This window comes from Toxotes jaculatrix, chromosome 4 (genome assembly GCF_017976425.1).
Source record: "Toxotes jaculatrix isolate fToxJac2 chromosome 4, fToxJac2.pri, whole genome shotgun sequence".
Lineage (NCBI taxonomy): Eukaryota > Metazoa > Chordata > Actinopteri > Toxotidae > Toxotes > Toxotes jaculatrix.
The window spans coordinates 1,870,782-2,012,740 of record NC_054397.1 but is presented as its reverse complement, the minus strand read 5'-3'; the positions used below and the strand labels follow the sequence as shown (position 1 = coordinate 2,012,740).

Sequence of the window (141,959 nt, the reverse complement as noted above, 5' to 3'; positions counted from 1 at the left end):
GCTCTCCAACTGGGTAAACAAGGCCACGAACCAGACCTGACATTTAAAGCCAGCACTCAGTGCTTGACAATTTTCAGTACATCAGACACATTTTATTTTAAAAGGTATAATAGAGACACACATTAAGGTTCAATAAGCAGCCTGTTTAAGCCACAGACAGACAGTGTAGAGTCTATAAATGGCCCTGTGGGAAGGCTGAAACATGTTCCCGGGGTTTGCTGTCCACATTCTGAGCTAAATCAACTGCTGTACTGGAGACTAACATCTGAACACCCACAAGTTAAGCGAGAACAAATTCAGACTGAATTTGTTTGAATTGATTTGAATGTAACTCATACAGCGTAATATGTGAGTCTGTCTCGTAAGCGCGTGTGGTCACCACCGTAGTGAGACAGAGACACCGGGTTTAAAGCTGGTTGTTGAATGCTAACATAATAATTTGTCATCGATCTTTGTTCAAATGACGATTTGCTCACATGAAGCAGCAGAACAGTCGTAGACACCTATTTATTTAATGTTTCATCTTCTCAGAAACATGGATGAAAAATCCCACAATCAGAAAATACAGAACATGAAGTGGAGCGAAGCCTCTCTGTGTGTTGGATACTGGAGGGAGCAACTCCCCCGCTTCCCTCAACAAATGTATTTTCTGTCACACGACAAATCTCTGAATAATTCATGAAGATCACAAGTTTGCTTTTTTAACTTGAGTCACTGGGCTTCACGTCAGTGTTAATCAGGCAGACGCTTTAAGGTGTAACTCAGCCGATGGGAGCTTTTTTTTTTTTTTTTTTTTTAGTCTCTGCCCCTGAGGAACTCAAACTGCAGCCGAACATTTATTCTCTCTCCAGCTCACCTCTCACTCTGCTCTCCAGCTCTTTTGTCTCTCTCTCTCTTGCTCTCTCTCTCCTGCCTCCATCTTTTTTACATAAATCTCTCTCTCTCTCTCTCTCTCTCTCTCTCTCTCTCTCTCTCTCTCTCTCTCTCTCTCTCTCTAGGTCTGGTTTCCTCTGCTGCAGGGCCTGAGGAAAGAGGCCTCTATGGTGGATGGAGGCAGAAAAAGACAAATAACTTTTCAGGGCACAGGAAGTAGGTCATCCTCCTATCAAATATTTATTTCTCATACTGTGCCTAAGGCTCCAAAAGGACTCCCTCTTTAGATACTGTATGTATATATATATACGTGTGTGTGTGTGTGTGTGTGTGTGGTTTCATACTCGGCTCATTTGCACATATATGGTTGCTCATGGTCTGTGTCTGACTGAATTTGAGTACGGATGTTGAATATTTGGAGGTTCACCTCTTCAGGAGGTCTGATCTCATTATTTTTCTCTATTAAACAGATATTGAAATAGGTTTTTATGTGCATGTGTGTCTGCAGTATGCAGCCATTTTTAGCCCATGTTGCAGCGTACAGGGAACTGGGTGCTGCAGATAGAAAGTCTATGGTTGGAATAAATTTTAATCTATTTTAAACTTTACATTTAAGGTATGGATGCACCAGAGCTCTGTTTGCTTTAATATCATTATTATCATTATTGTTAATTTTACATGATGCTGTAATAAATCTTCTCCACAGGCAGGTATGATATGTACAAATGTATGCATGTATGTCCCAAAAGGCAACTTGAGGTAAGTATAAGGTCAGAAAAACAGAAAATCCTGTTAACAGTCAATATTTATTAAATTCAAGACAGATACCCATAAAGTGTAACCTTCTTTTAGACTACCCCTCGCCAAATAAAATAGAAATAAAAAGGGCTACTTGATCTGATCAGCACAAATTAAGTATACTGGCCTACAATAACTAATTTTCTTAGTTTCTTATTACTGTTTGATTTAGACAACATATGTTAGTAAAGAATCAGAATCAGATTTATTGGCAAAGTTTGTGTATACAAACAAGGACTGTTGACGTTTTTTTTTTTAAAGTCAACAGTTAGAAAAATACTGAGCAACAATTTGGAAAACTGATTAATTGTTTAAGTCACTTATCAAGAAGAAAATGCTGAACTTTTGATGCTTCCAGCCTCTTAAATCTGAACAGTATGTTTGTGAGTGACAAACGTCACATTGACCTCTGAGAATTTGTGATGGACAAATGAATCCATCATGCTACGAGTGAGTTTTGCATTTCTAATTGGGTTTGCAGCATAATTTGTAAAGTCAATCGCCTGATTTTTCTTTTATTTAATCATCATCAATTACTGTTAAATTTCTTTAGATTTCCTGTTTTTTCTCTAAAGTGACAACACATTCAATTCAAACGCTCACATGAAAAAGAGAAAAGCTGCAATTCCAACACGTTTAGCATTTTTGGTCAATTAATTTTTGCAACAATTAATCGATTGTCAAAATCGTTGTCTAAGTTTTATGTTGATCTGCTAATCAATTCATGGACTAATTGTTTCAGCAAATATGAGCTGTCATGACAGAACACTGGAGAGAAGACGTGGACGTCTTGTTTCCAGCGTTTAAATCGGCCGTTAACTGCCTGCTGCTGCCGATCTTTCCGCTGTGAGACGATGGAGAAAAAGTGCAGAAGTAGCAACCTTGTGATAAAAAGCTTTAATGGCTCCCATTGTGTCCTTCAGCTCAGTGCATGACAGAAATATCCGCTGAAGAAATGTACAAGTAGAAACATTTGATATAAAATATTTTCCTCATTCCAACCTTTACTCCTGAGACACAAACACATCTCTCTGCTCTCTCTCTGTTTTTCGTACGCACAGCAACTGCTGTGAAAATGTCAGAGGCCCCATCAGAAGCCCCTCCTGCTGTGGTGTGTGGTGGCTGAGCCCAGCAAGGCTCCCCATTACTGATTAATGGAACCACATCAGCTCCATTCAATTAAGACTCAGCGCCAGCCCCCATGCCGTCGTCTCCCCAGGCTTGTCTGAGCTGCGCTTAGCTGCGACACACAGCGGACCTACTTTTTTTAACGTGTGCCTGATTTTCTTTTTAAATGTTGTTTAATGCCTCTTCTGAAGCACTCTGACTTGCCTTTGTGTTTGAAAGGCACTGTACAAACTTGCTTGTTATCCTTTTACCCAGATATAGGAGCTGTTAGTATAAAGCTCTGGTCGCCAGCTTCACAAAAACAAAAAGATATAAGCAACAAATCCTTAAACTGGAGAAGCTGGAACCAGCTGTGGCTGATTAATCAATTATCAAAATAGCAGATCATTGATCACTTTTCTTTGTCAGAGATGAGACAAAAGGAGCGTTTTTTTCATTCAGAACTGCCCCCTGGATTTACAGTATGTACTAGACACTCCAACACATCTATAACAAGAAGCCTACAAGAAACAACACATTAAAAAGAAAAGTCTCATAGAGCCCACACACCACACTTGAGTTTTCTTTTCACACAGAGCTGCTACAGTTTAATGAAGGACACACACACACACACGCACATTTACACACACATACACAGAAACACAGAAACTAAACATACCACTTAAAGCCTCAGTGCTGTTTAAAAGCCACTTTAAGATTTGTAAAACCTTTATTTTTAATTTATGAAAGCACAGAAAAACGGTATCTCCATCCAGACAAAAACAGACCAGGTCTAACTTCAAACCCCTCACATTTATATTGTATAAAACACAGTTTCAGAAAAAGCCTATTCACTTTTTCGCCAAAAAAAGTCAAAAATTTTTTTGACCTCAAAATGTCATAAAAAACGTCATAGTATAGTAAGGCGTCGAAAAATGCCAAAAAGAGTCAAAAAAAATTTTGACCTCAAAATGTCATAAAAAACGTCATAGTATAGTAAGGCATCAAAATTGGCCAAAAAAAGTCAACATTTTTTTTGACCTCAAACTATCATAAAAAAAACGTCATAGTATAGTAAGGCGTCAAAAAATGCCAAAAAAAGTCAAAACTTTTTTTTGACCTCAAAATGTCATAGAAATCGTAATAGTATAGTAAGGCGTCGAAAACTGCCAAAAAAAGTCAATTTTTTTTTTGACCTCAAAATGTCATAAAAAACGTCATAGTATAGTAAGGCGTCAAAATCGGCCAAAAAAAGTCAAATTTTTTTTTGACCTCAAAATGTCATAAAAAACGTCATAGTATAGTAAGGCGTCAAAATCGGCCAAAAAAAGTCAAAAAATTTTTTGACCTCAAAATGTCATAAAAAAACGTCATAGTATAGTAAGGCGTCGAAAAATGCCAAAAAAAGTCAAAATTTTTTTTGACCTCAAAATTTCATAAAAATCGTCATAGTATAGTAAGGCGTCAAAATCGGCCAAAAAAAGTCAAATTTTTTTTTGACCTCAAAATGTCATAAAAATGTAAGGCGTCAAAAAATGCCAAAAAAAGTCAACATTTTTTTTTACCTCAAAATGTCATAAAAAACGTCATAGTATAGTATGGCGTTTTTTTTCGGCCAAAAAAAGTCAAAAATTTTTTTGACCTCAAAATGTCATAAAAATCGTCATAGTATAGTAAGGCGTCAAAATCTGCCAAAAAAAGTCCAAAAATTTTTTTAACCTCAAAATGTCATAAAAAACATCATAGTATAGTATGGCGTTTTTTTCGGGCAAAAAAAGTCAAAAAAATTTTTGACCTCAAAATGTCATAAAAAACGTCATAGTATAGTATGGCGTTTTTTTCGGGCAAAAAAAGTCAAAATTTTTTTTGACCTCAAAATGTCATAAAAAACGTCATAGTATAGTAAGGCGTCAAAATCGGCCAAAAAAAGTCAACATTTTTTTTGACCTCAAAATGTCATAAAAAACGTCATAGTATAGTAAGGCTTCAAAATCGGCCAAAAAAAGTCAAACATTTTTTTGACCTCAAAATGTCATAAACAACGTCATAGTATAGTAAGGCGTCAAAATCGGCCAAAAAAAGTCAAATTTTTTTTACCTCAAAATGTCATATAAATCGTCATAGTATAGTAAGGCTTCAAAATCGGCCGAAAAAAGGCAAATTTTTTTTGACCTCAAAATGTTATAAAAAACGTCATAATATAGTAAGGCGTCAAAAAATGCCAAAAAAAGTCAAAAATTTTTTTGACCTCAAAATGTCATAAAAAACGTCATAGTATAGTATGGCGTTTTTTTCGGGCAAAAAAAGTCAAAATTTTTTTTGACCTCAAAATGTCATAAAAAACGTCATAGTATAGTAAGGCGTCAAAATCGGCCAAAAAAAGTCAAAAAATTTTTTTACCTCAAAATGTCATAAAAAACGTCATAGCATAGTATGGCGTTTTTTTTTCGGGCAAAAAAAGTCAAAAATTTTTTTGACCTCAAAATGTCATAAAAATCGTCATAGTATAGTAAGGCGTCAAAATCGGCCAAAAAAAGTCAAAAAATTTTTTGACCTCAAAATGTCACAAAAAACGTCATAGTATAGTAAGGCGTCAAAATCTGCACAAAAAAGTCAATTTTTTTTGACCTCAAAATGTCATAAAAAACGTCATAGTATAGTAAGGCGTCAAAAAATGCCAAAAAAAGTCAAAAATTTTTTTGACCTCAAAATGTCATAAAAAACGTTATAGTATAGTAAGGCGTCAAAATCGGCCAAAAAAAGTCAAAAAATTTTTTTACCTCAAAATGTCATAAAAAACGTCATAGCATAGTATGGCGTTTTTTTTTCGGGCAAAAAAAGTCAAAAATTTTTTTGACCTCAAAATGTCATAAAAATCGTCATAGTATAGTAAGGCGTCAAAATCGGCCAAAAAAAGTCAAAAAATTTTTTGACCTCAAAATGTCACAAAAAACGTCATAGTATAGTAAGGCGTCAAAATCTGCACAAAAAAGTCAATTTTTTTTTACCTCAAAATGTCATAAAAAACGTCATAGTATAGTAAGGCGTCAAAAAATGCCAAAAAAAGTCAAAAATTTTTTTGACCTCAAAATGTCATAAAAAACGTTATAGTATAGTAAGGCGTCAAAATCGGCCAAAAAAAGTCAAAAATTTTTTTGACCTCAAAATGTCATAAAAATCGTCATAGTATAGTAAGGCGTCAAAATCGGCCAAAAAAAGTCAAAAAATTTTTTGACCTCAAAATGTCACAAAAAACGTCATAGTATAGTAAGGCGTCAAAATCTGCACAAAAAAGTCAATTTTTTTTGACCTCAAAATGTCATAAAAAACGTCATAGTATAGTAAGGCGTCAAAAAATGCCAAAAAAAGTCAAAAATTTTTTTGACCTCAAAATGTCATAAAAAACGTTATAGTATAGTAAGGCGTCAAAATCGGCCAAAAAAAGTCAAAAATTTTTTTGACCTCAAAATGTCATAAAAAACGTCATAGTATAGTATGCCGTTTTTTTCGGGCAAAAAAAGTCAAAAATTTTTTTGACCTCAAAATGTCATAAAAATCGTCATAGTATAGTAAGGCGTCAAAATCGGCCAAAAATAGTCAAAAATTTTTCTGACCTCAAAATGTCATAAAAAACGTCATAGTATAGTAAGGCGTCGAAAAATGCCAAAAAAGTCAAAAAATTTTTTGACCTCAAAATGTCATAAAAAACGTCATAGTATAGTAAGGCGTCAAAATCGGCCAAAAAATGTCAAACATTTTTTTGACCTCAAAATGTCATAAAAAACGTCATAGTATAGTAAGGCGTTTTTTTCGGGCAAAAAAAGTCAAAAATTTTTTTGACCTCAAAATGTCATAAAAAACGTCATAGTATAGTAAGGCGTCAAAATCGGCCAAAAATAGTCAAAAATTTTTCTGACCTCAAAATGTCATAAAAAACGTCATAGTATAGTAAGGCGTCGAAAAATGCTTAAAAAAGGCAAATTTTTTTTTGACCTCAAAATGTCATAAAAATCGTCATAGTATAGTAAGGCGTTTTTTTCGGCCAAAAAAACTCAAAATTTTTTCTGACCTCAAAATGTCATAAAAAACGTCATAGTATAGTAAGGCGTCGAAAAATGCCAAAAAAAGTCAAAAATTTTTTTGACCTCAAAATGTCATAAAAATCGTCATAGTATAGTAAGGCGTCAAAATCTGCCAAAAAAAGTCAAAATTTTTTTTGACCTCAAAATGTCATAAAAAACGTCATAGTATAGTATGGCGTTTTTTTCGGCCAAAAAAAGTCAAAAATTTTTCTGACCTCAAAATGTCATAAAAAACGTCATAGTATAGTAAGGCGTCGAAAAATGCCAAAAAAAGTCAAAAAATTTTTTGACCTCAAAATGTCATAAAAAACGTCATAGTATAGTAAGGCGTCGAAAAATGCCAAAAAAAGTCAAAAAATTTTTTGACCTCAAAATGTCATAAAAATCGTCATAGTATAGTAAGGCGTCAAAAAATGCCAAAAAAACTCAAAAATTTTTTTGACCTCAAAATGTCATAAAAAACGTCATAGTATAGTAAGGCGTCAAAATCGGCCAAAAATAGTCAAATTTTTTTTTGACCTCAAAATGTCATAAAAAACGACATAGTATAGTATGGTGTTTTTTTCGGGCAAAAAAAGTCAAACATTTTTTTGACCTCAAAATGTCATAAAAATCGTCATAGTATAGTATGGCGTTTTTTTCGGCCAAAAAAACTCAAAATTTTTTTTGACCTCAAAATGTCATAAAAAACGTCATAGTAAAGTATGGCGTTTTTTTCGGGCAAAAAAAGTCAAAATTTTTTTTGACATCAAAATGTCATAAAAAACGTCATAGTATAGTATGGCGTCAAAATCGGCCAAAAAAAGTCAAAATTTTTTTTGACCTCAAAATGTCATAAAAATCGTCATAGTATAGTAAGGCGTCAAAATCGGCCAAAAATAGTCAAAAATTTTTCTGACCTCAAAATGTCATAAACAACGTCATAGTATAGTAAGGCGTCAAAATCGGCCAAAAAAAGTCAAATTTTTTTTACCTCAAAATGTCATATAAATCGTAATAGTAAAGTAAGGCGTCAAAATCGGCCAAAAATAGTCAATATTTTTTTTGACCTCAAAATGTCATAAAAAACGTCATAGTATAGTAAGGCGTCAAAAAATGCCAAAAAAAGTCAAAAAATTTTTTGACCTCAAAATGTCAATAAAAAAACGTCATAGTATAGTATGGCGTTTTTTTCGGGCAAAAAAAGTCAAAATTTTTTTTGACCTCAAAATGTCATAAAAAACGTCATAGTATAGTAAGGCGTCAAAATCGGCCAAAAAAAGTCAATATTTTTTTTGACCTCAAAATGTCATAAAAAACGTCATAGTATAGTAAGGCGTCAAAAAATGCCAAAAAAAGTCAAAAAATTTTTTGACCTCAAAATGTCAATAAAAAACATCATAGTATAGTATGGCGTTTTTTTCGGGCAAAAAAAGTCAAAATTTTTTTTGACCTCAAAATGTCATAAAAAACGTCATAGTATAGTAAGGCGTCAAAATCGGCCAAAAAAAGTCACATTTTTTTTTGACCTCAAAATGTCATAAAAAACGTCATAGTATAGTAAGGCGTCAAAAAATGCCAAAAAAAGTCAAAAAATTTTTTGACCTCAAAATGTCAATAAAAAACATCATAGTATAGTATGGCGTTTTTTTCGGGCAAAAAAAGTCAAAATTTTTTTTGACCTCAAAATGTCATAAAAAACGTCATAGTATAGTAAGGCGTCAAAATCGGCCAAAAAAAGTCACATTTTTTTTTGACCTCAAAATGTCATAAAAAACGTCATAGTATAGTAAGGCGTCAAAAAATGACAAAAAAAGTCAAAATTTTTTTTGACCTCAAAATGTCATAAAAAACGTCATAGTATAGTAAGGCGTCAAAAAATGCCAAAAAAACTCAAAATTTTTTTTGACCTCAAAATGTCATAAAAAACGTCATAGTATAGTAAGGCGTCAAAATCGGCCAAAAAAAGTCAATATTTTTTTTGACCTCAAAATGTCATAAAAAACGTCATAGTATAGTAAGGCGTCAAAAAATGCCAAAAAATGTCAAAAATTTTTTTGACCTCAAAATGTCAATAAAAAACGTCATAGTATAGTATGGCGTTTTTTTCGGGCAAAAAAAGTCAAAAATTTTTTTGACCTCAAAATGTCATAAAAAACGTCATAGTATAGTAAGGCGTCAAAATCGGCCAAAAAAAGTCAAAATTTTTTTTGACCTCAAAATGTCATAAAAAACGTCGTAGTATAGTAAGGCGTCAAAATCGGCCAAAAAAAGTCAAAAAATTTTTTGACCTCAAAATGTCAATAAAAAACGTCATAGTATAGTATGGCGTTTTTTTCGGGCAAAAAAAGTCAAAATTTTTTTTGACCTCAAAATGTCATAAAAAACGTCATAGTATAGTAAGGCGTCAAAATCGGCCAAAAAAAGTCAATATTTTTTTTGACCTCAAAATGTCATAAAAAACGTCATAGTATAGTAAGGCGTCAAAAAATGCCAAAAAAAGTCAAAAATTTTTTTGACCTCAAAATGTCAATAAAAAACATCATAGTATAGTATGGCGTTTTTTTCGGGCAAAAAAAGTCAAAATTTTTTTTGACCTCAAAATGTCATAAAAAACGTCATAGTATAGTAAGGCGTCAAAATCGGCCTAAAAAAGTCAAAATTTTTTTTGACCTCAAAATGTCATAAAAAACGTCATAGTATAGTAAGGCGTCAAAATCGGCCAAAAAAAGTCAAAAATTTTTTTGACCTCAAAATTTCATAAAGAACGTCATAGTATAGTAAGGCGTCAAAAAATGCCAAAAAAAGTCAAAAAATTTTTTGACCTCAAAATGTCATAAAAATCGTCATAGTATAGTAAGGCGTCAAAATCGGCCAAAAAAAGTCAAAATTTTTTTTGACCTCAAAATTTCATAAAGAACGTCATAGTATAGTAAGGCGTCAAAAAATGCCAAAAAAAGTCAAAAATTTTTTTGACCTCAAAATGTCATAAAAAACGTCATAGTATAGTATGGCGTCGAAAAATGCCAAAAAAAAGTCAAAAATTTTTCTGACCTCAAAATGTCATAAAAAACGTCATAGTATAGTAAGGCGTCGAAAAATGCCAAAAAAAGTCAAAAAATTTTTTGACCTCAAAATGTCATAAAAATCGTCATAGTATAGTAAGGCGTCAAAATCTGCCAAAAAAAGTCAAAATTTTTTTTGACCTCAAAATGTCATAAAAAACGTCATAGTATAGTATGGCGTTTTTTTTCGGGCAAAAAAAGTCAAAATTTTTTTTGACCTCAAAATGTCATAAAAAACGTCATAGTATAGTAAGGCGTCAAAATCGGCCAAAAATAGTCAAATTTTTTTTTGGCCTCAAAATGTCATAAAAAACGACATAGTATAGTATGGTGTTTTTTTCGGGCAAAAAAAGTCAAAATTTTTTTTGACCTCAAAATGTCATAAAAAACGTCATAGTATAGTAAGGCGTCAAAATCGGCCAAAAAAAGTCAAACATTTTTTTGACCTCAAAATGTCATAAAAATAGTATAGTATGGCGTTTTTTTCGGCCAAAAAAACTCAAAATTTTTTTTGACCTCAAAATGTCATAAAAAACGTCATAGTATAGTATGGCGTTTTTTTCGGGCAAAAAAAGTCAAAATTTTTTTTGACATCAAAATGTCATAAAAAACGTCATAGTATAGTATGGCGTCAAAATCGGCCAAAAAAAGTCAAAATTTTTTTTGACCTCAAAATGTCATAAAAATCGTCATAGTATAGTAAGGCGTCAAAATCGGCCAAAAATAGTCAAAAATTTTTCTGACCTCAAAATGTCATAAAAAACGTCATAGTATAGTAAGGCGTCGAAAAATGCCAAAAAAAGTCAAAAATTTTTTTGACCTCAAAATGTCATAAAAAACGTCATAGTATAGTAAGGCGTTTTTTTCGGGCAAAAAAAGTCAAAAATTTTTTTGACCTCAAAATGTCATAAAAAACGTCATAGTATAGTATGGCGTTTTTTTCGGGCAAAAAAAGTCAAAATTTTTTTTGACCTCAAAATGTCATAAAAAACGTCATAGTATAGTAAGGCGTCAAAATCGGCCAAAAAAAGTCAATATTTTTTTTGACCTCAAAATGTCATAAAAAACGTCATAGTATAGTAAGGCGTCAAAATCGGCCAAAAATAGTCAAAAATTTTTCTGACCTCAAAATGTCATAAAAAACGTCATAGTATAGTAAGGCGTCGAAAAATGCCAAAAAAAGTCAAAAATTTTTTTGACCTCAAAATGTCATAAAAATCGTCATAGTATAGTAAGGCGTCCAAATCGGCCAAAAAAAGTCAAAATTTTTTTTGACCTCAAAATGTCATAAAAAACGTCATAGTATAGTAAGGCGTCAAAATCGGCCAAAAAAAGTCAAAATTTTTTTTGACCTCAAAATTTCATAAAGAACGTCATAGTATAGTAAGGCGTCAAAAAATGCCAAAAAAAGTCAAAAATTTTTTTGACCTCAAAATGTCATAAAAAACGTCATAGTATAGTATGGCGTCGAAAAATGCCAAAAAAAAGTCAAAAATTTTTCTGACCTCAAAATGTCATAAAAAACGTCATAGTATAGTAAGGCGTCGAAAAATGCCAAAAAAAGTCAAAAAATTTTTTGACCTCAAAATGTCATAAAAATCGTCATAGTATAGTAAGGCGTCAAAATCTGCCAAAAAAAGTCAAATTTTTTTTTTACCTCAAAATGTCATAAAAAACGACATAGTATAGTATGGTGTTTTTTTCGGGCAAAAAAAGTCAAAATTTTTTTTGACCTCAAAATGTCATAAAAAACGTCATAGTATAGTAAGGCGTCAAAATCGGCCAAAAAAAGTCAAACATTTTTTTGACCTCAAAATGTCATAAAAATAGTATAGTATGGCGTTTTTTTCGGCCAAAAAAACTCAAAATTTTTTTTGACCTCAAAATGTCATAAAAAACGTCATAGTATAGTATGGCGTTTTTTTCGAGCAAAAAAAGTCAAAATTTTTTTTGACATCAAAATGTCATAAAAAACGTCATAGTATAGTATGGCGTCAAAATCGGCCAAAAAAAGTCAAAATTTTTTTTGACCTCAAAATGTCATAAAAATCGTCATAGTATAGTAAGGCGTCAAAATCGGCCAAAAATAGTCAAAAATTTTTCTGACCTCAAAATGTCATAAAAAACGTCATAGTATAGTAAGGCGTCGAAAAATGCCAAAAAAAGTCAAAAATTTTTTTGACCTCAAAATGTCATAAAAATCGTCATAGTATAGTAAGGCGTCAAAATCTGCCAAAAAAAGTCAAAAATTTTTTTGACCTCAAAATGTCAATAAAAAACGTCATAGTATAGTAAGGCGTCAAAATCGGCCAAAAAAAGTCAATATTTTTTTTGACCTCAAAATGTCATAAAAAACGTCATAGTATAGTAAGGCGTCAAAAAATGCCAAAAAAAGTCAAAAAATTTTTTGACCTCAAAATGTCAATAAAAAACATCATAGTATAGTATGGCGTTTTTTTCGGGCAAAAAAAGTCAAAATTTTTTTTGACCTCAAAATGTCATAAAAAACGTCATAGTATAGTAAGGCGTCAAAATCGGCCAAAAAAAGTCACATTTTTTTTTGACCTCAAAATGTCATAAAAAACGTCATAGTATAGTAAGGCGTCAAAAAATGCCAAAAAAAGTCAAAAAATTTTTTGACCTCAAAATGTCAATAAAAAACATCATAGTATAGTATGGCGTTTTTTTCGGGCAAAAAAAGTCAAAATTTTTTTTGACCTCAAAATGTCATAAAAAACGTCATAGTATAGTAAGGAGTCAAAATCGGCCAAAAAAAGTCAAATTTTTTTTTGACCTCAAAATGTCATAAAAAACGTCATAGTATAGTAAGGCGTCAAAAAATGCCAAAAAAAGTCAAAATTTTTTTTGACCTCAAAATGTCATAAAAAACGTCATAGTATAGTAAGGCGTCAAAAAATGCCAAAAAAACTCAAAAATTTTTTTGACCTCAAAATGTCATAAAAAACGTCATAGTATAGTATGGCGTTTTTTTCGGGCAAAAAAACTCAAAATTTTTTTTGACCTCAAAATGTCATAAAAAACGTCATAGTATAGTAAGGCGTCAAAATCGGCCAAAAAAAGTCAATATTTTTTTTGACCTCAAAATGTCATAAAAAACGTCATAGTATAGTAAGGCGTCAAAAAATGCCAAAAAATGTCAAAAATTTTTTTGACCTCAAAATGTCAATAAAAAACGTCATAGTATAGTATGGCGTTTTTTTCGGGCAAAAAAAGTCAAAAATTTTTTTGACCTCAAAATGTCATAAAAAACGTCATAGTATAGTAAGGCGTCAAAATCGGCCAAAAAAAGTCAAAATTTTTTTTGACCTCAAAATGTCATAAAAAACGTCGTAGTATAGTAAGGCGTCAAAATCGGCCAAAAAAAGTCAAAAAATTTTTTGACCTCAAAATGTCAATAAAAAACGTCATAGTATAGTATGGCGTTTTTTTCGGGCAAAAAAAGTCAAAATTTTTTTTGACCTCAAAATGTCATAAAAAACGTCATAGTATAGTAAGGCGTCAAAATCGGCCAAAAAAAGTCAATTTTTTTTTTTGACCTCAAAATGTCATAAAAAACGTCATAGTATAGTAAGGCGTCAAAAAATGCCAAAAAAAGTCAAAATTTTTTTTGACCTCAAAATGTCATAAAAAACGTCATAGTATAGTAAGGCGTCAAAATCGGCCAAAAATAGTCAAATTTTTTTTTGGCCTCAAAATGTCATAAAAAACGACATAGTATAGTATGGTGTTTTTTTCGGGCAAAAAAAGTCAAAATTTTTTTTGACCTCAAAATGTCATAAAAAACGTCATAGTATAGTAAGGCGTCAAAATCGGCCAAAAAAAGTCAAACATTTTTTTGACCTCAAAATGTCATAAAAATAGTATAGTATGGCGTTTTTTTCGGCCAAAAAAACTCAAAATTTTTTTTGACCACAAAATGTCATAAAAAACGTCATAGTATAGTATGGCGTTTTTTTCGGGCAAAAAAAGTCAAAATTTTTTTTGACATCAAAATGTCATAAAAAACGTCATAGTATAGTATGGCGTCAAAATCGGCCAAAAAAAGTCAAAATTTTTTTTGACCTCAAAATGTCATAAAAATCGTCATAGTATAGTAAGGCGTCAAAAAATGCCAAAAAAAGTCAAAATTTTTTTTGACCTCAAAATGTCATAAAAAACGTCATAGTATAGTAAGGCGTCGAAAAATGCCAAAAAAAGTCAAAAATTTTTTTGACCTCAAAATGTCATAAAAATCGTCATAGTATAGTAAGGCGTCAAAATCTGCCAAAAAAAGTCAAAAATTTTTTTGACCTCAAAATGTCAATAAAAAACGTCATAGTATAGTATGGCGTTTTTTTCGGGCAAAAAAAGTCAAAAATTTTTTTGACCTCAAAATGTCATAAAAAACGTCATAGTATAGTAAGGCGTCAAAATCGGCCAAAAATAGTCAAATTTTTTTTTGACCTCAAAATGTCAATAAAAAACATCATAGTATAGTATGGTGTTTTTTTCGGGCAAAAAAAGTCAAAATTTTTTTTGACCTCAAAATGTCATAAAAAACGTCATAGTATAGTAAGGCGTCAAAATCAGCCAAAAAAAGTCACATTTTTTTTTGACCTCAAAATGTCATAAAAAACGTCATAGTATAGTAAGGCGTCAAAAAATGCCAAAAAAAGTCAAAATTTTTTTTGACCTCAAAATGTCATAAAAAACGTCATAGTATAGTAAGGCGTCAAAAAATGCCAAAAAAACTCAAAAATTTTTTTGACCTCAAAATGTCATAAAAAACGTCATAGTATAGTATGGCGTTTTTTTCGGGCAAAAAAAGTCAAAATTTTTTTTGACCTCAAAATGTCATAAAAAATGTCATAGTATAGTAAGGCGTCAAAATCGGCCAAAAAAAGTCAATATTTTTTTTGACCTCAAAATGTCATAAAAAACGTCATAGTATAGTAAGGCGTCAAAAAATGCCAAAAAAAGTCAAACATTTTTTTGACCTCAAAATGTCAATAAAAAACGTCATAGTATAGTATGGCGTTTTTTTCGGGCAAAAAAAGTCAAAATTTTTTTTGACCTCAAAATGTCATAAAAAACGTCATAGTATAGTAAGGCGTCAAAATCGGCCAAAAAAAGTCAAAATTTTTTTTGACCTCAAAATGTCATAAAAAACGTCGTAGTATAGTAAGGCGTCAAAATCGGCCAAAAAAAGTCAATATTTTTTTTGACCTCAAAATGTCATAAAAAACGTCATAGTATAGTAAGGCGTCAAAAAATGCCAAAAAAAGTCAAAAAATTTTTTGACCTCAAAATGTCAATAAAAAACGTCATAGTATAGTATGGCGTTTTTTTCGGGCAAAAAAAGTCAAAATTTTTTTTGACCTCAAAATGTCATAAAAAACGTCATAGTATAGTAAGGCGTCAAAATCGGCCAAAAAAAGTCAATATTTTTTTTGACCTCAAAATGTCATAAAAAACGTCATAGTATAGTAAGGCGTCAAAAAATGCCAAAAAAAGTCAAAAATTTTTTTGACCTCAAAATGTCAATAAAAAACATCATAGTATAGTATGGCGTTTTTTTCGGGCAAAAAAAGTCAAAATTTTTTTTGACCTCAAAATGTCATAAAAAACGTCATAGTATAGTAAGGCGTCAAAATCGGCCAAAAAAAGTCAAAATTTTTTTTGACCTCAAAATGTCATAAAAAACGTCGTAGTATAGTAAGGCGTCAAAATCGGCCAAAAAAAGTCAATATTTTTTTTGACCTCAAAATGTCATAAAAAACGTCATAGTATAGTAAGGCGTCAAAAAATGCCAAAAAAAGTCAAAAATTTTTTTGACCTCAAAATGTCAATAAAAAACATCATAGTATAGTATGGCGTTTTTTTCGGGCAAAAAAAGTCAAAATTTTTTTTGACCTCAAAATGTCATAAAAAACGTCATAGTATAGTAAGGCGTCAAAATCGGCCTAAAAAAGTCAAAATTTTTTTTGACCTCAAAATGTCATAAAAAACGTCATAGTATAGTAAGGCGTCAAAATCGGCCAAAAAAAGTCAAAATTTTTTTTGACCTCAAAATTTCATAAAGAACGTCATAGTATAGTAAGGCGTCAAAAAATGCCAAAAAAAGTCAAAAAATTTTTTGACCTCAAAATGTCATAAAAATCGTCATAGTATAGTAAGGCGTCAAAATCTGCCAAAAAAAGTCAAATTTTTTTTTTACCTCAAAATGTCATAAAAAACGACATAGTATAGTATGGTGTTTTTTTCGGGCAAAAAAAGTCAAAATTTTTTTTGACCTCAAAATGTCATAAAAAACGTCATAGTATAGTAAGGCGTCAAAATCGGCCAAAAAAAGTCAAACATTTTTTTGACCTCAAAATGTCATAAAAATAGTATAGTATGGCGTTTTTTTCGGCCAAAAAAACTCAAAATTTTTTTTGACCTCAAAATGTCATAAAAAACGTCATAGTATAGTATGGCGTTTTTTTCGAGCAAAAAAAGTCAAAATTTTTTTTGACATCAAAATGTCATAAAAAACGTCATAGTATAGTATGGCGTCAAAATCGGCCAAAAAAAGTCAAAATTTTTTTTGACCTCAAAATGTCATAAAAATCGTCATAGTATAGTAAGGCGTCAAAATCGGCCAAAAATAGTCAAAAATTTTTCTGACCTCAAAATGTCATAAAAAACGTCATAGTATAGTAAGGCGTCGAAAAATGCCAAAAAAAGTCAAAAATTTTTTTGACCTCAAAATGTCATAAAAATCGTCATAGTATAGTAAGGCGTCAAAATCTGCCAAAAAAAGTCAAAAATTTTTTTGACCTCAAAATGTCAATAAAAAACGTCATAGTATAGTAAGGCGTCAAAATCGGCCAAAAAAAGTCAATATTTTTTTTGACCTCAAAATGTCATAAAAAACGTCATAGTATAGTAAGGCGTCAAAAAATGCCAAAAAAAGTCAAAAAATTTTTTGACCTCAAAATGTCAATAAAAAACATCATAGTATAGTATGGCGTTTTTTTCGGGCAAAAAAAGTCAAAATTTTTTTTGACCTCAAAATGTCATAAAAAACGTCATAGTATAGTAAGGCGTCAAAATCGGCCAAAAAAAGTCACATTTTTTTTTGACCTCAAAATGTCATAAAAAACGTCATAGTATAGTAAGGCGTCAAAAAATGCCAAAAAAAGTCAAAAAATTTTTTGACCTCAAAATGTCAATAAAAAACATCATAGTATAGTATGGCGTTTTTTTCGGGCAAAAAAAGTCAAAATTTTTTTTGACCTCAAAATGTCATAAAAAACGTCATAGTATAGTAAGGAGTCAAAATCGGCCAAAAAAAGTCAAATTTTTTTTTGACCTCAAAATGTCATAAAAAACGTCATAGTATAGTAAGGCGTCAAAAAATGCCAAAAAAAGTCAAAATTTTTTTTGACCTCAAAATGTCATAAAAAACGTCATAGTATAGTAAGGCGTCAAAAAATGCCAAAAAAACTCAAAAATTTTTTTGACCTCAAAATGTCATAAAAAACGTCATAGTATAGTATGGCGTTTTTTTCGGGCAAAAAAACTCAAAATTTTTTTTGACCTCAAAATGTCATAAAAAACGTCATAGTATAGTAAGGCGTCAAAATCGGCCAAAAAAAGTCAATATTTTTTTTGACCTCAAAATGTCATAAAAAACGTCATAGTATAGTAAGGCGTCAAAAAATGCCAAAAAATGTCAAAAATTTTTTTGACCTCAAAATGTCAATAAAAAACGTCATAGTATAGTATGGCGTTTTTTTCGGGCAAAAAAAGTCAAAAATTTTTTTGACCTCAAAATGTCATAAAAAACGTCATAGTATAGTAAGGCGTCAAAATCGGCCAAAAAAAGTCAAAATTTTTTTTGACCTCAAAATGTCATAAAAAACGTCGTAGTATAGTAAGGCGTCAAAATCGGCCAAAAAAAGTCAAAAAATTTTTTGACCTCAAAATGTCAATAAAAAACGTCATAGTATAGTATGGCGTTTTTTTCGGGCAAAAAAAGTCAAAATTTTTTTTGACCTCAAAATGTCATAAAAAACGTCATAGTATAGTAAGGCGTCAAAATCGGCCAAAAAAAGTCAATATTTTTTTTGACCTCAAAATGTCATAAAAAACGTCATAGTATAGTAAGGCGTCAAAAAATGCCAAAAAAAGTCAAAATTTTTTTTGACCTCAAAATGTCATAAAAAACGTCATAGTATAGTAAGGCGTCAAAATCGGCCAAAAATAGTCAAATTTTTTTTTGGCCTCAAAATGTCATAAAAAACGACATAGTATAGTATGGTGTTTTTTTCGGGCAAAAAAAGTCAAAATTTTTTTTGACCTCAAAATGTCATAAAAAACGTCATAGTATAGTAAGGCGTCAAAATCGGCCAAAAAAAGTCAAACATTTTTTTGACCTCAAAATGTCATAAAAATAGTATAGTATGGCGTTTTTTTCGGCCAAAAAAACTCAAAATTTTTTTTGACCACAAAATGTCATAAAAAACGTCATAGTATAGTATGGCGTTTTTTTCGGGCAAAAAAAGTCAAAATTTTTTTTGACATCAAAATGTCATAAAAAACGTCATAGTATAGTATGGCGTCAAAATCGGCCAAAAAAAGTCAAAATTTTTTTTGACCTCAAAATGTCATAAAAATCGTCATAGTATAGTAAGGCGTCAAAAAATGCCAAAAAAAGTCAAAATTTTTTTTGACCTCAAAATGTCATAAAAAACGTCATAGTATAGTAAGGCGTCGAAAAATGCCAAAAAAAGTCAAAAATTTTTTTGACCTCAAAATGTCATAAAAATCGTCATAGTATAGTAAGGCGTCAAAATCTGCCAAAAAAAGTCAAAAATTTTTTTGACCTCAAAATGTCAATAAAAAACGTCATAGTATAGTATGGCGTTTTTTTCGGGCAAAAAAAGTCAAAAATTTTTTTGACCTCAAAATGTCATAAAAAACGTCATAGTATAGTAAGGCGTCAAAATCGGCCAAAAATAGTCAAATTTTTTTTTGACCTCAAAATGTCATAAAAAACGACATAGTATAGTATGGTGTTTTTTTCGGGCAAAAAAAGTCAAAATTTTTTTTGACCTCAAAATGTCATAAAAAACGTCATAGTATAGTAAGGCGTCAAAATCAGCCAAAAAAAGTCACATTTTTTTTTGACCTCAAAATGTCATAAAAAACGTCATAGTATAGTAAGGCGTCAAAAAATGCCAAAAAAAGTCAAAATTTTTTTTGACCTCAAAATGTCATAAAAAACGTCATAGTATAGTAAGGCGTCAAAAAATGCCAAAAAAACTCAAAAATTTTTTTGACCTCAAAATGTCATAAAAAACGTCATAGTATAGTATGGCGTTTTTTTCGGGCAAAAAAAGTCAAAATTTTTTTTGACCTCAAAATGTCATAAAAAATGTCATAGTATAGTAAGGCGTCAAAATCGGCCAAAAAAAGTCAATATTTTTTTTGACCTCAAAATGTCATAAAAAACGTCATAGTATAGTAAGGCGTCAAAAAATGCCAAAAAAAGTCAAAAATTTTTTTGACCTCAAAATGTCAATAAAAAACGTCATAGTATAGTATGGCGTTTTTTTCGGGCAAAAAAAGTCAAAATTTTTTTTGACCTCAAAATGTCATAAAAAACGTCATAGTATAGTAAGGCGTCAAAATCGGCCAAAAAAAGTCAAAATTTTTTTTGACCTCAAAATGTCATAAAAAACGTCGTAGTATAGTAAGGCGTCAAAATCGGCCAAAAAAAGTCAATATTTTTTTTGACCTCAAAATGTCATAAAAAACGTCATAGTATAGTAAGGCGTCAAAAAATGCCAAAAAAAGTCAAAAAATTTTTTGACCTCAAAATGTCAATAAAAAACGTCATAGTATAGTATGGCGTTTTTTTCGGGCAAAAAAAGTCAAAATTTTTTTTGACCTCAAAATGTCATAAAAAACGTCATAGTATAGTAAGGCGTCAAAATCGGCCAAAAAAAGTCAATATTTTTTTTGACCTCAAAATGTCATAAAAAACGTCATAGTATAGTAAGGCGTCAAAAAATGCCAAAAAAAGTCAAAAATTTTTTTGACCTCAAAATGTCAATAAAAAACATCATAGTATAGTATGGCGTTTTTTTCGGGCAAAAAAAGTCAAAATTTTTTTTGACCTCAAAATGTCATAAAAAACGTCATAGTATAGTAAGGCGTCAAAAACGGCCAAAAAAAGTCAAAATTTTTTTTGACCTCAAAATGTCATAAAAAACGTCGTAGTATAGTAAGGCGTCAAAATCGGCCAAAAAAAGTCAATATTTTTTTTGACCTCAAAATGTCATAAAAAACGTCATAGTATAGTAAGGCGTCAAAAAATGCCAAAAAAAGTCAAAAATTTTTTTGACCTCAAAATGTCAATAAAAAACATCATAGTATAGTATGGCGTTTTTTTCGGGCAAAAAAAGTCAAAATTTTTTTTGACCTCAAAATGTCATAAAAAACGTCATAGTATAGTAAGGCGTCAAAATCGGCCTAAAAAAGTCAAAATTTTTTTTGACCTCAAAATGTCATAAAAAACGTCATAGTATAGTAAGGCGTCAAAATCGGCCAAAAAAAGTCAAAATTTTTTTTGACCTCAAAATTTCATAAAGAACGTCATAGTATAGTAAGGCGTCAAAAAATGCCAAAAAAAGTCAAAAAATTTTTTGACCTCAAAATGTCATAAAAATCGTCATAGTATAGTAAGGCGTCAAAATCGGCCAAAAAAAGTCAAAATTTTTTTTGACCTCAAAATTTCATAAAGAACGTCATAGTATAGTAAGGCGTCAAAAAATGCCAAAAAAAGTCAAAAATTTTTTTGACCTCAAAATGTCATAAAAAACGTCATAGTATAGTATGGCGTCGAAAAATGCCAAAAAAAAGTCAAAAATTTTTCTGACCTCAAAATGTCATAAAAAACGTCATAGTATAGTAAGGCGTCGAAAAATGCCAAAAAAAGTCAAAAAATTTTTTGACCTCAAAATGTCATAAAAATCGTCATAGTATAGTAAGGCGTCAAAATCTGCCAAAAAAAGTCAAAATTTTTTTTGACCTCAAAATGTCATAAAAAACGTCATAGTATAGTATGGCGTTTTTTTTCGGGCAAAAAAAGTCAAAATTTTTTTTGACCTCAAAATGTCATAAAAAACGTCATAGTATAGTAAGGCGTCAAAATCGGCCAAAAATAGTCAAATTTTTTTTTGGCCTCAAAATGTCATAAAAAACGACATAGTATAGTATGGTGTTTTTTTCGGGCAAAAAAAGTCAAAATTTTTTTTGACCTCAAAATGTCATAAAAAACGTCATAGTATAGTAAGGCGTCAAAATCGGCCAAAAAAAGTCAAACATTTTTTTGACCTCAAAATGTCATAAAAATAGTATAGTATGGCGTTTTTTTCGGCCAAAAAAACTCAAAATTTTTTTTGACCTCAAAATGTCATAAAAAACGTCATAGTATAGTAAGGCGTCAAAATCAGCCAAAAAAAGTCACATTTTTTTTTGACCTCAAAATGTCATAAAAAACGTCATAGTATAGTAAGGCGTCAAAAAATGCCAAAAAAAGTCAAAAATTTTTTTGACCTCAAAATGTCAATAAAAAACATCATAGTATAGTATGGCGTTTTTTTCGGGCAAAAAAAGTCAAAATTTTTTTTGACCTCAAAATGTCATAAAAAACGTCATAGTATAGTAAGGCGTCAAAATCGGCCAAAAAAAGTCAAAATTTTTTTTGACCTCAAAATGTCATAAAAAACGTCGTAGTATAGTAAGGCGTCAAAATCGGCCAAAAAAAGTCAATATTTTTTTTGACCTCAAAATGTCATAAAAAACGTCATAGTATAGTAAGGCGTCAAAAAATGCCAAAAAAAGTCAAAAATTTTTTTGACCTCAAAATGTCAATAAAAAACATCATAGTATAGTATGGCGTTTTTTTCGGGCAAAAAAAGTCAAAATTTTTTTTGACCTCAAAATGTCATAAAGAACGTCATAGTATAGTAAGGCGTCAAAAAATGCCAAAAAAAGTCAAAAATTTTTTTGACCTCAAAATGTCATAAAAAACGTCATAGTATAGTATGGCGTCGAAAAATGCCAAAAAAAAGTCAAAAATTTTTCTGACCTCAAAATGTCATAAAAAACGTCATAGTATAGTAAGGCGTCGAAAAATGCCAAAAAAAGTCAAAAAATTTTTTGACCTCAAAATGTCATAAAAATCGTCATAGTATAGTAAGGCGTCAAAATCTGCCAAAAAAAGTCAAAATTTTTTTTGACCTCAAAATGTCATAAAAAACGTCATAGTATAGTATGGCGTTTTTTTTCGGGCAAAAAAAGTCAAAATTTTTTTTGACCTCAAAATGTCATAAAAAACGTCATAGTATAGTAAGGCGTCAAAATCGGCCAAAAATAGTCAAATTTTTTTTTGGCCTCAAAATGTCATAAAAAACGACATAGTATAGTATGGTGTTTTTTTCGGGCAAAAAAAGTCAAAATTTTTTTTGACCTCAAAATGTCATAAAAAACGTCATAGTATAGTAAGGCGTCAAAATCGGCCAAAAAAAGTCAAACATTTTTTTGACCTCAAAATGTCATAAAAATAGTATAGTATGGCGTTTTTTTCGGCCAAAAAAACTCAAAATTTTTTTTGACCTCAAAATGTCATAAAAAACGTCATAGTATAGTATGGCGTTTTTTTCGGGCAAAAAAAGTCAAAATTTTTTTTGACATCAAAATGTCATAAAAAACGTCATAGTATAGTAAGGCGTCAAAATCGGCCAAAAAAAGTCAAAAAAAATTTTTTTCCTCAAAATGTCATAAAAATCGTCATAGTATAGTAAGGCGTCAAAATCGGCCGAAAAAAGTCAAAAAATTTTTTGACCTCAAAATGTCATAAAAAACGTCATAGTATAGTAAGGCGTCAAAATCGGCCAAAAAAAGTCAAAAAAATTTTTGACCTCAAAATGTCATAAAAAACGTCATAGTATAGTAAGGCGTCGAAAAATACCAAAAAAAAGTCAAAAATTTTTCTGACCTCAAAATGTCATAAAAAACGTCATAGTATAGTAAGGCGTCGAAAAATGCCAAAAAAAAGTCAAAAATTTTTTTGACCTCAAAATGTCATAAAAATCGTCATAGTATAGTAAGGCGTCTAAATCTGCCAAAAAAAGTCAGAAATTTTTTTGACCTCAAAATGTCAATAAAAAACGTCATAGTATAGTATGGCGTTTTTTTCGGCCAAAAAAAGTCAAAAAATTTTTTGACCTCAAAATGTCATAAAAAATGTCATAGTATAGTAAGGCGTCGAAAAATGCCAAAAAAAGTCAAAAATTTTTTTGACCTCAAAATGTCATAAAAATCGTCATAGTATAGGAAGGCATCAAAATCGGCCGAAAAAAGGCAAAATTTTTTTGACCTCAAAATGTCATAAAAAACGTCATAGTATAGTAAGGCGTCAAAATCGGCCAAAAAAAGTCAAATTTTTTTTTGACCTCAAAATGTCATAAAAAACGTCATAGTATAGTAAGGCGTCAAAATCGGCCAAAAAAAGTCAAAATTTTTTTTGACCTCAAAATGTCATAAAAAACGTCATAGTATAGTATGGTGTTTTTTTCGGGCAAAAAAAGTCAAAAAATTTTTTGACCTCAAAATGTCATAAAAAACGTCATAGTGTAGTAAGGCGTTGAAAAATGCCAAAAAAGTCAATTTTTTTTTTTACCTCAAAATGTCATAAAAAACGTCATAGTATAGTAAGGCGTCAAAAAATGCCAAAAAAAGTCAAAAAATTTTTTGACCTCAAAATGTCAGAAAAATACCAAAAAAGTCAAAAAAATTTTTGACCTCAAAATGTCATAAAAATCGTCATAGTATAGTAAGGCGTCGAAAAATGCCAAAAAAGTCAAAAAAAATTTTGACCTCAAAATGTCATAAAAATCGTCATAGTATAGTAAGGCGTCGAAAAATGCCAAAAAAGTCAAATTTTTTTTTGACCTCAAAATGTCATAAAAAAACGTCATAGTATAGTAAGGCTTCAAAATCAGTCAAAAAAAATTTTGACCCCAAAATGTCATAAAAAAACGTCATAGTATAGTAAGGCGTCAAAATCAGTCAAAAAAAATTTTGACCTCAAAATGTCATAAAAATCGTCATAGTATAGTAAGGCGTCAAACTCGGCCAAAAAAAGTCAATATTTTTTTTGACCTCAAAATGTCATAAAAAACGTCATAGTATAGTAAGGCATCAAAATCGGCCAAAAAAAGTCAAACATTTTTTTGACCTCAAAATGTCATAAAAAACGTCATAGTATAGTAAGGCATCAAAATCGGCCAACAAAAGTCATTTTTTAGAACAGCCTCAAAATGTCATGAAAATGGTCATAGTATAGTAAGAAGTCAAAATCAGCCAAAAAAAGTCAAAAACTTTTTTTGACCTCAAAATGTCACAAAAAACGTCATATAGCAGTAAGATGTCAAAAAATGCCAAAAATGTCAAATTTTTTTGAATGGCGTCATAATGTTAAGTTATTTAAGTAGTTTCACTATGTGGGAGAAACACCTGCTAATACATCTATTTCCTGTGTTTTGGCGAAGGGTCAACTTCTTGGTGCTTCCCCGCCCAACAATGTAATTTTGATGAAAGCTTTTGATAACTTTTACTCTTCAATCTCTTCTTAACCATGACAAAACATTTCTCTGCTCTCCCCAGGGAAGCACAACAGTATACAGGAACAGGAAAGACATGGGCTCCTCCCAGCAGGGAGGAAGGGAAGAGGAATAGGACTTCAATAAAATACAATGTGGAAAATAGGGCTAAAAATAATGCACACAGCGCTATGACTGTATCATCGTATTAGCATATCAGTCTGTTCAGAATGACATGGTCATCATTCCTGATTTTTTTCATCCACACAAGTATGTGGGAAATACAGCCACAATTATATCCATTTCCTGTGTGTAGGTGAAGGGTCAAGTTTGTGGCGGCACTACGGGTAGAGCATGTAACCCACACCAAAACTTTTGAGAACTTTTTGTCCTTAATGCCTTAAGATTCAACAGACAAAATTTCAGCTCGATCAAACCAATCCCCTAGGACAAGTTCGTTAAAATACAGCCAGTCCGAAACGCCAAATGGTGGCATTTTTCCAAAATGGCCGACTTCCTGTACTTCGTGGAATTTTTCTCCAAGAGGCTTTTTTTCTCGTCTCGACGTGATGCATCTGTGTACCGACAGTCCGTAGGTCTTACGGTGAATATTTTCACACTCTAGGAGGCACTGCAGAGCCGTCTTGTCAAACAAGAATTTTCATTGGGGAACAATTTTGGGCAAAGTTTGGTGAGCATTTGAGCACGTTCAAGGGGTCAAATTAGCCGACAAAGCGGCGGAAAACAAAAAGGAGAGGAATAATAATCCCTTCAGTTACAACAGGGCTTCGCTCGAAATTTCGTACTTGGGCCCTAATAATTTAGATTTTTCTGGGATGGAAAAAAAAAAAAAAAGGATCAGTGGTCAAATCTTGCAACAACTGATCAACCAACAAGAAACAACGTCAACACAGGGCTCTCAAGTCTCACGCTTTTCGGTCTTTTGTCACACACTACCGCCACACATTGTATTTCTCACGCTGGAAAAAAAATACCTGTAAATTTCTCTGGTGCGCCGTTGCTATGGAACTGGGAGGAATCAAGCACGTCTGCTATGGAGTTGAGCCTGTCACTTACCTGTCAATCAATAAAGGAAAGGGGCGGGCTAAGATAACACAACAAGCAATGAAAAAAAGCATAGTTATCACGTGATTCCACTACATCAGAAACAGAATCTGACTTCGGACCCCTTCACTCAGTTTTAATGACAACACTGAAAGTTCTGTTTTGAAAGTAAAGTTGTGATGGGATGTTGGTTGGTCCATGAATGGATGGTTGGCTTAAAATATTTCCAATACTTGTTCCAGTTCGCTATGACATATGTCTGGATCCAGCCTGTATTAGGACTAACTAATATCTTAAAGCAGCCCTGTTTTATTTATTGTTTAGTTCGAGTATTTTTCAATTAAATCTCAACTCTTTTTTTTGTCCTGCTGAGCTCCAACTTCCTCAGGACAGAAAGCAAATTGATTTTCTGTTTATTGTTTTCCATACCTACACGGACAGTTTGGATCAGGGCCACATCAGACCGCTGGTAAAGATTGACCTTAGAATTAAGGCTGCTTTCAGAAATGCGTTTAATCCCTGACTTCTCCACAAAATCTCAAAATTGTGATGATTTTTCTCGGAAATGAACCAAATCTGATCTTTATTATTTCAAAATTCAAGTCTTTAATTGACTTTCCTCTGAATTCTTTAGGCAAACAGTGCAGCAGTAAGTTTCCTATAGCACCTTTCTATGTGTCAGAAAGTGCTTCACAATAAACAGAACATAGAAAATAATAAATAGCTTTCATGTTACATTGATACATGGATGTTTCCATCAGTGTGACACTCTCCTTCGCAGCCTTCATCAACCTTTTAATGCAGAGGCGAGACTGGAAAACATCCACAAACCTCGCAGCCTCCATCCAACACGTCCGACTGAACGCCTTCAGCTCCTCCGCGATGTGACCGTGACACAAAAAAAATAAAAGCAACATTCTCAACGCAACTTAATTTCTCAGTGAAAGGAGAGCAAATGTTCAACAAGGTCAAACCTAATTGAAAACGATTCACTGAATCACTGTTCTATAAAGGCCTGATGGCAACCTTTTTTTTTAATTCCTTTCCTTTCTATTTCTCAAACAGGAACTCCTCCCAGGTCACCTTGGTAGTTTCGACTTCTTTTGGCAATTGCCTGAAATATTCAGTTTGCCTCTGGCGGTCTCAAACCCGCCCCCTTCCCCCATCCCTCCTCTTCTCTGTCCCTCATCCCCCAACCTCCTTTCCTAACTTCTCTTCCTTCCTTTCCTCTTTTCATCTCATCTTTTCACTTCAGTTTCGTGGGCCTTCATCCCAACCTCCACCTCCCTCTCCTTCATCCTCTCTTTTTTCCTCTCTTTCCTGTCTTGCTGCTCATTGTATCCATAAGATTCATTAGCCGCAGGGTGTGTGTGTGTGTGTGTGTGTGTGTGTGTGTGTGTGTGTGTGTGTGTGTGTGTGTGTGTGTGTGTGTGTGTTTCGGGCCGCTGGCTTCAGGAGGTTATACGGTGGATTCAATGAGCACCTGGAGACCACTAACCATGATCATATCAATAAAAGGACATCTGCTCTACGGCAAAAAAGACCTGCACGAGAGGAGGGGAGGAAAAAGAAAGGGAGTGCGTGAATGGGGGAGGAAAAGGAGGAGGAGGAGGGGAGTGAACAAAGAGGAAGATGATAGAGAGTGGAGAGAGGGTGAGAGAGGAGGAAAAAGATGAACAAAGGAGAGCAAGAGATGAGCGAGAGAAAGGAGGTGAGAAGAGGAGGAGAGGGAAGAAAGAGAGAGTGTGTGGGGGAGGGAGGAGGAGAAGAGGGAAGGAGAGGTGTGAATAAAGAAGAAGAGGGTGACAGAGGAGGAGAGATGAACAAAGAAAAGTAAGTGATAAAGAGACAAGAGGTAGAGAGGGCAGAAAGAGGAGAGGAAAGGAAACGGGAGAAGGAGGCTGAGGTGGAATGAAGGAAAAGAAGGAAAAGAGAGGAAATGAATAAAATAATTGCAAAGAAAAAATGAGGAAAATGAAAGAAGAAATGAGAAGTAGGTTTAAAAGAGAATATGAATCCCAGGAAAGTAAATGAGAAAAGAAAAAGGAAATGAGAACAGAAGGGAATCACTTAGAGAAAAAAAGATACAGGAAGAATCACAAGGAAAGAAGGAAAGAAAACTGCAAAAAGTGTGAGAGAGGAACAAACAGAAAGTCAAAGAAAATCGTGAAAAAGGAAAAGCGAAAAAGGAGAAAAGGAAAGAAAAGGTGAGATGAAGCCGAGAGACATGAACAAAAGAACTAATTTACTGACAGAAGACAGAGAAGATGAGGAGGAGGGTGGATGGAGTGATGTAAAAGACGAGAGTAAATAAGAGTGAAGAGGAGCAAAAGGGCGAGGACAGTGGAGAGGAGGAGGAAGAGGAGGAGGCGACGAAAAACAATGGAGGAGAGAGAAAGCAACAAGAAGCAGAGAGAAAATAAGAAATGGATGGTGATGGTGAGGGAAAAGAAAAGGAAATGTAAATGTAAGAGCAGCTGAGAGGATAATCAATACGAGAGGAGAGGAGACGAGGAGAGGAAACAGAAAGAGAGGAGAGGAGACGAGGACAGGAAACAAAAAGAGGAGAGGAAACAGAAAGAGAGGAGAGGAGACGAGGAGAGGAAACAGAAAGAGAGGAGACAAGGAGAGGAAACAAAAAAGAGGAGAGGAAACAAAAAGAGAGGAGAGGGGGCGAGGAGAGGAAACAGAAAGAGAGGAGAGGAGACGAGGAGAGGAGATGAGGAGAGGAACCAAAAAAAGAGGAGAGGAAACAGAAAGAGAGGAGAGGGGGCGAGGAGAGGAAACAGAAAGAGAGGAGAGGAGACGAGGGCAGGAAACAAAAAGAGGAGAGGAAACAGAAAGAGAGGAGAGGAGACGAGGAGAGGAACCAAAAAAAGAGGAGAGGAAACAGAAAGAGAGGAGAGGGGGCGAGGAGAGGAAACAGAAAGAGAGGAGAGGAGACGAGGAGAGGAAACAAAAAGAGAGGAGACGAGGAGAGGAAACAAAAAGAGAGGACCGGGGATGAGGAGAGGAAACAGAAAGAGAGGAGAGGAGACGAGGAGAGGAAACAAAAAGAGAGGAGAGGAAACAGAGGGGAGAGGAGACGAAGAGAGGAAACAAATGGGGGGAGAGGAAACAAAGAGAGAAGAGGAGACGGGGACAGGAAACAAAAAGAGGGGAGAGGAAACAGAGAGGAGAGGGGACAAGGAGAGGAAACAAAAAGAGAAGAGAGGAGACGAGGACAGGAAACAAAAAGAGGAGAGGAAACAGAAAGAGAGGAGAGGGGACGAGGAGAGGAAACAGAAAGAGGGGAGAGGAAACAGAAAGGGAGGAGAGGAGACGAGGAGAGGAAACAAAAAGAGGGGAGAGGAAACAGAAAGAGAGGAGAGGGGATGAGGAGAGGAAACAGAAAGAGAGGAGACGAGGAGAGGAAAGAGCCTTGGTGAAAACCCTTGGTGATAGCGGCAGATAACACCGGCAGTGCGGCTGAACGATGTGAGTGTTGTACACACACAGGTGGGCCTCCTTCTCTGCAGGTATGAAAAACCTGCTGCCCCCTGCTGCTGTCAGACGGCACCGACATGCAGCACAGAGTGAACCCAGCCTGTTGGACAGCTGCCGCTCGTGACCTCAGAGATTCTCAAACTCGGCCCTGAAACACAAAAAAAATCAATTTAACACTAAACTTTGACTTTCAAAGCTCAAATCACATTCTGTGAAAAACCAAAAGGTCGGTGAGTTTAAACGCAGGCTGAAACTGAGCGTGAAAGGTCATTCATGACCTCGGAAAACATTCATGACCAAATAACAACAACAACCAAAGACAAAGTTCATCGTTATTTACTGTGAATTGACTGAAATATGTTTTGAATTATTTGTGATTTTGGTTCAGCAGTTAAAAGCTCTGGAAAAAAAAATAGTACCTTAGGACGTTGACTTAAACGTCCTGGAACACGTTAATAACAAAAAAAAAAAAAATAGGTTCACTTACTGGCTTTGTGTGGAGCTCTCAACCAGGAGTCCGGTCTTCATACAGATGCTTTTTTCCATGAACAAGAATGAATTTTCCTGCTCGACATGAGTCCACTTGACTACTGATGTTATTGATACGCCGGCACCGGCACTGGAGGTGTTTCCTGTGTTTTTAGAGCGTTGAACTTTGTGATTGTTTGCTGTGTTATGTGTTTATGACTTTGCACTTTTATTCTTTATTTTTTTTCCTCTCAGTAGAAACAGACTGAGTTTTAAACTACAACAGAGCAAACCTCTGAGCTCTCAATTTAGGAGACATGGTTTCTATTTTATATTAATACAATGTGTATGTGATTAGACCAAAGCTTGTTTTGTTTTCCAAACCAGCAGCGATGAACATGTACATATCTGTCTAAATAGATGCAATAATGTATGTTTTATTTATGTTTTATTGGCGAACCATCTGTAATTCTTCCAGTCTGTCAGAGTGCGTCAGATATTCCTCTGTTTGTTTTTCTTTTTCCGATTTAATGAACCAATTTCCTTCCAGAGATTCAATACATTTCCTCTTCCAAGTTTTTCTAAGCATAAATTCTTCCTCTTTCAGACAAAGTGACACTGTCACTGAATTAATTGTCCATATTTTGCTCGCCGGCTGATGATTGTTTTATTTTTTTTTCCAAATTGCATGTGCTGTTTATATTTATCCAGTTTGGAGACAAACACCTCAGTTATTCTGTATGAGATCAATCATAGCTGACAATCAGCCTGCCATCCTTTCACAGCTCTGTGTGTGTGTGTTTTTGTTTTTTTTTTCCTTTGTGTGCAGCAGATCGTCGGTGTGAGAAGATGTGGAGGCTTTATTGGAATTGGGGGTTGGGAAAGTGCTGCTGCCATGATTTGATCCTCCTTTAAAGACACAGAGAGATGGAGAGAGAGAGGAGAGGAGAGGAGAGGGGGAAGGGGTAAAGATGGCAGCGAGGAAAGGTTGAGGGGGTGGTGGGAGGCCGGCTGGATGGGTTGCAGAGGTGGAGGTGGGTGGTGGTGGTGGGGGGGCTGCAGCAGCTTTCACCAGAGAGCAGACTGTGAAGGGTTTCTGTGTGTGCTGGTGGGGGGGGGACTGTGTCGAAGCCGATGGGGGTATATATTATGTTTTATGGTTACGAGGGGACGCATAAATCACTGTTTCATTAAACGGCTTCAGTCTCTGAGCGCTGCCCCCTCTCCCTGTGGGACATCCCTCTTTCCCTCTTTCTTCTCCCTCCATCCTTCTTTACTTTGTCCTCCATCTTTCTCTGCTCTCACATCTCCCTCTATAGCTTCTTAAAACTGGCCTCTCATCCTCCTCCATCACTCCATCTCCCTCTCCTCCGAGTCTCCTCTGCTCTCCTCTCCCCCCACCATGTCTCTCTTCCTCTTTCTTTCTTTCTTTCTTTCCAGCATTCTTTCTCTCTCCCTCTCAGTCTCCATGAGCTGCCATCACCCATCGACTCAGCCCGGATACTAGACAACTGTGACACAATGAGGTCAAAGGTCAGAGCAACAACAACAACAACAAAAAAATCAGAATCAGTGTCAAGGTTGAAGAGAAAGACAGGAAAAAAAAAAGAAAAGAAAAACAATGGAGGAGAAACAGCTCTTTATTTAAATAAATAGGAAAAAAGAAGCACTACTCGTCGTCTCTGCTCAGGTGAGGCAACATGAACCCAAACACTATCTGGTGTTTTGGTTTTTTGTTTTTTTGTTTTTTTGAAAAATCCCATGATGATGCAATGTTGGTTTGGAAACTTTTTTTTTTTTTTTTTTTGGCATCTGAAAACAAAGATTTATCTACAGTCTACAGATGATACAGAGACAACATCATCTTCAACATATAAAAATACTATGACAAAATCAAATGCATCATAAGCTTATAATATATATTACAATCTGTTAGGCTGCTACCGTGTGTAGATGTATTGCAGTTATAATAATAATAATAATAGCTACATTAGTTTAATTCTGATTCATGACACGACTCTGCCTTTATGAAAAAAATTAACTCAAAGGCTAAAAAACAAACAAAAACGTGTTAAAACTTAATATTACACACTTTTTTTATTTTAGTTTCACATCCATATAAATTACATGTCATCATATATAAAAGCTACATTTCCTGTGTGGCGTTTGTATGATGCGTTCACTGGCTCTTCTGACAAATGGGAGAGGAAGCGTTTGATCGGGACAAACACACGGCGTCGTCGTGTAGTGAAGCTCATTATCAGTGACGGCGTCTTGTTGTTGGAGGCGTCACACGACACACACACACACGACACACACGACACACACAACACACACACACACGTCTTTGTACTTCTGTACTTGTGAGGACCTTCATTCGTATGCTGTTTCAGACTTTTCCATGCTATTGCCAATACAATGTGTTCTGAACAAAATGATACCTTGATCTTAACAAACCTTATTTTGAGGAATATAAACATGTTTTTTTTCCCACAAACCCTGTTTTTTAATGGACCAGAAGTTCCAACCATTAATAAAATTTGTTTTATTATTTCCTTTCGTCCACTTCTCTCTGTCCTTTTCCGTGCAACATAACAGACTCTTGGCAGAGACTTGAAATTTGGTCGCTCAGTGAACTTTAAGTTAAATCGTTGTTGTGAGATGCAAAAAACATTTGCTGCGTTCAGCTTCTCAGACGTGAATTTAATGTTTTTCTTTGTCACGCTGAGCTGAATGTCTTCTGAAGACTTCATCAAGGACGTGGGATAATACAAAGACAATTTATGGGCAAACAATTTATCTATTAATCAACTAAATAATTATAAGATTAATTAATAACTCGAGTTACGGCCTTGTGGGTGTGAGCCTCAGCCATCCAGTCAGGAAATATGGTCACAACCTCGCCTTCTGTTCCTGAGTTGTGGCGTTGAATAATGGCCAGGAATGTTTTTTGCAGAACATTTTCACAGTGAACTTTGACCTTTGGGATGTAAAATATCAACACTTCATGTGTGTGTAAAAAAAAAAAACATGTTTTGTGAGGATCTTTGACCTTTGACCGGTAAAATCGAATCAGTTCATCCTGGAGTCCAAGTGAACGTTGGTGCCAAATCTGAAGAAAGTTCCCAGAGGCTGAGATTTCATGTTCACGAGAACATGATGGACGAACGGACAACCCGAAAACATTAATAATAATAATAATAATAATAATAATAACTGTGGCAACAGACGTAATGCAGCGCAGGCTTCTCCAACACAAAATCTGACAAAAATAATGCCGGCCTGACGTTCACTGATTTCATTCATATTGTACAGAAATGAATGGGAGCCAATGGAAAGAGAAGAAAAATACATGTTCAACCAAAATTTTAAACCTAAAGAACCTGAATCTGAAACAAAACTGTTAAATATACAAGGTTCGTAATTAACCAGCAAAAACCTGCAGACGCACTGGTCAACATAGTTTAAATCAGGAACTATCTGACGAAGTTTGAGATCTTCGACAGCACTGAGAAAGTGTTTATGCTTAATCCTGAGCCCTGGCCTCAACCTCGACCAGCTCTGAACCCTCAGAGACGAAGTGACGAACGGACAAAACGACCTGACTCAAGGTTTGATAAGAACAGTCCTCACAAAGACAGAAGAACAAGAACACGCACACACACACACACACACACACACACACTCCCAGCTCCCCCCCAGTCTAAACTGGGAGAAAGACTGTCCCCCGTGAACTCCGTCACCTTTGACCTTTCATCTGTGTTCATGGTTTGTCAGAGGAAGCGGAACAAGGTGACGGTTTGCTCCCAACGTCCATTTTAGTTTCTGAATGTTAAATGAAGTGTTTGTTTACCGACAGCAGCAGACGTGAACTCGCTTCTCAAACAGCAGGTGGCTGATGATTTAATGTCATGGACCACAGACATAATAATAATAATGATGGACTCCGCCTGTATTATCAAGTGGGAGACAGTGGACATGCTCGTCCACTCGGGGGGCTGATGTGAAGCTATTTTCAGTTTTTACGTTAGCAGCATATTTACGATAAAATCTGATTCTAACAAACTGCAGCATCAGCCTCACAGACACTAAGTCGTCTGGCCTTGTAAAATCTGATGAAATGAGCGTCTTATGTAAAAATGTAATCTGACTTAACTCTGTACAACCTGACGAACAGTGAGAGAGGAGGTTTGAGGAGGTGGGTGATGACCATCTGAGGCAGGGGCAGGGGCAGGGCCGTACACATAAAACTCAGTGACCTGGGTCAATTTCACAGTTTAAAGATTTCTACTATGAGCAAAGGTTTCATTCTCAATTAAAGTGTTTTTTTTTTTGTTTTTTTTACTTAAAATAAACGTCACAGCCTTAATTTACTCCATTTAAATCAGTTCCTTTGTAAATAATAAGTGAACTCCTCTGTCCTGATTAACATGACTGAGATCAGACATTTGCTTCTGATGTATTAATTTTGTCCTACTGGTTCCAGCCTGTATTCGTATTTCTGGCCTGGCTGATGTGTGGTTGTGTTGTAAGAATCCCAACACATTGTGCATCTCAGAGTTTGTGCTCATTTCATAAAATTTTGCCGACGCTGATTAAAGGTTGAGGGTCTCACCTGCCTGGTTAAAGTCAGGTCAGCACACGTTTAAACGCACACACCTGACACCTGTGACTGCCGAACAGCCTCGGCCACAACTTACAGAACAAACCGAGCACGCATGTCTGCAGTCGACTGTCTCCTGTTACTGTTCGGAAATACCTGCACATGAAGTCTGAGAGAGGAGATCTGTGGTTTTTAAAATGTCAAATTTAACCGTGAAACCATTTAATTCACAAACAGCTTCGATCAGTACCTTTCCTTCCCGCGAAGAGCAGCACTTCACCGGCCACACCTCAGAGACACATACGGAGAAGGCATACGGAGGCTTTTCAACACACGAGTATTAATAAAGAGCTGGAGTTAGGTAGTTAGCGCACAGGCTCTCCTGCGGCAGGTGAAGAAGAGGAAGATGACGATGAGGTTGACTCGTTGATTTCATGTCTCAAGAGGGAAGAACTGTCTTATGATACAAAACTGCGTCTGTGCGCAAAAACACACGAAACAAACACCGAACATGTCTGTTTATCAGTGAAACAATCCCTACAGTGTGTGTACCTCTTTAGCTTGGTGTGTGTGTTGTGTTTGGATGTGTGCGTGCGTGCGTGCGTGTGTCTGCATGTGCGCACCATCCCATCCACAGGACTACACGCACTCCTTGCAGCCACACTCCACAGGCTTCTCCACGTCTTGTGTGAACGTGGTCCCGTCGTCGCACTCGAAGGTGAGCCGCCGGCGTCGGACCCTCAGGGGAGCGCAGCAGGGGGCGGCGGCGGCGGCGGCGACACCCGGCTCGGTGCCCGCCTGGCACCGACCCCGACATTCGACCCAGGAGAAAGGTTTGGACGTCTGGCAGAGGACGGTGCCGCGCTGCAGCCGGTGGTAGTCTCTCACCGGCTCACCTCGACACGGGGACTCTGAGGACGGAAGCACACGGGGACGGTTGACAGAGCGTCCGGGCCTCAGAGGTTAAAGGGCCAATCAGTGTTGATTCAATCAACAAAAACTATAATGAAAAACACGGATGACACTGATTCTGGGATCAGGGGCGGAGCTTAATAAAAACATGCACGGTAAGTTCCCTCATCCCTCCTCACCTATATCACAGCTCTCTCCGGTGTATCCCTGCTCACAGGTGCAGCGCTGTCCTTCCTCTGTCTCCTGACAGCGGCCGTGCAGGCACCGCAGGCCCTGACAAGACCCCGCCGGCTCCCCCTGCAGGTTACACAGCGCGCCGCGATATCCGTCCTCGCAGTCGCAGCGGTACGTCTGTGCGTCCAGCACCACGCATACACCCTTCGCGCACCTGGATGTAAACAGAGTCAGCGAAGGCGTCTTAACGAGGACAAAACAACGGGAACCCGACGCTGAGCAGGATTTCTAAATGTCACATTAACCCTTTTAGCGCACGTTAGCGCGATGAGGAATGACATTTGTAAAGAGGACACATTTCAAAGTAAAGTGCACGATTTGTGCAACGTCTTTAAATGCCAGAACAAACCACACTCACTTGCTGCCTTCGCACGGGTTGACACCAGTTGCCGTGGTGACAACATCCACTCCAGTAAGGCCCCCTGTTATTGGCTGGTCACAGTGTTGTCCCGTCCAGCCTGGCTGACAGTGACACTGGGGGCCCTGTGAGAGAAGGCTCGTTTACTACTTCATTTTACCCATAATGCGAGAAAAGAAAAATCAGGCGTACATGTTTATACCTGGAGAATTATGTGCAAAAAAAAATATATATATATATATATTTATGTAAAAGATCATTAACCTTCTCCTCCTCTGTCTCCTTTATTCTCTGTCCCTGAGATGTTTTCTGCTTTTTGTGAAACATGAGAATGGAGAGCTCTTGAAAAATGAAATGCCAAGCCTGCTTGCTGTGACACATGAAATAAAATTTAAAAAACACACATTCAAGTGTTCTTCACCTCAGGGATATTTCTGATACATTAGAAATCATCCACGAGACCTCAACTGTTGAAGCATTCAAGCAAAGATAAACAGGGAATAAATAAATAGATTCTGACATTGAGGGGAAGTTCAGGGAAAATGAGTTTAACAGAAACAGAATTTTATAAAAAGTGCCTGAATTAGTTAATAGAAAACTATGTGGCTCTTTAACGTGAATGGGCCACGACAGCAAAGACCACATCAGGTTCCACTCCTCTCAGCCAAGAGACCTGAGGCCGCGGTGGACACGTGGCCTGGTCTGATGGATCTGGATTTCTGCTGAGGCCGCAGACGGTAGCTCCGTGTCCTACCTGTGCAGCATTGGGCTGGCAGATGCCGTGGAGGCAGTAGAGTTTGCGGCAGGCCTGACAGCCCGGCACCACCCCGGGCTTCATGTGGCTGCGGGTGAAATCCTGCAGCTCGTGGTTTATGTAAAGGTTCCTGATGCAGCCGTGGAAACTGGACATATTGAGGGTCTGAGAGGAGAGACCCAGAGAGGCAGGCATCACCTCCTCTGGCATACCTGGACAGACAAACAGACAACCAATCATGTGACGTGTTTTTTTTTTTTTTTTTGAAAGTTCAGTAAATTCAGCTGCATTTTCCCCTCTACCTCTGCTCTTACCTCCCACATACAGAGGGGCCTCCCCGGTCACCAGCTGGCTCCGGCCCTGACTGTCCAGAGTCGTTGGCTCTCCTCCGTCCACAGACAGGTTCACCATCCGGTTAAAGGTCACCAGCTCTACAGTGTGGAAACGCCCATCGTTCACGGTCTCAGCGCTGCGTACAGAGGAAGTAACACACACATTTTACATTAAACCCACAGTGTATGAACTTGTGTGAGGAAAGAAAAACAAGGAGCCATTAGGTGTCAGCCATTAGGATTGCACTTGCACAGCGCAGTAACACAACCTTGGACTAAAATGACAGATGATAAATGGCTGCTCCTGGCAGTTTGGCTCTCATTCTTCCATTCACACACACTCACACTCAGACCAGTGGCAAAGTGCCCGTCTGACCATCACAAGCAATTTGAGGTTCAGTGTCTTGCCCAAGGACACTTCAACAAATGGACAGGAGGAGCTGGGGATCAAATCTCTGGCCCTGTAAACAGAGGACGACCTGCTCGGCCTCCTCAGCCTCACAGCAGTGAACCTCAGTGCTGCTTTGGTATCGACCATGTGTCTGTTTTTGCTTATTCTTTGATCACATTGTCCCTGGTTTAAATCCTGGCTAACACGCTAGCAAACAGCTTATGTCGTTTCCTGTGCACTGTGAACTCTCCACCCGCGGAGCTGTGTTTGTGTCCACCTGATTAATGTCCAGTATTTACTTCCCTTTCAGCTCTGGTGCCGAGAGCAACATATCAAAACAATGGATTTAAATCTAAACACGAGCGCGAGTCTAAACGCTCCAGAACTGGGAGAAAACGTTCAGTGTTCTCAGCACAACGAGCAACCACATGACATTATATGGAGCCATATAAACCAGTGACCCTGATACTTTGATAAAACAGTGTGATAAACATCCCCACCAACTTCCTTCTGTTGACAACTGTTGCAATATTGAATTTGCCTCAGATGCTCTCATACGCCAGCTCAGCTCCTCTGTCGCTTCCTTTACATTTCTAATTTCAGTCCTGTCTTCTCAAGTCTCGTCTTTGCAGCTGCTTATCACACAAATAGCCTGTGTGTGTGTGTGTGTGTGTGTGTGTGTGTGTGTGTGTGTGTGTGTGTGTGTGTGTGTGTGTGTGTGTGTGTGTGTGTGTGTGTGTGTGTGTGTGTGTGTGTGTGTGTGTGTGTGTGAGCCTCCTCCCTCTTAATGTTGAACCATCCAAACATTTAAGCACTTGACACCTGATCAAGTGGACACTCAGCCTAAAGTGTCCTCTGGCTGCGTCTGTGATTAGAGCAGAACAGCGGCCGGTGTCATCGGTCCACTGCTGGATTCTAACACTAACTAAAGGTTGCGAGCGACGTGGCGGGGCCACAGCGAGCTGAGAGGCTGCCGAGGGTTCAATCAGCGCTCAGCTTTCAAAATCTGATGATGAGAACTCGACAATCAATCTGCGGCCGCTGGCTGGAGCCTCGTGGTTAAATGTAAAGTTAAACGTGGTCAGGGTGAGCAGGAAGCCGCCGTAACCCTCACACAGAAAAACGCAGTGTAACTCAGCTCAGCTCAGCTGAAAGGAAGTTTAACACATCAATAAGACAAAAATGTGAATGAAAATCAAATTGTGCGTTCTAGTTTAGGTTTATTGTCCTAACTTCACTTTGTTTTCCTTGTGGTAAAAGGACATTGTTTACAGTAAACTGGTCACTAAAAAATAAAGTGGAGGTACGAAGGTGCAGTAGGGCGAACTAGTCGTAAATTTAAAGGGAAAAAAAAAACAGTGACATTTTCTGAGATTAAAATGGTAAAAGTACAAGAAAACAACTCCCACATGTACGGGAGAAAAAATCTTATTAATCTTTAACTTTAATCTTCTCTAAGATCATGTGTGAGGAAAAATCCTGCTTTGCTTTGCCACAGTTCACCGTGCACTCCGACCAGTTTTCATAGACTGGATACTTGGGTGTGTGTGTTTGTGTGTGTGAATGTGTACATGTGTAGATACCTGTAGATAGCGGTGGCGGGCTGGTTCCCAGGGTCATAGGTGACCCTGACGTGACCCTGATGGAGCTCCACTGCGATTGGCTCGTTGTCTCCGTTATAAAGCAAGATACCGTTGTCCTCTGCTGTTGACACCTGAGACACACACACACATAAAAACACACCAATCAGAGTACGTGTGTGTCTGTGTCTGTCACGTGCAGAGCGCCGTCTGCAGGTACAGGCTCGTGTGCGTGTCCTCACCTGCAGCGTGATGTTGGCTTGAGGCCAGTTCTTGATGTCTTGAAGCTGAACGTAAGAATCTCTGTCCACGAAGTTGACGCTGACCAGCTTCTCGCAGCTCTGACCCTCGAATCCCGACAGACACTGACACACTGCGGTCCCCACCTTCTCCACACAGGGGGCGCCGTTCTGACACGGCGCCAGCTGGCAGGGTGACGGGGGAGTGAGAGCCACCTCACAAAACTCCCCGCTGACGATGGAAAGGAAGACATCAGAGACGATAACAGACAGTCTCTCACATCTGCTGCATCTGACTGATCACATCGAAACAAGACGAGCACTGATCCCAAAACTTATCCCAGCACCACAAACGGATATGATCCAATACCTGCTTTCCATCTTTGTTTCAACTGTTTTAAATCTCCACAGCGTAAATGACTGAGTGGATCTAAGTGGGTCCAGTAACAACAAATTACTTTACTACTGGTGGAAACATATGTGTGCCTAATTGCCAGTTTTTCCAGGGTCCCCAGTTTCCCAGGTACAGTGTCTGCAGGGTCCCCTGTGTTGCTAGCGTTCCCAGTATTCCCAGTACCTGTATCCCTGTGGACAGACACAGCTGTAGCCATCCAGATGGTCCACACACTGCGCTCCGTTACGACAGCGGTGATCCACACACTCATTATAATCTATGCTGCAGTCTGGCCCCACCCAGCCCGGGATACACACACACCTGGAACACACACACACACATACATACATGTACATGTGCACACACACACACATATACAACATGACACATGGTGTAGGATTTTGGGGAGTTAACACAGATCTCAGCAAAATTTATCCTTGAACATGTTTCTAATCTCATCTGGGATCTGAAACTTTGCTGAGCCTGGCAGTGATGAAGTGTGTGTGTGTGTGTGTGTGTTGTCACCTGGGGCCGGCAGTAGTGCTGATACAGGTAGACTGATGCTGGCAGGGGTTTCTACCTGGAGAGCACACACTCTCCTCTTCTTCACAGAACAGACCTGAGGACGAGCGAAGACAAAGAGGGATCATGTAAAACAGAGTCTAACAACTTGAAAACAAGTCAGTCCCTCGTCTCACTAATGTTAGAATGGATCAGTGTGTTATTTTCTAAAACATGAACATTATGTGAAATGATCCATCATCAGTGTTTCCCACTAAATATTTAGTCACTTGGAGGAAGGAGGAGGAAAAGCAAGGCAGCTGATCCCAGGCCGACGCCGGGGGGCCCACCTGTGTAGTTCGGAGGACACAAGCAGGTGTAGTTTCCAACTCCATCCACACAGGTGGCGCCGTTCTCACATCCATGGTCCTGGCAGTCATCCACATTCACCTCGCAGAAAGTGCCGTGGAAACCAAATGCACACGCACAGCTAAATAAACAAACACGGAGAAACAAAAACAAACTAGAACATGTGCATGTATGAAATCATTTCATGTGTGCTGTATTTCTGTATGTTATACTGGCATAGACATGCTAACATTTGTATGTCAGCGTTCCACTGACTCCATATAAAGAGTCCTGTCTACTGTACAATATGTTAGTAGTAGTAGGTTGGTATGTCAGCTAGCATGTTACACTTAGCTTGTCAATACAAGAATGACAATACGCTAACGTATTGTTGGATGTCAGCAAAGATGCTGACATCCAACACTAACTATAACTTACCAACACTGTATATCAAGTTATTAGTAGTTATTATATTATTAGCTAACACCATTATTCTTCGTCCTCTGGAGACTGTTAATGTCCATTCAAAAAATATTTCAGTCTCAGAATCAGTGTCACATGAAATAAATCTGTCAGCAACAACAACCTGGCTGCCTCAAGTTTGTTTACTTCCGGACAACACAGCAGGCCACGTCTATTTGTTGTCCTGTAGGGTGTCTCTGTTATTTTGTCCACCCCCATCGACACCAGATTTGAGAGCTGTTACCTGAACCCTCTGGTCTGCTCGTCGCTCAGGCAGGTTCCTCCGTTGGTGCAGGGATTACTGACACAGGCATCAACTGGAGTCTCACAGTGTTTACCCTGAAATATAACACACACACACACACACACACACACACACACACACACACACACACACACACACACAGAGACACACACACACGTTGAATCCAGAGCATATTTTTTAACTGGCACACAACATTAGATCAGGTCAGCTGAGTGATTTGATGGGATTATCGGAGACAGATCAAAATAATCACAGACAACACGCAAACACACACGAAAAATTGGATCAGTGGTTTCAAACGTTCAGCTCTGTGTGTGTGTGTGTGTGTGTGTGTGTGTGTGTGTGTGTGTGTGTGTAAATGGATTGTTGTGTGTCTGCGACAGGGGAAACCTTCTGATTGGATGACACAAGGTGCCGACAGAAACAGACAAGCTCTCTGACCAGATCACACGAGCCTCTCTCAGCATGCAGCACACACACGAACACACAACACAAGCATACACGCACACACACACACACGCACACACACACACACACACACACACACACACACACACACACACACACACACACACACAGAGCTGCGTACCGTGAACCCGGCCTTGCAGGTACAGGTGTAGGGTTGTGTGTGGTGGACTTCGCAGACGCCCTGGTTCTGGCAGGGGGACGACACACATGGACTACACTTGGCCTGGACAGATGCCTCCACAGGACCTGATTACACACACACACACACACACACACACACACTGCAGTTACATCTGGTGGCTACAACAATGAACACATCTGGGCTCAGAAACAGGAAATATTATGATTTACACAATTTTTAGTTGACAGGATAAATACACCTAGTGTTGAGCGTTAGTATTACTTTTTTAAATCCAGGGATTTGTGTATTTTTGTTGTGATTATTAAATGAAGTTTCAATGTGATTAGATAAATCAATCACACAGCGCTCAGGGTGCAAATTGGATTCTAAAAATACGATTTGCAGCACACACACTGTGACTTAAATGTTCATTGTTCTCTTTTCTTCATCTGAAGCTCATTTATCTTTTCACACAGTTTTTTTTGTTTTCACATCTAATTGCTCTTCTGTGGAAAAACCATAGGAAAGATATGGAAAGATGTTCAGATGTTCATCTTTATGACTTGTGTTTGGGGTTAGAGGAAACACCAGGCTGAGCAGGGCCTGGATCTGAGTGACAACACATCACTTACTTCACAGGAGTAAGGTGGAGGGATCTTAAGAACATGTCAGTCACGAGAGGGAGACTGACAGGCATGCAATAAACACAAATGGGGTGGGAGGGGGGGCATAACACAGAGTGTGAGGAATTATAAGATATTTTGAATTCTGCAAAATCACAAAAAAATATACAATCACAGATCAAACTTCAAGGTGCGAGGGGACAGAAAACTGGGCTGAAAATTTAACAATGAAAATGTGTGTTATTCTTATTGGACCCCAGATACGTCAGCTTCTAAATATACAAACAACTGTTACCTCACTGACAGGTCATTCAGCTTTATTAGTAAAACTCAGGTGCAATCACGATGAACGTGCACCAGAACGACGTACAATAAATTCCACCGCTGCTTGTTTGCACTCGTTTTACGGTAGATGAACGAGGAGGCAACAGGAGGCGGCAGAAGGCAGCAGGAGACGACAGGAGGCGGCAGGAGATGCCTCCTGAGTGTCAGACCGATGAGAAGTGAACTCACTTCTTCAAATAACACAGAAAACGTGGAGGTCTGCAACGACGCTCCAGGTTATTTGCAAAAGGCTTTGTGCGAGATGTGGGGAACCATTAATTGCAGCGAGCTATCACAATGAATTTTACACTGCTACAGTGTTTTATGTTTAAAAATACAACAATTAGCACTTGTGATAACACACATACCGTCTGATTAAAAAAAAAAAAGTCACTAATGGAAAGTTCACAGTACATTCACACCACAAAGAGAAAAGGATCAAACCCTTGAACTTGGGAATATCAGGCTATGTGCTTTTCCCTGGTGTGATGTTTAACCAGAACTTTAGCTCCAGATCTTTGGTGTTTAATTAATTGAGCTTTTTAATCAACAGCAAAAAAATAAATAAATAAATAAATAAATAAAAAACTGAAGGCGAATCCCCTAGCACATTTATAAAACACTGCATAAAACATCACTTAAAAAGTCTGACTGATGTAACAGCGCGAGCGATAGCTTGGTATAATACAACAGTAAACTTTGTTTGTGTAGCACTTTTCTTACTAAAGTGATTCACAGCAAAAAGAAAAAAATCAAACAAAATCAAGAAAAATACAAACAAAGTGATCATCGAATGCAGGAGACTGAAGATGAAGTTAGAAAAAGTGGAGAACATGCAAGTCTGCGTAAAAGCTTTGTCATAGAAGAATGTGTTATGAAGGGATGTTAAAATTTAAAAGACAGATGTGCTCTGTCTGATCTGTCTGAACAGGAAGAGTTTTCAAACGTCTGGAGGCTCAAACTATAAAGGCCCGCTCCGACCAGCAGAGCGCAGGCCGTGAAGGCGTGAGTAAATCAAATATATGTTTTGAAGCAAGGACGTTTAATGCTTTATAAGTAACCAGAAGAATTTTAAAATCAATATGAAATCTAACGGGGAGCTTGTGCAAACTCGAGTGCATGAGGTAACGCGTTCGTATTCCTACGTGCCAGTTATATCTCAGGCAGCGGCGCTCTCTGCACCAGCTGGAGTCAGCGGACGGAGCTCAGACTGATGCCAGCATAAAGGACCGAGCAGTGGATGAGCTGAGGAAAAATAAAAGCAGGCAACTTTGTGCAAATTCCAACCTTTCAGTTTTTAGATGCTTTGAGACAAATAGAGCAGCTGAACTGAAATGATTGGCTTTTACGGAACATAGAGTTGCATATCAGATATGTTTGAGATCATTTTCAAACCAAGTGCTAATACGCTTATTTTTCAGCTGTAAAATGTCCTGCTCAGCCACTGCTATTCAAAGACTTTGGTTTAGGTCAGTGTTGCCAAATATACTTTGAAAGTCACATTAAATATTGAAGTTATTGTCAGACAGGCAGTTTTCTGCAGGTTTTTTACTTCACAGTTCTCAGACTCAGCGCACTGCCGTGTCTCCAGCTGTGACAGGTGTGTAGGAGTGAAAGCAACCAACTCCTGCTGAAGGTCACGCACGTTACAAAGCTTTGTTCTCTTAAATCATTTTTACAAAGTAAAAGGCAGAATCGCACATGATTAAAAACACCCAATTAGCTTTTGTATTTACAGAAATCCACAGATGACATGAGAACAGGTTTGATTTAGAAAGAACTTTTATGAACCTGGTAAAATCTTTTCTTTAAGAAACAAAGACAACAAACAGATAAAAACAGACACAATAAAAACACAGACTCTGCTGAGTGCAAGACACAAAACCAGAGCTGTTGTTTCACATACAGTCTTGAGTTTTGTTTGTGTGTTTTCTATGTTAGGGCGGCTTCCCACTGACTTACCCAGACACTGAAACTTGTCGGCGGGCGTGGTGAGCAGCAGCTTGCCTTCCATGCCGCGGGGGCCGGCACAGCGGGCGATGCCGGGCTCCTTGTAGCCGCTCTTCACCCAGTCTGACAGCCAGAGCAGGCGGCAGTCACAGTACAGAGGGTTGGCTCCAATCGCTCTGGAGAAACGACAAGACAGAGAGTCAGCTCACTAACGGAGACGGAGAGGACGTGTGGAGAAGGACGGGTGCTTGGAAAGAACTGAATAAAGTGAAAAGGTGGGGAAGGAGAAGAAGGAAACAAAGAAAGGAAGGAGAGGAAAGGTAGGAAAGGAGGTAAGAGGTGAGAAGCAAAGGAAAGAAGAGAAAATAAGCGAAGGAAAGTTAAAAGGAGGCTGAGAGATTGAAAATCAACCTCTCCTCCCTGTTTTAAGCAGTGGCTCAATGATTGAAAGGATTCAGGAAAAGATGGAAAAAAAGAAGAAGAGAGAGAGAAAGAGAGGGAAAGTGTGGAAGGAAAGAGCTGAGATCAAAGAGGTCGATGGGAAAAGAGAGAAACAGGAAACAGGAAGGTTAATTGGCCGGTGCTGACACGTACTGCACCAATTTTCAAAGCCACATGGTGGAGCTCTCAGACCTCACACACACACACACACACACACACACACACACACACACACACACACACACACACACACACACACACACACACACACACAATCACAAAGCTAATGATATTCACTTAGAGCAGGTCAATTGATTCACTTGATAAGATTATCAGAGACAAATGTGGGATCAAATATCACTCATCACATAATGCTCACACACACACACACACACACACACACACACACACACACACACACACACACACACACACACACACACACACACACACACACACACAGAGAGAGAGAGAGAGAGAGAGACAGAGAACATGGTCAGGATGTCTCAGAGTCATATGAGTGAATGTTCAATTCTCCTCAGTCGATTAAACTCCATCTGCAGCTGCACAGGATCCAGTGATGAGGAGGACGACAGCTCGTGTCCGTCACCACATCTGGATCATTTTCAGGTCAGACTGGTCTGTTCCTGGTCTGTTCCTGTGGTACATCTGGACCAGGCTTTTTGTCCTGGTTTAATTCATGTTTTATATTTCTTCTGATAACATGAGTAAAGAGTAGCTGAGACCTGGGGGTGCGGAGATGTCTACAGACTCTGGGTAACGTAACATCTTGAATTTCATGTCTTTTTTTATTGGTACCAAATATAAAATTAGAAATATTCATGTTGTCATCTCTTCATAAAGCCGTGACATGATGAATTTCTACAGTAAAAAAAAAAAAAAAAGCATCACAGAGAAACTTAAAGAGCAGGAGCACAGTCAGTGTTACAGGAGATCACTTTACAGCCCGACTCGTTTTCCTGACTGAGAATCAGCCGGGTCTCATTTCACAGATGACGTCAGGCTTCACGGGACAAAAATAAAATTTCTTCCTCCCTCCTCTCTTTGCCTCCTCTTCACATCCTTTACCCTCCTCCTCCTATCTGTCTGCCATCCCTCCATCACCTCCCTCCCTCATTCCTCCTCATCTTCAGCCTCCCTTCCGACATCCATCGGCCCTTTCTCTCTCTTCTCCTCCCTCCACACTTACTGTAGATCCTCACATTGACTAACATGGGTCATGCTTGACTGAAGATGACTGCACTGTATATGCCCACACACACACACACACACACACACTCAGGCCTTAGATCGATAAAGCCATGGGAAACGATGGATCTTTCCAGCTAATTCAATCCACCAGACAGCCACTTGAAACCACTCAGTCTGTGAGCTCAACTATATCTGACTGAAGCCTTAAAGGCAGGAGAATGAGCATGCATCACACACACACACACACACACACACACACACACACACACACACACACACACACACACACACACACACACACACACACACACACACACACACACACACACCTCATTCTGTCAGTGTGGACAGAGCCTGCTGTCCGTCACACTCAGCTGGTGCTGTTGTCATGTATGTACACGTGTGTGATGCATGTACATGTGTTTTCCTTACAGGTGAGACAGGGAGGCCACGTCGCTGAAGATGCCCTGCTGCAGCTCGGAGATGTCGTTGCCATGGAGAGAACTGAAAGACGAACACAGCTAAAGGTCACGAACGGTCAAAACTCAGAGACCTGGACGACTCTGACAGGCAGCGATTCTCCTTCTGCTCAGAGCGACAGAGGAACGTTTAAAGTCCAAAAACAGATGATGGCTTTTTTTAATAAAGCAAGGGGATGACAGTGATGTGTGTGTGTGTCTGTGTGTGTGTGTGTCCGTGTGTGTGTGCGAGCTCACAGCAGCCTCAGAGAGCGCAGGCCGCCCAGTGCCAGAGGAGGGATACAGCGCAGTGAGTTGTAACTGAGGATGCTGAAACGAGAAAACACGACATCATAACTTAACGACATGACATTAAAAACACACTCTGAGCCGAAGCCACTGCAGCAAACTCAGCACTGCACTCGGACTCGTTGAGGACAGTTACAAATATAGAAAGGACTGAATAAAGTTTGCTAACAGAACACAGTATGTGTTAATCTGTCTCTGTCAGGATGAACCATTAGTCTCCAAGAATGTGTTGTGTCCTATTTCAAGAGTTACACACACATGGACTTTGACTTCTAGGGACTGCTGACCTGTCTGACCCCTGTTTAGTTAGAAATCAGAGTTATACAGCTTTGTATTGATTAGAAATCAGAAATTATTTGGACTGAGGACATTTGTGTGTGTGTGTGTGTGCGTCCGTGCGTGTGTGTGTGTGTGCGGACTCACAGTGTGGTGAGCTGGCTCATGTTGGAGAAGGAGTCGTCGGACAGGGAGCTGATTTTATTGTTGCTCAGATCTCTGCAGAGGAAAAAGTCAATTCCAATCAAAACACACACACAGGAACACACACTGCACAGTCCCATTATTAGTGAATTAAAACTGGTTGTCGCGTTGCGGCTCATCAGTGAACAGTTCGACGATTGTAGGAACGAGCTGGACTTCTCTCCACAGACTGAACCACGCAGTCCACAGCTCCCCCTGCTGGATTTGTTCATAAATACAGTGAACGTGGGGTTTATCTGCACAGGGAAGCTCTGCTGCATCCTTTATCCTTCCAGCACAGATCAATACCTCATTACCATAAACATTAAAAATCTAGAGTTGATAGAAAGATAAAATACACAACCAGAGAGAGGTTAAGGTGCTGCCCTCCAGACAAGACTCTATACTACCAGTGTTTACATCCACATCTGAAACTGGAAACTGTTGCTCTTTTTATAAATAGTTCTGAGGAGACAAAAGTGTGAGTGACCAATTCTTAGAAAGTTAAGTAAAGTCTTAAGATCATTGCACTTTGGCATAAAACACCTTCTTGGTTGCCTTGTCTGTATGTTTAGGATTGTTGTCCTAAAACTGGGGAACTTGTTTTAAAAAGGGCAACGAGTCCTACGGTGTTCACTCAGCGTGGATGTGAAAACACTAAAATAAAAGTTTAGAGTCAACACTTCAACCTCATCGCTTTCTTTTTTGTTTCATTTCAAATCCAATGTGCTGAAGTAGAAAAACAATACACAGACATGTTAGCTGAAGCTGTGGAGCAGCAGTGGTTACACACAACTATGGTTCGTCGTGTGTGAGAAGACAAACTCTTACACGAGCTGCAGGTATTTGAAGGTGGCTAATTCTTTAGGAACACTGGTGAACTGGTTTCCATCCAGATACCTGAGGGGAGGACAGAAAGGACAGACGTTTAACATGAATTTCTACTGAAAAATAATTCACTGTCTGTACAAAGTCAGAAGGCTCCTGATTTTCTTTCTCCTGAATGAATTAAACTAAATTAATGTGACAGGAAAAACAGTTACTGTAGAAAAACAATCAGCTCATTAATGGATTTGCTTTTCAAATATAAATTAAATGTACCCATCAGTCTTACACTTCAGAAACACATAATTGAAACCTTTTAATCAGGGAAGATAAACATCCCTGATAAGATAATTACTGCTGCACTGGCCATTTTTAATATATCCCATGCCTGGCTTCATTTCCTGATATTATCTCAGCTAACGCCGGTGATATTTCAGGGCTAACGCTGCCTTGGTTGTGCTTTCAGACTCACAGCTCGGTGACGTTGCGGGGCAGCCCCCTGGGCAGAGCCTGTAGGTGTTTGTTGCTGCAGCGAACCACCGTGTCCATACAGGTGCACTGGCTGGGACACTGAGGCCCCGGAGCACAGCTACTGTCCTCCAGCACGGAGCCTGGACAGACAGGAAGACGAAGTTTCAGTGCATGTTTCTGTTTCGCTTCTTGTCTACATGCTCCTCTGAAGGTTGAGGCGGTTCCTGTGATTAAGCTGAACTTGAACTCCTCTGATTATGTTCCTGCCCTGGTATATTTGTGTTTATACTAGAGGCGGTGCATTGTACCATCCTCGCAGCGGAAGTCGGGCACAGCTACGTCCTGCAGTGGGATCTCTCGGAGGAAGGCGGGGCCCTGGCAGCGAGGATTCCCCGTCACAATTCGTCTGCTCCGGAGCCAAGCCCCGAACCAAGAGAGACGGCAGTCGCAGTTAAAAGGATTGGCCAGGAGGTTCCTGGTGGACGAAAGACGACGAAGAGTCGGAGGTAAACAAAATGACAAATAAACAACAGACACCGTGTATGTGCGTGCGTAGGTGTGTCACTGACAGCGTGGACAGGTTGGGCAGGGTGTCGAAGGCTCCGGGCAGGATGGTGCTCAGCTGGTTGTCGTAGAGGGAGAGCAGCCTGACGTTGGTCAGCCCCGTGAAGCTGCCGTTATGGATACAGCTGATCTTGTTGTTCCTCAGCATCCTACACACACACACACACACACACACACACACACACACACACACACACACACACACATAAAAGCCACTGATTTCATTTGAATCAAACTTTCTATAAAAAAAATTGTATTAATAATTCTTTTTAATTCTACCAAGCTGATACTTTCTTTGAGAAAATAACTTCTAATATTATCGTACAAGTACATGATCTTAATTATTCTTAAATCATCATCTTTCTTGTTTTATTACTTCTTGATCGTTTACCTTTTTAGCACCTTTGTCCCACATTTTGTCCCTCAGTCTTACCTGCCTGTCTAAAGTCTCGGGGACTGAGACAAAGTATTTTCTCTGCGTCTGCAGCTACAAAAGTCTCACGACGAGTGAGAAGTGAACTCACAGCATGCGCAGACCCTCCATGCCTTTGAACATGCTCCCTCTGACAGACTCCAGGTGATTGGCTGTCAGGTGAAGCTCCACCACCGAGGAGGCACCTTCAAACGCTCCGTCTTCAATATCCGAGATCTTGTTGTTGCTCAGGTTTCTGGAAGAACGGAAGGCCAGAGACAGAACAACAAAGGTTCTCAGCTGTTTGGTGGAAGTCATCTTGGTCAACTGTCAACTCAGCATTCTGGGAGGTGCACGTTCCACTGGTGAAACTCATTAATAGTAAGTACTCTTGTTACGGTCCATTTTCTGTGTATTTTTACAAGTAAAACTTTGTCAGTTTTCTTTTCATGAATGTTTATTTTGGTCACTGTTAAAGTTTCCCGAGCGACCTACATCTTCTTGAGCTGCGACAGGCCCTTGAAGGCTCCGGTGGCCTCCAGCACGGAGAGGTCGTTGTTGTTGAGACGTCTGAGATGATCACAGAGGACAGACATGAAAAGCATCATTAGCAGAAGAGTCGGTGTGGAATGTGTGTGTGTGTGTGTTTGTCCAGTGAGTGTGCATCCATGCAGTATGAGTCCATACATACATGTCAACATGTATATCCATAAAGAAGCTGCGCACAGCATGTGTGTATTCATATGCAATACAGGAATATGTCCATGGAATGTGTGTGTGTTTTCGTGTGTGTGTGTGTGTGCGTGCGCGTGTGTGTGTGCGCGTGTGTGTGTCTTTACGGGTAGAGAAGCTTTATCACGATGAACCTCGGGGGATCTCATACTAAAATGAACGCACTTTGAATAAAAGCATCCCCAAACACTGGAGCCAGACTGATAGATCAGCAAAGACCAGGACCATCAGCTGATATCAGCTGATCACAGACGTGTCAATACTGACAGAAAGAACAGTAAAACAAACATTTTTAATATCAGTTTAGTGTTTAAGTCATTTATCAGCCTGAGTATTTTCAGTTGCTCTGATTTAAAGTGGTCGTCTCGGGCTCCGGGAGCTTGTGATGGACATTTTTCACTCTTCATAAATGATTCACCGACAGATGCTGTAAACAGCAGGAATAAAAGTTTCATAAGCTCTGCTTCCTAAATCTAAATGTTTCTGTTATACCTGTTATTAATTACAGTTGTTATTATTAATATTCTGTGTGTGCAGCTGTACAAAATGTCTGTAATCTTGAGCAGCTGCAGAGTCTCCTGCTCATACCCCGACGGGTGTTTTCACTTCCGGTTAGGCCTCAGGTTGGAGGTGGGTGGAGCTAAACTGAAATCAGACCTATTTAAATGAGGATGATGCAGGTGTAACCTGGACAACAGGTAACAGGAGAGTGAAGCTGCAGTCTGTACTCATCCACACAGACCTGAGATCAGCTCTTATCGCCTGTGTGGGTTTGTTATGGCTGTGCAGAGCCGCTGGTGTGGTCTGTGCTTGTGTGTGCTCGTAGGTGTGTGTGTGTGTGTGTGTGTGTGTGTGTGTCTCACAGCTCTTCGGTGGAGGAGGGCAGGTGCTCGGGGAACTTGGTGAGTCGGAGGTTGGAGCAGTCGACCACATTCGCCTCACAGCGACATTTAGCGGGACACACCGGCTTACTGTTACACTCGTAGCTCTGACGTCTGTCTTCCGTGCCTATACACACACACACACACACACACGTATAAGGAGGACAAACAGATGGACTCGTGTGGGTCAAACTGATAGAGACAGCTCTTTAGATATCAATCTGTCCATCAAGACAGACGAGACCGATGCAGGGTCAAAAAACGAATCATTTATGTACAAGACACACAAATACACACATTTACAAACAAACACACATGATCACCTGGGATGTGGTACTGCTCTTTGGCTGTCGTGAAAAAAGGAAGAAAGAAAACCGTGTCAGTCACAAGGTTTGGAAGCTTCAAACACACGCACGCACGCACACACACGCACGCACGCACACGCACACACACACACACACACTCACTCCTTGAGGACATCTTGTATGAAACTGGCAGCAGCAGACATGAAACAATCCATGTCCTTGTGTTGCTGCTTTATGGAAGCGGCGTGTCGGCCTGCGTGCAGCGTTCCAGGCCTGGCACCGGACTAAAGCGGCGTGGAGCGGTTTATATGGTGATCAGAGAGCCTGCCATGGTCTCACTGGCCAGAGGCTGGCTTCACACTCTGGCTTCACACTCTGGCTTCACATGCTGGCACGGCGCGGGAGATGAAAATGGTTTGGAGCTTGTAGCTCAGGCATCCAGTTACAATCTTCGAGATTAATTTGCTTCCTCCTCATTTTACTGTCACACACTTCTTTTTTTCTTTCAGTCTCTTCACTGAGTGAAACTAGCTCAACATTTCTTTATGGTATTATAAAGTATGGTCATTTAGAGATGAACAAATAATGGAAATAATCCTGCGCTCAGTTCACCGTGTCTGACCTCGATTTGACTGGTTCGTGATATTTTTTGTCAGAGAAAAGTAAAGAGACGAGAGACGGCAAGGTCACACTGCTGTTTCTCTCTCTCTCTCTCTCTCTCTCTCTCTCTCACACACACACACACACACACACACACACACACACACACACACACAGCGGCACTGACCGGAGCATCGGAACTTATTGCTCTTGATCTGTGCGATGCGTTTGTTGGCGAGGCGGCGGGGGCTGGCACAGCGGGCTCCGCTGGTCTCTATGGGGTTTGACCGTAGGAAGTCGGCCAGCCACTTCACGTTACAGTCACACACAAACGGGTTCTGGGCCAGGTGGCTGATGGGAAATCACAGCATCAGTCAGATCAGCCTGAACGGGGTGGAACAGAACTGAGAAACAGTTAGAAAATGCGCTCATGGCCTCACAGTGTCTGGATGCTGTGCAGTGAGCTGAAGGTGCCTTTGGCCAGACTCTGGATCTTGTTGTCGTACAGCGACAGCAGAGCCAGGTTCTCCAGATCTTTGAACACCGTGGCTCTGATGCAGTGGATCTTATTGGCGTTCAGCAGCCTGCGGGACGACAGGAGACCATCAGCAACAAGGAGCGATCAAGCTGCAGCATCCAGAGACGCAGCTTCTGTGCCTCTGCGTGAATTCTTTGGGGCAGTGTGTTCGGACTTACAGCAGCTCCAGCGAGGCCAGGCCATCAAACACTCCGCCGGGCAGCTCGGTGATCTTATTACCGTACAAAACCCTGCACACACAGAGAAGACACACACACCGTCTTCACCCGTACGTTCTGTTACTGCGAGGTTTTATTATAAATTTAAAAATAAGACTCTTATTCCGTTGATGCATCATTTAGTCAGATTAACAGGACACACACACACACATATAGCATATGTACATACACTGGTACACACACACACAGACCCGCAGACCACCCGCTGTGACTGTTTGTAAGTCCTGATATTTCATAAGAAATCCCTGTTTACAGAGAGCAGGCTCCGCTTTTGCATTATTCATCCCAGCACACACGCTCGGTGAAACATATGGAGGCACAGACAGGCTCAGTACTGACACGCTGTATGTAAACACATATTGGTGGAGGCACTCTCATAACGCTCCGGCGGTTCATTCACACACTCACTCAGACGTGTGCGGTACTCACAGGGAGTTGAGAGCTCTGAGGCCGTGGAAAGCATCCGGAGCAATCTCAGATATCTGGTTGTTACTCAGGTCTCTGGAAAAAAAACCAAAACAGAGACACTTCCTCTTTAAAGAACAACAAAATGCTTTGGTTTTGTTTGGATGTATGGGTGAAGACTGCGGTCCCATTAGGGGCTGTGATCATGTTGTTATCCTTCACTGTAATTTGAGTTTAAATAAACAAATGAAATGAGTAGTTCTCTGGTGTTTCTGTCAGCTCAGGAACATCTCTGAGATCAGATCACTGCTCTAAAACACCAGTCCCTGTACGCTGAGGCCTTTCGCCCAGTATTACTGAGCTGTTAACATCCTGTCGTCCCTCTTAGATCTGCAGATCGTTTCCTCCTGGCAGCTCTAAACTTTAGATTTAGTCACAAACGTGAACCAAACTTTGCTTTCATGGCTCGTAGACCCTCGTATGGCCCAGCCTGTGAACATCAGGGAGCCTAGAGAAGGTCCCTCCTTTTCAATCTCTTTTAAAAACTCACTTTTTTAATATACCTTTGTTTTATTACTCACCCGTTTATTATTTTACCACCTTAGCTCACGGCTGATTTAATGATGTTTCTGTTTTTGTGAATCCTTTATTATCTTACAGTGTGTGTTATTGTTAATGCTGAAGGCAGAATCTGCGCCTCCTCATCAAATGAAGGAAATGAGGACGTGAATTCTTTCTTTATGTAACATTTCCATGTGGTTTTCTCCGGGGTCAAACTTGCATGAATGGTTTTATTGTTCATTTTTCTAATCCCCGAATCAAATTGAATCAAATAAAAACCATTTATAAAGTGGAGGAACCCCATTTCATGAGATGACTGGACTGTAAGTGAGCTTGACAGCAACTTTTTTTTTCACGTGGAAGGCAGAGTCAGAGCTGTTCCGCCGGCCAAGCTGAAGTTTGGACATGTCTGATTTGGTCTGGCAGGCCAGACCACAACATGTTAGATTAGAAAACCCTTGTTCTGCTGCCACGTCAGTCGCTCAACTGTCATAATAAATTTTAAGACAAACCACTTAAACCAGCCTGGTAATGCAATCAACCCCCCTCTTTTAGCACTCAGGACAGTTTCACAGTGATGATGTAAAAGGGCAAAGAAGGGGGGAAAAAAAGGAGAAGATTAAGAGGAAAAGGAAACCCACAGAGAGACAAAGATGGAGAGAAAGAATGTCTGAGGATGGAAACGGGCAAAGGAAGAGAGAAGAGAAAAGCAGCAGCAGTGGACAGAGCAGAAACCACAAAGAGCCCGAGAAAGAAAAAACTAAAACTGGGTCGAGAGTCAAGAAGTCATGAACATTATTATTGTGGTTGAATAGGGATTTTTTAAAAACACATGTACCAGTTCACAATGATACGCGCTTGATTCATCATGCGAGACCCTTAAAGGGCCTCTGTTGGGGACCGTATCTCTGCGCAGGCTGACATAAATCAAGCGCTCCTCGATGCTGAAAGTCCTCTGGGGCTGTTTGTTATGTCGAGCAGGAAAACCACAGCTCGGCGAACAGTGGAGACAGAGGAAGAGGAGAGCGGTCCACTTGGCAGATCAGAGTCTGAAACACGAAAATTTTCTGAGGCATTGCCCCTCTGGAGGCAAAAATACTGCAACCTCATTGGCCGAGACAAACCTCGAGGGGCGGGGCTGTGAAACCACAGCTTCCCTGGTGAGATGGTGTTAGTCTGGCTGACTTTCAGATTTCTCCCTCTGAAGAAAAACGATTGTTTAATCACCTAATGTCATTAGAATCATAATTATGCTACAAATCACTGAAGCTAAAAGAAATATTTTAGTGCTGATGTTTAACTTCTCAAGTAAAAAACAGACTCAACACTGAAGCAAAAAGACTGTGGTTGGATTCAGCCCGAAATAAATTCATCTTCATCTCAGAAATTAAATCTGGAGTTGGGAGCATTCACCTAACTGTTGTTTTTCTGAATGGCAGTAAGTGAAATGCAGATTACATTAAAATGTCATCCATCTTCCATGATGTTCTGTTGTTGTGTTGGTGGATGTCAGATCCTAAAAATCCATTCAGCATATCCAGGGTCTTCACCCACAAATTATTTTTTTACCTGACTTTAGAGAAGATCATTATTGTCTTGTATTAAATTCTATATTCAGAGTGTTAATTTAACTCTGAATAAGAATTCTGGCACATGAGATGCAACAGCGCTTCTTTGGAGGACTCACATTCGCCGAAGCTTCTTGTAGGAGGTGAAGGCGCCCGGAGGAACCGACTTGATGCCGTTCTGCTCCAGACGACTGCAGAGGGAGAAAGAGACAGACAGACGTTCATAATTTACCTCCTGTAGGCTGTTACCCGCCACAGCACAGCTGCCGTCAGCGAGTCTGTCTGCAGTTTCCGTTCTGTGCCCAAACAGCTGTCGACATAAAACCTTTAATATCTCACAGAACATGTGAGATATAAATAGTTTGATTAAAATAATGCAGTTACTCATTCTCATACCCGACCCCTCGTTGTTTTGGCTCTATCCCTCTGACTATCAATAATAAATCAGTCATTTAATTCTGTAGACAGTTAAAATCGAAAACTTCCAACCAAAAAAGTCCAAGAGTTTCTGTGCGGTTTGCAAAAGTCTATAGTAAAGTACCACTCAGCCTTCACAATGGTTTCCTCCTGAGCCAGCGGACATTAGTTCATATCTCCACGCCGCAGTGGGGACAGGCCTGTTGAGCCTTTAATGCTGGATCACACATCAGAGCATTGGATGTATTGGCTGAAATGTAAAGTGCATGAAATGGCCTGTAAAATCTATTTATTAGCTTTGTCCAAGTTACCACCCGCTGCGATGAACGGCCCCATCACGCTACTGACCGTGAGCCACGGGCTGAAGTGCAGCAGGATTAAGAGAACGTGTGTTTAAGTGCCCCCAAAAACCACCGTGTGTTCAGTCAAGGCAGGTTTCAATGCTGTTTATATTAAAAGTAACAGGAGAGCACACAAAGAACCAACGTGATCATTTAAGTACTGCTCCACTTCTTCATTTCCAAGATATAAAGGTTTGGGATGTAAAGTGGTCTTCTGAGTTTTTTATGTAATTCAAAATCTGTAATTAGAAATTTGGTTCTTTTTATGATCCTCCTTAAATACTCGAGGACTTAAAGTTTTGGATGAAATATAAACTCTACATTTACAGATTTCATCTGCTGGGATACTCACATCTCAGTCATGGCCTCGGGGAGGTGGGCGGGGATGGCGGTGAGGCCCCTCCCTCGACAGTCCACAATGTTGTTGCTGCAGGAACACATCGGGGGACAGGAGCCGGACGCCAGGCTGCACGGCTGAACGAAGGCGCTGCCACCGTGGCCTGAAAACACACAAGAAAAACAGGTCCCACTTAAGCTCCATCACACAGAGCTGGGCCTCAGACAGTGTGACGACCATCACTGAGCTGCTCTACCTGAGCAGGCGAAGTCGCTCTTGCGCAGCTCGGCGAGGTTGAGGCCCCTCAGCGCGGGAGGGGAGCTGCACTGGGTGTAGAGGCCCAAAGACGGCCGCTGCCTCAGCCACGGGGACAACCAGGCCAGGTGACAGTCACAACGCAGAGAGTTAGAGTGGAGACGGCTGGGTACAGAAGGAGGGAGGAGGAGGAAGGAAGGAAGAGGGATGGAGAGAGGAAACCGAGGGAATTAAAGGAAGGAGGAGAGGGGAGATCAAGAGGAAGAGGGAGGAAAGAAGGGACACATGAGAGAGAAAGAAAGTGTGAAAGAATGACAGGTGAGAACAAATAAGAAACAGGGAAAGAAGAAGTGAGGAGGAAGGAGGTAGAGAAGGGGGGAGCAAGGGAAGGAAGAAGGAAACAAAAATTAAAAGAAGAAGAAAAAACACAAGTAGTTCAGTATCTGACTCTGTTCTCACAGCTGGAGTGAACACAGCAGAATTCTGGGTAATGTAGTGAAAGGAGCTGAAGAACTTACAAGGTCCGGAGCTTCGGCATGTGATTGAAACTGGAGACTGGAATACTGCTGATGTTGTTGTTGTTCAGTGTGCTGGGAGAGAGGTAGAAGAAGAAAGAGGGGAAAAAAGGAGAGAGAGAGAGGAACAAAGAGAACAGAGGGAGCAAGGAAAAGTGGGAGAAAAGATGGACGAGGAGATGATCAGGAGTCTATCAGATACCAGGATATTTCATGTTACTGCCACAGTAACAGACATCGATGTGTGTCTGAAACACTTCAGGCCTTCGGTTGATCTTAGTACTCACAGAACTTCCAGAGATCGCAGAGCTCTAAACGCTCCCTCCTCTATGCAGCTGATGTGGTTTTTATCCAGCTGACTGGAGAAGGAAAGAACACAAACACAATTTCACACAACTCCTCTCACACTGGCTAAGTTTTTTATTTTCTGTACAAACTGGATCTTTTGATTGTGTATGTAGAAACAATCATTTCCTTTTCTTTGATTGATTGTTTATTGTCTGCTTTGTGTGTGTGTGTGTGTGTGTGTGTGTGTGTGTGTGTGTGTGTGTGTGTGTGTGTGTGTGTGTGCACTGTAACACACAGGTTTTTGAGGTCCGTGGCCCCTCTGAAGGCCCTCCTTGGGATGGCCTGGATGGCATTTTCACTCAGGTCCCTGAAAACCAGAGAAACAGAGAAGAGCTTGCTGTTGAGAGATACCACCTTAACACAAACACACGTTTCAGTCCCACGTGCTTTCGACCAAACAGCAGCTCAGACCCCAAAGTCCAAGCTTTCAGAAACACATCCTTACACACAGTCGGCACACAAAGCACATGGTTTCCATATTTTTACTGATTCTACTTTTATCTGTTTAAGTAATCTGGTTATTCACTGATGCATTGGCCGTATTGTGTTGTTGTGTTACTGCTGCCATTAAAGCACAGCGGTGAAAAGAAAGCTTCCACGTCTTCTCTGTCCGTTAAAGCCAAATGACACTAACTGAGAATAAGAACCATTTATATAAGAAGGAAAACAAACATCTGAAACAGCTTGAAGAAGAAGAAGCTGCAGACAAACATTTAAAGTGTATATGAAATTATATTGAATATCCATGCTGGGGACTTCTGGTCCATCCTGCAGCCTTTACACACCATCAGTCTCATAACTCTGAGGCTGATCCGCACCATTACCAGCTAGTTTAATATGAATCTAAACACCGGTTCCTCTTTATCTTAATGGAGTTTCTCCCTCCGGCCTGGAGGAGTCTGAGAGACAGCAACCAGACTGCTCAACCCGCAGAGAGAGGACACATGAACTACAACAGGTCGGCTTCACTGCGGACAGGAAGGACGCAGAGACACAGTCCCAGCAAGTCCCAGAAAGACAATGCAGCAAAGGAAAAGTGAACAACAGCAGAACCTGACTGATAAACCAAAAGTAAAGGGATAGAAAAACGTGTGAGTGTGTGTGTGTGTGTGTGTGTGTGTGTGTGTGCGTGTGTGTGCGTGTGTGTGTGTGCGTGCGTCTCAGATAAACCACAGAGGAGGATGTACATCATCTCTGGCTGCCCTGGAGGACCTCAGACACACTCCATTAACGTCAGAGTCAAACCAGAGAGCAGGACAGCAGAGGAAACACCCACTTACTGAGACCTACACTGCTGATATAATATACTGTCTCACAACCAGCCTCAAAACTCTCTCTCATCGCTTATATTCCTCAAACATAATGCAACTCTGAATCTGAATCCAGTGCTTGGTTTTGTTTTTATTTAAAAATTAATTTCTCAACTTGTAACTGAGCAAAGTTTGGTGATGTCCAACGATGAAGGCGAGCACAGGTCACTCAGGGGTTAAAGGAACCGTTTTTCTTCCACCCAACAATTTTATTTTATGCTCATGTGTAAACCGTGCACTGCAGCCTTGCAAAGCCATCACCGTGGATTCAGTCACTTGATGCTTTCAGCTCTCTGTCAGTTACAGCTCTGTTTCTGTTGAAGGATCAGTGGCAAACCAGAGGTTCCTCCTGTGTGGCCACACCAGAGGAAGCATCACAGAGGAGGTGACAGCCTCAAGTAAAACGCATCACCAACATAAAACCAGAGAAAACCAGACGACGCTAAACTAAACTGAAACGAGCAAACGGTGTCTGAGGTCTGCGATGTGACATGAAACAACCAGCAAAGGAGGTGATGAGGGATATACAGAGTGAAAGAGCGGTCAGACGGAGGGCAGGATGATGGATGGACAAACCGTGAAAAGGTGTGTGTGTGTGGAGGGAGGGCAGGAAAACAAGAACATAAATCAGAGAGTAAAACGACAGAAAACAGCCAGGTGGTTCAGCATCTCATCCCGCAGACTGAGCGAAAAGTGGACGGACTGAGGGATGGACAGAATCCAGAAGAAGCAAGTAAAGAGAAATAGAAAAGTAAGAGACAGAATATGAGTCAGAGAGAGAGGGGGGGGGGGGGGGGTGGCCATCAACAAGACTGTGCAGAAAGCTGGAGCAGAAGAGAGGGATTGTTACGATGATGCAGACGGGAGGAGAAATGGGGAAGTGATAGAAAGAGACAGAGGAGAAAGGAGATAAAGTCCAGTTGTGCTTTCAGTTTTTCTGCTTCATTTCCGACAGAGCTGGAGGCCACTGAACCAACCCAGCCCTTTATTTCTGTCTGTCCGTCCTCCTCTGTTCACTGCCAGTCAGCAGAGCTGAGCTCGGCGAAACGCAACAGCATCTGAGCATCGAACAGAGAAGAATCCAGGTCTTTTCAGGAAACACGGCAGGAAGTGTTGAACTCAAAGCCTGTTCTTTACTTTTGAATTTGAATCCGCAGTTTAATGGAGCACTGGCACAGCAGCTGTGAATAAATCAAATAAAATGTGATGTTACCAACCTAAGGCAAGCTTCAAGCCTCTGAAGGTGTTAGGTTAGAGAGGGAGGTCACAGCTGAGAGGTGACAACATTATAAAGACACATACAGCCCACGAGGGCTTTGAAGGTTTATCAGAAGGTTATAACTCCCTGAGACAGGATTTTAAAACTCAGAGAATTTATCTTTCGTGGAGCCGATGGCGAGGAGAGGCAGGAGCTCTATGTGCCTTTACAAATTGCCCCTTGCGGGATAATGTGGTGTTTCACTGAAAGGTGAGCCGGGGTGTTATCTGTCTGCATTGGCTCTGCATTGTTTGACAGAGCTGCCTTTTTCAGACAGGGCTTAAGTCGGCCATATTGTGACTTTCATTTAAAATGAGGCTTTGCTATGTGAAGTAGTGCCCGGCTCCTGTTTCCCTCTCTCTTTCCTTCCTTCCTTCTCGTGTGGAAGACACTGAGGACTCCACGTTGAAAAGCTGTGGGAAATCCTGACACTGGAATTTCTCGGTATGGAAGCAGAGTGAGTATTGTTTTGAAGATGGTTTGGTATTTATGCAATTACACATGTTACAGGAAGCAGCAGAACTATGCGAGAGGGCGAAGCTGCAGACTCTGACATCACCAGCACATAAACACTGAGGAGTATGATAATCAATAATCAATAATCAGTAACAGTGAGAGTTCAGAAGGGAAATTTAACACATAAATGTGTGTGTACATGAGACGCTTCATATTCAGAAATACATCCACTTACACACGGAGAGGAGCATCAATGGACAGCTCGCTCTCATGTTCACACACACACACTTACACACACACACACACACACTTATACACAATCACAATCACACACACACACTCACACTAATATTAAAGATGCTTTCCCATCAGGTTACCAAGACATCTGTTGCCAGGACACCAGGAGGCTGGATATGATGTTTACTGGAGGGAAACAGACTGGTCACAGCTGGACGTGTGTGTGTGTGTGCGTGTGTGCGTGTGTGTGTGTGTGTGTGTGTGTGTGTGTGTGTGGACAGTAGGTAGTCTCATAATATTTGCTCTCTCTCTCTCCTGCTATCGCCTCTATTCATTTTCTGATCCGCTCTGTCATCCGTTGTGTCCGTGTCCGTCCTCCCCTCCGTCCTTCCTCCCTCCCCTTCATCCTCTCATTGTTCCCGCGTCTCTCCTGTTGTTTCAATATCCTCCTCCTCCCTCCATCCCTCCCTCCCTGCCCGCAGAGGAGGGTGAGAAAGGTAAACTTTCCCACTCGTTCCCTGCTCATCCACCCATCTCTCTCGACCACGGGTCAAACCCAGGTTAGTTCTGGTCGAGCCGTCTTTACAGCTGTGATGGTTTTTGTTAGTAAAGTGTTGTTTGTATTAACGTGTGTATGAACGTGTGTGGATGTCAGCTGATCAATACTCGTCATCTAGGTAAACGGCTGTTGCTGTAATTAAACTGCTTATGTGTAAAAGTAAAGCTGGTGAGACGCTGCCGTTGTATTGATCCTGTGTGTTAATTAACTCACACCACACGTTTTCATTGGCCTTTCTGCTCAGCCTGAACCTGCGACTGTCACTTTCACCGTCCCTCCACCTCAGGCCAACGTGGAAACACCGTCCACTGTCACGGAAACACAAAGCCGGGATTTTTCTTTTTTCATAAAAACACAATAACTTTGATTGCTCTCTTTAATTTAGGCCTTTATTAACTTCAGAAAGACTTTTTAACGCAGCTTTCATGGAATGACAACTGTCGACTTGATGGCTTATTTACAGGTCCACGCAGAACTAACAAAAACCACAATCAGCACAAAAACGGTATCAGCTGATGTAGCTGAAAGAAAACACACTACCAAGAAAACCCTGATGAGTTTCCACTTTCTCACTGATGCATCAGCCCCCGACTGACTCGCTCGCTTACGCACACACACAGACACACAAACTGTGTTGTTTGACCTCGACCCAGGCAGGTCAGCAGACAGAATCAGAGCAACAACACGATTAATATTTTATCGCCATAGTCTGGTCCCCTCCTCAACCTGACACACACTAACACGCACAGTATAAACACCTTAAATAAGTTATCATCTACTGAACTGAAAGACACTGAGGTACACGCAGAGGTGGAAGGAGAGGTGATGAGAGAGGGAAGGAAAACGCTCGTTAGGAAAGAGAAGGAAGAGCAAAGAGAGAGTGATGAGAAACGAGAAAGTTAAAGCCAGATGTGAAGCAGAGAAAGAATAAAGAACCGCACTGCTGCAGCATCTGGACGCGGACAAATGTGGCTGAGCAGGAAACCACACTTAAAGAGGATGACCCTAAAAAGACCTGCCAGAGACCCGCACACACTCACACACACACACACACACACACACACAGAGACAGACACACAATAACACAATAACAAGAGGAAGCTGATCAGACGTGAGCCACAAGATCACACACTCACATCTGCAAACTTCTCACTTTGACAGGTAAATACACACACACACACACACACACGCACGCACACACACGCACACACACACAGAGTCATACATAAATATCCTGCGGTCTCTCTGAAGATGTGAAAATTACGTTTGACTAAACAAAAACATAAAAACATCTGTACTAAAACAGATGCACATGCTCATATTTAGATAAAAATGTGATCATTACAAATCATTACAAACTCGTCGTGTGTGTCCAAACATTGCACCGAAGCCACAGGGGTTCATTTTAAATTATAACGGAAGCCACCAAAGTTTCTAAAGATACCAAACATGTCAAGCTTAATTTTGAAGAACTGCGTAAAAAACAACGCACAAAACCTCTGAAATATTCTGCCGCCATAAAAACAGGTTTTTGTTTTTGTTTTTTTTTCTTGGGTGAACATGAATATGCTGAGCCTTCAGCGGGACAACGTGAACGAAACACAAGTGTGAACTCAAGAAGAAGAGTTTGAAAGGTTAAAGAACAGACGACGGCACGAGAAAAGAAGAGAGGAAAACACGGAGAGAAAACCCTCGTTTTACTTCTGAAGCACACAAACATTCATTTCTCTGATTTCCCTCTGGTCTTTGTGTCGACCACAGAGCTGCAGACACACAAACAACACACAGCGTGAGGGCACAAAAACACACACACACACACACACTCAGCATGGACATGCAAACACACCACACACACATGCTAAATATTAGCCTCACACAACATCCAGTGGCTGCGTCTTGACTCAACACAATCAGAGCACATCGCACCACAAACACGCTACAACACACACTGTGTCGCATCTGCGTGACAAACACACATGTTCCCATTAGCACACACAAACACGCACACCCACTGAACTATGGGAAGGTTCATGACCCATGATGGCACGAAGGGGGCTGTAACCATGGCAACAGGCCTGACTCAGCCAGCTCGGGAGGAGGACACGGTAAAGGTCTTCTGTGTCTCTCTAACCCTCTGAGGTGTGGTGCTGCTCATTTATCCTGTGTTTGAGCTGAACTGTCGGACGGTGACTTTACAAAATCGTTATTATCTCCCGTCCCTCTCACTTTTCCCCTCCCTCCATCCTTTCTGCTCCTTTATCTTCATGTCTCTTCCATCCTCTACTTTTAGCTTCCCCTCCGTGCTCTCTGTGTCTTGCCGTTCCCTTCTCGTCACCTCCTTCTCCACTTCCAGCTGTTCTTTCCTTCATTACACCGCTCCTCCTCTTTCTTTGCTTTCCTCCCTCCTCTTCTTTCACTTCTCCCCTAACATCCCTTTTCCTCCATTAAACGGTCTTCGCTCTGTCCTTTTCTACCTCCCTACCTCCCTGAGTACTTGCTTCTTTCCTTCATCGCTCACTCTTTTCCTTCTCCTCTTCCCTCCATCCACAGGGGAGCACGGTGCTTAATTGAAAAACCCCAAAGGCAGACGAAGAAAAGGCGATGAGGCTGGGGAGGAGGAGAAAGGAGAGGAGGAGGAGGAGGGGAAGAATGATGAAAAACCCAAGGGAGAGAGGGAATGGAAATGAAAGAGAGGAAGCAGAGATGTGAGAGCTGAATGCGACTGTCCACTGTCTCTCACTAATATTTGTCTTCGCGCCAATCTAAGATTAGTGATTGGCTGTTTGAACAGTGGTGTGTGCTTCTTCCCATCATGCCTTTCCACAGCTCTCTGCGTGTCAGCTTTACTTTGGACGGACATGACAGGGGAAATCAGTGTTCCCGCTCTGACCTCCCACAAACACACACACACTCAGACACACACTCTGTGCTGAAGAATAACAGCCGAGCGGGTTTTTGTAAGGGGGGTGATGGTGTCCGTCCTCGCCGCAGATCCTGTCGTCCAGCGTGAAGCTGTTAGCACACGCAGCAGGCAGCGCCGTCCACCGTCCCACCGTCCCACCGTCCCAGCTTTAAGAAAACTCAGATTCTGGGAAAATCCTTCTCCTGTGCATGAAAGAGCCCTGAGACTCAAACATCACTAAGCAAGCAACATGAAGACAGAGGAACTCTGCAGACTGGACGGAGACAAAGCTGTGGAGAAGTGTAGATCAGGGTTGGCTTAAAAAAATATCCAGGGCACCATTAAATCCATAATCACTAAATGCAAAGACTATGGTACCACTCCAAACCTGGCAGGAGAAGACCACCCACCGAGGGAAAACAAACCCATCACCCTGAGAAGCAACACGCTTCCCACAGTGACGCGCAGTGAGGGCAGCATCCTGCTTTTCATCGGCTGGGACCGGAAAACTGGTCGGGACTGAAGGAGAGATGGATGTCAGGGAACACGGGGGCAATTCTGGAGGAAAACCTGTTTCAGACTTCCAGAGATCTGAGTAAAATGCAGACGCAGACACACAATGTAAAGATCCCCACACATCCAATTACCTCCCAAACACTGAGACAGCAGACGCTTACAAAAACTGCATCCACGCAGAAAGTATCACACAGGCAAAACAAAATTAATGAACGCGTGTGCAGACACGCACTTTCTCTCCCTCACTCGTTTCCTTGCTGCTGACACACACCTAGAAATAATTATGTTACACAATCACACACAAAAACACGACACACACGCCCGCGGTGTAGATTCAAATCTGTGTAATAAGCACACATGCACAGTACACAGACACACACACACACACACAATTATATAGTACAAATGCTAATACAAGCAATTATCACGCACAGTCACAGACACATTCACAGACATATTACTCTTCCTCTCTCTCAGAAAATTAGCCGGGTAAACAGCGAGGTCACACTCCGGTTAGCCTTTAAACAGCCGCAGCTCGGCAGCTGCTGTCGCCGCCTCTGTTAGCTTCACACCGTTAATTAGCTGCACTCAGACGCCAATCAACTGTGCTAATGAGGACAGCTCTGCCATTCTGCCTAATGAGACAAACTCTCCATGTGTCTGAGGGGGCAAGTTAGCCGCGATGACTCGCACTAAAGGACACGCATTAAATCACGCACACGCTTTTCATTGCCCGGTTTATTTCTTTTTTTTTTTTTTTTGCGAGCACTCATTTCACTCAGACTCAATCCTCTAAAGTCTCTGAATAACTTTCAGAATTCCACCTTAAAGCTTTGCAAAAACAAAGCCGGTCTTTAAATATTCCCAGGCCTGCCTTGTTCACACCTGCTGGTGACCAGTCTTCTTCTTTCCTTGACTTTTTCCCGCCCATGTGCTCATTCACATGTAAAAGACACAAACAAACTGGCAACGCAGTGATAAAAGCATTCCTGCACGGTGCTGCTGGAGGTCATAAACTCCACACGGCCCCTTTCAGCAGTTCCAAAGAACATCGCGTCTGCTACCGAGAACGTGTTTGATCAGGGCGCAGTGTTTTTCCAGCTTCATGTTTCCATTTACCTTTTCTGTATATTCCTTCACATTATTACTTCCTTTACTCCTTATGAAGCTCAGAGTTGACAGGATGTAGCACGACGCTGCCAAGTTGTTGGTCTGACGGAGTAAATCCCATCAATCCACAGTCAATAACGTACTTGCTGGAGCTCGGTATCGACTGGTTAACCACACAGTTCACCTCAAGGTCAAGGTGAGTGTGTGTGTGTGTGTGTGAGACATCTAACTACACTCCCATAATTCTTGGGTTCCCCTGGGCTAAAGGGAGGTGCTGAGAGGGGGCACCATGGTACATGAGCACACACACACACACACACACATTCAGGCAGCCTCTGGGTATCATCAAAACACACAAAGGACTGTTACTGGGTGTGGAGCGAACCCTTCACACAACCACACAGGGCCAACAAAAGGCCGGGGAGAGAGAGAGAGAGAGAGAGAGAGAGAGAGAGAGAGAGAGAGAGAAATGAGATTCTGCAAAAACAAGAAAAGGAAGCGGACGAAGCAACGAGAGGAACAGATGAAAGAGAGAGGGAGAGAGGGAGAGAGAGGGAGAGAGAGGGAGAGAGAGAGAGAGAGCGAGAGAGAGAGAGAGAGAGAGAGAGTGCATGTGGGAGAAAGATGAGTCACAGGAAATCAAGCAGAGACTGAGGAGAAAGCCGTGATCACGATGATGAATCTGACGGAAAACAACCGCAGGGAGCTTCCTGAGGTGTCGGCAGCCTGCACCACTCCTGAAAACCTCAGTATGAACGTATGATATTCACACAGCAGCTGCTGAACGTCTCTCTGCTATCACCTCAAACCAGTTCCCACAGAGAGAAAGGCTTTGCAGTGCTGGAGCCTAATAATGTGACCGACCTGTGATTGATCGGGTTAAATGCTGAACTTGACCGTCTCCATCAAAGAGGAGGAAAGCTGTGGTATTCAAACAGAGTGCCGTAAAGCTCGAGTGACCTGGGGGACGAAAGTGTTTAATTCCCCAGTAAAGACTCGATTTGTTTTAATCAGAGGTTTTTCCAGCTGGATCAGGTAACACATGCGTGAGCTCCTAATGAGCTACAGAGAAAATGGAGTCACAGGAGGTCCACGGCGCCTTCGCTTCATTTGAGTTGAGGTTTGCTTTTTCACTTTTCTGTTCCATAAACTGGAGTCTGTGTCGTATGACACGAATCTCCAAAATAAATATCATATCCATGTTTTTTTTTTTTTTTGTCACGTTCCTGGAACGATTTTTTTGTAATACCCTGATGAACGCTGATTTGATGAATCAGAAAAGTGAGAAACAGGACTTCAGGTCATGGCGGTTTGTGTAAAAACACCAAGGACCAAGTTTTGAATCTCAGAGAAGAACAATATGGAAACACAGATATGAGGAGAGAAGAAGAAGAGGGAGGGTGTTATGGACAGAGGGAAAATGCTCACAGACAAAAAGCAGCACACAAACCTATTTGTGTGTGTGTGTGTGTGTTTCCAAGGGACATTGGGCTTTATAGAGTCCATCAACACAGCGGGAGGAAAAGAAATCACTCCTGCTGGAGGAAGTGCTAATGGCTCTGCACTGTGTGTGTGTCACTCCATGTGTGTGCCGCGTTGTGAGTGTGTGTGTGCTGCGTTGATTGATCGAACGTGCCAAGTCCATCTCGGCGTTCCCTGATGGGAGCCAGTGTGAAATGGCCAAAAAAGGCAAACAGCAAATAATCAGGACAGGCACACATCCACAAACAAACACTGTCACACACACACTTTCTCTTACCGTTTATCACTCCCACACTTTGTCTTTATCTCCCTCTCTTTCTCACTCACACACACACACACACACACACGCATGTCCACCTGTACATCTCCTATAATTACTGTTATTTTTCATGGCTGTTATCCACTTTACTCCCCTTCGTCTGAGCTCACAGCAAAAGTAAGAGTGTCTCTTTGTACCTGCACGTTTCCTGTGTTTAGCATGAAAACCATCACACACACACACACACACACGCGCAGGTACACAAACACATCACTGTCATAAATGGATCAATCACTGGGAAAAGTTAATTAAAGAGCTCTGTTGTGTTTGCTTTTCTCTCTCTCTCTCTCTCCAGCAGTGTTTGTGTGTGTGTATCCAGGCGTCTCCAGGCAGTTAGCAGATACCTTCCCCGTCCCACACTACAAACACACATCTATAACAAAGACTTCACAGCAGTGTCTGTGTGACACATTTAGCCGCATAGTAACCAACTGTGTCCAAGCTTTCAGTCATTAAAAAAGAAAAAAAAAAAGCTCTTGTGTGTGTGTGTGTGTGTGTGTGTGTGTGTGTGTGTGTGTGTGTGTGTGTGTGTGTGTGTGCGTGCGTGTGTGTGTGTGTGTGTGTGGAGCTGTCAAATTAAAGCTCGCCTGTGCCCACTGCTCCTGTGGGACTCTGTAAGCGGTTTGCGGTGCCTCTGCTGTCCGAGGGGAGGCTGTTTGCAGAGTTTTCTAGGTGAGAAAAATGGGTCAGTTTTTGATTAGAAAAACCAGTGAACTCACAGCCTGAAGCAGAAAATAACTCTGTCACTCCACCGCGTGTGTGACGGTTTATCACTTAAAACCAAACAAATTTCAGCCGTCTGATAAGACGCAGGATAAATCAAATCTAACTTTATAAGACAAAGGAAGTTCATCTGGTCCAAGGTGCAAAGATGATCCTTGAAAGAAGCAACACCTCAGAGAAACTGTAATAAAAATACTTAAAACACAGACACACACACCACATCTCCCCTGCACACAAAGTGCCACAGACAAACAGCTTCATCAGACAGCTGTAGACTGAAACTATGATTTTATGTGTCAGTCACCCACAGCGGTCGGCCCACACACCGTGACGGACCGGGTCCGATCGATCCCGATCCTGGACGTGCAGGGTTCAGGTGTTAGATTTAGAACAGAGGGTAAACTCAGGTAAAGGACAGAGACAGAGACAGAGACTGTACTCACAGACGAGACAGGGCTTCATTCTTCTGAAACAGCAGCTCTGGCAGCTGGCTGAGACGGTTCTTGTTCAGGCGACTGGGTGGACAAAGACATATAGGAATAAGAATCTGGCAGAGCAAATATTACAGTCATCTCACTCATAATGTGTGTGTCAGTTATTCTCACAGTCTTTCCAGCTCCTTCAGCTCATCCAAAGCTCCCCTCTCAACGTTACTGATCTGGTTCTCCATCAGATGACTGCAACACAAAATGATTAACTCACAATGAGCAAAATGTTTCACTGCAGTAATAAAAAAAAAAAAGTGCAGTAAAACGTTTTTTCAGAACAAAATGTTTTATTTTCTTAAAATAAAAAGCTTGTTCGAGAAATATTTTTGCCATTAGACCACATCAAAAACCGATTAAAACATATTTCAGTCAGGACGTACTGGCAGCAAACACCAGTGCATCTACTAAACTACACTAACAATGACAAGTGGGTGACTTTACGTGTGTAAACAATTAAACTGAGGCTCTGCACAAACCAACGTGTAACATCTTTCACCCTGTCATAAATCAGATGGAAAACACAAAGCCTAAAGACCCATTCTCTCTCCCGCAGCCGCTGCTGGGATCTGTGTATTTGATAAATAAACGACACAGACTTCAATATCATAAACCAGTGGTGTAACACTTCACCATCAATCCCCTCCTGACAGCAGCGAGCCCCGGGCTCCCAGCGGGCTGCTAATCTGTTCTGAGCAGGCCTCCGGAGGTGCCATTAGTTCCTGGCATGTCGTCTTTTTTTTAACACCTCGTGTCCGTCACTGACGCTCAGCACAGTCCCAGTCCTCGGGTTCACACAGGAAACCACGGCTCATCCAGCCTCTCCCAGAGGGCACGGTGTTTCCAGGTCAAAGGGTCACAGATAAACCCCTCCGTGTTGTAAATCTGACTGACACCGACACCAAACAAGCACCTCTGGGTGGTTCATGTGTCACCGCTGAGCTAAAGCATCGTTCAGTGCCCTCTGGCTTTTTCAGTGGCACGGCAGCCGTGATTCCCACGTTCCTACCGGACCTTAAACTACCAGAGAAATGTGGGAAAGAATCTCTGCTGGATAAATACAAGCTGCCACCCTGTCAACAGCGTGGCAGCCTGACACCTGAGAGAGAAGGTTAGGGCTCTTCTTATATTTTTAAAAGAAAAAGGGAAAAAATGAACTGACCGGACGAACACGTCAGTTCTGAACACACAGAAACACACATGCAGCTGTGATCGTAAACGTGGCTGCGACTTACAGGACTCTGAGGTGTTTGAGACCAGAGAAGTCTGCCTTGGTGATGACGGTCAGGTTGTTTCCGTTCAGATCCCTGGAAAACAAAGACAAAAACATGTCGTAAGGACAGAGGTCAGCGTCGGCACATTCAAACAATCAATAACATATAACATGAAACAAAGATTATTATTGACATGTATGACATGTCTGCATATCTGAATAAATCATTGGTTTTTACCTTCACAGAGAAACTGACTTCTGTATGAAATTTACATAAATTACTGAACATTTTTTAAGTTTAGCTTGGCTTCATCCTTTCAGTGACGCTGTGACTGTTTCTCCTGTCTGTACAGTATGATCCATTCAGTGTGCTGCACCGCGTATGTGCAGTATTATTCTCTCGCTTTTGAAAATATGTTATTGGCCACCGATGAAGCGTTAGCATGGAGGCTACACTGAGTTTCAGAGTGGGACTGTAGGAGGCAGGTGGTCACATATCACCCTCCAGCTCTAATTTATTCTGAAAATCCAATTTGATGATGAAGTAACCGGCTTTAATGATTTATGAACCACCGGAGTCTGCGGCCAAAAAGCGAACCGCTGCCCTGATTATTGTTACAAAGGCAGCAGATAAAGCTGCTCTGAAACTTTCTGCTGGTGTTTCTCCCGGGCAGAAAAATATACAACCAGAAAACATGAAAATATATACAACCAGAGCAGATTTATTCAAAGTCAGGTTTTTCCACTTTTTACTCAAAAAGGAAAAAAAAAAGAAAATGTTAGACGGTTCCTCAAAGACACTTTCTATGAATTTTTTTCTGCTCTTTGAAGTTATTTTCACTCGGTTTGCAGAAAATCTTTTCAGTGGGAGTTCACTTTGAGGACAACCTGCATTGTTTATTTCTGTGAATCAGCTTAAAGCTGCGAGAAAACCAGGCAAACGGTTTCTCCTCGCTCAGACGTACGGCACGTCCAAGTCACTCACGGTGGAAGCGTCAGAGAAATGGCTCAGTTTCCATCCATCCTGTGTGAAGAGCTCAGGTATAAACAGTTGCCAGTGCGTGTCATGTGATACTGTACTGATCCAGGCACTGTTTCTAACGCAGTCCTAGAGGCTGCTTCCAGAGGGCGGGGTTTAACCCCATGACCTCATTGTCTACTTTGATCGACAGCCGCGAAGAAAGAGACGGGATGATGTCACTCTTCCCACGAGGCTTTGTGGATGGAGAGGTAAACTGAGCCCTGAGCACATACCTGTGTGTGTGTGTGTGTGTGTGTGTGTGTGTAGTGTAGTGTCATGTTCCTGTGCTACTGTAAAGGGTGGAGCAGACTGTGACCTTGTCCCGTCCTGTGCAAAAGAAAAAGAGAGACAGAGGCAGAAAGAGAGTGGATGCTGTGGTTTGGGTGTGTGAACCGGATCCACACCTGCCTCATGGAAACGCAGAGAAAACACCTGGCAAACGTTCGTGCCCATGGCAGAAAAAAAAAGGCTGCGCTGCACCAAAAAGCTCAGAACCTGAGACCATTCAAAGTTTATTTTCTCACATGCTCTCTGTGCTTTTTCTTTTGTTTCAGGAGTTTTGTGCAAATTACAGTGAAGGGACAGATTCACACTTCACACAAAAAGTATTCTAAAGTTTAGCTGAGGATACCGCGAGACTTTAGGAGTCTGATCGGAGGAATCAAATCTTCCAAAGTCCTAAAGAAAATTCCCCTTTTCTGTTTCCCCAGACAGTGTTTCACTGCATAGCTGCTGTGGAGCAAAAGGGAATTATGCACTAAAAAGACTCACTTGCTTTGACTCAGTCAGACAGTGTGTGTGTCTGCAGAGGTATGTCCTCCCTGCTGCCTGCACAACATCCTCCTAGAGAACTCCCAGTTTTGCTTATTGTCATTATCTGTTAATTGCTATCGATTGTCATGATTAATTGTTTAATCATTTAGATTCATAAAGTGCTGGAAAACAAAGGGAGATTATATTTCAAAGAGCCCCGGAGCTACAGGTCCCACTGACCTGTCCTGACAAGCTGCTCCCACCATTGATGGGCTTCGCTGCAAGTAAATTCACAGCAACCAGTGAATGAACGCAGGACGCACAAAGGCTACACAAAGGCCACACAGCACATACAGGCAAACATGCCGTTAAAAGCCAGTGCTGTGTATCAGGTACATCCAGGACCTGAGAGCAGATAAAAACAGGCTCTCTTTCCTTCTTTATCACAACTTCTGCCTTCTGTCGGTGACGGATTTCCAATGGATGCACATTATGTGAATCACGTAAACCTCAAAGTGTTAAATATAATTCAGCTTTGACCAAAAAAAAACCTGGTAACACAGCCACATTCTCCACTGAATAAAAATTTAAAAAATAAAATTAATAATGTTATTGCACGTAATGTAAGACAAGCCGATAAAGCAGATTGTTGTACTGACGCTTTAGAGTAGAAAATGTTTCAACGTGATAAAAAATCTCATCCAGTTGGAGGAAAATCAAATTTTTTTTTTTAGGTCTTTCAGTCTAAAGATGGAGGAGGTGGTGGTTCTAAGGGCCTGAGGGTGAAGCAAAGGGAGGGGACTGGCTGGGAGCGAGGGAGGGAAGGATGGATGGAGACGGGTCATGGCGGGGGGTCCGAAATCAGTCCGCGGATGTGTGTGAAATCACCCTGACAGTTAGACTGCACAGGAAAAACAAGCATCAGGAGGAAGAGAGAGAGAGAGACGTACAGCGAGCCACCACATTTCTCCCGAGCTAGAGGAGCACGTGTGGTGGACGCTCGGAGACACACCCCGGCCGAAAATATCACACACTAACGGCAAAACGCCTGTAAGATCGGTCTTCATCGCATGAGGAGGAGGAGGAGAGGGACTGTGAGGGAAGAGAGGAACACAAGCACAGGCCTGATGAGGCGTGGTTAATTGAGTTTTGTGCAGCATGGCGGGGTCAGGGGTCAGCTGAGCGACAGACTCCCCTCGAGTGGCGACTCTGCCAAACAATAGCTCATTAAAGCAGAACGCGTCTCACACACACACACACACACACACACACACACACTCACACACACACAGAATCACAGCCTCAGTGGGCAGTGAGGCAGTTGATCCGCTCAGCCCTGCTCTCCACTGTTAGATCTGACATGGAGGGAGAGGAGGCGGGAGGCGGGGGGCGGGGGGGGGGGGTGTCGTGTGGATAGAGAGAAAGAAATAAACACAGTGAGAGGAAGCTATGATTCTGAAGCAGAGCTCGGTATCTAACCTCAGTACTTTCCGAGCACCGAAAGAAATCGGTCCAGATTTCTGAGGATGAAAAACTGTCAAGCAGCAGAGTGATCATTATCATATATCACAGAAATCTAAATGTCTTTGGGTTTTGGACTCTCGGTCAAATAAAACGAGACGTTTGAAGACGTTTAAGAAATTATAGCAGCATTTTTCCTATTTTCTGACGAAATTCAGAGAAAATTATTCATCGATAAAATAAAGAGGCTTACTTTTCTTCCAAGGTGGAACGTGTGCTCAAAAACCGACTACAATTCAAATTGATCAAATAATGTGTTTTTCCTCAGCACAAGGACATGAGGAGACATTTACAGGCAAATTGAAAATTATTGAAATGATCAACTTTTTGCTGAATTTGTAACACTGGCTCGCACTGTCGACCTCCTGCCCTGGACAGAGGCGAACAGTCGTGAGAATGTGAATAAACATTAATCTAATCTCACATCTTTTTGTTGTATGCTCGGAACGTATCCCTGTGTGCTGGTCATGGTTTCCATGTTTATTAAACAAAGCCTATCAATCGATAGGTCAATCAAATCCAAACAATGTCCAACACCAAGGACACTGAAGAGGAGGGACATGATACATGTCTTGAAAGTGTTCTAATCTAAAGAAACCAAATGTCAGCACAAAACATCGGCCATCATCAGCCTCCATGCACATCTGCTCACACATAAACACACAGAGCAGTAGCTTCCATCTGAGCGTGCACGAGGCAAGTCGATGTAAATGGCTAATTTTAATCTACTAATCAATGGAGCATCTGAGCAGGGCGCACGGACCGGTGAGGTATCAAGATACACACATGAAGCACGAACAAAATCCTCCTCCCCACAAAACCACACTCACAGCCATTAGAGACAGAGACAGAGAAATAATATACAGTCTCAACTGGTCTGAATAAACAACAAAAGGAAACCCAACACTTTTCCGCTTCATCCGCTGTTTACTAAACAGTGATCCAGCTCAGTCCCAGACCCTCATCTGATCAGGTTCCTTTGGTAAAATGGTGTATTTGTGTCGGTGAGGTCCAGCCTGTCCCGGTTACAGAGGATGGCGTCAGTTTGTTTAGAATTATTTCTGTGTCTGTGAGACGTCGCCCACTGTTAAATGAGTGAGTCATGAGTTTTTCTGCACAAAAAGAAAAATGTGCTGGTTTCAGTGGGGATTCAGACCGAAAACAGCCCTGTGGTAAAACAACACTGGTCCCAAAGCGTAGGTGTGAGCGTGTCGTTTAAGGTACAGGTGAGATCATGAAATATGATACAGGAAGTGCAGTTTTATTCGTTTAAAAGCTTCTCGGAAACCACTGTTTCTACTGCCCACAGACAAAAAGTAGATCCTGGCTGAACTGACGGAGCCCCCTGCACTGGCACCACCTCTGCTGGCTCCAAACTCTTCCCAATAACCCTTTTTAATACCTATTCAGAACAGTTCTGTGCAACCCCGGGGTGGTTCCATTCTTCCTTTGGCCATATGAGAACAGAACAATCAGTACAAGATGTTACTGAGCAGGAGGTTTCTCGGCTCGTTTCCAATCGGCCCTGCAGTGCTCCATTTGGACCAAGGTCTGACCGTGACCGATATCCCGCTCAGATGCTTGGTACACCAAATTAGGAGCGGCAGCAAATGTTCTGCAGCTCAGAACAAAGTCATTTCCTGACGTGGAAAGAAAACTAGGCAGCTTTTTTTTTTTTGGATAAATTACGATCTGCCTAAAACCAACTGGGTGAAATGCGACCAAGTTCAACACAAGACGGCACCACAGATGTGAAAGCGATCTCAGTTTTCGCCGTCACCTCCTTCGTCCTCCCTCCTCCTCTTCCCTTCTGTAACACCTCTGTCATATTACTGTCCTCCTCTCTTTCACCTCCCTCCTCCTCCATCTTCACCTCCCCATTTCCTCCTCTTCTGCTGACAGCCTGAAACAACTCTTCCCTCCTGCTGCTGCTGCTGCTGCTCCCTTCTCCTCTTCACTCTCCCCATCCCATCTTTCTCCCCAGACGCAGCACAGTGGATGTGACTAATATTAGCGACCACACACACACACACGCTTCAGGACTAATGACACTTCATTAGCAGCATCTTTCCCACTGAGGCGGCTGCAGGGAAAATGGTAAGATGATTATAAGAGATGGACAGAGACAGAGAGAGAGACAGAGAAGAAGCTGAGGTGGCATCAGAGGTAATGAAACTGAGAAACGAGGTGTGTGTGTGTGTGTGACTGAATATTGAGAATTATTCTGCTCAGTAGTACCCGCTGCTTTCCCTACACCTTCTGGTGTCAACGTCCACTGAACGTTTTGGTTGTACGATTCTCAGCAGACGGAGGTGAATGGAATTTAGTCTGTGCCGCTCACAACCCAAAACCTGACTACAGCACGTTGTCTTTCCAGAAACAGTGTCCAGGTTACTAATCCGCAGACCACGCTGTGGACAGTTTCCAAGTCCCCCAATGAAAAATGTTCACAGTGAGGTCTGTGGACTGTCCCCGAGGAACCTGGACAGTTTCAGGATGATGTGTTGCTGCTGAGCTTTTCAGTGTTTGGGCATTTAAAGAAAGAAACACACAAAGTCCGTCTATGTTTACAGTTCCTGACAGTCATTCTGAATTAAATGGAGATTTAAACGGAGCTCAGAGTGAATACCTCTGCACTGCAGCTCTCCAGAAAAAGAAGCTCCCACAGTGTGTGATAATTAGACCAGACTCTGGTTTGTTCGTTCTCTGCATGGTTAAACTTTAAACTTGAAAAGAGAAACAGGAACAGATACAGCACACACATTCACGCTGGACGTGAGCTCGGAAAAACCTGTTCATCTGTGCTGATCATGCCGCGGTCCCCCGCGAGACAAACCATTACAGTTTAGGGTTTAGACGTTTTTGTTAAATCTCCAGTGAACTAATGTAACTCAGTACAATGTCCTCATAAGTGACAAAGACAAAATGCTCTGTGTGTGTGTGTGTGTGTGTGTGTGTGTGTGTGTGTGTGTGTGTGTGTGTGTGTGTGTGTGTGTGTGTGTGTGTGTGTACATGTGCACGTGGCATCTCAGTTTCCCGCTTTCTGCTCACGGCGTCAGGCGCTAACGCTAATCCGCCTCACACTCAATTAGCTGTCTCACTGGCAGCTACACATAATGGCATACACACACACACACACACACACACACACACACACACACACACACACACACACACACACACACACACACACACACACACACACACACACACACACACACACACACACACACACACACACAGACAGTTTCAGTTGTTTATGTTTGAGTTGTGAGTATCCAGGAACTCTGCACAGATACCACACCATACACTCTCTCTCTCTCTCTCTCACACACACACACACACACACACACACACACACACACACACACACACACACACACACACACACACACACACACTCTGTTTCACAGATACACAAAGATAAAACACCAGAGTGGGACTCAGACCTCGTCCTGCTCTGTCTCACACTGTCTCCTGTACATACAAACACATGTTGACATAGTTTGTGTCTGCTTTCAGATTCCTCGTCCTGATTGCGTGTCAGGTTCATTCAGGGCAGAGAGAGTTCACCAGGAGACATTTCAGACACCTGCAGTAAACTTTCTGTTTGGCTGCTGACGGATACAAGAAACTTTGAGCGTTATATGATTAACGAAGTCCGATAACTGAACTGATGTGCCTGTTTTTCTGAATTCTGTTTTTAAAAGCCTGTACTGACCTTTAAACTTCAGACTTATCAAGAGGTTCAGAGACAATAAGCATGGACAGGCAGAAGAGTACGACTTCAAATCAGGCAACCTGCATCTAATTATGTGCTATAACTACTATAATCTACTCCAGGGTCCTTAGCACGGCATGAAACTCAGGCAAAATGAGCTTTTAAAAATATAATTTATAGTGTAATGTTTGAAAACCATTCCTGTGTCCACTCTGTATAACTGTAAACCTACTCAGAGCCCACTTAATGTTACCCGCAGTGAATTCTTGGAATAAAAACAATACCACTTTTGGATGCATGAAAATGTCAACACAAAAGTCCGGCTGAAAATCTGTGGTTTTAAAAAAACATACTTTTCCCAGTGCGACCACTAAAGAGGTCGCAGTGCCTAACTGAATGTTAACTTATTTTGAAGGGACTGTTGGACACTGTCCGCAGCTCGCTGTCCTCGTTGTGAGGAGACCCGGTTTATTGTAAACGTAGAGCATATCAGCGCGGACACTCGTGAACTCATCTTCACGGATCTGCTCTCCCTCTCTCTCTCTTTCTTTCTCACACACTTTCCTCTTTTCTCTGCTCAAATAACCGTGCTCATCAGGGCCCAGAGGGGCAGCCATTTTTCACCGTTGCCATGACAATCCAGCGAGGAGGGGGTGTTTAGTTGGACTGGTGCAGTCACCTTGATAAATGACCCTCTTATTGCCGGCTGTCTCTCAGGGAATACTGTACACACACACTCTCGCTCTGCCACACACACACCACTAACTCTCTCTCCCCCAGTGGCTAGCTGTCCAGCTGACACACACACACACACACACACACACACACTCAGATCGCTTTACATGCTAATTGGGCGACAAGCCCTTTAACAAATAGCAGTTTAATGAGTCACTCCTCTGCACTGCAGGGCAGGGACTGTCTGAGTCTGCGGGACCGTGGGCTGGCGGAGCTCTGGGACGGGGAAACAATTCAGAGGTCAGGAGGTCGCACCGGATCCGTTTACACGGGCAGAGCAACCGGTCACTGGTCGCTCTCTGGCGTAGGTGTTTTTAACTGGTCACTCCAAACAAATCACAGATAGATGAAAACTGTTGATGCTCTGCTTTCTGTATTAATCAGACACGGTTTAGTCTTTCAAAAGTGATTTTTTTTTTTTCAATCTCATTCACAGCCATTGTTCTAGGCTGAGGTGGAACTGTCAGCGACAGACAACTCGAAACCCACATACGTGAAACCACGCAGCTTATGGTAAAAGAGGCAGATGAGAGTAAACCGGTGGATTCATTTGATTGAAAGAGGAAAACAGCCCTTCCAAGGTGTCAAACTCATTTAAAAAAGTTCCTGCAGCTGTTTGAACAGCAGTCAGGCATTGTAGCTGCACGACGAACGTGGGTAACATCTCAAAAGTCCTGCCTTCACTCTTACGTAAAACTAAACCACAGGATTTTTCCATGCAGCAGTGGCTAAACCTTGGGTAATGTTGAGGAAATGGAAATTCGACCTTTCAGTTTGGGTGCTTAATACAAATGGCAAAGAATCTCCTGAGGTTCTTGTTTTTATTTCTTATCTAAAAAAGAATGTCACGAATGTCTCGTCAAAGAGGTCGCTGCTGCTGCCGTCGTTCAACTCGGCGGCAGAAAGCTTTTCGATGACATTCTCACAGATTCTCATTTTCACCTGATTAAACTCGGCCGACATCATGAAGACAGATCCGAACCTAAAACACCAAAGGTTAGGATTAAATGTTAACTTTCATAACATCGGTTACACCTGTCGATTCAGCTAAATGATACTGTGCCTTTATTTCTACCAGCAACACGTCTGTCAGCAGAGGAGACACTATAGATGCTCGGGCGTTTTGTTCTGTTTCTCCACTGTCAGTTACAATTACTGCGAGCAAACCCTCAGCGAAAAACAGCCGCCCTCTCAGCGACGGAAAAAAGACAAACGGGCAAGTGGGTCTGCAGGCTCGGAGTTTTTTCCAGGCCATTTCTCTTCGACCAGGAGCCCGAGCCCCCGTCCCTGATCATAAAGCTATCAGCCTCAGAGGGGAAAACATCCTCCACGCTACAGTAACCCAGAGAGGAGGGAGGATAATGTATCTCTGCTGGCACCCCTGACAATCATCAATTATTCACACACAGGCACTCTAGAACCTGAAATAAACACACACACACACACACACACACTCACAATGGACAAAAACATACATGTTCACCCTGCACAGAGAACCCTATACAGTACATACAGTACATACAGCACATACACTCAGAGAGGGTCAGAAACAAAGTGTTTCCTTATTTATATACAAACACTCCACACTGCAGTGTTTTCAGTGGGTTTTTTTTTAGGTTAGAAGATTAAAGGCTCTACAGAGAAAATCTCCAACACAACATTTTAAGGTATGTGACTCACATTGCTCCTTTTGGGCTCATCCTCCTTATTTTTGTGCATAAACTGGTAAATAACACTAAATACTTGACATCACAATTAGATATTTCACCCAGCGAGTTCCTAGAGTCACTGATGTGCAGCAACACTCGACACGAGGAGAAACACTCTGCAGAGCAGGGAAACCAATTAAGACAACAACAGTATCATCAGCAGCATAACATCAGGCCTCTTCAGAGAAGAGGTCTGACTATCATCTTCTTCTTAAATGAGAAAATGTGGTTCGTACACAGTGATTCTCTGGCTGCTGTGGGCAATCACACAACTGACGGTTTGGAAATAAAAGCTGCTACATGCGTTCATTTGACCCGAGCGCTCGTTTTAGTGCGAGAGTCGGTGAGAAGATGTATGACTCCTGGAGGTTTCATGAAAATTAGATCAGTGGGGCATCGAGGGAAGCCTGCCAAAGTCAGAAAGATCTACTTTTAGAAACATGAGTCATTCCTCAAAGTGGCATGAAAACTAGACCTGCAGCATCTGAGAATACAGAGTGTAGTTGTCAGCTGGCTAAATATTTCAGCTTTAAATCAAATGCAACAGATCGGGAAGAATTTCATATTTCAGTACAAAGCAGTGCGGTACACGTCTCAGGAAGGCTGAACTGAACTGGGCCTCTATAAGCCTCATAAAGGTGGAATACATGGCAGAGCTGTTGTACCGGATCGCATTAGGTTGTATAGTTGTACCTAATAAAGTGACCAGGCACTGTAAATGTACAGCCGAAAATATGAATTAGAAAAGTTTGGGCAGTGAGGTTTGTCAGTGAGAAGCAGCCACAGTGAGGAACCACACGGCATCATGGGAGCAGAGGGTTTTTCCCTCCGACACATGATGACGACTCTGACTATCCAATGTGAACAACTGCAGGGAAGAGCAGTGATGCCGCAGAGCAACACTCTGAATCCTGGACGACAAGTGGAGAGTCAAGGTGTGTGTGTGTGTGTGTGTGTGTGTGTGTGTGTGTGTGTGTGTGTGTGGTATGAAGTTAAACAGATTGCTGGTAAATAGAGCTGGAACGAGCACGAGAGAAGAGACACTGCAGCAGAGCAGAAACGACACAAAGTGTGCACACAAACACAAAGACACACACACACACACACACACACACACACACACACACACACACACACACACACACTGATGCCATGAAATAACTGCACACAGGGTGAGTCACACTGATAATTAAATTCCCACTACAGACTAACACAGAAACTCCCCACTCTGTCTTTCACTGACACAAACACACACAACCATCTTAAACAGACAAATAAAATATATGTGTGTTTAATTGTACTTGTGAGGACCTTCATACTCTGACCTATTAACCAAACCAGGTCTTAAGCATAAACCCAGATTTGAATTGCTGCGTGCTCCTTTAAGTGAGAGGCAGCAATATGCCGTCACTTTGAAGGATTCCCCTCGTCTTACTATCTGTCCCTGAGCATTTGGTCCTCACAAGTACACAAAAAATATGCACACATGTTGTCGGTGTATGACTACTCACAGCCTCTCAGTCCCTCTGGGGATGTTTTTGGGCACGGAGTGGATCCCCAGGCCGTGACAGTCCACCGTGTTCCCCTGGCAGCTGCAGGGAGCGGGGCACGCCTCCGCGCCTCCCCGGCCTGCCAGCAGCACGAGGATGCCCCACGCCAGCATCATCCGCAGCCCAGGCTGTAGAGCCTGGCCTGGGGCCCCCGCCGCTGCCGCCATCCCGCAGCCTCCTGACCCGGCTCCATCCCGTCTTCTCCCAGCAGGCATCCTGCTATCCCGCGGTGCTCCACCACACTGCAGACACCGGCACAGACCCTGTCCCTTCCTTTACCTTGGAATGAGTGACAGCCACCAGTGATACCTTCCTTAAAAGCGGAGGGGGGAGAAAAAAAATACTTGAAGAGCAATGAGTGAAATACTTCAAGAGGCTGAGACAGGCAGAAGCGCAGCCAGGTGGAGTTCAGCTGGGACTGAACGGCTGCCACTTGATCCCAGAGTGGCCTTTCAGAGAGAGAAAGAGAGGGGGGGGAAAGACAAGTGTATCCTCTTCTTCTTCTTGTCCCCAGCTTTAGAGCTCCTTCCAACTGCCTTCCCTTCTTCTTCTCTCCTGTGTTCTCTCTCTCTCTCATGCAGCCGTACAGTGTGCTTGCCTCTCCCCTCCACTTTTCATTGAGTCATTGTGCACTGAACAGTGAGCCACTAGAAAAAAAGAAAGGGGGGGACTCCCTCACTCCCTCTATCTCACACACACAGAGCAATCATCCATCAAAAGCTTTTACAAATAACAGCACTCAGACTCCTCCCATGCCCCCCCCCCCCCCCCCCCCCCAACCTCCACCCCCTCCACCGGTCACACACATACATGCACGCACACGCACACGCACACGCACACGCACACGCACACGCACACACACACACACACACACCAGCACCCGGAGTGAACTCACATCTATTCAGTGACAGCAGTAGCGGAGCCGGCACCTCCAGTGACGGCAGCCTTTTCTCTCACTCTCTCTCTCTCTCTGCCCCTGTCCTTGTCTATCTCTCTCGCCCACATGCGCTCTCCTCCCCCGGGGAAGAAAAGAGCCTAAGGCTGCATGGACATGATGAGAAGAGAGAGAGAGAGAGGGAGGAAGGGAGAGAGGAGAGGAAATCGTGATCGGGCTGAAGCATCCGACCGGGAAGCCCCAGAGAGAATGTGAGGACAGAGGAGGAGAAACAATTTGTGGAGAGACAGAACAATGAATGCGAAATAAAAGGAGAGGGAGTGAGTTCTGCTGTGTGGTAAATGTGATAATATTTTTTTGCCATGGCTCAGAGCCAAACCAGCACACCAAGCTGCAGGAACTTGAGTTGGTTGAGGAGGAAGGGGTGGGATGGGGGGGGGGGGGGGGGGGGGGGGGTTCTTATGAGACTGGCATAACTGGAATGCCATAAGCTGCCACAGAGCTTACTCAGAAGTCTATTATGAATTCACTGGCAAGGCTTTGAAATTCAAATGGAGCCTGGCTGAGTTTTTTTTTTTTAAATCTCCACAGAAACGCTGGCTTCAGCTTTTGTGATTGCCATATCACCAAGGAAAAAAAGAAGAGGAGAAAAAAAAATCTGAATCATCCGGGACATGGTGGAGAAAAGCCACCAAAACGTAAACCTGCTGTACGGCACCACTTTTACATTTTACTACATTTTTGACGTATTAAATAACAGCAAGGCAGCAATTAAATAAGTAGAGATGGAGACAAAAATAATCCAAAGAGAAAAGCTGCAAATCATCACATCGAAACGAAGACTAAGCAGTTCTAAACAGATCTCAGTTGCAGCAGAGTAAATCATTCAAGAGGGAAAAAGACCAAACTTAATGATGGATCCTTTGTTTCCTCAGTGTTTTCATCTTGTCTGTAGCAGCTGCCGTGTTTATTGCTACACCAGTGATTCCTACAATACATCATGCGGTGATATGGAGGATAATTAGATTTTCTCTGAGCGGCAGATTTGATCTGGCGTTTGTTTGCTGTATGATGATCAACAACTCCAGGGCAGAGTTTACCCAGCTTTTTATTTACCACCATACATGAGTGATTATTGCTCGTGGCCTCACTTTGTCTTCTCCCTGCAGACTCGGTATGACGGGTTAATTTAACCAGGCGCTCTTCAGAAGTGATGGAAAACAAATTGGCCACAGGCAGAGCCCGGCTGCTTCCTTTGTGCAGCTGAATTGAATGACTCATTCGCCGATAATCTGCAACAAAGGGGGGGGACGAGATGTTGACATCTCCAGAGGGGTGGACCCCCTTATTTCTGGGGCCATAATAGCTTTCTGAGGCAGGGGTGGGTGGGTGGGGAGGTGGGGAGGTGGGGGTGCTGCTGCTGCAGACGCGTCTCAATTGATTTCTGGAAGGACAGAGCAGATGCTTTTGTCTCAAAAACATCAATTCACAATACGCTCAGATCTGGAAGCTTCTAATATCATTTGGCTCCAAAAATATTAATCTCACTAACCAGACTTGTCTATGACAAAATTAACAATGCCAATAAATATATTATTAGATTAATATGAATTAAGGAATTAGAGGAACCATGATGTGATTTCTACAGATAGTTTCAGCATTCAAAGAGATACTGCTTCATGTCCTAGCAACTTAATTTATTCTGCCCACAAACATTTAGAGACCTGAAAAAATCAATTTTGTCTACAATCAATCTGTGTATTGACAGAACATTAATTGGCAACTGATTTAATTTGCTGTTCTTCCGTCTCAAAACGACAAACTTAAACTGAAAATCTTTCGGTCTTCGCTTGTTGGTCAGACAGAATCACTAATCAGAAGACGTCACCTTGGGCTTTGAGAAGTTATGATGAACATCTTTGACTTTTTTCTGTCATTTCTTTCACCAAATAATTAATCAAGAACTGAGTAATCACTTACACATTCATTCATTCTGCACTTCAAACCCTTGCAACTTGAAACGTGGTTTTAAAATTTTAAATCTAGTGATTTCTGCTTAATTAATGTGACAAACTGCCTGAAACAAGTTTAGCTTCAGCTCATAAATTACAAGTTTACATCCGATCAAACATGATGCTGTGATTCTGTCAGGTTTATACTCACGGCGACTGAAACAGACGTGAAGGTGAAAAACCCAAAATGGTTAAAGGAGCAGAATTTGATTTACTTTGCCCCTTGAAAAGAAAAGGTGACATAAAAGAAAGCGGAGAGAAGAATCACTCTGCCTGCTGAATCCCTACCAGCTCCCGAGTCACTTCACAGCCTGACCTCTGACCTTCCTGAAGGGGGAGAGACAGATTTTCTCTATGGGTATCAATAAAGTATGACGATGAGTATTACTATTACAACAATCATAATGAATTAATGTGATAAATAAAAGCTGGAACCAAGTGAAAAGCCGATTTAACCTCCATCACAAAGTATGGAATACTCTGCACCTCTGAATATGAATATGATGATCTTATTCTGAGCCATAAAGAAGAACCATTAAGAGCCAAATACATAGTAAATGATATAATACATCATCAGACAAGTTAAAGCAGCTGAACACACATCTAGGTTAGTTAATAACCCCCTCTAGTGAACAAACAGAAGCACTACACTGCTGACAACCTGTTACAGTAGATGGTTTCTGACGGGCACCAAACACTGTGCTCTAAACAGAAAAGAAAAATACAATGGAAACAAGTGAGACATTAAATCAAAGATAACAGGCTTTTTATAGGAAACATTAAAAAAGTTTTAATCCAAAGCGGACCATTCGCCAAGGAACTCAATGTACACGGTTAAATTATTTTACACTAAAGTACAAAAAACAAACAGGTTACCACAGTTTAAACCACAGCGGTCACCGATGAGCTCGTCACGACATTGGAAAAATTGTGGTTGGACAAATGAGAAGACAAAGTTTTAGCACCTCACCTAATAAACCTTTTACCTAATGAAGTCAGTGTGGTTTTTCTCCACATCTCATTGACCCTCATTAAAACAGAGACAGGAAAATTTAAAATAGACTAAAACTTAACATGTTCACTTTTGTCACATTGAGCTTTTCTCCATTTTCACAGCGTACGTGAAAAACTCACCAGAGACCATGAAGAGCAAGAAGAGATCAGTAACTGTTTCACATTTATGTAAAGAAACAAAAGCAGACGTGCAAAAACCGACACTCAAAAGAACAAGGCTCTAAAGGGCATTTTGTCAAATAAAAACATTTCACATCATACAGAATGTAACTGCTCTCGTTAGACAAAAGGAAAACAAAAAAATCAGTGTACCTTAAATATTGTTTTTTTTGTTTCTAAATTCCACCCATATAAAAAAATGTTGTAACCCAAACAACAATAAATTCAACAGAATTTGTTCTCCCTGGTTTGTAAACTTGTTTGTAAAACTACAGAGAACTGAGAAGGATGAGGAGACGACGACGTGGAGGAATCCCAGTTCAGTTTCTTATTCTCTGCCAAGATGAATTCAGGAAAACAAAAAGAAAAGGTCCTGTGTAGACTTTATGACGATGTACCATAAAAGAAAAGGAGTCCATCTACACCCGACATGTGACTCACGTTCAACACCTTCATCACTTCCAACAAACCCACCTCAACCACATCCACAACACTTTCAAAACAGGACGCACCAGTAACAGATTCTCAACATCAGACCGAGAAAAACACAACAAATAAGCTTCAAACCAAAAATATATCCACATGCATCAGTCACATGTTACAAGTTTCCTCTATCATCATTAACACAGGGCCCAATGCTGCTGAGGTGCCACTGAGCAAGGCAGCAGCTGACCTCTGACCTCCCGGGGGAGGAGCTGGAGATACATGTAATTTCTCCACCATGCACTGTGCTGCTGAGGAAAAAAACTGGTTTAGTTCTCAGGGCTGAAACCTTGTTACTGGTACCAGTGCGTCCGTACTGGGTGTACAACAAATGGAGCAGACATCAGTTAAGCCATGAACAGCGAAAGTGAAGGAACTGAGATATATCGCACAGTTCCAAATATTTAAAGGGGCATTAAACAACATTTTTACTCCCTGCAAATACAGAAAACCATAACGTATCTGTGCTGTTTAACTTATTTATTCCCTGATTTTGTTTTTACAGAGATACGTGACTGTTGAGTACTGAACTGTTAAAGCACCAGCAATTATTGGAAATTATAGTAAATAAAGTGTAAATTTTGTAAATTATGTCTTAACACACAACAGATGCATTTAAAAAGAAGCTTATTTTGCTTATATGTTCAGTGTCAGCACAGAGTCACTTTAACTTTAATGATGACTCACTACGTTTCCATGTCAGGAGTTCCTGCTGCTAATCACTTAATGCCCCTTTAATTACACACAATCCTGAAGATAGTTTTGCTGTCACTTGTTTGCATAGTTTTGGATGGCACATTCAATCCAAACATCCAAAGCTCCTTTCTTACTTTCCTCAGACTCAGGCTTCTTCTTAACACATTTGTGTATAGATACTAAACCACACACACCCACCCACACACACCCACGCACACACCTACACCCACATGTTAAGAAGTAACAGGTTACTGCTCATTTCCATCAGAATAAACACACAAAAACACCCTTCCAACTTTCATTTAAACCATCACATAACAAATCTCTCCACCACTTCTCTTAAACTTAAGATAAATGACCCCCTCCATCATGAGTTGAAGTAAAAAAGAAAAAATAATAAGAAAAAGAAGAAGAAATGTTTTTAAAAATATCTGAAGTCCCATGAGACATTTCACATTTGACAGACTGACAAACAGGGACACCGGTCAGTGGCTTGATAATGAACATCCCTGTGGGAGCAGTAAATCGATTACTGATTAAATCATATTTTTTATATCTGCGTTAAACATTTGAAAAAATAAACTGACCTGCTCACTGATTCTGGATCAGCAGCACAACACCAAGAAAATGTTTCACCCAGACACCATCCAGTAACCAAGGAGTTATAACTCATCAGACAAAAAGCAAACGTCACAGTTCCCAATAAGAACAAAGTCTAAAACTTTAAAACCACACACACACACACAAACACACACACAGTACAACATGTACACATATTCTACACACTACAGCAGACTGTAAGCTCAGATAGCTCATAGATTCTGATACAGTAGCCAGCAAAACAAGTTTCAAGTGATAAGTGGCACAAGCAGCTCTGAGCCAGTGAAGCCAAACCAAAGCAAAGACGCTGGTTAATGTTTCATTTAAATTATTCACAGAGCTGGAAGAAAAAAACAAAGATTAAATTAGTGTTTATATTAAACAGAGTACCGTGCAACCTGATGAGCATTAATGCTTGTATGAATATCCTGGCACATTTTAAAACATGATCTTACAGGACGACTTGTGATTTTGCCACACGGGGCAGTTAAAAAAAGAGTTTTAATAAATCAGTTTTTCATTGGTCAAAATGTGCAGTAGTGTGATTCTCATACGTGGTCATTTCACCCCGCCCTGCATACACTCTTATTATAGATGATGACCAAAATAAAGCAAACAAAAATGAATGAAAATGTTTGTCTCATTTGACCTGAAATCCCCAAAAAGTGTGAAAAAAAAACCCACAATAAAATTTAAATTATGTAAAAGAATTTAAAAATTGTTTGCAGTGACCAAAAGCAGCTGCTTCCCAAACTTTACAACACTCTTACAGAAGCAACCACTGTGGGTCCTTTGAAAGTGCAGCTGATAATTCAGTATTGCTGTCAATTAATCAGAATCATTAACAAACCAAACTGAAAGAAATCGGGACATTTTTGTTTCACAAAGTAAAGCAGCGCCGGGATTTTGGACACATTCTCAGATAATATGTTTGATTTGCATTATATTAATCCTGTTGATGTTAATCATCCCTAAATGAAGTTCAACCAAGATAAAAGCTGCAATGGAGGATTTTCTTTTGTTTGTTTGCTTGTTACTGTTGGTACCAGTTTGTAAACACTCCTGATGAATGTCCAAAGGCAGAGAGGACAGAGCGCTCCTGGCTTTGGTTTGGCTGTTCTGGCTGAGGCTAAAACTTCTGTATATTAGTCACAGTTATAAATGACTTACTACAATGAAAACACATTGATAAACATGAGGATTAATAATATTAATACTGCCCGAATCCGGTCTGAGATGAGAAGGACGTGTCTGCTTTTACACTGAGATCCCCTGAGCAGGAGAGAAACACATCCTGGACACAGAGGGGGAGTCCTGCTGAGAGATTAATGGAGGGGGGAGGAAACGGTGGGAGGATGGATGGATGGATGGATGGATGGAAGATTTTCAATTACAACTGAATGTCGACGTCCAAACATAAAGTCGTGACCAATAAAATCACCAACGAGTACAAAGAAATCAGAGAAAGTACCTGCAGAACCCACATTCCACCGTTTCACTGTTGTGTTTTGGACATTTTTTTAAGTTATTATACAAATGTATTTCCTCTCACGGTTGGGTTTGTGTTACCAAGAGCTAAACCTGCAAGCTAAACCGACCTTCTAACACAAGAAGCCAGGAAGATGGATACTGACGTGAAAACAAGCATTTTCATGTACATAGAAAACTGAAGAAAAAAAAAAGTCTTCCAAGCTCATTCAGGTGTTTCTTCATGTTTCCTGAAAATGGCTTTTTAAAAATCTAAATACAGGTGATCTAAAGTCCACTCTATTAAAAAAAAAACCTACTGGTGTGAGTCTCGTGGATTCTATTTCTCAAGTCCTGGTTTATTTAAACAGAGTAAATTTACAAAAGCAATACACATGTTGTTTTGTGTGTATTACTTAAAAAGGATTTAAACCGTGATTTTTCTGTCAGGAGAAGAGAAAAAGAAGAAAACTGCGTCATACCTTAGAAACCTTCAGTGCTTTGTCCTTAGTAAAAGTAAAGTCGGGGTTTTTTACTATTAGCCCCGCCTTCCCCAACACAGGACCATTTAGTGGGCTCTTCACCTGTACACACACAAACACAAAAAAGCAATGTTATTATTTTTGATAGCAAGATAAAAAAATGAGATTTTTGGGTCATCTGCTAAGTTTGTGGCAGATGGAATAAAAGTGAGAAGAATTTAAACGCAATTTCACGGCCAAGAGAACAGAGAGAACAAAAGGCCAACAACAGTGTGTTAGATTTTCTTAACCTACGGGTGGTGGGGACAAAAAAAAAAAAGAAGGCTCACCCCTTGGAGGATGACGTTCTCTTTACCGGGTTTCCTTCCTGCTTTGCCGACAGCGTCGGGGGAGATGTGTCGGACCCGCCTCTCTGCTGTCAGCTGCTCCCCGCGAGCTTTGCGCTGTAATAAATATAATCACAGAATAATCCTCTAAACACTTTGGGATAACTCTTGTAAAACATTAACACAGTATGTGCAATCACTCTGGGGGTTAAAGGATACGACACTCTCTTCCTTCCATGGAGCTCCATACCTTGATGAGGCCACCAAAGGACCGTGAGCGGGGGTGTTTCTTGCTGGGAGCTGGGGGGCCCCGGTGCTGCTCGTTGGTAGGTGTCCCAGAGGTTGTCTGTTTGACCAACTGCACACAGGAAAAAACACCACCTGAGTGAGAAGCTCAACAGCAGAAGAAGCTTTATGTTTTCAGTTGAACCAGCCAGACTCTGCGACAGTAAGAAGACCCTGAAATGAAACCTGTCGGACGAGCTTCTTCTTCTTGGCGGAGTCTGGCATGTTGTGGTGGACGTGTCTGAAGAGCTCCTTCAGGGCCTCTTCTGTGTACTGTTGAGCTGGTGACTGGCACTGCTCCTGAGAGCCGGGGCCCAGAACCGCTGTCCTCTTTAGGGGCAACACAGTCCGCTGAGCAGGTGAGCTGCTCGCTGCCAGCAGCTCCAGATCATCCTGAGAGCGCACAGAGCAAGTCAAAAAGAAAAATGTTCAGTCTCATTCACTGCCAGATCATCAGTGCTCTTAAAAAAAAAAGTGAACTCCATCCACTGACCTTGGTCTGTGGAGCTTTGGTCCCAGTGAAGTGCACTCTGGCATATTCCCGCAGGTACACCGGAGCCTGAACAGCACACAGCAGACACATGTCACTGCTCCACAGATTAACCATTAAAACAGTCACATACTATGTTTCCAAAGCCAGCTTTGTTTCTGTTCATGGTGCTTAGAGTGTGTCCAGACTTGGTGCATTATGGGTAACCAACCTCGGCTCATTTATTAATTGTTTGATAGTTCGGTCGTGTGTGTGCGTGTGTGTCAATAATCACCCTGAAGAGTTTCTGTGAGTGTTTGATGAGGAACGCCATGCTGTTATTCAGTTTCTTCAGATGGTCTTTCAGGTCACCAGCTGTCATCTGAAGTCAGAAAAAACAATGTTTTAACCAAAAATAATCTCATTTAAAGTGAGTTTCATCAATAACTAGTCCATTCTGATACCAACAGTGGGGCAACAACATTGCAAACTTCTATATTCTACAAAGTATAATATGTAATTGAGGGTAGGGTAGGAAAATTATTGTCCAGCCTCTGGTCCCTGCTACAAAGTACAAATCTTACGTGTCTGGGCCACAGGACGTGCGGGGCAAACATGAGGGCCAGGTTGAAGGCTGACATCTTGTTCTTGTCCTGCTGCTTGGCAGTGTGGTAGAGCAGGTCCAGCAGCAGTTTGAGCAGTGAGCGGTTGGCCTGGGGTAACAGCAGGAAGAGAAGCTGTAGGGCCTCGATCTGACGCTCCTTGTTGGGTATCGCAGTCTTGTTGCCCTGCTCGTCAAACAGAGTTATATCTGGGGGAGGGATGACGGTGAAGGACGTAATGTCAAAAACAGATTAGAGACAACAGTTTGCACCATCCAGTAATTATGTCCTAAAAGGAGAACATAAATAGAAGTATTACATAATGTGTATGTGTATTCCTACCAGCTATCTTAAGGTGTGCGTGGAAGTGTCTGTGTGTGAGCAAGGGTTCTGGCAGCTCTCCCAGGAAGGTCTTGAGCAGCGTGGCCACGTCATTGGGGTGAAAGTCTCCAGACTCCAGGTCGACATCAGCCCCGCTGTTAAGAAGCTCCTTCAGGGTCTGCTGCCGTACACTGTTCCCCGGCACCCGGAACAGACCCTCTACATGCAGATCTGAGTACGTAACAGCAGGTGGGGATCAGCAAGTAAAACTCCAAGCATCGGGGAAAAACTAAATCAGTTTAATGTATTTATTTGTGTGCTCACTCATTCTTAGAATTTGCTGCTGAGGTTGTAAAAAAACAACTATTAAAGCATTTTAAAGACTTTTTTTGGACTACTTACTTTTGCTGAGGTACTCAATGAGCTGGTAGATCTGGGCAATGCAGCTTTCTGTCAGCGGGGTTCCAAACACAACGCCTTTATCTGTGATTGTATAATGAGAGAGGAGAGATGATATTAAAAGCTGCTCAGAGAAAGCGCTCTTCCATTTCTGCTACAGGCTCATTACTCAAACAAGCAGAGAAACACAGGCTGAAAGCTGACAACACCGAAAGAACAAGTCTGATGAGATCTCATCCATCACATTAAAGAACACACTGGTACATGAGATGCACAAACTGAACTATCAGCACTGATCTTGCATATGTGTTCCCAATATCATTTGCACTCAGCCTGTCTTTTCCGTATGTCACCTAGTTGACCTCTCACCTTTACGTTTGAGGAAGTTGAAAGAGCGAAAGAAGCCTCCGTTTCCACCTGTTGGGGTCTTGGGGCCCTCCTCGCCAAGCAGCTGAGAAAACTCTGTCCCAGGAAGATCAATAAGGCGAGTGATGTTACTAAGCACCAGCTCCAGGAAAACATCTGGGCTTTCATGGCGGAGTTTCTCCACAAAAAAGTCTGGATTGAAGATGACTGGTGGGCGGCCAGCACGAGAACCCCCCGGGGATTCGTCATGATTGATCACCATACTGCACACTGTACCTCTGAGGGGTGGGGTCAGGGGGTGAAACAGGCAGGTTGTACGTTCAGTTAAATCTTTGTATCTGAGAAAACTTCATACACAAGTTACAATTACATAAAAACCAGAAGTTCACAAGTGCTACTTGATGGATCTTCACATAAGTAGATAGAGAGATAACAGGTGTGATACATCACATGATAAATACAATGTCCAGGTGAGCAGTCCATCCTGTTACAAGGAAAAACTATTCCATCAGAGGAGTCGTCACCGGACACAGAAGAGTCATAGTACAGAGTGACAACAGAATATTTGCTGAATCTGAATCTGCATAAAATCTGTGTCACTATCAATTCAGGTGTCCTCCTGGTCCTTTGTGTGTGAGGCTGATAGGTTCACTGTGTACTTCCATGGGATTTCTCCCACACCTGACTACATGCAGACATAAATTGTCCTTGACAAAGACACTGAAAACTGGAGTTTGTCTGCTCTTTTATAAACATCACGGGCCAAAGGCAACTGATTAATCTTCCAGCAGGGAATAATAAAGACCAGTGTAACACAGTGCAATAAATAATGTGTGTCTGTGAACCGGAAGTTCAGTTTTTGGTATTCGATAAACAAAACGGCCCTGCAATGGACTGATGAAGCTGTATGAATCCCACTGACAATTTAGACAAAGCTTTAAAGTCACAGGCTAAACAAAGGCAGGATTCTTTGCAGGGCCACTGTTACACTGTCCGTGCCTGTATAGAGTGTATGCATGTAGAGAAATACGGGAAACATGGTTTACGTTTAATCAAACATTTTATTTAGCTGGTGTGTAGTTAGCACATACGTTTGCCAACTCAGAATCCCTTAGCTAACAGTGCTAACGTTTGCCAATGCAGGCTTAAGTTATTTTTTAACATTTGGGCAAACATTGCTGCCGACAATGTTTGGCCACTAATATCTAACTAACCTAACGTTAATTTCCACCTCTGTGATTAGTCGGTAACGTCGAGTAGCTCAGTTAGCTAACGCTAGGTACTGTCAACCAGCCTCACTAACGAAAAGTATGTTTACCAGCTTCAAATCGCACAAGTTAAAATTTAGTTGCGTGTAAATCAAACTCTGCATCGAACACCATTAATATATCCGTTTCAGTTCGTTCTTACCTTTTATTTTGCGTGTTTTCATCGACATCTTTCCCCGCAGCCATGTTCCGTTTGAATCCTCCGCTGTTTTCCTCCACGCCCCGCCCACCCCGTCAACCATTGGTAGTTTGTCTAACGTATGCGTGACGTAGTGTTCTGATTTGCATGTCCCGCGCTGTGATTGGTCGGTTTGAATTCACCGGCTTTGTCTGAAGGAAAACAACATCTGTGTGCAGAGAGGGCTGAGGCTAAACATCTTTAACTTTGTGCTGCACCAAAAACGCTGCTGAAGAATGTGATGTGTGCATTGTTATGAGAATCATTGCCCTCTGACAACCAGAAGAGTGACAGAGGTTGATGGATTTTCATGTTCACCAACGGGTGGGTGCGAGTAACATTTTCTTCTCAGGTGACTCAGGTACACAGCAGACGGTGTAAACGTACATGAGCGTCACCCATTTCCTTCAGTGTGTGTGTTTGTGTGTGTCTTGCATTAATATATCGCCATCTGGTGGAGTCTTCTAGTTAACTGCACTGTCATCTTTTATTGTAAGTTTTTTGTGGGTACAACGGGACTTAATGAAATGTGTCTCCATGCCCACCAGATGCCCCTAATCTTCCCTCTGTGTCAGTGAGTCCCTCTGGTGAAATAATAGTGAGCAGTTCAATGACTGAGTTGCAGCATGATGACCGACTTGCAGATAGTTTGGCTGATTACTGTGTGTTTGGTAACTCTTTCAAAAATGTAAATTATGTCTAGTTTTAGTTGCACTCTTAAGTGTTTGATGTTGAATTTAAAGCGAGAACAGAGTTTGACACGAGAACGTCACTCTGAAAGCGAAGCAGAGCTGAGCCTGACCAGCTGAGTCTGAGAGGTGCTAAAACGGCCACTTTAAAGAGAATAAACATTTTTAATTTAGGTAACAACTCAGCTTTTCCTCTGGTGCCACCTTCAGACCAAAATGTTTTGCTGCAGAAGCTCAAACCTCAAAGTTGTTTCTCTGCCACACAGTTTTGGTGTTAAATGAGCATTAGAGCCTAAATGTTTAGTCTCTGTTCTGAATCAGCACTAAAAGGCTTCAGAGCACAATCTGATTCTTCTAGTTTTCCTTAAAGGGATTCATGGTAGCAAAGGGCAGAAACAGAATTTAATTTATGCAGTTAATGGTCTACATCTCAAACTTCAAATGCTGCCATTTGCATATACAGAAATAAATAAATGTAGAGCAGAGGTAGAGGAATTGGTGGTGTCACATCCTGCACAGTAAATATGCATCTCTGTAATAGTTGAGTCTCTTACACTTTGCTCAGTCAGGAGGATCTGCTGGTCACCAGATGCCCAGAGAGGTAACCACACCTGCCTGTAAAATCTCTCAAGCTGTTTGTGTGTCTGTTGGGGAAAGTAGGCCAGGTTAAAGGAGGTCACCTGTTAAACTTAGCTCTCCTCTCCTGGCATATTTCTGGATATAAATGACACAAAACTTAATGTTGACGACTGTTTTATTAAGTCTAGAAATACGACACCCATAAGTTTATTAATGGAACTGAATCTGATTTTGACGATGGCATCATTCATCATCTAATTTGTGACAAATGTCTGTAAAGTCAATTTGTTTGATAAGTAATTTCACATTAGTTTTCACATTTTTTTTTTTGTTAAAATGTGGTTTCTGCTTGTTTATCCTACTATATTAAACACAAATTTTCCATTAAATCATTTTTTTCAAACTTGATTGCCATGTTTTGTCATTACCTTATATCACATTTACCTGCATTGTCTGTTTAATGCCAAAACACACTTATTTGAAGTTACAGTGCTAATAACATGTTCTGGAATATGTACTGTGTAAACAGTCATATTTAGTCAACAAATTCATTTTATAGTCTAGTTTTGTTTTGTGTGGATATGTTGTGGTGAATAATGTGAATAATCGTGGTGAATAATCATGATGTGCTATGAAAACATTTTCCTTACCAGATAAACCCTTGAGAGAGGAGGAATCTGACTCTCTGGCTCTTTAAGGTGTGATGCCTCCGTGGGGAGAGAATCAGGCTCCATATGCTGGTCTAATCCAGTCCAGGTGGTCCTGTCTGCTCCTATTAGAGGAGGCTGATCTTTAGCTTACCCAGAGATTATGGGCAATTTACCCTTTAGAGGCTTTTCCTCTGACTACCTGACTCCAAATTAGATTTTTTTTTTCTTTTTAGGTAAAGATGCATTTCCATGCACGCAAGCCGCTCTGACTCAGCTGTGGTTTAGCTGACTCAGGAGTTGGTCTGAAGGAGCAAAGAGCTGATGAGACAATCAATCTACAGCACTCAATCGCTGTTAACCCTCCAACATGTCCGGTGTTTACACAGTGATGGAGAAAGAGCAGAGGTTGTGAGAAAAGTGCTCTGGAGAAGCAGGAAAACGCCGCTCAGCTGTCACACACTGAAACTCTCCTTTCAACAGTCGTTAGAAACTTTAATCAAGGCTTCTGAACATTCTTCCATGATCAGTGATGGCAAGGAAAATAACAATAACAACAGCAATAGTAATAAATAAGTATAGAAATAAATGAACTACCTACAAACTAACAGTCAAGCAAAGTGACAAACTGAGTCAAAAATCAAGTTTCGATCTTCATCAGCCTGTTGGACAGTCAGAGTCCTCACATCCAGCCAAACCTGGGTCCGGTAACATTTGTGGTGTTTGTTTTAACCTCCGATGAGCCTCCGGTGGGTGGGGTTAACAACATCAGGACAAATTCAGAAAGAAACCCGGACTATCAGACAGTTTATTCACATTGTGCACTTTTAAAGCACCAGTTTGCACGGGGCCTCGGTGAACATAGCTTTACATACTGAGCAGTATCACTGTTAACTCTCCACTGCTGGAGGAGATTAAGCAGCTGATGGTTTAGAGCTTGTTGAAGGACACTGATGCACGTTAAAGAGGTGCTCCAATAATTCAGTACTGCACCTAAATAAAGATGGCCATGCCTGGCAGTCACCCGCTGTCCCACGCTCCCTTCTCAGTTTGTACCACAGGCTCCTGCTCTGAAAAAAGTCACTTCTACCAGAAAACAACCGTTTTCACAGGCTGCATATTTTTCCTTGTGACAAGTTAAAATAATCTTCATATATAAAACGATGTGAAGTGCCACTAAAAGTGTAGGAAGATTATTTTGTGCCTGCAGAAACCTTTGTGTTGCAAACCTGCCCACCCACCTGGCACCTTCTTCTCTCAGCAGATCACAACCAACCAAATCTAACAAGTATTTTCCAACGTTATCGGACTCAGGTTTGTGTTTATGCAGTTGTTCACTTGAATTCACAGCTCTGCTCTCCCATTAAACAGTTGATCTTCCTCCACCAGGTTTCGGAGAGGCTCTTGATCTTCTCTGGAGTCTTCTTCGTCAGAGTCAGCCTCTGCTGCTGGATGCTGCAACTGCCTGTCTGCTGGACGCTGGCCAAGATGGCTGAATCAAAAGCGTCCTTCAGGTTCTTCTGGGTCAGCGCCGAGCACTCTGCAAAGCTCACCGCCCCGAGCTCCTGGGCGAGCCGCAGGCCCTCCTCGGTGTCCACTGGCCGCTCCTGGTTCTGTGCCAGGTGGATCAGCACCTGGACGTCCTCCTTCAGGTCCATCTGGGTGCCAACCAGGACCAGGGGAGCGCCGGGACAGTGCTGACGGATCTCAGGAACCCACCTGTCAATCAGGCTGCGAAAGGAGCAGGGACGGACCACGCTATAGCAGAGGAGGAAGACGTCTGCGTTTTTGTAGCAAAGCGGCCGGAGGCGCTCCAGCTCGTCCTTCAGGAGGCAAAGACACAGAGACGCCAGGTAAGAATCAGCCTGGATACTTAAAGGTGAGTCTGATCATCCCAGGAAAAAAAACTAAACCAACTCTGTGTTAGTCCATTTCTCAACACGTTCAGACTTCCCCTCACTTTGTGTGGTGAGTTTATTCCTACCGAGGGCGTAAAGCTGGAAAAACTGGTCACTGGTAATATGTATTACCAGCAGCAGGACAGTGACTGTGGGATTGGAATAATAAATAAATTTACTCTGTAAGGATCCAGCCATGCTGAGTTTAACCTGCCTGGGTGTTTTAGGTGAATCTACCAAAGCAAAATAAAAACAATAAAAAACTGTTGACAGTGAGTTCTGTGGATTATCCAGCCTGACAGGGAACAGTGACCTGATGCTTTAACTTGACGTTTTTTTGTTCAGCAGCTTAGTTTCTGGTGGAAATAGGAAAAGGTTGGATGAGCCAAAAGAGGGCGATGGAGCACAAGGTGACGGGGGCGGGGAGGGGGGTGCACACTCACTTTTATTCCTGCAGGGGGCGAAGTTTACCGTGGGTTTACCGTGGGTTACAGGGCTATTTGGGACTGTAGTCAGCTAAAGGGGTCTTCGGGGATTTCAGTCTAAGACTAAACGCTGGCTGCAGGGGGCAACCAACACAAACACAGCAAGAACTGACCAAATGTTTAAGTGCAGGATCAATTACTGACAAATACTCATTGATCCCTGATGACTTACATTGATTGATCCATCGACCAGCCCCCATTTCTATCATGGCAAAGCAGGACGACAAAGAAATGAGTAAAGATAAAGTGCAGCTGAGGGGTTAAACTATTAACGCTCAGGTAGATGTTTCTCCTCCCCTGAAGGAGGGAAGGTGCAGCTCACCTGTCCAGCCATGTCGCACAGCTGCAGCCTCACCGGTTTTCCGTCAACCACAACCATCACTGAGAAAACCAACAGACAGTTATTAAAGAACACACGGACACAGTCTACAGCCTTCATCACAATATACCGTGACTGATTTAGAGAAAGTCAAACTAGATAAAGGACAAGCTGTGCGTGACGGTTAGACACAGGTGCGTAGATTTCAAAGATACCGGTAAAGTTGTCAAACGCTGTGGGGACATATTCTGTCGGGTATCCGTTGGTGGTGTAGCTGACGATGAGGCTGGTCTTGCCCACCGCTCCGTCTCCGACCAGGACGCAGTTCACCTTGCGCTCAGGTGCGGATCCGGACCGCCGGCGCTTCGCACTCAGAGGGAAGTCCCGGTTCTTTAAGCGCCGTGGCGGGAGCGGAGGGCAGTCTCCTCCGCACACCGGGTCCGACACGCGGCGGGGCTTCTGCTTCCCCACATCCTGAGGGAGCATGGTGTTTGTTGCCTTCGGGCGCTGATGGATTTGTTGTAGTTGTCTGACGGTTCAGAGACGTTGGAGACTCCCTGCGCGCTCCATCCTCGACAGATCACGTGTTTCTGCTGCGGTTTGGGTCGTTTACCTGCGCCGACCGATATTTAGCTGTCTTTCATATGAACCGTGGCAGAGATTTGAAGCGGGCAGTGGCACAGCCGTCGGGTTTCTCCGCTCAGCGGGAGCTCCTGATTGGCATTCTCCCCGCATCTGCTGTGGTCGTGATTCTTAAGAGGCTTACCGAGCAGAGCACCATATGAAGCTCCACAGCTTTCCAAGTGAAATGAACTAAGCTTAGAGGAAACCCTTATCCCGCATATACAGTATGTCTCCCTCTTTAGCCAATTAAAAGATGGAAATAAACCTTCATATTGATAGTGAATTCATATATTTTGTGGTTCATTTAAGGCTCCCAACCCAAACCCCACACATGCAGTGCAGCTGCGTACCAACTTTGTTTGTCCAATAAATTGTATTTAACCATAAAAACCTTCCCAGCTGGAGCTGCCTGGGCCACAGCCTGCACCCGCTGCTGATTAAATTAGAATAATAATAAAATAAATGAAGGAATTTATCATACAGTTAAACAGTATTTCTTCTTCCTCCCTCTGACTCATTACTTCTTTCTTACAACATCCAATCAAAAACCCCGTGGTACACTTCCACCAGGCTGTTTATAGGAGCACATGCAGAGATGATGTGGTGGGCTGACGCCCCCTTGTGGTTAAAGTCAGTTATGCGTTGGGGGCTGAAGAAGCAGGACTGGATGCAACATGAATCATCATCTCTCATCACTGTCACCAGCAACAGATAAACAGCAAAGCCTGAGAGAGAGAGACAGACAGAGAGAGAGAGAGAGAGAGAGAGAGAGAGAGAGAGAGAGAGAGAGAGAGAGAGAGAGAGAGAGAGGGCCTGCAGCTGAGAACAGATTAAAACATCAAACGAGGACAGAGAAAGCTGCAGCAAACACACAAGGAAAAAAAAAATCAAGACAACAGGAAAATAAATCTTCTCTGCCTCTGGTGTGTTTTTTGTTTCTGTGATCCTCGCTGAGCAGGAAATGGACCGTAAACAAAACACACAGGGTCATAGTTTCCTGATCCAGCTGTTAGGTGTCTGACATGCGAGGGAATTTTATTAACAGCTGAAGAGACGTGGGACTGAGGCCTGAACCAGGTGCAAAAACCTGCACTGGCATTAAAAACTGTAAAAGCTATAAAGCTATTCAGCGGTAGATAATTATATGAGATAAAATATAGAGTTTCATTTTCAAACGCACAGAATATGACAGGGTTTTCTTGAGCTGTGGTCAGACAGGAACCTTAACCACTGACGACTGTGACCGATTCTACATTAAAAGGCTGATTGTGGCCTGATACATTAAACTGACCTCGTTTAATTCTCACAAAATCACGACAAGACGAACACAAAGCATCACAAAACCCATCTGGCATCCGCATGTGTCTTCACATCTCCGAGGACGCTGCAGAGCAACAACACAAAAACACAGTGAGTGGGAGTGAAACTATATGCACACAACCCCTTTCTCTGGGCTCAGACTCTGGGTCTCTGTGAAGCGCTTTGAGACTAATTTGATTGTGGACGGAGCTGTATGAATAAAATCGAATTGAACTGAATGTGTGAGGACTCTCTCGCAAAACGTGTCCTCACTCTGGATGTCTAAACCTAAAGCTGGTCCTCATGAAGACAGACGTACCAGAGCAAACTGTCTCTGGTACGTCTGTCTGCAGTGTGAATCTGCTAAAACTAATCTTTAACCAGGCGCTGACACGGCTGCTTAACAGGATTAAACGAAGAGTCAGAGAAAAACAACAGAGGTCTACCAGCTCTGTGAATGGAGACGTTGGAGCTGCCCTGCACCAGAAGCTGGCACAAGACCCAGAAACCCATAACCCTGTCAGCACACACACACACACACACACATGTAACATACAAAGCTGCTATTCTACTCATGTACAAACAGTGCCCCTCCCCTCCTCCTCCTCCAACATCTGATAAACTAGACACCTAATCAGAATCTTTGGGGACCCGGGGCCTCCTTTTGGAGTTTGCAGACCAGGCAAATACATTAACTCAATTTAGAGTTTGGGATTAAGGACCCACCCTTCCCCCCTATAACACACACACACACACACACACACACACACACACACACACACACACACACACACACACATACACACAGATACAAACACACAAACACACACTGTCATTCCCTTCCTCCACCCCCTCCTCTGCCTTTCCTCCTTCCCTCATCTCTCTTTTTGATGGGATCAGCTGAGCGCTACATTCTCCTCTTCTTCCCCTGCACCCTCTCCCTCTCTCTCTCTCTCTCTCTCTCTCTCTCTCCCTCACTCTCTCTGTCTCTCCCTCGGGGGACCGGGCTGCTCGGACTCTATAGTTATGGGCCGGGGCCATCTGTCACCGTGCGCATTCACGCAGCCACCAGAAGGCCGCAACATGTGCAGATTTAAATGGAGAACCCAACTTTCCCAGGACACACAGGCCTGACCCCAGCAGCCGCTGCAACCCCCCCTCCCTCCCTATCACCCCGTGCCTCCCCCCTCCTCCTCCTCCTCTCTCCTCCGTCCCACGACCGTCAGCATCACCATCCAGCATCCCTAAAACCCAGACCCCACCCACCTGCCACACCCTCCTCCAGCACCACCAAGAAATACTGTCTGCATGTGAATCAGTGAATTAGAGCCCCCCCACCACCAAAACCTCCTGGACCAATCAGGCCCACCCTCCCCCCCAAAATAATACACCCCACTAAGTGTGTGTGTGTATGGTAATGGCTGTGCACTGTGCATGAGCACCTTCTTTACACACAATGATGGATTTCAACCTTACATAGCAGCTGATGGTGAAGGGGGAGGTGATGGAGGAGGTGGGGTGAGGGTGGGAGGGGAAGGGGATGAGGGCAACCCCTGGTGGATGTGTGAGAAAGAGAGAGATCAGCTGATTGGTAAAATTGATTGTGAGGGAGAGGGGGAAAGGATGAAGGGGTCTGCGCGTGTGTTTGGCAGCAATATGAGTGTGTGTTGTGGTTGTGGTGGTCGCGGGGGGTGGGAGGGTAACAGGATTGGTCTTGTCTGTGGGACTCATGGGGAGGACAATGGGAGCGGCGGGGGTGGGGCGAGTGTCACACGCTTTTGCTTTGTGGCTCGGTCAACAGGCGTGTGCCACGGGTGTCGTCTCGCCTCCCCTCGCCTGCTGTCCGACTCCAGGGAAGGACCGGGCAGCCATGAGAACCGGGGCCCCGGGCCCTTTAATGAGGGGCGTGCTGTTTCTTATCAAAGATGGACAAGCCATCATTACAATCATCATTAGAAGCTGCACAATGGAGAACGCCTCCCTCGGCAGTGGATGGGAAAATCCTCCTACAGAGCTGCGGCGGTGATGCTGGTGGCGGGGGATGAAATTTATTTAAAAATGAATGAAAGTTTCCATTTAGAGAATCTGTTCTGTCTGGCGAGGCGGCGCAGCTCATCAGGCGATCTATCAAAACGACTGCTGACGCCTTAAATGACGTAATTTGGAACAGGGATCCGTTTTTCTGGTTCTCTTCCTGAGATGTTCGCGAGTTTTTCCTGGACGTTTTCACGTAACTGAACTGAACTCAAGGCGGCTGTTTGACGGCTGAGTTGGTCGTGTGGGGGTTAAATATACTGCTCATGGTCCATATAGCACCAAATCCATTAAAGCAGGGCTGAATTACCAAGGTGGCCTAAGTCAGGCCGATGTGAGGCGTCCATGTTTGTTTGCATTTTCAGGCACTTCTGTATCATTAAGTACCAAAGCTGTGTTGGAGGTTTAGAGAAACCTCACGTTCCCAGAGCCACGATTAGGACGTAAGTTTTGATGTAAATAGTGTTTACAAGTCAGACACTGGTAACTATGGTAACGACAGGACATGAATCCAGCAGAAAAGGAGGTTGTTGAACAGCTGAACAGGCCCAGATCTCAACCCAGCTAAAACCCTGCTGGAATATGGGACCGTGTTAGACTGTCCTCTCTAAGCCCGAGCCGTAGTCATCGTTAACATGAACGCTCTGTTGTAAAAGAATAATGCAGGTGCAGTGCACGACAGAGAATACACCTGAGCCGACGAGGGTGGATGTTAAAGAGTTAAATAAAATAAATTTGACAGGATAAGACCAGTATCTGTGTCCCCTCAGAAAGGACGAGCGTTGGCAGTTTTATGGTTTGAGTCCAGAGGCTGAAGTCTGGATTTTATTGGACACAAAACGATCTGTCAGCAGTGAGTGTGGCTGTCAAAGTGAAAGGAAAACTGAACTCTCTTCTGACTTGGAGGAATTTCCGAGGGAATCTGCGGCTGAGGTTGAACATCCTCAAAAAACTTTTGTTTCCTTTTGAATCTCGACTGCAAACTGTGGTAAGTTTTAAACCATCAAACAGAAATGATGTTATTTAGATGTTTAACGTTATTTCTCTCATTCAGCGCTCTCTTTCACTTGCTCTGGGGCTGGGCTGAGAGTGAGATCCGTCCAGGTTACTGTGTCGTGCACCGTAACCCTGCTCTGAGTTTGTCATCATTAATGTTCGTCTAAAAAACGTGTTGCTCCGCTGTGGCCTTTCTCAAGAGTCTCCTCCAAGTCCTTTTTAATGCTCTCTGCTGGCCTGTGGCCCTGGCCGCAGGGAGCATTGTCATGGTGCTGAAGGTGGAGGGGATACAGGGAGGAGGTGTGTGTGTGTGTGTTACTGAGTGTGTGTGTGCGTGGGGAAGGGGGGGGCATGACGCTGCAGCAGTGGCAGCTGGCGGCCCAGCTTGCAGGGGCCATCTCCTCACAATGGAGAGCCTTCCCCCTGGGGCCAGTGATTTAGGACAGGGCTCTCTGGACAGGCCCCTGGAGAGGAGGAGAGAGGACACTGGCTTTGGAGGAACGCACCCTCCCTTTCCTCCCACCTCCACCTCCCCTCCTTCTCCTTGCCTTGTCCTCTAAAGCTTCCCTGCTGGTTCCCGTGCCCCCCTATCTCCTCCACACACACACACACACTCCTGACACCCTCCCCTCATCCCACCGTGGCTAAGCTCTCTCCTGGGACGATCAGGCAGGCCTCTGGACGGGGAGAATTCCTGAGGTGTAGCGCGCTAACGCTAGCTGGACACAATAGGGGGACGACAACAGGTGCGTGTGGATCCTCTGTCGTCCAGCGGCAGCTGAGAGATAGGGACGGGGGGCTATTATGGAGCCATTATCCGCCGCTGCTCTACCGGTGGGCTGTTGGACCTCTTTTCTCGAACAAAAACAAGGCTTTTTATGTGTAACCTGGTCTTGTACCCACCCTGCTCTGACAAGCCTCTCTTTCATCCTCCTACCCCAGCTAGCACCTGCCACCCCCCCGGGCCCTCCAAACGAGCCCAACGGCCACTTATCCCAAGGCTGGACTCAATTCAGTCCAACGCCAACTGCAAGAAAACCTGAGCCCACTTGTTTAAAACACCCACCACTTCATGTTGGAGCCATAGAAATTATCCAGGCAGCCACCTCTGCACACCACCCAGCCCACCCCCCTCCCTTCCTCCCTTCCTCCCTCCCTCCCTCCCTCCTCTGTCCCTCTGAATTATGTTATGTCTCAAATGAGCAGTCATACAGCAGATTGTTTGGTGCAGCCACTTGATATAACTGGTGACAATGCCTCAAACAGAGCAAGTGTCCTGGGGGGATAGGCAGTATTTGGTTACTGCATCCCTGATCTCTCCCCATTGTGGTTGGCTCCCGGTCCCATGGAAGGTTGAAAGGGGGTTTGGGGAGGGGGACGTGTGCGCATATGTGGGCCCACAACGCAGGTGCCTACATCTGTTCATTTCTGGGCAGATGCTCGTGGTCGTGGAGATAGAGAGGGAGAGTTAGAGAGAGGGGAGGGGAGGGGAGGGGAGGTGGACTTCCTCCATTTACTCTCTCATCATTCAAACTGGTGATTAAGCTTTGATGAGATGAAAGTTTAGAAAGAGAAATGGTGTGTTGCACCAAAAAAAAAAATCCAAAGTACTGTAGTTACAGTAGTCTGGGGCAGTTTATGGTTTCTATGAGGAAATCTCACAGCACATAATTATTTCAGACAACAGTGTGCTTGTAAATTTGCAGCATTCGTTTTACCAGCGTCACTATGCATGAAGTCGGGTCCATAAAAAAAAGGCTTTCCCGGTTTTGTGTGGACGAACTTACCGAGACGTGGTGGTCTGCTTTTTTCAGTGTTTTCTGACATTTTACAGCTTTAACAATAAAATAATCAACAAAATAACAGATAATGGAAATAATCTCTAGCTGCAGCCCAGCTGCCAGCCAGCCTTTATCGCCCAGCATCAGTGTCAGGCCTCACTATCAGTGCTCTTGTGGCTGAATGGGAGTAAATCCAATGAGATGCTCAGTCATCACACATGCATGTAACATCCTCAGTAGAAGAGAGGAAGGCTGTTTTACTGTTGCATGACTTTATTACTCGTGTGTCCAGAATCTCCCACGGGCCTCCATGAGTGAGGATCTGCTCCATGACATCGTAACATCATCACCATTCAGGGACTGGCAGTGCATGATGGGATATTAGCTGTCCACTTGTATCATGCAGCAAACCTGCATGAAAATATCTGCACTGTCATGTTCTGTCATTTTCCACCTATATATTATTATTATAGACTGAAGTCACTTTTCTGAATTTCAGATCGATTTATTTGTTTTTATACAAACTGAAGGCACGTGACACTAAATCCTCGGTGCTGATTAAGTTGTGTGATGGTGTTTGTTTAACCCTTTAGCTCCTGGTCGCCGTGGCAGCTCGATGAGTGTTTGTTGTGGGTAAACGTGTCGCGCTCAGTATCGGTTGTTGGATTATCGATTTTATTCATAGGGACCCGCGTGAGTTGCGGTGCGTCACCCCGGGGTGCGCGGCAGATGTGTTTTCATAAACACTGGCACGCGACTGACCACGTACAGCTCCCCTCCTTACCTCCCCCTTCGGTCCCCAGTGTCTCCGCACACACACACACACACACCACCGCCCCCTCCCCTCACACACACACACTTATAATGTGCACACACACACACACACACACACACACATACAAACACACACTTGCAGGCGCGTCTCTGGGCCCCCCACGTAATTACTGCGGCACTCTTCCCATAAACTTAAGCTCAGCACGTCTCCTGTAACAGCAGCGTATGCAAATGAGACGGCAGCCTGGACCGGGAGCCGCGAGGAGCCGTGGGAAGCCGTGGGGGGCCCCGCGGAAACCCTGAAGAGCCCTGGGGAGCCGCGGATCTGGCCTGTGGCCCCCGTCCTCCAGCAGCTGGCCACAGTAATCTGATCTGGACACAAAGGAGCCTGTTGATCTGTGCTTCAGCAGGTAAAACGGGCGAATCAGACCGGGAGAGACAGCCCAGGTCCAGTCCCGAATCACGGGCCATCGAAGCAATGGGACTTTTTGTGAAAACGTTTCAATAATATGAAAGTGAATCCTCATTAAGGCACAGAGTCACTGTAGTTCACCGTGTGTTTACTGTTGTTCTTCTTCATCACACTGAAAACTGGTTTCTGTGCGTCATCATTAAGAGACTCGGGGGAGACGCGCGTTTAAGTGTCTCCTCTCCTGAGAAAGTGCTGATTCAAAACTCGCCATTTCCTGGAGACTTTCAGTACCAGCCTACATTTTAGCACGGGTGGCCTCTGTAAGACCCCCCCACCCCACCCTCCTCCCTCCTCCTCTCCACCCCATCCAACCCTGGCAGCGTTGGACTGCTGCCTTGCCCCTCCTGCATCGTTCGCGGAATGGAACCTCCAACCCTGGCACCAGCTTGGGCTCAGCTCACTGCGCATCAACTGCTTTCACTCCGCGTGAAGATGCGTCAATATTTTCTGCGCTGATGAGGTATCAGTGTAAAAAGAATCAATTGATCATCGCACAGTGGCAGCCCTCCCTCCTCCCCCTCCCCAATCACCGCTTCATATGATCGATATCGTGTGATGCGCGCCGTGTTTACGTTCCCACGAGTGACCATGTGGTGTCTCCTCTTCGGGGACCAAAAAAGAAAAAAAAAAAACCTCCTGGCTTCCCCCTCGCCATATGGCCCCGGAGGGCCCATACCGTTACAGGTCCTTTAACATGCTTCCAGTTGAGTGTAGACGGAGCCCGGTGGACAGAGGCGTATAGAGACGTGCGCTTCAGGCCGGAGGAGGGAGGGGGGGAGGGAGGGATGCAGGGAAATAAACGTCGTTTTCTGGATGTGGAGGGGGGGGGGTAGTTAGTGGCAGATGGCTTGTAAGGGTCTGTCCGCGTCTGAAGGCGTGTCGTGGTCCTTCACTGAAGACCCCCTTCCCCCCTCCCTCCTGCATTCACAATCAATGGAAATTAAAGCGCAGAGAATGGATGAATAGTCAGACCCCGAGTCACCCTTTTTTGTTTGGCGCAGCTACTGGTGGGCAGGAGTTAAACTACAGCAGCCCCCTACAGTAGCACTTTAGTTAAACAGTCAGAGCTCAGCCAGCAGCATCTTGGCCAGGAGAACATGGACAGAAAGTTCAGGAACAACTGTGTCCGAAGCATTTTAGTTTCACAGGTTCAGGTTTTGGTTGAGTTTGATTGCCAGGTCACCTCAGATTCATATAAGCTGATTTCCCTCTGGTTCTTTCTCTGGCTCTAGTTCAGTTTCGCTGCATTGTTCAGGTTTATGTGCGTTTTTGGTCAAAGTTTTGTTTTTGTTTTGTGGTTAAATGTACAAAAACTGACAGAAACGCGTACTGACCGGGCAGTGGGTGTTAAACAGGGTCCAGTTCTGAGTTTCATCACACTCCTGGCAAAGGATTAAGGTTCGGTTCATTTTAGAGGCAGATTTCTCACATGAGTTTAGTTTTAGTTTCCTAAGTTTGTTTTTATTTGGACTTTTTCATATCTAATTCAGCCTTGTAGCTCACGTTTTACCCATTTGATTAAAACAAACTCTACATGGTTTGGCTCTGTACTGGAGGGTGAACCTGCAGCTCTTCATGACTTTACCCTCTGAGTGCAAAAGTCCAGTGTGGCACCAAGCTAAGGCACACAACACAGATATTTTAGCAGCTGTAAAACGTCTCAGCCTTCCTCCCTTACAGCCTAATGAAGTCTCTCTCTTCTCTGTGAGTGAAAATATAATTGATTTTTTTGTGTCTCTCACAGGTTAATAGTGATGGTCACGGTTCAGCCCGGGTCCGCGGGTTGAAAAATGGCCCCGGTGTGAAAGGAGAGATGGACAGGTTTATTAATGGAGGAGGACTTTGTTTGGTTGTTGCTGCCATTGATTAGAGGTAATAAGTAACTACGGGCACATCAACCATGTTATGTGACATATGAAGTGAAGGCAATTTGGAAGAGAAAGGGAAAGCATGTCACTTTTTTGTGGGGGGAGGAGCTGAGGATGGAGGGGTGGGCGGTGGCGGGTGGTGGTGGTGGTGGTGGGTGAACGCCTCCCCTGACAGCCGCGGTGTGCAGGGCGGATCACAGCAGCAGGTAACGGAAAACACGAGCCGTGACGTGCATATCTGAACACAATGACGAAATGTACGTGCACGGTCCGGTGTCCCGCGCGCGCAGCTTGCCATGGGCCCCGTTATGCGGTAGAAAAATCTCACTTCTAATGAACGACCTAATTAAGAAACCACCCCCCCAACCTCCTGCTCCTTATTCATACGCGCGCGCGCGCACGTGCACATACACAACCTTCACAGAGAAAAATAAAATAAGCTCGAGGCTTGTTCCCCTCGTGCTGATTAGTTTCATCAACAATTAAAGAAAAAAGAAGAAGAAAACCACGCGACGTGTACGCGACGTTTGTCCGGTTATGTTTGTTTGATGTGAAATGAAAAGTGTGTGTGTGTGTGTAGGGAGGGCAGAGAGCGTATTGTGTATTGGGCGTGTGGGCGCGCGCTCAACCAAGGGAGGCGCGCGCACGCTGTTATTGAGGGGAGAGCAGGTGCTGGCCGAATTACCATACAGCTGAGGGGGGAGAGGGAGAGCGAGAGAGAGAGAGAGAGAGAGAGCAAACTTATTCCTCCACCACACACACAATAACAAAAGTTCCCCCTCATGTTGGCCACGCGAGCGACTCTGGTGCGCGCGCGCACCCTTGCACGCACCTACACACACACATTATATCCACGTGCACACACGCGCTTTTTTTTAATCTTAGCTCAGAGAATGGGAAGAAGGGGAGAGCGAAATGGAAAAGCAGGAGTCCAGCCCCTCAAGTCGTTTACCTCACCGCACAGCTCTGCCAAGGAATGTTTTCTTTAGTCTTTTGAGTCGATTCAAAGCATCAACTTCTTCCCACAACCACAAATACCAAAATTTCGAGGGTGTGGAGGAAGAGGAGGAGGAGGAGGAGGGGGGAGGAAGGGGTGTAAACAATTAACTGAGTCAGGGTTTGACCAAGAAACATGTTTTCTCTGTTTCTGGGGAAGATTTTTTGAATCAACTTCACACTGCGCTTTTGGCACTTTACCCAAAACATCTCCAGACGCCAAAAACAAAGACGTTTGTCCGGTGAGGCAACAGCTGGACGGGATCAATCCAAGCACATGTCATTAACTTCCACATGCCAGGAGCAAATCTGGCATCTGCAGGACGCTCTCCACCCTTCACATTTTGATATTTGGGCCACTTTTTAAATGGAGAGAGTCGATGTTCCTAATCATGTGATGTAATTAATAGAAAGGGGAACTGTTGACTCCAAACAAACACAATCAGCAGTCAACAAAAAGTCTGTTTTATGTCTTTAAGTCCTGTGAATTTGAAGCCCACCCCCTGAAATAACGCTCCCTTTAACCTGTGAATTTAAGAGACCTGTAAGAAGTATACTGTCAACTTTAAACAGGTATAAAGCTTCATTGTGGACATGAATGAATGAATGAATGAATGAATGAACGGGCTGTTCTGATCCCACACCACGGACTCCTTCTCCCCCTGTGCGAGTCACACGACTTTCTGATGAAGTTTCACTTCTTCTTATTTGACCCAGATACTTTCGCACATCTCCACTCAGCTCGGATATTTACGTTGTACATGCTGCGCTCAGCCGCTCAGGCTGTTGGGGCACTTGCATGGGACCCCATTGTGGAGAGCCGGGCCAGATTGGGAGGTGAAGTCGGGGAGGAGGAGGGGACCATTTGCATGTTATTACCATAGCATGTGTCAGGCCGTATATAACAGGCTGCAGGCGGCCTTGGCTGGAGACAGACGCACAGTTCACAGTGAGGAAAGACATTGGGAAGTAGAAGGAAGCATGTTGGACCAGTGACAAATCTGTCCTTGGGTTAGACCAAGACATTCACACAGAAAGCTGTTTCCTAAAATTTGTCACTTTCTTATCAAAAAAAGCAAAAACAAGGAACTCATCTTTTTTTTCTCTTTACGCACTGGATTAACGCTTTCTAACGGAACTGGAGGACTTCTCGGTTTAAAAAAAAAACTCCCCACCGCGCACAAGTTCACATATCTTGTTTTGTGATTTTATTTTTCATTTTTAAAGTTTGGGATTTATCTTTTTCTGTTGTTGTTTTGTTTTTTGTTTGTTTTTGTTTTTTTTATTGTTCCTCGGGACATGAATGAGAGCGGCGCGGCTGACAGCGACAGCAGTTGATGAAAAAACCCCGTGAGGCGACAGAAACGTGCTCAATGCATCTTCCTCAGAGGGTTTGAACAGGAGGAGGCACCCTGAGGATCAGCCGAGCCCCGAGACTTTTTCCTTTATTTATTTATTATTTATTATGTATTTATTTAATATGGGGCGCGTCATCCTGCTGACTCTCGCCGTCATGTCCATGTTGCTGTGCCAGGTAAGCTACTGAATCTCTATTTCTTGCAAACAATGAACCATTACTCCCCCCTTCTCCCTCCCCTCACTCCCACCACAGCACACTCATACACAGGCGGCAGCGTGCGTATTGATGGTAACAAGCTGCTTTCCTCCGCAGGGGTTTTGTTCGGGAGTTTTTGAGCTGAAGTTGCAGGAGTTCCTAAACAAGAAGGGAGTACAGGGCAACAGAAACTGCTGTAAGGGAGGCCTGACCTCGTCTTTCCAGCAGCAGTGCGAATGTAAAACCTTCTTCAGGATCTGTCTCAAGCACTACCAGCCCAATGCCTCTCCGGAGCCCCCGTGCAACTACGGCGGCGCCGTGACGCCCGTCCTCGGCTCCAACTCGTTCCAGGTCCCCGATGTCATCCCGGAGAGTTCATTCACCAACCCCATCAGGATTAACTTCGGCTTCACGTGGCCGGTAAGTACAACCATCGAGTCCAGTTCACTACAGTAGAAATGAAGGCAGCGAAATGGCGCCCTTTTTTTTGTAAAGCCGTGCGTAAAAACGCGCAGTGGCACAATTTTCTGTCCACAACTAAACGACCGAGAGCACAGAAAGTGTACAGGTGTTTAGTTTCACCGGATCAGGTGAGGTAGTCTGCATTCAGTCAGAGTGAGTGGCACAATCGCCTCGGGCCTTTCCTTGATGTTATCGCCACATCTCCGCTGGCCACCTGTCTCATGAAGCCATTTGTGTTCCCAGGGGACCTTCTCGCTGATCATTGAGGCATTACACACCGACTCCAAAGACGACCTCTCCACAGGTAGGAAATAAACACCCGTCCATTGTCAAATTTGATCACATTTACGCACTTTCACTTCCCCTAACCCCTCACGCTCTGCCTCCACATGCGCACTTTAGAGAACCCGGACCGTGTGATCAGCACCATGACCACCCAGCGGCATCTGACGGTGGGAGAGGAGTGGTCCCAGGACCTGCACACCGGCGGCAGGACGGAGCTCAAGTACTCGTACCGGTTCGTGTGCGACGAGCACTACTACGGGGACGGCTGCTCGGTGTTCTGCCGGCCGAGAGACGACGCCTTCGGCCACTTCACCTGTGGAGAGCGCGGGGAGATCGTGTGCGACGCCGGGTGGAAGGGACAGTACTGCACTGAACGTGAGTCACAAGACTTGGTTATTTTCTCAGGAGCATGTGCGCACAAGTGAGTTGGCTGGTGGAAACAGGAAGAAACGATATTTTAAAAAGATGTTTAGGTCGAATAAAAGTTCATGTTGGACATAAAGGATAAGACGAGAGATACAGAAAAACAGTGAACACGTGTCTTTAAAGCTTTAAACGTAATATGATCAGATTCTTAGATCATATGTGAGTAAGTTTTTTTTGTAAGCTCTGGAAAAAGTAGAAAAAGTTTTTTTCTGTGTTGGGTCGAAATCAGATCCTCTGAGTGCCGTTAGAAGGCAACTTGTGCGTAAACACCACCCTCACCCCCTCCTCCCCCCGCTTTTCCCCTCACACACACACACACACACACACACACACACACACACACACACACACACACACACACACACACACACACGACCACTTGATTTATTCTAAGGAAAGTTTTTGGGAATAATCTCACGCGTGCCATAAATTTACATGCTACCTTCCAATTCGTTACTCTCGGAGTGGGCCGGCCGCTGATTGGCCGAGGCGGGGGAGGTATTGTTTGAAGTGGGCAGCTGCCGGCAGAGAGGAGACAATGGAGCAGCTGTCGCGCACTGGCAACACACTCGCCAGCTGTCCACTCTTATCTGCCCCAATCCGAGACATTAAGGGGAGTGTGTGTGTGTGTGTGTGCGCACAATGAATAAAAGAGTTTTGACCCGCAGCGAAGAAGAAAAAAAGAGGGTGGTGGGGTGCGTTGAGGGGTCTGTGTGAGTGTGTGTGTGCGTACTCTGTGGCACACACACACACACACACACTCACACACTCCCTCCTTTGTCTCTGAACTGTTAAACAGAAAATTCTTCCACGGTGATAAGGAGATTGAGTTTAAGGTAACAGCTAATGGGCTGAGGACCCCCCCATCTATTTGAATGACTTTGTTGGGATTTAGGTTTTAAGTTTTATTTCTTCAGGAGAAAAAAAACAACAACAACAGTTTTTTCAGTCTCTGTGTCTAAAAAAGTTTGTTTCCTTTCTCCTCCTGTGCAGCGATTTGTCTGCCCGGCTGCGACGAAGAGCACGGCTTCTGTGAGAAACCTGGAGAGTGCAAGTAAGTTTCCTCCACCAGTTCACCGAGGCATTCATTAATTAGCGGGACGCATGAGGTAATGTGAGTGGACTGACCGGTGTTCTCTCCTAATTGGACAACAACAGGTGCAGAGTGGGATTCAAAGGGCGCTACTGCGACGAGTGCATTCGTTACCCGGGCTGCCTCCACGGGACCTGTCAGCAGCCCTGGCAGTGCAACTGTCAGGAGGGCTGGGGGGGGCTCTTCTGCAACCAAGGTGAGGAGACACTCTGATGAGATTTGTGTAAAAAAAAAAAAAAAAGTGAAAGACAGAAACGAAAGGATCCAGAGAGCAACAGAAAGGTGGTTTGCTGGCCAGGAATCTGGGTTAAAGCCCTGAGTTTGGTTAAAAAGTGAAAGTTTTAATCGACAGAGTTAGGTTTGGTTTTTTCAGTGTGACGCAGGTCCTTCTACATACTGAAATGTGGTCTTTGAAATGCTGTTGAATCAGTGATTATATGTCACCTCAATGTTAAAAAAAAAACACTTTTTAAGCACATTCAGCCCAGTTTTAACCCAGTCACCTACTTTCACTACCACTTTCTTGTGACCTGCAAATCAGCAAATGTTCTTGTGGGTGTTTATCAGTTTAAACCGACCAATACATAGAAAGTGGATTCAAGGCCAAAAGGTTTGGTGCCAGATGTTTGCAGTGTGTTATCTCTCTGGTCTTTTAGCATCGAAAACTGTTTAGTAGGTTTAAAAAACGTGTAAAGAGACACACATGAGAAAGGAGCAAAGTTAGTAAGACATCAAGATACAAACATAAAAGAATCAGCACTTTGGTACAGAAACAACAACAGAGCAGCAGCTGTCTCCAGATAAACAGCAGGAACAGGAGGCCGGACACAGAAAACAGAAAAAAAAGACACTGGAAGGAGAGAGAGAGTCAAATGTGCCAGAGGACAAAAAGACATTCTGTCGCTGCTGCTGTTGTCCTGCCATGTGTTGTGCTGTGGCTAATCCACATGTGCCGCTGTGTCTTTCCAGATCTCAACTACTGCACTCACCACAAGCCCTGCATGAATGGAGCCACTTGTAGCAACACTGGTCAGGGCAGCTACACCTGTTCCTGCAGGCCCGGCTTCACTGGGGCCAGCTGTGAGATCCAGGTCAGCGAATGTGCCGGAAACCCCTGCCGCAACGGAGGAAGCTGCACTGTAAGTGCCGTTTGGTCTTCTTACAACAACTTGGAGAAAGAATAGAGACATCCTGTGAACTGTGGCTCAGTTCCAGCTGTGTTTGAATGTGGCTTGGCGCCTTTGTCACATGCCTTTATCCCTCCTCGTCCATCTTTTCTGTTTCTCTGCGCTCGTTAAACCGGACCACACATTTAATCGTTACAAAGCAAACCAAACAAATGCAGCGTGCAGCAGGCTGAGATTCAGAAGTGTATGCTTTACAGCAGCCGCAGTCACAAGACACATCTCGATGCCAAGCCTGTTCTATTTTTTCCCCACAGGATTTGGAAAACACATATACCTGCACTTGCCCTCACGGTTTCTATGGCAACAACTGCGAGCTGAGTGCCATGACGTGTGCAGACGGGCCCTGCTCCAACGGCGGCCGCTGTGCTGACAACCCCGACGGAGGCTACTTCTGCCAGTGCCCCACGGGGTACGCAGGCTTCAACTGTGAGAAGAAGATTGACCACTGCACCTCCAGCCCCTGCTCCAATGGTAAGAGGGACGGACCAAGTGGCCTGTTTGATCCCGCAGGACGTCTTTTGTCTTGTGTAGATTGCTGTCAGTGTACAAACATTAATGCCTCTGCTTATCACTGTTCTCAGGTGCGCGCTGTGTGGATCTCGTCAACTCGTACTTGTGTCAGTGTCCAGACGGTTTCACCGGCATGAACTGCGACCACACTGGGGACGAGTGTTCGACCTACCCTTGCCAGAATGGTGGGACGTGCCAGGAGGGTCCAGACGGCTACACCTGCACCTGCCCACCCGGATACACTGGCCGCAACTGTAGCTCACCCATCAGCCGCTGTGAACACAATCCTTGCCACAACGGTGCCACCTGCCACGAAAGAAACAACCGCTACGTCTGCGCGTGCGTGCCTGGCTACGGTGGCCGGAACTGCCAGTTCCTGCTTCCAGAGCACGCCGCCATCCGCGGGTCAGAAGTTCCCTGGATGGCCATTGGATCCGGCGTGGCCCTGGTGCTGCTGCTACTGGCAGGGTGCGCCGTACTTGTTGGATTTTTCCGATCAAAAGTCCAGCGTGGCGGTCAGATAGAAACCGTTGGTGAGGGAGAGACAATAAATAACCTTACTAACAACTGTCACCGCAGTGACAGGGACCTGGCGGTCAGCGTGATGCCGACGCCAGGTGTCAAAAACATCAACAAGAAGATGGACTTCTGCAGTAGTGACCCCGATGAAGGATCTTCGCCGGGGAGAAGCAGCTACAAGAGCCGCCATCCGCCCGCAGACTACAACCTCGTACACGAGGTCAATTATGAGCAGGCGGCTAAAGAGGCCATGCTGGAGGCAGCCTGCGAGGACAAGTGCCAGTCCCTGGACTCATTCGAGTTTGAGGAGAAGCGCAGCAAGCGTTTAAAATGGTGAGTTTTTCTTGGTGAAACGTTGACGTTGTCTGAAAGCCAACCGGAAACGGAGGCTGCGAATCTGATGAAAAGGCTGACGTCTGTTTCTCTTTCTCTTCCCGCAGCGATGCATCAGAAAAGAAAGCCCCAGAAATGTCTGCATGTGCGGACACCAAGTACAAATCTGTGTTTGTGATGTCAGAAGAGAAGGACGAATGTATAATTGCAACTGAGGTGAGTTTCCGTGTCTTTCATTTTGTTCACGTCTCAGTGCAGAGACACTTCTCTCTGTGGACATTTGGTCGACAAGCACTAAACTTTTTCTGTCTCTCTGTGCGTCTGCAGGTGTAACGAGCCACCAGTGGGCTGCCCGTTGCTCATTTGCTCTATGGGAGAGTTTTTATACTCCTTCAGATGCTGCTCTAACCCTAGGGGGAGGTGTCCCGCCTTGAGACTGCTGCTGATACTGAGACGTTTAACTGATATTCAGAGTGAGCTGGTTCTCTACTGGAAACTAAGCGCAGGCAGCGGCGGCCTGTGGGATAAGAACTGGCGGGGTTAAAAGTGAATGAATAAATGAAGTTTACGGTTAAAAGTAAACTGCCACTTAGCTTTTCTGTTCTGCCTTCTGTCGGGGGGGGTGGGGGTAAAAAAAAAAAAAAAAAAAAAAAAAAAATTAAGGTCACGTGGCCATAACACACGCGACGCTGCGATTTTAGTTTTTGCAACATTTGCACCCAGGCCTTTTCTCTAACCCACACGCCGTTGCTGAGCGCAGGAACTGCATCAAACGGTGGATGTTTGGCCATACTGGCCTGTTCTTCACGAGGCTGTTCACATGGGCTGTGCACCCATCACTACACCTGTGAAGACTGTATGTATACTTGATCACTGTGTTAACTGAAGTGCGTTTTCTTCCCTAAGCCCTCCAAACCATTTATGACATAGTATTGTTCTTTTTTTTTTTTTTTTTTTTTTTTTTTTGGGGGGGGGAAATTAAAAAATTTGTCTTAATTAAAAAAAAAATTGTTGCTTTTTCATACAGATTGTCCTTTTGTAAAATAAAGAAAGAAAGAAATAAAAAAACAAGAAAAAAGTTATGATTTAAAATTATGATTTAATTTAAGTTAATTTAATGATTTTGTGTTATTTTTATTTTGTATTGTATATTTGTGATGTTTGTTATGATTATTTAAGTTGCTTTTTTTAATGATATTTGCAAAGGCACTTCAGGTCAATGGGACTTTTTTTTTTTTTTTTAAGAAAATGATGTTATTTAAGAGGGATTGTACTGTACAAATTGTTATGTTACTGTCTCCTTTACCATTTCTGAATGAAGGAATTAGCCAAGACTATTTTTCCAAATAAATATTGCTAAACGTGAAATTTTAATTGCGTCCCAACTTTTGTTTTGTCCATCTGCAAGTGCACTGAAAAACACTTCTTTCGGGGTCTGTGAGCAAAGTTAATCAGTAACATCTGTTGTCTTCCCCTGGCGACCCCATAGCGAGCTTTTCTATGGAGACACTGTTGGCTACTGCCAGAAGTTGAAAGTGTCTCCCTGGAGACGGGAGAGGGGGCCTATTCACAAAAAACAATGTCCCTACGCTAGATTTACCACTCCTATTTCTCCTCCTAAAGAACAAGTCAGGTAATTCATGGCTCTAAAATTCAGATCAATGTAGAGTTAACGCCCACTGGACATACATCCAGCACTTTGGGTTTCCTGTTTCCACCAGAAATGTCTTTAGTGGCTTTTCCACTCAACTAAAGTGACCAAAGTTTTTCCTTTTCACGGCACTAAAGTGAAAATCTGAGTGCAGCAATCGTCCTCTGTAAAACAAACAAAAAATAAATTAGACAAAATGTACATTTCTGAACTGAGCCTTTGCCGCTCCTGACTGTCACCTCTTTAAATTCCCCTCAGTTTTCTTTCTTAATTGCCGAACAAAGACGCTGATTGTGTTTAGACACAAATAACTGTAAATCATCAGCCCGGTAAAGTTGGCCTCTGGTGGGGTTTATAACCCCGTGGCATTATGGGAACAGACTTCACCAGACAATGATGGAATTGACAATGGGGCACACAAAAGGCCACCCTTGGGAGAGCCTGTGTGTCCCTCGGCATGCTGGGAGAAAGAGAGTAACAGGAACAGATGTTGTTGAGTAACAGATGCCTTCTGGCCAGAGTTCAGCCACGACCAGCCAGACCTTCAAAGGCTGAAGCTGCAGAAAAAAAAAAAAAAAAAGATGATGTATGGGCCTTCAAGAAAACGCAGCTTTTATATTGTCTTCCTGATAAATTTGTTGGGATTTTGAGAAAAGGGGCAGAGATAAGAGGACATCTGAGAAGACTTCTGTGTCGAGTGATGAATACAGGCAAAGAAACTACAGTACGGCTGCTGCGACAGAAAAGGAAGGAAAGTTATTTTTCACATTTGAAAAAATATACATGACTTTAAAACAAGGCCCTTTTTAAATAAACAATGGAAAATAAAAGTGAAAAACAAACCTTTTTTTTAACAGCCTGAACTGTATCACTCAAAATCTTTGATGTAATCACCAAAGCTCCATAGTCAGAACAAAACCTGCTCCTCGCGATTTTCACTGAACAATCTGCCAAATATTTTCCTGATTGTCAGAAAACAGTGAAAAATGTCCACCAGTGTCAGTTTCCTGTTATTAGACTAAGACTAAACCTGCATTCATTCATTCATTCACACTTGAGAAGCTGCGAATGAATCAGTGAATGAAGCTACGTAGACAGATAGTCGATTACCGGAATTGTTGATGCCAAAGTTTCAGGTGAACGATTAATCAGTTAATCGTTTCAGGTCTTCAACTTTTCTGGATACTTTACTTTTATAGAATAAACATTTTTTCTACAACATGGATAAGTGATGATACTACTCTTCTTCTACTTCAGTATAATGTTGAAAGCAGGACTTGTAACAGGAGCAGTTTCACATGCTGGAGTTGCACCTTTCGTCACCGCTTAACGCAAACAACCACATGAGTGAGTGAACGTATTATTCACATTCTTTACTTAAATCAGGGACGTGTTGATCAAATCATGTCAAAAATCGTAAAGCGGTAACTGCCGAGATGATGGAGGTGCCGAGACACAACTATCATCAGGAACTGCTGAGGTTCAATAACACACACACACACACACACACACACACACACACACACACACACACACACACACACACACACACACACACACGTAGAAAAACTGAGATCCATGACAAGCAGCTGGCCTGGAGCCATAGAAGATTTTTTATTTGGAGAAAGAAATCTTTGAAATCACTCATTTTTAAAATTCAATTAATTCATTGAGTACGACATCTAAGTTCTCAGAAAAAGTTAAAATCATGCCTTTAGTCTTTTTATACATAAAAGATGCGGTTTTACGATGACAAGTGATTTTTTTTTTATTTTTTATAAAATGACTGTTTTCTTCTGACATATTTAACATCTGTTAAAGAAATATTAATGTAGAAAAAACAATTATCAACTTCCCTCCCAGTAAAACAAAAAAACAGGAAACGAAAAAGGCAAAAACACAGTACGTTACAATGCGCTGACATGGCTTCAAAGCACACATATTACAGTACTGTACAAGGGTCCGCCTCAGACAAAATGCACCAAAACCACTTCCACTGCTGAGGATAGATCAAACCTCTGAAACAGCTCAACACTGCTTATTTACCAAACCCAGACCACAGCATGGTGTTGGCAACTGGCAAATGAGGTAAATATTTCCAAAAAAAAGCACCAAAGGTTTGGCGTTAAAATTTCTATATAGCTTATAACCAACAGCGAGCTGGAGGAGTTTCAGTCCAGGCTTTCTCTCTCACTCTCTCACTTCTCATCCTCAACGCTGGAGAAACAAAGCACTGCGTCAGCAAATTAGTCTGCCATGTTCAGAGGCCAATGAACACGCTGCCAGGCCTGCTCCGCGTAAATAAGCAGTTTTTCCACATTAAAATGGGACATTTCATGTCAATATTTATAGTGAAGTCCAGACTGAAAGGATCTGAATCTACGTCTTTGCTGGACTCACTCCTTTAAACGCAAATAATTCTCAATTAAAGTGATTTTTTTTGTTTTTTATTTTTTTTATTTGTCAAATTATCTCATCACTCGCAAAGTTCTCAAGCTCAAAACGTCTCACTTGTTAGGGAGGTCCACTTATGAAATCATGTCAATTAGAAGGCTCTTACAAAGCTTAAGTAAACTACTGGATATCATATAATGCTTCGACTGACAAACATTAAGGAAAATGAGCAAAAGTCAGGGACATAAAAGGTCTTTTTAAGATCACCTTTCAGGTGTAAAAGAAAAAGGAAAACAAAAACAATCTTAGGCCAAATAGTTCAGGGGACAACAACATCTAGGTCTAAGTAACATGATGTGCAAACTTAATTGTGCATAGAGATCAAATTTTAATAAATATTAATGTGATAATTAACATTACCACGAGTTTGACTTTGTCAAAACTTGTAGGGGTGATTGTACATTTTCATGATTAATTTAGTTTTACTAAAAAGTTTTTTTTTGTTTTTTTTTTTAAATATAGTGCTGCAAGAAAAGCTTTTATTGTTTTTTTTTTATAAGCAACAAACACTTCCCATTTATTATTAACCAGAGCCCCAAAAGACAAACACAACCAAACACTCAATAAAAATCCTGATAAAAGTCACTGATTTGTCATAGTTATTCAACCAAGTTTAACTTCCCGTGAATGGCTCTTTCACTTTAAATTTTTTTTTTTTTAATGTTCTGCCTTATTTCTGCATCAAAGAATCACATGAGCGACAAATAAACTGAGCGTTATAGCGATGTACAGGAATTTTACATAGAAGTACTTTAGTAAGCTTTCAAAACGTAAACGGATCTATCTTAGCTTTAGTTTTCACTGTTTCTTCGTTTGATGTAGCTTAAAAGATGTGAAGCATAATGCCTGTCTTTGGACCACCGAGGTAATTGTAGGCGTGTGTGTGTGTGTGTGTGTGTGAGTGTAAAACATGCCGAAATGTTTGAGAAAAACATTTCAAATGAGAAAATAGTGTCCCTCCGAGCCGTCGGGGGCTCGTCCTGGTTCGAGGTATATGATCCTGGGGCCGACCGGTGGCGCCTGTGGAAAATGTTACAAAGCTGTCTGATGGATGATGGTGAATTTCATTCACGCTGCTGTGCGTCATGCCGCCTCCTCCTCCTCCTCCTCCTCCTCCCCCGCCTCTCTCCCTCCCTCCCCTCCACGTTGTAGTCTCACGCTGCTCGGACTACTCTCCTTCTCCATCGAATCATTCATCAACAACCATCTTTGTTACCCCGGGCTGCTCCTGAATAGCACCGGGCTCCATTCACATTCAATTCAGTTAATTCAGGAAGAGCATTTTTTTTTTTCTACCTTGATTTTTTTTTTTTTTTAATACATCAAAGAGGTAAACAGCGTTTTTTATTTTTTCTCTTTCAGAGTGAATGAGAAAATCTGACCGCTGTGTTTTTATCCACAAACACACAAAGAATGTGAGAGGAAAGACAACACACATTCGACTGAGGTGAGTGTGAGTGTGTGTGCGTGTGTGTGTGTGACAGATTCATACTCAAATCTCTTTTCTTCTCTTTGTTTGTTTTTTTAGCCTCAGGTTGTCTCCTGGGTTCCCACCCACCTAAAACTGACCCTGAACATTACAGTGACCGTCACCTTGTCTCTAATTTTCAAAGTGAAACTCCAACTGTGTTCAGCCGAGGAAAACAACAGCAACAACAACAACAAAAACAAAACAAAACGAGAGACCACACACGAACAATCCGTATTTAAGTGCTCCGTTGGCCAATCGATCGATTCTTTCTGAGGCCATAATTTTCTCTGTCACAGTTTTGAATATGAATCTGTTATGTAAACATTTCACTCCTCACCGAACAAATGGCTACGACGGGACTCGAACGGCTCCCGGTTACGTTCACACCTTTGATTTTATGCTCTTAAAGATGTGACGCCGAACAGAACTGAACAGAACCGAGGTCCAATTTTCAACTTGAATTAAATGAATTGAGGGTGAATCCAACCTTGCTAACCTCCTCCCCACCAACCCATCCTGTCCCCTTACTTTTACCCTAACTTGCATCTCCATATAACCCAAATCCCCATCCCACTCGACCTCCACCTAGAAACCCTACGACTCCCCCCCACCCTCACCCTCACCCGCTCCCAAACCCGCTCTGTCTTCCTAACCTCTTTGGTGACTCTCTTTGAAACAGGGTTCCTACACATTCTCTTTTTCAAAAATCCACAGCTTCTTTCCACCAACAACAACTTAATTTTTTTTTTTTTTGGCTGGAGTTTTAATGGCTCTTCGACGACGTGTGCGTGTGTTTGTTAGCAATGTTGGTCTATAGCTTATGATTAGTTGTCACAGCAACAAATGTCACAACACAGGAAATGACCATAGGGTTACAACTATTTAAGGGGTTTAAGGAAAGGGAACTGCATTTTTTTAACCAAACTTCTGCAGGATTTTTGTGCGATTCCAAAACACCTTATAAATGTACATGATTTTCAAACTTCAGAAGGCCTCCCAGGCCTGTGTAGGAACCCTGATTGAAGGTGGCGTTAAGCTAAAACAATGGCAACCTGTAAGCGCGGTTCCCACCAGAACAAAGATCAACAAGGCTGTTAGGACCAAATAAGGAATGGGCTCACTAACCTCCCCCCCCCGCCCCCCACGTCTCCCCTTCCCTCTCTCTAGGTGGAGGAAGCTCCGTGGCTGGGCATGTTGGCCATGCTGCCGACCATGCCAGCCGCGCCAGCCATACCTGAGGGCCCTCCCAGAGCCGGAGGACTGTGCTTGGTAGGTGAGGTCATGTCGGCTCCACGCCCCTGGCCCTGGGCCTGGGGGTTGTGGTGGGCGTGCTGCAGGGCGTGGCGCTCCAGCAAGGTGCGGTGGGTGAAGGCCCGGTGGCACACGTTGCACTGGAAGGTGCGCTCGGCACGGTGGGTGCGCATGTGCACGTTGAGCGAGCTTTTCTGGGTGAAGCGCTTGCCGCACATGGAGCACTGGAAGGCCCTGACGCCGGTGTGCACCACCATGTGTTTGAGGAGGTAGTCGCGCAGGGAGAAGGAGCGCCAGCAGATGGAGCACTGATGAGGTTTCTGACCTGGAGAGGCATGTATGTACACACACACACACAGAGTAGTTGTTTTGGTACTTCTCTATTATTTTCTGGGCAATCACTCAGAATTATTATCGTATTGATTTTCAGATCAAATCAAATCAATGATTCCAAACAAAAACAAAATCAGTTTCTGAGGTTTTTGTTTTAGACATCAGAAGAATCTTGAATCCTCTGAAACAACATTTAGGTCATTTAAGGACGAAAAGTTTGGAAATTAGATAAATATAGTAAACGTATTAGCAGCTCTTTAAGACAGTGCTGAAATATCCATATTATCATATTATCATATATATATATATATATATATATATATATATATATATATATATATGTATGATACCAGGGGGCTACTGTATGAGGATAAAGAGCATCCTATTCAGAAGTTTGAGATTCAAAGCTGCTGACAAATTGTGGCCACAGAAAAACTCCAGAACAAGCTGTGATCTGTTTTGGTGTCATGAAGTTGGCTAACGCATTACAGAACAGTTTAGTTCTGTTTTTGGTCTCCACCATCCCCTGAGAAAATCTATCTGACTCTTTAGCCGCTGAATACACCACTTCCTCCACCAGCTAGCGTGTGACTGTGTCTGTCTGCTGCCTGGCGCTGGGCTGGCAGTGCAGAGGGGGTTGATCAGAGTTTGCTTCCTGAAAACAGCTGCGTATCAGGGTCTGATAAGAATGACGCAGATTCAAGTCAGAGCTACAAAACCTGCAGATAATTATCAGCAGGTTTGTCAATGCAAATTACACCACATGGCTTTCATTGTTTATGCAAAAGATACTATCAGGAAACTGTTCAATGCTCAACTAAATTAAAGGAGTATTAGGTAAATAAATAACAGACAAAAGAAAAAAAGAAAAAAAAACAAACAAATAATAAAGTGTAAGGAGAAAGAGGTGCGCCTCACCAGAGTGGATGAACATGTGCTTGCTGTAGTTCTTCCTGGAACGTAAAGATTTGCCACAGTGCGTGCAGTCAAACGAGGTCTCAGATCCCTGGGAGGAAGGGGAGGGGCCTGCCGAGCAGGAGGAGGTGGAGGGAGGCGGGGCTGGGGTCATCGGCGCCGGAGGAGGAGGCGGCTGACTGGGCTCCGTTCCCGCCATGCTGTCAATCCCACCCATGGGCCCGCCCACGTAGAACGGCGCCGGCTGCGACTGGCTCACTGGGTACTGGAACAGAAGCTGAGGAGGGAAAACAAAAGTTATTAGAACGAAAATGATAATCTGCTGAACTAATGGACACGCTGTTGTTTATCTGCTTTGTTTTTCAGTTTTGTCCATATAATGTGTGTGTGTAAAAGGTATTCTATGAGTTATGGCCACATCACGTCACAGTAACCTCGACCTTTGACCTTTAAGCACAAAAATCTGATCCGTTCATCCTTGAGTCCAAGTGAAAGTTTGAGCCAAGTTAAAGGGGACAAATAAAACTCAGTGACTATTGTTCCATTTACATTCGCCTTTCCACGTGGCCACGCCTCTACAAAAACGTCAGATGCAAACGCAGGCCCTCTTTTGCATTTTCATTTTCAAAGTCACCACACCTGTCAATCAAACAGGTGTGGGGGGGGGGGGGGGGTTGGGTTGGAAAAAGACACGCTAGAACCGAAGCCTTCGTTTGATTTTCCGTGTTTATCTTTGCTTCATTGTTCTGAGCTGAGTTTATTTTTAATTTAGAGCTGCACTGCATTAAATTCTGCTTTCTGTCAATCACCCCATCATCACGAACAACAGGGAGAATCACAGCAGATGTCTGGGCCAAATGAGGAGTCTTTTACCAAACATTCAGCTTCTGAATTTAATTACCACGCGTGTTAGTCTTTCTTCACGGAGGCAGCCGATAATTTCATGTCACCTTTGACAGCAAAGAGTTTTTCTTCCATTTAAAAAAATAACTTTAAATGTAATTATATACAGCATCAGTGAACTGTTTACTTAATAAAATGTTGAAAAATACTTTTCCTTCTTTTGTCTGACAGGATAATCCCAAAGATAATCCCCCGCAGCCTGACATGAACCTCCGTAGAAACGTATCTACGTGTCGCAGTGACGCAGTTCGAAACAACTTTGATTGGTCCACTTAGCATCGAATTTCCTCCTATGCATCTCAATCATCTCCGAAGTCTTCTCTCTTTTCTGTGTTGCAGTAATTCAGGTAAAATGACATCTGAGTGGTAAAGAAATGACGTTTATTTGCTTCAGCTCCAACATGAGTTTCAGTCGCCACTTTTTGTTTGAAGACCACGAAGCCAGCGATCGTTCTGGGCGGCGCAAACGCAGAACAACACGGACGCACGAGCACCCAAACATAAATGCTCACATCACAGCCGCCAAGGTAAGTGTGTAAACTGAGCTGTGGTGTCAGACACATTTTCGACTGGAGCGGGATTTTAATTTTCACACCTGTTGGTTAAAAATACTTCTTATTCAATCAGCTAACCTTAAATCTTCAGCGCTAACAGTATACATCACAAAAGCTTTGGACAGGATGTAGTTTAAAACTCAGGTGCCTGCTCTGTCACCGCTCCGATCATCCTTTAACTCCACACCTGGTTTGTAGAAACATTCTGTGACCACAGTGCAGATTACAGGTAATCACAGCGCATGATTCGAAGACGCTGGCTGCACCCACCTGGTTGTTGATGGACTGTGTGGTTGGGGGTGGAGTCAGAGGCTTGTTGACCCTTGCTCTGGGGTTGAAGGCCATGGCTCGAGGAGGCTCGCTCTGGGGCCAGAAACTCTCAGAAAACACCCCCTGCTCATCATAGAAATCCTGCAAGACACACACAAACACAGAAACGATTAAAAATCACAACACACACACACACACACACACAGATCTCAGAAAAAAAAATCTGGCACCAGTTTCGGTGGTATTCATGCTTTGGCTTCAGTTCAAGGATAGATGGGGGAAAAAATCTGCAACCTTCGAGTTAATTAAATCTTTTTAGAAAACACTTCCACCGTTGAGCCTCAGGTTCAGTTTTCTTTCTGACGTACACACACTGAGACCCTGATGGAGGGTGACGGACACCTACCTGCTCCATGGGTGTAGATTCTGCCTGTCTCTGTGCTCTCAAAGTCCTTTGGTGAAACATAACGTGTGTGTTTACCCCAAAAATGAGTCTGTGTGTAAAGACACAAGTGACTGCACACTCTTCATGACTCTGCTGCGTGTCCTTCCACGTGCAGATCACATCCCTCACAAACCGTTTCTGTACCCCAGCTGTACACACGCACACGGTTGGAGAGATAATTCTGTGCAGTGTGGTCCGACCAGTCGGGCGACATACATTACTGTCAAAACAGCAGTTGATCAAAAGAACAGTTTGACGTATAGCTGAGGAAGTAATCTATGAAGAAATACCAGAACGGGTGGAGCTCATCTGACACGCAGCAGAAGGAAATCCCACCACGAGTCTGACTTTTAGTTTTATCAGTCTGAGAGGCTGGTGGACTCACTTGGGTAGTGAATACAGATAAAATCCAGATTATAGGTACATAGGTGATGATACTGCAATAGTGGCATGAAACATTCTATCGTGTATTTTCTGAAAATTCATTTGAAACTGCAAAAATAATCCGAGCTGGATGATGACATCTGTGTACAAACCTTTACATTTCTGCTTGTAACCAGAGGATTGTCTTGTTTCTCCTAATTTGCGACACAGAAGCTTCACTGTGAAAGACAGGCTAATGTCCCCTGTTCAGTATTTTTCTTCTCATCTCTCAAAACAAATGCTATACGTGCGGCCCCGTGCATGAACACGCGAGAACCCTGCAGCTGGCCGACCTGAACCAACCTGGCACGTCCTCCACGGGCTGCTGCGACACAGAGGGCGAAGGTCACATGTTAGACAGAGAAAGCCAAAGCCATCTGCAGGTTACTTTGGCTGTGGCCTTGCTTACTATGCTAACACTACTTATAGTGAAAGGAGGCAATCACAACTGTCAGTCATGTGGCCTGTGGCCCTCGGCTCTATTCTTTTTTCTCCACCAAGGACAAAAAGAGATTTTTTTTCTTTTTTTTTTTCCCCATGATGAAAGCAGAGTCAGGTGACCTTTCAACATGTTGGGTGGGGGATTTTTTTTTTTTATTCTTATCTCATTTCACTATATACACTAAAAGGTTGTGTTTGAAAGCATAAAATATATCGCAAAATAATCAAACTTAGCATTCAAGCCTTCAGTGTGTTACACCTCTAGCACAACACATAACACAATGATCTATAAGAATTTAATTTACTAAATGTCTGTGTTGAGATATGAAAGCAGGAAATTGCTTCCCATCATGTCATGTGAACTAAAGAGCAGCAGAGAAAAACTGCTCAAAGACAGAAAATTAGATTATTTCACGCAGTGCCGGGTGAGCTGATGAAAAACGTAACGTCTTAACCTCCAAAACCGAGCGGATCGTTCCATTTCCAATCAGAACTCACTCTGCAGCCCTTCTGAGAAAACTGACAGGCAAAGCTGAATCCTTCTGACTGTGTGGCAGATGTTCCCTGTGTAGTCTGCAGGGTACAGCAGGCTGCGGCATAAATCTGCTCCACCATGTTTTTCCCTCTACTTACTTCAGGACTTGTGTCAGAAATGCTGAGCAAAAATCTAACAAAATAAAAGGCAATTCTTAAAGTTTCCTTCTGAAGCAAAACGTACACATTTTCACCAAAATACCACCTTGAAATCAAGATTCAACACTGCAAATATGAATATGTTTTATAACTGCTGTCCTTCTGCACGCAGAAGTTGATAAATTATTAAAACATTCAATAAAAGTGCTTGAGATAAGAAAAAAACATTTCTAATATGGCTTTACATTTTACAAACTCTTCTTTTAGCTGGTCTCTTTCGTTGGCTCTCACAGCTGCAGCTCACCTCTGAGTTAAACCCACCTGTCCAAAGCCTGCCATGGACTCCTGGGAGCCCTCCTGCTGTCCGTCTCTTCTCCCGTCCTCCAAGGCATAGACGGTCCCATCTGTGTCCTGAACCCCTTCGTCTTTCACCACCACTCCCTCTCCTCCCAGCACCTGAAGAGAAAAGCGTCAATTTCAGTTCTGAGTGGTAGAGAAATGACGTTTACACAGTGCTAAGAGCAAAAAAGGCAGCAGACAGAACAGCAGTGCAATGACCCGGTTACAGCCTCTTCAGGCAGGTACTAATAAGTTTAATGACGTACAGTAAATATGCAGAAGTCCATAGAATATCAACAAGGCAATTACTGCTGAAATTAAGACGAGAGCTTCTCTTCAATTGTGCAAAGTGCAGAAACATCTCAGCATTATACGCCAATGCAGTGTGAGAAGAGGGAAAAGCAGAAAAAGAAAGAAAAAGCAAACCGTTGCAGCTCTGCATGCCTGAAAGCTGTAACCATGGCAACCCTTCCCCTTATCCCCCTACCTGGAGTCTTAGCGGCTGCCTCTGCTTGCGGCTGTGGCTCGCCCCCCTGTCTCTGTCTCCATCTCTCCCCCGCTCTCTCCCGTCCAAGTCCTCCTCCTCGCTGTATCTGTCCATCCCCACCAGGTCGTCCGAGAGGTCAGTTGTGTTGCCGCGGAGGCTGTCCCTGCCGATGCTGTCCACGCTGCCCACACCGGAGCTGCAGCCCGCTGAGAGGTTCCCTGTGCTACTAGTGTTGGCTCCATTGGCCGTCTGTGCCAACAGGTCTCGGAGCTTGTACCTGACGTCCTGAGTGCAGCTGGAGCTCTGCTTCATGAGGATTGTGCCGGGCCCCGAGCCCATCCCGTCGCCGCACATGGAGCCGGGGCCCATGTCGCCCAGCGCCATCAGACTCACGGTGTTAGCTTGCTCCATCGGGCCTTGGCCACTGTCACTGACACTAACGCTGGCACCCCCCAACCCCGCGCCCATGTTACTAGCCCCGCACTCAGCCATGAAGTTGGAGAAGTTTGCGTAACCCCCTCCTGCACCTGCTCCGGTAACGGAACAGCTTCCACTGCCGCCACTCTCTCTCCCTTTGCCCCCACCCCGCTCCTCTTGTTTAGGGAGAACTCCTCCGAGCATCCCTCCGCCTGCTGCTGCTGCTGCAGCCGCCGCTGCCGCCGCTGCACTCGCCGCCCCTGCCGCTGCCTTCCTCTGCGAGATTATCTGGGTGCACTCGTCAATGACCGTCTTGATCTGCAGGATGCTGGCAGCAGTGAGGATGCAGAGGGCCTGTGACTGCAGCACCACCAGCGAGCCGCTGTACATGAAATCCACGAGCTGCTTCACGGTTTCAGCGGGCACCAGGGGTGGCACAGAGATTTCAGAGTGACCCAGCAGCAGCTTGTCCTGGAAGAAGGGGCTGCCAGCCGCCAGGACGCAGGCGTGGGCACGTAGTGAGGCGTCGTGTATCCGCACGGTCACATCGCAGAAGAGGCCCTCGCGCCGCTGCGTGCGCAGAGCTTCCAGCACGGACTGGCTGGAGTTGTGAAGGTGGATGTAGTGCACGGTTTCTGTGCCGGACGCCATGGCGGGAGGGGGCGAGTCACTGGGGACCGGGTGGGAGTGGGGGTGGGGGAGGGGGGGGAGGTGTCTGGGGTTTTGCGTCAGCTTGAGGGATAAGGAGGACAGGGAGGGAAACGGGTACAGTGCATGGGCCACGGTGGGGCCGTGTCCCTTCAAACAGTCATGAGTCTGATGGAAGCGTTCAAACTGCTGCTCTGCCGCGTGTTTAAGTGTGTGAGGAGCTGTCTTTGTTGTCCTGAGAGGGAGGGACGTCAAGAGGCTGTTTCCACCAGCTTCACTGTCTCCGTTAGAAACCTGCCGAATAAATGGAAACGCAAGTGATTTAACACTAAGACAACAATTAATCTACGAATGGATAAATCAATCAACATCTGGGATCGTTTATGAGGCAGAAGTGCCTGAACGTTCCCTGATTCCAGCTCCTCCTAAGTCAGAATTTGCAGTTTTCCTTTGTTTTGAATTTCAGCAAACTGAACACCTGGGCAGTTTTGCACTGTTGGTCCAAACAAGACATTTGAAATGCCACCTTTGGAGCTGGGGAAACTGTGACGGACACTTTTCACAATCTGCGGATATTTCGCAGCGCGCGGAGTAAATCGAATAAATGATCAACATGTTATTCGATAAAGCTGCTGATCGGCGGCTGCAGCCCGGGTTTACAGACAGCCTGAACCCTGGTTTGTTTCATTTTCGAGCCGCACCACAGAGCTGCGGCTGAAGGGTAGGGGGGGGGGGGGGGGGGGGGCAGAGGGACAGAGGTGACGACCAAGCACCTGCTAATTAATCATCAAAATAAGTCGCGTGCATCACATGGAACACCTGTTTTGGGCAAATGACAGCACGTGCCGTGCGCGAGCCCAGCCGCTCCTCGGGTCAGTTAATTTGGCTATTCTGCGCCGTGGGTGGCCGGTAACGAGACACCGGAGACAAACCGACTGTTAGCTGTGCTAAGCGGACGCACGGAGAGCGGGGTGGCGGAAGCTAAAACACTTCGTTAAGTGGAGAAAAAAAAAAATGAAGCAGCCTGTTCGAGTAAACAGGTAACTGACCAGCGAGCGTTGACGGTGACGGGCTAGCGCTAGCTCGCGTTAGCTGTTGACATTAGCCGCTCAACTCCCGCACGGAAATCTGCACGAAATGCGCAGATTTACACGTGCAAACCGAGCTTCGCCTTCGACTAAAACACGACCGTGAATTGTTAAATGTCGAATGGCCGCTGGCAACGTGCCTGGCATAACATAAAAGCGGCTATCGGAGCTCACCCACACGCTCCTGTACAATGCTAACCTAGCTAGATCACTAGCTAGCTAGCGCAAATTGCCAAAGACACAACTAGTAAAGTTAACGTGCCCGCAAACGGACTACCACCATTTTCTATACAGAGCGCTGTAACGTTACACACGAGTAGTTTACACCTGGTGTCACCGCGTGTTGTTTAATCGTGACTACATACCTGCAGTGTGCAGTGACAGTCCGGCGCTTGTGAGTTTCAGGCAGATGGATGCAGCAGGAAGCCCTCAGTGTAACGCACCCAACCTGGTGAGAGCTGGAGACACACACACACACACACACACGCACGCACGCACATGCACACGAACACACAATCAGACTCACACAGACACTCGGGGGCATGGGCGCAGATCAGGGACGTGGAGTTTCTCCTGCTAAACACCAAGCTAGGTCGTCCACCACTGTTAAAGCACCCGCAGTACTTCTCTCACTTTAATAAATACACGATCACACCCATCGAAAAGTAGGACAAATACCTGCACACAAACCATCATGCCACACACAGCAGAGCCACCAGACATGAAGTGCATGCTGGTACACAACCCACACACTGCAGACAACATACCTTGACAAACCTAGTTTATATATTTAATTGAAATTTGTTTGTTGTTTGTTTGTTACTTATGGGCGTTTTTTCCCCAAGGCATCAGCATAGAGGAGTAAATGCATTGTATTGGTTAAGTACAAGAATAGCAACAATCCAATAAAGGCAGACTCCTTATAAACCATAAGGAATTGTTGACAGATAGGTTGACAGATAGGTAGGCTGATAGGTTGGCAGATGTTGGCAGGTGTTCAAAGGTGATGCAGCTCGCTCCAGTAGCCTTGCTCTGGGTGGATAAACTTAAGTGACGGTGGCGGCAGGTCCAGACATCTTAGCACAGCAAGATTCTTGGATCAGCTCGTACTTTCAAGGGTGAAGACTGAAAGTGAGCATAATGCAGTTCTGCATAGACGAGGAATGTTTAAAACACACTGTACAGAAAAATCTTAAGTAAACTAGTAGGAATCAGTCAGTTACAGGCCCTCTGCCAGATGATGGGCTGAAGTGAAGCACAAGCAGTGAATGTCTTTCATATAACATACAACTGAAACTATCAATAATCAATTAGTCGATCGGCCGAAGATCAACTGGCAACTGTTTTGGTAATCAGATAGTCATTTTCATTTTCCAAGAAAGAAATTTGCCAGTGGCAGCTTTTGAAATCTATTGAAAATCTTTATGTTTTAGACTGGCTGTGTTTCCTGATTTGCACTCATGATGTTATCAGTCAGAGGCCATGTTGTTAAGTTACTTTATAATTGCTATCCCCTGCAAATGTCTTGGAAAATGCAGCCTTACCTACTCCTCCACCCCGAAACAAGTACAGCTGCCAGCTGTCAGATCCCTTCCCAATCTTGGTATTAAGGCTGAGCTACAGCGTATATCAACACCACAGCTAAAGCTTCATGAGAAAATAATCTCTCTCCTCCTTTTGTATCAGATAAGTGCGCCATGTTTTCTGTACCAAACGTGACTTATCATGCTCCCTGTCTGGTATTACAAGTTTAGACATGCCTCTGGCACTTCTTGATAGCTTTAAGAAAGAGACACCAGGATTTACTCCACAACAAAATATAATTTAATGAGTTCACTTTTCACTGTGTCGATCACAAAATCTATATTGATGTAAAAAAGAAAAAAAAAAGAAAAAGAAAAAGAAAGGAAATGATCCAGTACTCTCCTTTGTCTTAATGTAAGGCATGCAGTCTTGACAGAGCTTTGGACATTGAAAGCTACAGGTCGTTACAGTAGGACACACTGAAACTCAGCCACAAGTACACACAAAAGCGCTCGAAGTATCCACTCTTTTCTTGGGGCCCAATAAACATTTATTCTTTGCACATACAGTGAGTAGAAGTGGGATTCATCACAACACCAAAAGTATAGTAGTTCACAAACAGCAACAGGATACGCTAACACTTCCGCTGGGGCCTTTTTCTACCTTCTCAGCTCTTGGGGAATAGATGGTGTGGTGCTGCTGGAATACATTAATATGTGAGTTACACCGACAGTTACACTAAGAGGGGTTAGTAGCCTAGCATGTTGCGTGAGCGTGTTGTACGTAAAATGAGGATGATTTTAACAGCCGTGACTCTGGCATTCAACCCTTTGCAGCGAGCCCTTTTTGGAGCTGGTTTTCTGAACCAGTGGAGCTTTGTAAAAATGAGCGTCATCATTCAGTGAGAAGGTTACGTCCTTCGTTTGGAAGTTACATTGAAATGCTGCTGTTGTAACTCTCATATAAAAAGTGCAGACATTTTCTTGTGTCTATGGTGCAAAATCCTAATGACCTCTGGGATTCAGAGTGGCCTCAGCTATATAAATACAATTATATATTTGCCTCCATATAAAAATAAAATTAGCAATACACAAATATTGCACACCTAAGGAGTTTAGATTTATCAGATTATTGACAAGCTATTGAGGAAAAATGTACAAACATGGAAATAATAAACCCTCTGGTGCTGTATAAATAAATATTTAGATATTCAGTTTTAATTCCCTACACATGCAGCATGTCTCTCTGGCTGTGGGGTGGGTGGGGGGGCCAGGTGGGGCAGAGGTGGAGTCACGGCTGCCAAGGGGAGATGGAGTCGGGCTGTGCAGTGGGTGAAGGTCACGGTTGGAGCAGCAGGTAGTTCTCGAGGACAAACGGGGCGGAGCTCCTCAGTGCTGCTGCGCGTCCAGCTCTCTCTGGCGGCAGCCCACGGCGGTGATGAGGGCAGCCCCCTTACCGCTGCCGTCCTCTGACAACAGGAAGTTGACATCACATTTGGGGGCGAGTTCCTTCACCGTCTGCTGGAAGATCCGAGAGAAGCTGACGGACGAGAGCAACAGGAAACTGTGGTTAGGAGGCAGTTCGCTACCAAACTCAAAGACATGAGCGATGCTTTCTAGTACCAGTAAGAAATGTTGTTACTCTGAAAGCAGGAAAGTTTATTTAGGGCTCGTCTCATGAACACCGGTTTTGATGGTATCTGGATGTTACTTGGTGCCGTCGTCTAGCTGATAAATTAATCCTGCTCAGTGAGACTGTCCACTCATAGCCCCTGGATTTACAATAGAACTAAGATCTTAGCCTTGAGATGTTTTTGTGAAAAGGGTTTTGACCAAATGCAGCGTTTAGCTTGGTAAATCCCTTGTAAATGGAAGTGTGAGTTATTTAGTATTAGTGACTGAAACAGCCAGTTAATCTTAACACCTCTGTTTACACTGCTGTCAAAGTCATCTCTAGCTTGATGAAATTTAATATGTATAAAACTTCTTTTCACCCCAAACACGCCCTCTATTATGTTCCTATCCTGTGTCTTACTGTGGGTGCAGCTTGTACAGCGTGCCGTCCACGCCCACGGTGATGTCCAGGTGGTCCAGTCCTCTGTTCTCACGGATCTTGTCCACCACCGCAGCCATTCCGGCTCCACAGATCTGAGCTGCGCGGCGGGACACCGTGCCGCACACCTCTTTGACGATAATACTGTCATCACAGGTGCTGTCGAGCCCCAGCTGCTGCAGGATCGCCCTGACCTGCAGCAGCGCCAGACGATCGCTGTGGAGCACGAGGGGCAGGGGGGGAGAGCAGGTCAGAGGTCAGCCAACAGCAGGAGAGTCACCGGATATCTCACAGCTGTTCCCAGAGGCTAAGGTAGGCTTAAACAGTGTATAAACTCAAGTAGTCACATTGCATCCCCCTCCTCCTCCTCTCATTCGTAGGTGTGTTATCCCCCTAGATGCTACTTTTCTGTGAACAATGCTTTCATGCTATTTACATTTAATGTTTTGAAATGCTAACAGTTGACTGCAGTGCACCTTAATTTTAGTTGCATAGAACATTTGCTTTAAAAAATCTACTGGAATCGTTTGTTGAAATAAGAAAACCAACTGGAACAAAAGACTGTTGTTTGACTTTTACCTTTAAATATGAGAAAATAGTTCTCAGCATACACGATTGCTTTGTCTGTCTTTGGATAAGCAGTGAGGCTGTACAAAGTGATTCACTCACCTCTCTATCTGTGACAGGAACTTTGTCTCGAAGATGCCCCTGGTCTTCAACGTCTCTGAGATTTGTCCCCGGAAGAGGAAGCCACGCTTGGTCAGATCAATCAGAATCTGCCTGACGATCTCTCCCAGGTACATGCCACTGCACATCTTCTCGTATCTGACCACATAAGAAAGACACAAATCTCAGATCGCAGCCTTGACGAAGCAGCGGTTTTAAGAAATTCTGATTTTCTCAGTAATGAACTGACGATGCCAAAGTTTTTACGAATCTAATGGTTTTACTATCTGCTGTTTAATCCAGCTGTGAACTGTAAATGTGTTTAACTGTTCATTGTGGACTGTAGATCACTATATACTGAGTTTACATAGTTGAATAATTTGGAAGCCTCTTGACCTTTGTTTGCCCTCGTTGAGCGAGTTCTCGTCCACCGCCTGGTCATACTTCGTCCTGATGTCATCCAGACAGCCGTTGTCTCCGAATGCCCCCCACTCCATGTTGACGCACATACGTCCCTCAGTTCCCTCCACTATCTCGATGTTCCTCATCTCCTCCATGTAGCAGGCGTTACTGCCCGTACCTGACAGGGCGCACAGTCGCAGTCCGTCAGTTGCCGTCACTTTTCGTTAACTTTTTCGTATCAAATCTGGAGATTAAATGTCTGTATTAGTTTCCTTTTTAAAGGCAGTCGTGTTGAACTCACCTGCAATAAGTCCCACCTCACACGTGGGTTCTTCGTATGCGCATGTCATCATCGTCCCCACTGTGTCGTTCACTATGGCAACCACATCCAGCTCAAACTCCTACAAACAAACAACACAAGGAACATTAGTCACAGCACATACGTTACAATACACGCTTATGTGCTGTCACGGTTTTACACAAATCTCACAATTCCGAATTCCTGTTTTGTGTTATAATCCAATAAGTCCATGTACAGAGTGAAGTTCACGTCATGTTACTTTAAAATCACAGAAATGCTGAAGCTGGATAGTTATTTCTCTGCAAGGCACAAGATGCAACATGATTACTTTTAGCAAAACCAAATCCTTATCAAATATTGTTTAATACACAATCGTACTTATGTTTCCAGGTTTTTGATTTGACATTAAAGCGATTTTAAGTCCACATTTTATATCCAACAATTGTTGCTGAATGGGCATGTTGACAGGGGGATTAATGTCAGGCCTGGCAACTCTTCAAGCTCCACACTGAGCACCATGCAGTTCACTCACATTCCTAGACAGACTATACAATAAAATCCACAAGCTGTTTCAAAATTCAGGAGCTCCGCCACACACACACACACACACACACACAGAATACAGAGGATCATCTTTGTCGTCGCTGTGGTAATTCTGAGCTTAAATAAGACCTCACACTGCAGACACAGAAAGGCACATGTTATGACATGCTATTACAACAATAACCACACACTGCTCCAGTCCCGCACTGCTTTACCTGTCAGTTAATGATTTACAGTCACTTAATACTTACTGGATTCTCCATCTAAAAGGGTGAAATCAATATAAGAAACTCAAAAGTGATGACATTTGGAAAAAAAACTTCCTGTACAAATATAAGTAACACAATAAGTAAGTAAACAAAATGTGTTTATTTATAATGAGTGATTGGTTTGCTGTAAAGTATATACCAGGCCATAGTAAGTTTACACAGGCTGGGGTGGGGTTAAGTGTCTTTATGCTGAAACTACACAGTTTCTATTCAGTCCAACGGTGTCAGTACACCAGGACTGGCATGTTGCCCTGTGATGTACAGTCGATGACCAAGACAATATATCTTGTATTGTTACTGTATTATTAAAAGTATTTGCCCATTAAATTGTATGAAGAGCTCCGTTAGACGGTTCATTCTGCACCGCCACGTCCTTTACTTTCAAACCTCTTCATTTCTATGCTTTATCAGACACAAAGCAGTGCTTCTGTACAGTAGACACATACAGAGAGTAGATAAAATATGCTTAAATGTCAAAGCATTTAAGGTCTGAAATCATGTAATCACATCTAAAAACACTGCTACAGAAGCTGGTTGAGAGCCAGTATGCAATGTTTATTAGCTATTGAAGAGGTCTGCTAATCAGACCTTTGTTAGGAGAGCTTTTAAAGCAGCATCAGACAACAATCTGAGCTACAAACAGACCAAACTGTGCCCACGCTATACAAGGTGCACTGGTCAAAAAAGCTTATTTATGTAGAGTTTTTAGGTTCTTCACAACACATTCAAAACAAAAACTGCATTGGTGCATCAGCAAAGCAGCTGGTTTTAACCAGCAGGAAAATGGCAGATGTAGTAAAAGTTTTTAAGTTTAAATCAACAGTAAATGTCACATGAAATGTTACGTGTTGAAAGCAGCGGAGGAACCGTTGTGTCTGTGTTGTTGTAGTTCTAGTAACCGCACAGCTAATGATGTGATTGAATCTGGTACATTTCTTGTCTCCGATTACCTCTTTCCTCTTGATGGCTTCCCGAAGAAGCTCCACCACATCTTCGCCCTCACAGTCTGTGGCCTTGAAGCCTTTGGTCCAGGTTACAAGAATACCCTGTGGAGCACATCACACTTACTAAATATCTAATGAACTATTAAACTATTAAAATAAACAGTTTGGAAATTGCAACACCCTATAACAGCCTGTAAGAGCAGCTTCCTGACGTAAGCCCCTTAACAGGAAGCGAAAGTATGGATGGAGACAGATTAGTAATGCTAATGTGTAGAGAACATACTGCGTCCAGGCTGGTCTGATGGCAGGGGAAGGAGAAGGTGAAACCCAGCGGCAGTCGAGCACTTTTCATTCCCATGTAGTCCAGGAAGTCGGAGATGCAGTACACAATGTGGTCAAAGAGCTGGAAGAGACGTGCTTTTAGTTGTTTATAGACCGGGTTTGCTAATTTACTTCTGACTTCTGTTCGAAAGGAATGAGAAAGATTTCCAAATAAGCATAAATCCTCATTACCTCTTCTCCTGTCCCCTGCATGACTTCTATGGGAATAGCGTAGATTTTGTTATGCATCTCCACTGATCGCCTCTTTCCGCTGCGAATCTTCACCAGAAGTACACGGAAGTTTGTCCCTCCAAGGTCCAGAGCGAGGAAATCTCCGTTCTCTGGGTTACAAGAAAGGCCTTGTTAGCCTGAGAACCAACAGAACTTATTCCGTCACCACGGAATAAGTTTTCTTCCACTGTACTGATTTTATTTTAGAGGAAACATTTGCTGCCTGGTCCTTAAATAGCAATTCAAATAAAAAAAGTCAAGTTTTACCTCAATATATATAATGAAGATTAAACATTTTAAGTTTTGCTTAGAATTACTGATGAAATATTTGGCACTTCCTGTTCACTTCCTCATGTATGTGTCTGAACTGGTCTGTGATGCTAATCTCTTCGCTGCCATTAGTAATAACTGTTGACGGTTTAATGTGAACGTGGATGATGATAGGGGCGGATGGTGGATCTTTTCAAAATAATGTGGAGGAACCTGATTCGCTTGTTACGTCTGATAATACGTCCGATTATGGAAAAGTGCCAAATGAGCAAAGCTTCAGCTGAACTTCAGTCCATAGCTTCAGTACAGTTTATGTCCCTCCTCCTCTGAGATTTTTGCCGACTGTTTTACAGTTTTGGGTCAAAATGCTGGAGCTGAACAGTTCAGCCGGCTGTTTGACTGCTTGAGGTCCTGCTGTTCCTCACACATCCCCCCCGATTGAAAACCTGACTGAATATGGCAATTTACAACTACTTTCCACAACTTGAGACCGATCATTTGCCACCTGCTGAGCTGAGAATCGTATCCTGATGCATCTCATTTCATGATAAGTTTCGTTACTTGTTTTACAGATTTACAGATATATTGAAAATATTTTATTTCATCTTTAAAGGAGACGAGAGGAAAGAAGGGAAAAATTTGACTCTCCTACTGAGTCTTTCTCTTCCACGTCTCTGCATATCTCTCTTTCTAATCACCTGTTCCATCTGGTGTACTTCGGACAAAGGTAGGCAACATTTTGACGGTAGCTTCCTTGTGGGTGTCCTTCTTGAGGCCTCTTTCAATCTCCACCCTCATGCGTTTCTTCACCTCTAACAGCTGGGCTTTGCTCAGTCGGAATTCTGCCAACGTCTGCTGAATCTGGCGCGACTGCTCCGTCAAACGGTACGCCACTGCTGTCACCATGGCGGCACCTTTCGCACTCCCACTCTCAGACAGCAGGAAGCGGACATCTGAGTCTGGGACCAAGCGACGCACTGTCTTGTGCAGACGGCGAGCGTATCTGTTCAGAGAGCAGAGGATTTCTGTGTTAAAGACAGAGGCTTTATCTGTATAACCAAATCCAAAATGTTAGTCTACACAGGGAATCAAATCCTCTTAGGAAGTGGACGTAGGGGAAGATGCTGTGCAGTATTTAACAGGGTGTTGAATGGTATTTCACACATACACGGTATCTTCTGTGTTCGCTGTGAAGTGAAACTATTTCAGAATATGGCACCGATGATGATTTATCTAACGTATTATTGATGGTAAACTCCAGGACATGACTAAGTAGGGCTGGGTGATGTGTTTGAAATCATTATCTTGATATTAATCTGAATATTCACTGGTATTTTATCACGATATGGCCTGTATTTCACTGTTATGCATTACATTATGCCGTTTTGTTTGTGTCAGATACAAAACTTTAATAACTGATTATGTTAAGTTTTTAATTACAGCTTGCTCAGAATCATTACCTTACAGAAACTTGTAAACCAATAAGATTAGATCATATAGATCATTCCGTCATAATAGGATTTTGCTGGAATTTGATTGATGCTCCACTAAAAGGTGTGTCTGGTGTACATCCTCTACATTCCATCTTGTTTGTAGGATTTCTTTTAGCTGGCAGTTGCCTTGCCTTTTGTTGGTCTTTTGAGGCAACTTCTGTAGTATTCTTCATTGCTTGATGTTACTCCTTCTCAAACCCTGCCTTCAGATCCTATCTTTGGGAGTACTCACTGAGGGTGCATCTTGTAGAGTGACCCGTCGATGCCCACGGTGGTGCGGAGGCGTGCGACTCCTTTGTTTTCCTTTAGGCGAGAGAGGATGCCTCCTAGTGTTGCTGCAATTAGATTTGCCGAGCGGAAAGAAACAATGGTGCACACATGCTGCACGGCCAGACAGTCTTCATCTGAGGGCTCTACCCCGAGCCTCGTCAGGATCTCCATGCATTTCTTCAGTCCTTCTTTAGTCCTAAAATCAAAAGTATTTATCATTACTAAGACTTTCATTCATGCACCTGCAGATATGTCTTATTGTTTGTGTTGAGTGAGTTTTAAAGCTACACAAACCCTTAAAACTCAAATGGTCATTAGGCTCAAAATACGCTTTTTCGATCGAAGATCATATTTTTCTTTTGTGTATTACGCTGTAAGTCATTGTCCTCACTCACTTTTCAATAGCAGAGACATGTTTTGTCTCAATTTTTCCTCTCGTCAGGAGCTCAGGGGTGATCCGTCCCTCAAACAGCAGACCCTCTTTGGCCATCTTGACCAGGATGAGTCGAACCAGCTCTCCCATGTACATCCCACTGGCCATCTTTTCAAACCTGAGAAGAACGAAACACAGCAGCATTTTCAGATGAGGAGTCATGGCTACAGTTCACATTAGTCACTTCATTTTCTCTCTAAAGGCCCACAGAAGAATTGACGTGCCACTTTTGCTGGGCAGATGGAGTTTGGGAGGCCTCTAACCTCTTTTTCTGTTACATAACGTTATATTTGCTCTTCAGGAACAGAAACAGATCTTTTCTAGTGTTTTAAAGGAAAGTCTTACAGCTGCTTTCCAGGGTTGATGGAACCCCTGTCGATCTCACGGTCAAACTCTGTGCGAATGTCCTCCAGGGACCCATCATCCCCGAAGGCACCCCACTCGGTGTTGATGCACATCCGGCCCTCGTCTCCCTCCACCTGGTCAATGTGACGCAGTTCCTCCATGTAGCAGGCATTTGTTCCCGTTCCTGAATGAATGCAGAGCTGTGTTAGTCCTGTCCTGACTTATACTTTGTGGAGCTCAGTCGGCAGAGCGCATTGTCCAAAATAATGCCAGGGTGAGGTTGTTATTATATCTTTGGCGCCCACATGTGGAACTGTGCTCATGGTACTGTTAGGTACTTAGGATATACTGTTGTTCTGATGAAAGATTAAAACAGCCTCTCCTGGACATTTACGAGCAAGTACCGGTAACTGCTTGCTATTTTTTTTTTTACTTTACTATTTGTCCCTCTCAGGTTCTTGTCTGTGTCTTTACCTATAATGATGCCCACTTCACAGCGCTGATCGTCAAATCCGCAGGTCATCATAGTGCCAACTGTGTCATTCACCACCGCCATGATATCTGCCTCATAGTCCTGAAAAAACGAGATTATGTTAATCTCAAACATTTCAGCCCTCAGTCAAAGGCTGGGAGGTTCTGTTCTACCATATCTATTCCAACATGGTGCAAACATGATTCTCTGACAATTTTCTTTTCTTAAAGTGCATTTTTGTCATGTCTTTGGGTAGAAATATCACTTTTGCAAATTAATTACACAAAAGGAAAAGTAAAAAAACAAAACAAAACTCACCCCTCGTTTCTTAATGGCCTTGTTCAGGAGCTTCACAACATCCATGCCTTCTACACCACTGGCTTTAAACTTCTTTGTCCATGTCACTAAGACCGCCTGTAAAACAAGTGGTTTTATTAGGCCAAACTTTAAGTTACAGTTAGACCATCTTGGCAGGTTCAAAGCGTCTGTCCATTGCTATTCTAACCACAGAATCTACAAAAAAATCCTGTGATAACAGTCAACAGTTAACACCATGCTTACCTTTTTTATAACGGAACCAGAACTTGGTAATATACTGTAATCTGTAACAGTCTGTATCTGATTGAAGAAAAGTTTTCCCTTTAACTACAAAATATACAGCACATTTATTTAAATGTTCACCTCGTCCAGTTTGCTCTGGGCACAGGGGAAGGAGAACGTAAATCCCACAGGAAGCTTTTTATCCTTGATTTTTTGCTTCTCCATGAAATCACCCAGGCAATCGGCGACATGGGCAAAGAGCTGCAAACAGAAAGGGGACTTTATCAGTGTAGAATAACAAGACAGCTTGTTTTCAGAACATTTCACCAACATGTTTACGAATGTTCTCTCTGTTCTCTCAACTAACAAAGTGTTTCAGCTTCATTTAGAAAGTGGCAGAGGCATGTTATCTGTTTCACATTTTCTATTTTACTCCATTATCAGGACGAGGTGCAAGTTTCAGGAAAAACAGCTAACGTGTGATGCACCAGATGTGCCCGTTGGTTGCTTAGTAACAGATTCACAAGTCTAGACATGGGTGATTTACAAGATGCAACACAAACATTAATAACATTATGTAAACAACTTGCTTTCTTTAGGTGCTTTCTGAGTGCCGCTCTGAGGGCTTCACGTCAGTAACTGTATACTTTACATATAAATAACACACCTTCATTCTGACGGAGGCTTTTCAGAACGTTATATTGTACAAAAATCCCTCACAATGCAAACAAACCTCTTTGTTAACAAACCTGTTCATATATCACGTTACGTTTTTTGGACAGCTGTCCCTTCGACATTTCATTAAACAGCATCTGTCCTGTTCTGTCTGTGTAAGTCATGCTCCCAGCCAATCACACGGCCTCAGACAGGCGCTCGTGTTTTGGTTATCACATTACAACACGACTGCCAGCTGTTCTCTACAAGTTCAGTGTAGGTCAGCGTAGGTTCTGACGTCACTCTCGTTACTCTCGGCGTTACTAAGGAGGTCGTTTTACACCAAGTGATCTCCGACCTGACCTTAAGTAAGGCTGGGCTCTGCATGGAGGGCGGACACAAACAGTGTTCTGAGTGGAAACAGTTGACTGTCTGATGTGGGCCAGGCAGTATTTGTTGATG

At 42.7% G+C, this 141,959-nt stretch overlaps 6 protein-coding genes and 1 long non-coding RNA gene across 11 annotated transcripts in view; 2 read left to right on the top strand and 5 right to left on the bottom strand.

Annotated features, from left to right (window-relative positions):
- Positions 1–31,303: 31,303 nt before the first annotated feature.
- On the bottom strand, positions 31,304–81,406 carry slit1b (slit homolog 1b (Drosophila)). Its single transcript, XM_041036662.1, has 38 exons — positions 81,153–81,406; positions 70,204–70,275; positions 69,089–69,160; positions 68,927–68,998; positions 57,847–57,918; positions 57,551–57,622; positions 57,267–57,338; positions 56,750–56,913; positions 56,509–56,656; positions 55,518–55,589; positions 53,294–53,365; positions 52,805–52,876; positions 52,549–52,692; positions 52,296–52,459; positions 51,527–51,550; positions 51,186–51,330; positions 50,086–50,160; positions 49,703–49,846; positions 49,184–49,327; positions 48,923–49,089; positions 48,616–48,754; positions 48,150–48,218; positions 47,283–47,354; positions 46,809–46,880; positions 46,525–46,596; positions 44,452–44,615; positions 41,543–41,667; positions 40,933–41,027; positions 40,229–40,368; positions 39,903–39,996; positions 39,561–39,698; positions 38,987–39,215; positions 38,748–38,878; positions 36,756–36,910; positions 36,442–36,653; positions 35,688–35,812; positions 35,275–35,483; positions 31,304–35,094 (listed from the first exon to the last, which is right to left on the bottom strand). The coding sequence occupies exons 1-38, from the start codon at positions 81,404–81,406 to the stop codon at positions 34,823–34,825; spliced, it is 4,734 nt and encodes a 1,577-aa protein (XP_040892596.1). The 3' UTR covers positions 31,304–34,822.
- Positions 81,407–84,693: 3,287 nt separating this feature from the next.
- Positions 84,694–93,246, bottom strand: arhgap19 (Rho GTPase activating protein 19). 2 transcript variants are annotated; one of them, XM_041037216.1, is made up of 12 exons: positions 93,178–93,246; positions 91,771–92,045; positions 91,405–91,485; positions 91,024–91,233; positions 90,664–90,890; positions 90,375–90,461; positions 90,104–90,169; positions 89,797–90,003; positions 89,576–89,683; positions 89,329–89,442; positions 89,000–89,101; positions 84,694–88,367 (listed from the first exon to the last, which is right to left on the bottom strand). In XM_041037216.1, the coding sequence occupies exons 1-12, from the start codon at positions 93,219–93,221 to the stop codon at positions 88,308–88,310; spliced, it is 1,581 nt and encodes a 526-aa protein (XP_040893150.1). In that variant the 5' UTR covers positions 93,222–93,246; the 3' UTR covers positions 84,694–88,307. The 2 variants fall into 2 exon arrangements, with proteins under 2 accessions (XP_040893150.1, XP_040893151.1); XM_041037217.1 differs by having other exon boundaries at positions 84,694–88,364.
- A 2,812-nt stretch (positions 93,247–96,058) lies between these two features.
- On the bottom strand, positions 96,059–101,063 carry LOC121180485 (rho-related GTP-binding protein RhoU-like). Of its 2 annotated transcripts, XM_041035939.1 has the most exons (4): positions 101,055–101,063; positions 98,046–98,160; positions 97,834–97,892; positions 96,059–96,951 (listed from the first exon to the last, which is right to left on the bottom strand). In XM_041035939.1, exons 1-4 carry the CDS (start codon positions 101,061–101,063, stop codon positions 96,463–96,465), a joined length of 672 nt encoding a protein of 223 aa, XP_040891873.1. In that variant the 3' UTR covers positions 96,059–96,462. The 2 variants fall into 2 exon arrangements, with proteins under 2 accessions (XP_040891873.1, XP_040891872.1); XM_041035938.1 differs by lacking the exon at positions 101,055–101,063 and having other exon boundaries at positions 98,046–98,456.
- Positions 101,064–109,569: 8,506 nt separating this feature from the next.
- Positions 109,570–115,666, top strand: dla (deltaA). The gene is made up of 11 exons (XM_041037256.1): positions 109,570–110,208; positions 110,347–110,649; positions 110,935–110,995; positions 111,094–111,351; positions 112,396–112,456; positions 112,561–112,691; positions 113,465–113,634; positions 113,937–114,153; positions 114,264–115,044; positions 115,152–115,260; positions 115,372–115,666. Exons 1-11 carry the CDS (start codon positions 110,140–110,142, stop codon positions 115,375–115,377), a joined length of 2,166 nt encoding a protein of 721 aa, XP_040893190.1. The 5' UTR covers positions 109,570–110,139; the 3' UTR covers positions 115,378–115,666.
- Positions 115,667–118,285: 2,619 nt separating this feature from the next.
- Positions 118,286–130,376, bottom strand: zbtb45 (zinc finger and BTB domain containing 45). Its single transcript, XM_041035592.1, has 6 exons — positions 130,133–130,376; positions 127,615–128,973; positions 127,110–127,244; positions 124,847–124,987; positions 123,123–123,396; positions 118,286–122,196 (listed from the first exon to the last, which is right to left on the bottom strand). The coding sequence occupies exons 2-6, from the start codon at positions 128,680–128,682 to the stop codon at positions 121,784–121,786; spliced, it is 2,031 nt and encodes a 676-aa protein (XP_040891526.1). The 5' UTR covers positions 128,683–128,973; positions 130,133–130,376; the 3' UTR covers positions 118,286–121,783.
- Positions 129,519–141,959, top strand: part of LOC121180302 — a 24,409-nt gene continuing 11,968 nt past the window's right edge. Inside the window, exons 1-3 of one of the 2 annotated variants that reach the window (XR_005893941.1) lie at positions 129,519–129,719; positions 133,500–133,655; positions 134,030–134,140. This is a non-coding gene — a long non-coding RNA (uncharacterized LOC121180302). Of the gene's footprint in view, positions 129,720–129,740; positions 130,219–133,499; positions 133,656–134,029; positions 134,141–141,959 lie in introns of those variants that run through there. The other variant, XR_005893940.1, reaches the window with a different exon arrangement.
- The window catches only part of LOC121180299 (hexokinase-1-like), an 18,069-nt gene continuing 7,710 nt past the window's right edge, over positions 131,601–141,959 (bottom strand). The window contains exons 4-19 of one of the 2 annotated variants that reach the window (XM_041035590.1): positions 140,985–141,104; positions 140,622–140,717; positions 140,306–140,405; positions 139,832–140,015; positions 139,449–139,604; positions 139,016–139,249; positions 137,989–138,293; positions 136,982–137,130; positions 136,752–136,871; positions 136,475–136,570; positions 135,507–135,518; positions 134,713–134,812; positions 134,406–134,589; positions 134,013–134,168; positions 133,326–133,559; positions 131,601–132,830 (exon numbers count right to left, since the gene is read on the bottom strand). In XM_041035590.1, coding sequence (XP_040891524.1) covers positions 132,680–132,830; positions 133,326–133,559; positions 134,013–134,168; positions 134,406–134,589; positions 134,713–134,812; positions 135,507–135,518; positions 136,475–136,570; positions 136,752–136,871; positions 136,982–137,130; positions 137,989–138,293; positions 139,016–139,249; positions 139,449–139,604; positions 139,832–140,015; positions 140,306–140,405; positions 140,622–140,717; positions 140,985–141,104 — 2,397 coding nt within the window. In that variant the 3' untranslated portion in view covers positions 131,601–132,679. The remainder of the gene's footprint in view (positions 132,831–133,325; positions 133,560–134,012; positions 134,169–134,405; positions 134,590–134,712; positions 134,813–135,506; positions 135,519–136,474; positions 136,571–136,751; positions 136,872–136,981; positions 137,131–137,988; positions 138,294–139,015; positions 139,250–139,448; positions 139,605–139,831; positions 140,016–140,305; positions 140,406–140,621; positions 140,718–140,984; positions 141,105–141,959) is intronic. The other variant, XM_041035591.1, reaches the window with a different exon arrangement.

Bases quoted from the DNA above. Each gene is read 5' to 3' on its own strand.
- arhgap19 (XM_041037216.1), bottom strand. From the start codon at position 93,221: ATGGCTGCGGGGAAAGATGTCGATGAAAACACGCAAAATAAAAG. The intron at 91,234-91,404 runs GTAAGTAGTCCA...TTACGTACTCAG, and splicing joins CATTGAGTACCTCAGCAAAA to ATCTGCATGTAGAGGGTCTG. The intron at 89,443-89,575 runs GTATGGAGCTCC...TATTTATTACAG, and splicing joins CCTTTGGTGGCCTCATCAAG to CGCAAAGCTCGCGGGGAGCA.
- LOC121180485 (XM_041035938.1), bottom strand. From the start codon at position 98,316: ATGCTCCCTCAGGATGTGGGGAAGCAGAAGCCCCGCCGCGTGTCGGAC. The intron at 97,893-98,045 runs GTATCTTTGAAA...TGGTTTTCTCAG, and splicing joins AGCGTTTGACAACTTTACCG to TGATGGTTGTGGTTGACGGA. The intron at 96,952-97,833 runs GTGAGCTGCACC...TGCCTCCTGAAG, and splicing joins TGTGCGACATGGCTGGACAG to GACGAGCTGGAGCGCCTCCG.
- slit1b (XM_041036662.1), bottom strand. From the start codon at position 81,406: ATGCCTGCTGGGAGAAGACGGGATGGAGCCGGGTCAGGAGGCTGCGGG. The intron at 44,616-46,524 runs GTAAGGAAAACA...TCGTTTCTCCAG, and splicing joins GTGGCCTCCCTGTCTCACCT to AGCGATTGGAGCCAACCCTC. The intron at 39,216-39,560 runs GTACTGGGAATA...TTCCATCGTCAG, and splicing joins GTCTGTCCACAGGGATACAG to CGGGGAGTTTTGTGAGGTGG.
- zbtb45 (XM_041035592.1), bottom strand. From the start codon at position 128,682: ATGGCGTCCGGCACAGAAACCGTGCACTACATCCACCTTCACAACTCC. The intron at 127,245-127,614 runs GTAGGGGGATAA...TTTTCTCTTCAG, and splicing joins GGCAGCCGCTAAGACTCCAG to GTGCTGGGAGGAGAGGGAGT. The intron at 122,197-123,122 runs GTGAGGCGCACC...ATGCCTCTCCAG, and splicing joins GCACATGTTCATCCACTCTG to GTCAGAAACCTCATCAGTGC.
- dla (XM_041037256.1), top strand. From the start codon at position 110,140: ATGTATTTATTTAATATGGGGCGCGTCATCCTGCTGACTCTCGCCGTC. The intron at 110,996-111,093 runs GTAGGAAATAAA...TGCGCACTTTAG, and splicing joins CAAAGACGACCTCTCCACAG to AGAACCCGGACCGTGTGATC. The intron at 114,154-114,263 runs GTAAGAGGGACG...CACTGTTCTCAG, and splicing joins CTCCAGCCCCTGCTCCAATG to GTGCGCGCTGTGTGGATCTC.